Genomic DNA, 113,524 nt, shown 5'->3' with positions numbered 1-113,524 from the left:
CACTAACACTGCAGGAGGTGCTTGTAGCCTGGATTCCACAAAGCTCCTGTTGCAGAACACCATCCTTCATTCCTGTTTCCCTTTCCTGCTTTCCTGCCCATATTTCTGTCTAATTCAAACAACATTATGTAAAGTGTTAAGTGATGACAGACTCGGGAAATGATGTGGCTTTGACAATTATCAATTATTTATTGTGTATAAGGGAACTCGGGAACCTTCGTATTAACATCCTATCCCACGGAAGAAGGTATTATGAAGGATGGAGGAGGTTTTTTTTTTCTCCTCCTGACCACTGAGGGCAGCAGATAGCGCGTGCCTGATGCTGTCGAGTCCACTTCCTGGTTACGCATCGAGGAAATAGTGTTATTGGATACGGAATCGTGAAGTTTCTTCCTAAACTATTTACATCACTTATAACGCGTATTTTTCTAACAATATTAACTCGAGGAGTCGGGCTGCTTGTTATTACTAGACAATCTGAAAGCATTAAGGATACCGATGGTAACATAGGAGTTGATGTCGGAGGGGAAGTGAGGACGTGGTATGTAACGTTACCTGAATTGTCTGTTTAGTAGTGTAACTAACTCTGCTTTGCTTTGTTTTTCTCTGTGACGTTATTACAGATATATGAATGTGAATGCGGAGTGTCTTGGAGTTTTGAAGTATTTCGTTACTGTGCATGGTTTACACTTCAGTGTGTTCTTCACCCCAGAGCGCCACGTCACTGCAGGAAACATCACTAACTCAGGATCCTGCCTGCATTTACATCGGAATAAAAGCAAAGACTACACGTGTGTGTCACTGCTGATCGATTATCTCGGATATAAAAGCTGTACACGTCAAGAAAGCTAAAATGACGTCGTCTAATTGGGGTTTAATAATGAACGTGGTGAACAGCATTGTGGGAGTCAGTGTGCTGACCATGCCCTTCTGCTTTAAACAGGTAAACACACTATATTGGGATTTTTAATAGTGTTTCTACACCACAGCATGTGCCTTATAATATAATCTGTTGTATGTGTAATGCGCTTGGCATAGCCAGAATGTACACTTACCAGACATTTTATTTTTTTATTATTACCTGTTTATTCATTCAGTTATCTAGCAGTGCAATGTACACAACATTGCAGATACAGGCCATGAGCTTCGGGTAATGTTGACATCAACCATCAGAATGGGGAAAAATCTAGTCTCAGTGATTTTTGACCGATTTAGACAGACTGGTTTGACAATTACGCAACATCCAGTCCTTCTCTGTTGACGGGAACGCAAGATGAGAGAGATCAACAGAGAATGATCACAGTGGTTTGACCTGACAGAAATGCTACAGTAACTCGGATAACCTCTTTGCACAATTATGGTGAGCCGAAAAGCACAACACTTCAAACCTTACCGTGGATTGACTAAAACAGCCAAAGACCATGTCAGGTTTCACGTCTGTCAGCCAAGAACAGAAAGATGAGGCTGCTGCACAGGCTCCCCGAAACTGGATGGTTTAAGACAGAAAAATGTAGCTTGATCTGATGAATCTCAATTTCTGCTGAGGCACACACATGGTACGGTCAGAATTTGGCACCAACAGCCTGAATCCATGGACTCCAGAGCTGGAGTTCAGCCTTATGGAGGTGTGGGGAATGTTTTCTTGGCATACTTTTGGCGTATTGTAATGTGCATCCCTTCATGGCCACAATTTACCATCTTCTACTGGCTATGTCCATCATGATCATGAACCATGTCACAAAGCAAAAGTCTTCTCGAACTGGTTTCAGGAACAATGGGATGACAATGAGTTCAGTGTTCTTTTGTGATCTTCCCAGTCACCAGATTGTTATTCAGTAGAACCCCTGTGGGATGTGGTAGAACAGGAAATTCTTAAAAGATTTGCAGGAATTGCATGATGCAATCATGTCAACTAGAATCTCAAAGGTTTGTTTCTAGGATCTTAAAACAAAGCCACAAAGACTTGAGACTGTATTGAGAGCAAAGGGAGGCCTTACCTAGAAATATAGTGTTTCTAATAAAGTTTGTGAGTGAATATTTATTCCTTTTCCATTGAATGCCAATTCATTGACAGACCATAATGGTCCACTGATATTTCATGCCATAAAGTCTCAGCTCATTCGCTATAATAATGTCAATATCAGAATCAGTCTCAGGTACCAAATAATACCCTGTAAAGTTATTGCTATTGTGTATTAGAGCCAGAGGGACAATGATTTATTTATTTTGTTTCAGTGGTGAAAGAAAATCACATCCCACCATTATCAAATTTGTGTTTCTATTGAGTTATAATATAAACTACACTGGTCTTGTAGTTATTAGCCTGATTGACAAGTTGTATCAATTGAAATGATAAATTTAGGCATTAATAACTGCAAATCTAAGGCATATAAATATGTCAGTTGGAAAACTAATGTGTTTTGTCAGTCTTCAGCAATAAAATTTCAGTGGTTCTAATAAATAGCAGATTATTATTGTACCTATTTAAATAATGAACCGTACGAAGGGGGTATTTTAACACGGCTGAAGTCCCTGACTGCAAGTACTCCTTGTGTATAGAAGTGAAATTTGCGCACCAAAAATTGTTACTTCTGCAAACTCAGTTTCATTTGTGATTCGTTTTACTGCTGTAGTTAAGTGCCTGAAACTTCCTTTTCATGTCCCGTTTCAGATGCTGAAGTTATGTAAAATTTGATGTGTGATGATGTTTTGGCGGATTAAAATGGAAAATTTAAAAAAAGTGGATTAAAATGGAAAGTTTGATCTGGAACAGATCCAAAGTTTCAGACTAGTATCAACTCCGGTATCAGTCTGAGTACACTGTAGCTGCTGCTGTGTTCTTGTGTTTTATATTAGCAGAGAAAAATCCTGTGTCCACCTTAATCAGCCTCATGCAATATCTGTTTTTTTTTTTCCCTTTCATATAGTGTGGTATAGTGCTAGGCACTCTGTTGCTTTTCTTCTGCTCGTGGATGACCCATCAGTCCTGCATGTTCCTGGTCCATGCAGCCAGCAACACTAAGCGCAGGACTTATGCTGGACTGGGTAAGAATGACAAACACACCGCTGACCTTTTGAAAATGACATTTGGCAACCGGACTGTGTTGGTGGTTCACAATGGTTGCCCTGCATATTTAGTTTCTTTTTGTTTATTCAGACTCAAATACCACAACAGCTGTGCCCAGATTAAATATATTTTTTCTCTGCAGCTTTTCATGCTTTTGGTAAACCAGGAAAGGCACTTGTGGAGCTGAGGTCAGATTTGTGATCATTACTTAAGACATTTTTTTCCACCTAATCATTCCAACCAGGCTTTGACGTACTTGTTTTTCTCTCTCTTTCTCTCTCTCTAGTATGATAGGCTTAATGCTTGGTACATGCATTGCATTCTACGTGGTCATTGCAGACCTTGGGTCAAACTTCTTTGCCCAACTTTTAGGCCTCCAGGTAAGCAGCGCCTCCCTTTTAGAGTAACACTACTTATATCTGATGTCACATTTGCTTTGCTAATTGTTTTATTTTTCTATCTTGATCTTTTCTGTTCCATCCTAAATCTATCTCGATGGTCTGATTATTTGGGACATCTCCTCAAAATGCTGTGCTTTGTTCTAAAATAGTGTTTCTTACATATAGGTTGACCATAATGGATTAAAATAACACAAACAAACTGATTGACCTAGGATGTGTTTTGGTCAAAGACCATGCCTTTATCCAGCCTTTAATAATTTGTCCAAACATGTTTATTTTTTTATTGTGTAATGCATCAGAGCTATATCTTAGTGTATAAAAAACAAAAACTTATGGAAGACATATTTCATATGGATTGATGAGAATGATTGGAAAATTTAACAGAGGTGATTTGTTTGAGGCTCTCTTGCATATTCCTTCTCATTATTGGAAAGATCAGAATTATGATAATAATTAACAGGTGGTATATTGACCAGATGTATTAAATGTAAGCAGATGTCTCTTTATATGAGCTTTGTGATGCTAGTCCATGTTCCTCTCACCTCCTCAGGTAACAGGCAGTTTCCGTATCCTGCTGCTCATTGCTGTGTCACTGTTCATCGTGCTACCTCTGAGTCTGCAGAGGAACATGATGTCATCTCTCCAGACATTTTCAGCCATTGCACTGATCTTCTACACGCTCTTTATGTTCACGGTGAGTCGCTTACATTATAGTTTTCAATAAAGTGGAGCTCCTACATGGTTTTTTTTTTTTTTGGTATTAACATTTGTTAACAGCCCGCCTCTTTTAATTTTGCCCAGAGGGAAAGGGTAGACAAAACATACAACTTGCTTTATTTTAAACCTTTTAAAGAGGTCCTGGGTAGTTTCATGTTTTAACGTGTTTTATGTATTGCTCATGCCCACACTTGAATTAAGAAAGGAAATTCTAGTGATTATAAGATTATATTAGATTAGATTCAACTTTGTCATTGTGCAAAGTACATGTACAAAGCCAATGAAATGCACTTGGCAGCACACCAGAAGTGCATAGTGGTATTATACTTGTTTACAGTAAATTACGAATAAGATACACAGCTATTGGGGTGTATATGTACATGGGAGTGGATGACTTATGTACAGGAGTGCAGTTGGTATTCTAAATAGGGATATATGTTCTATAAATGACACTAAAAATGTGTATACAATATATACTAGATAGATAGATAGATTTAGATTCTGGATGAAAGATTAGAAGATTATGTGTGCAACATTTTGAATTCGATTCATTCTTTGTGCCTCTTGTCATCCTCCTCTTTTTGTTTCTATCCTGTGGTCCAGCATGTCTTGAGAAATGTGATTTTTAAAGAATCTCTGGACATTTCCAGTTTTATTTTTATTTTGTTATTTGTTGTTCACAGGAAAATGCTGCTTTTAACAGTATTTTAGTATTCTCCCTCTTTGTCTTTTAGCATTGTATAATGTACTGTAAATGATTGTTTGCAATCTACAAATCATTGCTATAGGTGTAGAGCCTCACTGGGTCCCCTTCATCCTCCTAATTCAGTGTGTTCTTTCTTAATTCTAAGGAGGTCCTCATGTTTTGAGAGGCTTATACTTTTACTCCCTCCCAACAATACAAACTTCTAGTGAAAGGCATTACGCATATAATAGCGCAAGTTACTGTAATATTTAGATTAATCCATCACAAGCTAATGAATGTTTCTCAGTCACAGTTAATGCATCATGATGTTGCGTTTCATGTAATGGCCTGGCTAGGCATAAATGACTCATAATTCAGTCTTGATAATGGTTTAAATCTGATATAATGTGTTCTGGCTGTGCTAGCAACTGCAATAACAGTGCTGTTACAATAGTTTTACAGAGTTGTATTTGATGCTTAATGTCATCCTTTTTTTTTTATGTCCTCAGCATAACTGTCATCGAATCATCTGACAGCTTTTTAATGTGTAGATTCAGGCCATGCCTTTAGTTGCTTCGTAATGTGTTGATACACGAGCCAGTTTGCTGGACAAGAACCTTTCCAGGCCTGTGCTGGTTTGGCCTTTAACCCTCTAACCTTAATGTGTCTTCCCTTTGCCCCCTTCTCTGAACCACTCTACTCCTCACGTGCCCTGCCTTCCTGATGGGCGCTGCCTCGGCTGCTTCTAGATAGTGTTGTCCTCTCTGCGTTACGGCATTATCAGTGGGTCATGGGTGGACAGCGTGCACCTGTGGCGCATCAAGGGGGTCGTGCAATGTCTGCCAATTATCGCCACTACCTTCTGCTGCCACCCGTAAGTAGCCTACGCCCTGGACCGAGGCATTCTACCATCACGGATTCAACCTGATCACTGCATTACCCCCAAACTCCCCCTATTCTCTCCACCTGCACCCAATCAAACATCTTCATGTATTATATTCATCTGTTTGTCTGTGTGTATGTGAGTGTGTAAAAGGACATTTGTCTATGGTTTGCTGAAACAGGGCTTATGGTTGTGGTTCAGTGAAGAGATGGATTCTGGAGTATTAAGGGAAAGTGGTTAACTCTTCCTCACTTCTTTCATTTCCTCCTTTGTTTTTCCTGTGACATGGTGTGCTCTCCAGAGTATTTTTTCACCATTTTCTTACTCTGGGGAAAAATTTGTTCCTTGTTTTTGTTTTTATTAGGTGGTTGGCAATGTAGATTGAAAGTGAGTTAAAAAATACCAAGGCTTGCAGCAAGTGAGGGCACAGAAACTGGTGAATTCGTCACTCATGGAGCTATCATTCGCCATTGTTTTCATGGGCCGTTTTTTTTTTTTTTTTTAAAGTTCCTTCTTTAACTAGGGGTCTCCTCTCTTTCTAGTGGCCAATCCCATGGCCTGGTCAAAGTTTGTTTCCCCTCGTCTCCCTCTCAACCTCTTTCGTAACGGGACGTGCTGTAACCCTGCTGCTTTCCCCTTCACCACAGATGGTGTTCTCATCCTTCAAACATGGCCTCTTCAGTGGCCTGTGGCTCAACAGGGTCATTTACGTACGCTGGGACGGCGTCTTTCGCTGCATCCCTATCTGTGGCATGGCATTCGCCTGTCAGTCGTAAGTACTCCCCTTTCCCTGCTCCATTTCCCTTTTCCTGTGTAGTAAATGTTGGCTATCACAGGGCTCCATTTTCATTGTGCAAAAACACCAGTGCAGGTGTTGAGCTTTTTTTCCCTCAGAATTAGTCTGAGTGTGTGGTATTGTTGTGATGTAGGCAGCAGGAAGCTGGAAGCTGTTGGTGTGTCAGGTGTTACGCACTGAGAAAATGGACCCCAACTGCTAGCAGCGACCATACTCCTTCTGCAAAAACAATCAGCAACAATCATTCCTTTTCTTCCTTTTTTTCTGTATATGGAATACAGCAGTGTGATACTAATGATACTAACTTTCTCACTGCGATAAATGATCTTTGCCATTGCAGTCGCCATTAATCAAGCACTCCATTCTAACAGAGTTTACACAGTGTCATAGGCTTTGCAGATCATGTTCTAAAGAAAACACATTTTGGCATCTTTCCGAATTAATCATCGACGGTACATTACTGCAGTTTTTTTGGTTTTTAGTACTTCCAGAAGAACATGTTCATTGTCTAATGATGTTAAAGTGAGATTTGTAGCTGTGAGGGCCCAAGTAGCCAAGAAAAGCTCCAGTGTGCTCCAATTCCAAGTCCCATGGCCAGGTTACTAGGAAACTAGCCTAACACATGGTAACTAAGATTAACTAGTTAAACAAGCTAGTTTTATTATTTTTGACTCGTCTTAAAAGGTGCCTAATGTAGCATCTCGTGACAACATGACAGACAACATTTCAGCTATGAGATCCGTAGTTCCTTTCTCACATTACACAGGAAAAATCTTGTCTGTGCCTCACTTTTGTCTTAATTGTGTCTCTGTTTCTTAATGCTGAACTGCAAGGTGTAGGTTTCTTATTCTGTAGCTGGAGAGTTATGACAGATTTGTGCTCTGTTAGCTCAGATTAAGCAGTATTTACATAGCCTTCATATGGAATTAATTTTTGTTTTGCAATAGTATATAATATACTGACTTGCTGTAGCACACTATCTCTGGGATCAGCCATTGTGAATAGGCACAGTGGATGACATCTAGTGTACTTGATTAATCCCATAATGACCCATAATAGGTACTGTAATAAAACCACAAAATGCACTGCTTCATTTGGTTTAACTCCTGTTTGCTCGGAATTCTGGTCCTATGTAGTGCTCCTCGTTTTCCCAGTGTAGGGTGAAGTGAACTTTTTTAAGTTTTCTGATTTTTAGCTTTCTTTACACCTCCAGGCAAAGCGAATGTTGTCGTCTTTTGCACAGTTGTTAATGTTGTTGTAGAACTTCAGTCCGTGTTCCTCTGAGTCAGTGTTTTGAAAGGGAGAACTACATGTTCTCTCTCTATTCATTCAACACCCCTTCACTCTCATTCTCCATTTGCATGTTCTTTCACAGCCTGCTTTCTTCTGTCAACATAAGTGTGTGAGAGGTGTGTCAGAGCTGCAGGATGGGGTGTGTGAGTGTGTGAGATGGTGATATAGTGAAGGAAGTATAAGTAGTGGGTTACAGTGTTAATGCGTACAATGATGTAATACAGCCCTAGTGGCTGTCTGTTAGTCTCTCTCTCTCTGCACACACACACACACACACAACTCTTAGGGTGATGAGTGATGCTTGGCTCAAGCTCTTTGGACAGTGGTCAGAAAGTGTGACACATGATGCCACTTATGCCAATCATTCGAGCAAAGGCGAACCTCCCTCGTGTGAGGACATTTGACTCGATGTGACCACAAAACAGCCCTTTCAGCACCCTGTGTATATTTCTAATTAGGTTTATCTAGCACAAATATGCCCCATATCTCACATAAAAAAAAAATCAAATACAGATTATTATCTTATTTTCTGATGCGGGGGTGAACATGGATCTGGAAAGTGGATTGTGTAAAGATGTCAATAAAACTGACTTGCAAAAAAGATTGGAATCAGTTTAATCCCAGTTTTAGTGCTGCATGGGGTTAACACTATAATGTGTAAACACTAATGTTATTTCTGTCATAAAATACTTATGACATATCACATACACACTTGAGAAACACTTCAGTAACACTTTCCCGTAGGTGCAATCTTTTAGTTGAATCACAAAATAATTAGTGTCAACAACTTGTTTAGTTTAGCACTATGAAGTAATTGCTGCAATGCACCCCTTCCCTGGTAATTTGGTGGGTTTACTAGTTCTTTCTCAGTGTTTCTGATAAAAGAGGCTCAATGCTGTGCTTGTAGGATGGCAATAAACGCAATTGATTGTCGGTACTACTCAGTGAGAGCGATTCTCTCTCACATCTCCCCCTGTCCCTGGGTTTTATTGTGAGTGGGTTCCAGCTATGAGATTGGCTGGCCTCTGGCACCATACCAGGCTTTGGGTAAAGAGCACATAACACAGTGCTGTATATTCCAATAAAACTGAGAATGTTCTCAGAGTGTGTGTGTGTATGTGTGTGTGTGTGTGTGTGTGTGTGTGAAAGAGAGAGAGCAGTGAGTGGGCGAGAGAAAAAGGACCCAAACAAAAGCCCGACCTGGCAGAAAACTTTATAACGTTCTAAAAATCTGACTCGCACTTTAGTCGCTAATATATAGCCATAGTAAATTCCCCATTTAATGTTTCATCGGTTTCTAGTTTTATTAGTTGTCTTGATGACACATGGATTTTTTTCCCCCTTTTTCTGTGCTTTTTCCCCTTGTGCTTCCCAGAGATATCCAGCTGTTCATCATTTGCCTGTCCCATCATTTGTCTTTCCCCCATTTCTCCTTTTATAAGTTTTGTCTTCAGTTTGTGTGAAACAAATATTGAGCTTTTCCTTCCAATTCCTGCTTTTCTTTTCTTGTACTTATTTGCTGACACTCTAGTTCCTGAGCTAACAACTTATAAATATGGTCCATAGTAGTGTAGTATGTTTAATTTAAAACAGAATTTATTTGACATCCAATACTCTCATAGTGTTTTACAATCATTTTACATTAACAACACACAGTAAGAGATTTGTAGTTCTGTGGTGTTTGTAAGGGTGTATAGGGGGCTTGATGTGTACAGTTAAAAAAAAAAGGTCTTCTGTTCTACAGGCAGGTGTTACCTACCTATGACAGCCTGGATGAGCCTTCAGTGAAGAGAATGAGCACCATCTTCACCTCATCTCTCAACGTTGTTACCACCTTTTACATCACAGTATGTATGCATTTGTGTGAGAAACTTTTCTATTTTAAACGATAGCTTAAAAATGGTTGACTCTGTTTCTGGTTTCCTAGTGAGTGTAATGGTGTAGAGCAATGCTAGATGGACATGTTTTTCCCATTTCCCCTTTACTACACCAGGGACTAGATTAAAATGATTAGGTTTACACACTTGTCTTATTCCTATTGCGCAGTATAGCAGACTGAAACTCTAAAACAGACTAGTAATAACTGTTCAATTGCTTGTTTAAATTCTCATTTTACATATTTCCTTAAATATTTTTTATGAGGAAGATGGAGGCTGCCTTGTTAGAGCAATTCTTTACATGCATTTAAAAGAACACTCCATAAATAACAAGAACAATTCCTCTAACTGAAAAGGCACTACAACATTAAATATATTCCCCAAGGTGTTGTGTACCTTCACCCACAAGAGTCTTCTTACTGGACATTCCCAGGATATTCACTAGTAGTGAGCTTCCTGTTTCCCACACCATCTCCAGCATCTGTTATTTTCCCAGTGAAGCAAGCTTTCTGCACGAAAATAATAATAATAAAAAAAAAAATGAACAACACTTATCCCACTGAGCATTCTTCATACATGCAAATTAGTGCATTTCCACTGCAAATTACAGATCTTAATCTTAATGTGAATCTTAATGTGAAATTGCTATGCTACTGCTTGCTTCCAAATTGTATTTAAAGTTATCTGTAGAATTTGGTTTATTTATCAGGAGGCTCTTGTCTAATACCTGTATGAGCTTAAGGCTCCAATAAATTCATTTAGAGCTTTATTACTAAAAAAATTTTTTAACCTTTTGTTAATGGCAAAAGAGTATAGTAGTAATTTGTAAAAATTGTAATTTTCCAGGCAATATTATTTTTTTAAAATGATTTTAACGTCTTTCAGTTGGTAGAGAAAGCTATTCTTTTTTTTGGTCACCCTTAATTGAAGACAGAGATTCTGAATCAAATCACTTTAAATACATCACTTGAACTTAAAACTTCTTTAACTGGTTTGTTTTGTCACATAATCTTTTTAGCATTCTCCATCAGAAATGTTAATTCTTATTTCTTTACTTCTCATGGCATTCAGTGTTAGAAAATCACATTTGACTGGTTTCACAGTTTTTGTGGTTGAAATGATAAAAGCGTCAGGAGACACCTCTAATTAAGAGGCCATTCATGGCAGACCTGAAGTCCTCCTCTGTCCTCTGGAGGGATCAGGCGTCTGTTTGCCTGCTGTAGTTTCCATCTAGTGCCTCAGGTGATTACTCTCTTCTGTCTCAGTGTGGCAGCACCCTCATACTATTTCAGTTTAAACAGAAAGAAATAGGTAGAGTGCGAATGACAGAAACGGTCTGAATGGCACTTTTCTTCCACCACATAAACATCAGCCCACTTCATCAGTCTCTGACACCACCCTCTTTTAGTCCTCCATAAATATTTTCAGGTGGAATGCTATTTAAGACCATGTCAGATATTTTTTTTGTTCTATTTCTCATACAGCAGCAAATAAATGTTACCTTGAGAGATAATAGTGCTTTCATGTGTTTTTCAGCTGCTCCTACATTTCCACTTTTGTATTTCATAGCCCCTTGCTTTCTTACCCTGAACAAATGCAGGGAAGGAGGGGCTGTGTACAGGGTAGTGCAGGAGATTTGTGGTACGCTCAAGGACTTTTGTCTGGTGTTGTTCCTGGAGGAACCCTCTATTTACCTCTGTGGATAGATCAAGGCCGATTTGAGAAGCGGGGTTCTGTTGCTTTTTCTCTTTACTGTGAGCGTGCAGGGGCCAATGGGATCAAAAGACCTTTGAAAAAATGTTTCTTGCATAGCTCTGCACTATTGTTTTGTCAAATAAACACTACCATTGCACCATCTGGAGTAGTTATAAGCTCATCAGAGTGATATTACTACAGTCTGTAGTCAAAGAAGAATTTGAAATTTGGAATGAACACAAATATATTACACAGAATTGGATATATGTAGTCCATCTTATCCAGCATTCTATAATCTCCCTGTTTTTAATTTCTGTCTTTCCTTTTTTTCCTTTCTTACAGGTGGGGTTCTTTGGCTATGTAAGTTTTACAGACACCATAGCTGGGAATGTGCTGATGAATTTTCCCTCTAATCTCGTGACGGAGATGATCCGAGTGGGCTTCATGATGTCCGTGGCTGTGGGCTTCCCCATGATGATCCTGCCCTGCAGGCAGGCCATCAACACCATGCTGTTTGAGCAGCAGGTAAGACTGGACCGTACCCTAAGTGTCCTTTTAACTATGCCATCTTGTACCACAATAGCTTTGGGAAACATCATCCATGTCAGAATTCCTACTAAACAGACTCTCTGTGTATTTCACAAACGCTTAGTTTATCATTCTGGTCTGTACCTTCTTGGTGGACTCAGGGTCCAGTTCAAGTTTAAAGTCATCTAAGATCTTAGTGGCAACAGGAGCCATGATATAAGGAGTTAGCCAGCAGCAACAGAGCAGACAGATTCAGGAGGGAAATAAAAGTGTATGATTGATGAAGAGAATGAGAGAGCTGCTCCATAAAGCTGCTGAGACACTGGCTCACTGTGTAACTGCTGCTGTGCTGAATCAGCTCGGATGCCAGCATGGAGAGGCAAACTCTGCCAGCACACTGAAGGGTATTGTCCCATTGAGAAAACGTAATTTTATGCAGGTCCTTTAGGAACATAAACACTAAAACAAGCTTTCTTATGTAACTGCCTGTTGAACTGCCACTGCACATGTTTGTCTTTTGTTGGTGTTTTTTAGCAGAAGGATGGCACTTTTGCTGCTGGTGGGTACATGCCACCCCTTCGCTTCAAGAGCATTACCCTGTGTATCGTCTTCGGCACTATGCTGGGAGGTATCCTCATTCCGAACGGTTAGTGTCTGCGTGTATGAATAGTCTGCTTAACTGTGTGTGCATATATATCTTTGTTCTGTTTAAACCTCTACAGCTCAAGTTTAGTCAGCTTGGCTTTAATGACACTGTCACTTCTACTGACATCACACTACACTTCAGTCCATTCTAGAAAATGGTAACAGATGCTCCATCACACCAAACCTTCCCACTCTACATCGGTCATTTCTTAATAGCAAAGGAGGATAACAAAGACGTGTTTTTAGGGAAAAGAAGATCTATGTTTTATTCATACATCAGAGCTTTTGTTGACATGGGTTCTGCTTTGCTCTGTGGACCCAATTAGTCTAATAGACTGGAAGAGGGTGAGATACTCAGATGGGATTGAAAAGGAAGCATAGCTTTGTCTACAGTGATGGCTCCACGGCCTGCCAGTGTCACTGTAGCCACAAATCCAGCTGTAGGGAAACAGATACCGTAGGGCATAAATTTGAGTAAAACAATATGGCTGCTCTTAGGATGAAAGATGTTTTATGGGCCTTATGCCCAGACTGGTGATGTGGGGGCACCATGGAAAAGATAACAACAGTGATTCAGGAGTTTAGATCCAACATTCTTCAAATACTGATGTGGAATATGTTAGTTTTATTAAAGTCAACCATTTTATTTATATTTGACTGTGTTACTAAATGGGATATAATGGATGATAAATCTGTGTGTGTGTGTGTATTGCAGTGGAAACAATCCTAGGTCTGACTGGAGCCACTATGGGCAGCTTGATCTGCTTCATCTGCCCTGCTCTCATATACAGGAAGATCATGAAGAATGGCCTTACTGCTCAGGTACTGCACACATAGCATGTCTATGCACATCTTGCATACTGCTGAATTCGGCATACTGAGGTAGGAGCAGAATATAAAATGAGAATATTTGATGTCTCTGCATGAAATCTATTGAAATGGAGAGCGAGTAGTGCTCTTAGAGATGCATTTACACGACAACTACATATGTACAAATACACATATTTTGTTGGATTGTAGACTGCTGTTAGTGTAGAGGAATGTACAGATATTGATTTTTAAGTATTTTAGGCTGTTTACTGTTCTTCTGTCTGCTCCCTCTCTAACCTTAGTTACTATAAACTATAGAAGGTAGCACTATGGTATTCATTTTTATTCAGTACTGCTGTGCAGATGTGACCTGCTGTGCCTATTGCTGGTGGTCATAGGCTGTTGTGTGATCTCTATATCACCATGGTTGCACAGTGAGTCTGCCAGCCAATAGAGTCTGTCCAAGAGGGTTTTGTCCTAATTTAGAATAATGCACAAAAGATAATTTGTAATTGTTTTTTTTTGCCTGTAATGGCCACAGCAGGTGTTTGGGTTGGCATAAGAGTGTAATGCCCCCCTGCCAGGATAGTGCCCCTTTTTCTAAGCCAAGTGGCCTGAAGCAACTTATGCCACTTGTGCTGAAATACCATGTTTGGTAAAGTCTTCACCAGTAGATTAAGTTTAGCTTTAAGTGCCATTAATCCTACACTGAAAGGAGGAAAAAAATGTAAAAAAAAATTAACAACTCTCTCTCTCTCTCTCTCTCTCTCTCTCTTTCTCTCTTTCTTTCTTTCTGTCTCCCTCTCTCTAGCTGGTTCTGTGGGTTGGGCTTGGGATTCTACTCTTAAGCACCTTCACCACTCTGTCCATCTCCAGTGAGCCAGATCAAGTACAGCCTCCTGCTATCGTCCCCAAAACTAATGACAAACCGCCTGTTGTTGCTGTGCCAGAGCTGCCCAAACATCCTGGTAAGTCAATGATGTGGAGAGAGGAAATGAGAGAGTGAGAGGAAGGAGACCAATGGGACAAATGCAGATTGAAAAAGAAGGAAATGGAGAGTGAGAAACAGATCATAAAAAGAAAAGGCTGGTGTAGATTGAGCAGGACAAACTCAAAACTTAGGCCTTTTCTGTGCTGCTGTGACCTAAATGATGCCCTTCAAACCTAAACGTGCTCTGTCCCAGAGCAGTAGCGAGACAGCCGCTGGCGTTTTCCTGCTCAAACTCCAGCTGAGGGAGAGAGGGATGGGAGGGCGTCCAAATACAGAATAGGGCAAAGGAAATGATGGAGGGACTCAAATTCCCCCTACTGTAAAAAGGGACGAGGGTTGTAAAAAAAAACTGCACAAGGGCAGTTCAGACAGCTTTATGTCCCTACACTCTTTCTCTTTCCTCTCGCTTTCTATCTGCTGCTCTCCCTCTCCCTCCCTCCTTTCTCACCATACCTCCTCCCACCCCCCTCTGACTGACACTGGCATTTATCACTGAGTGGACACCCACTTCCACACCTGTTTCCTGTTTACGGCATGCGGGTGAGGGCAGCTGTGTGGACACACAGGACTCGGGGCACGAGTGAATGAGTGAGTGTGAACGGGGGAGTGAGTGGAATAACCATGAAGACATGTGAAGGAGTGCGTCTGCAGGCACAGGACACCAAAATTCCATGCTTTGCATTAAACATTTTCTATTCTATGCTCTTGTTCTTGCTCACTCCTCCCTGCTGTGTTATTTCCCTGGAGGCCATGGTGGGTAAACTAGACTCCTTTAAAGATTCTAGGATTTCATCACAGTGCCTTATCTGATAAATAAAACCCAGGTTACAATCATTTAATAAAATGTAAATGTAGTGGATAAATTAATTTTCGTTCATTTTACTATGTAAATTTTCAGGCCTGCATTTTACACTTTCCATTTAATTAGTTTTTAGTTGCACTGGATTAAAAGGCAACAGAACCTAAAATGGATCTTAAAATACCTGGCCTGATGCTGTGAAGAAAACCATAGCCCCAGGATAAAGGAAGTGAAGAGTGTAAATATTCAAAGGCTTCTGTTTTTTGTTTTTTTTTTTACCTTAGGACAAATGGCAAGGTTATATGGAAAGTACTATCCATCTATCCACTGCTTATCTCAAGCAGAATTCTAGCTTCAGTGTCTGTTTCTGTCGTCACACATACTCTGCTGCCCCCTGCTGATCAAATCATTTACTTGTGAATTTATCATATATTTATATGAATTTATCAATACCATATATCCAAAAGACATTGCAGTTCAGACATCGCACTGAAATCATGAGCATATGATGTCAATGTCAAGCAGTGATATTGATTTAAGTCAGGTGTTCATATTCCATAAGCTACAGCTCTTTGGGGCCGTGGTCCTAAGTTCTCTCTCACTCTCTCTCTCTCTCTCTCTGTTTAGCTGATCAAACCGCAGTGGCACCAGTGGCAGCAGGAAAACCGGACAAACCTAAGACGGCTGTGGATCAGCTCTTGCCTGCAGAGGAGGTAAAGGGCCCAGAGGAGAAGGAGCCACAGATAAAAGTACCTATGGAAGTGCCTGAGGGGAAGGACAATGAGGAGGTTCAGCTGGACCGTCCTGGAGCAGGTAATTCAGTAAAAGAATGGTGTCAGCTTGCAGAACTGATTTGTTGGACATTGTTGGTACAATTTGTTTATAATCACGGTGAAAAAAATATATATAACAATTTAACCACAAATCCTTGATCATTAAAAAATGTGAGTTATAAAGTTTGCAATTGCTTTATTGTTATAAAGTTAGAAGTGAAACAAGGTTATTGGTTTCACCAGATTCTACTTATTTAAGAGCTTTGATTTACATTAGGCCAAAACATGATCTTATTATCAATAGATTACAAAAGATTAAAAACACAATATTATATTAAGATCATTATCATTTCATTGTCTGTCATTATTGATACATACTGTGTGCAAGGGTTTATATATATGTAGCATACCTTACTATCTCAGAAGTTGCAGTGCCTGATGGAGAGGCTCACCGCCATGAACCACCCATCCCTCATGACAAGGTTCAGATAGAGAAGAACAAGAACCAGCAGGAGCTCGACGAAGAAAAGAACCAAGCTGCTGGAAAGGAAGAGGAGGAGTTAGCAGAACAGGGGGCAGGCCAGCAGCAGGAGTTGACAGAAGATAAAGTGAAGAACGAGGTGGCGCATAAAAAGCAGGATGCTGCGATGGTCCATGTGGCCCAGGACCTGGCCAATGAGAAGATGGAAGAACAGAAGCAGCCAGAGTTAGTGGCAGTGGTGCATAAGCCTGTGGAGCAGCCATCTTTAATAAAGGAGCAGGAAGCTGAGAACAAACTGCAAGCTGATAAGAAATCGGAGGAAAATAATAAAAAACCAGCTGACTTTGAGAAACGTGAGTACATAGAAACAACAGTTCTGGATATATTAAGTAGGGTTTTAAAAAGCAATGTGAAAATATCTGTATTACAAAATCAGTCATATATGTTTAGCTGTATTAATATATAAGCTTAAAACTAGCTCAAAGTAAAAAAAAAATGGAAAGGTCCTTCTATATGGAAAATCTGAAACATGCCACAAAATATTCCCATGATACAAGTTAATTCCTGTTTCACTTAGGTTTTATTAGCCGCCTTTCTTTTCCCTTACTATTAATAAGACACAAAAGCACAGGTTTCAAGTTACCAAGAAACCAGAAAGCACAAAGCCCTCTCTCCTGAAGACTTTCCCATGGTGGACAAATTAAATTATACTGAACTGAATCATACTGTATCGAATTCTGTCACTGGTTAACTGTGAGGCACAAACACGTGAATGTTGCTTGGTCTGAAATGGTTTCAACTACCAGGGATTTTTAACAAGTTTATGTAACCTCGCTAACTGACTGATCCACTGTACAGATCCTGACCCGGGAGGCCATTTGGCTGAAGTGCATGATGGGGCTGCCAGTCAAGAGCGTAAAGAAGAGAAAAAACAAGAAGGGAAGGACACCAAGGACGGAGATGGAGACAAGATGGAAGGTAAACAAGTTTCTTCCATTTGAGCAGTCAGATGCAGCTGACTCTACACCAAAAAATGGACCAGGATTTGTAGAAAGAGCGTTTGCCATGAGTGGAATTAGATGGAATAAGATAAACCTGTGTTGTTATTTTCACTGACCTTTATAAGCGTTTGGAACATGTTGGTGTATAAAACTGTATCTGTGACAGTTTAGTAATATCCATATATGTATAGAGAATTTCTTTTCAATTCTTTTTCCTGACATAAGTTATTTTCTAAAGTAGCTGCAAGCTGGCCCTGCATGACAGGTATTTTGGTTTATCATGATGAAATAGCATGCAAAAGCACAGTGAATCTTACTTCTGTTTCTTTTGCTTGGCTTGATTTTGTATTAAGGCGCTCTTAAGGCACTCTTTGCTCTGTCTCTTTCTGTCTCTTCCTCCACTGCTCTGTTGTGCCACGGACTCCTGACACAGTGATTAAAAAGATCGTTGCAGGTATGAGGCTCTAGCCATTGACTTCTAACATGCTGTGTTTGACTATAGCACCTTAGACACCTGCTTTTAACACTACACTATTTCTGTCCTCTATATATCCTTTCCTAAACATTTTGTTTTTTAATTTTCCTGTGTTCATGCTACTGCTTCTGAAAGCATAATAATTCTAGTAACAAACAGATGATCTTGATGTGATTCCCCCCCCCCTAATTTGAAGAGGTTCACAGTGGAAATACTGAATGTTTAACACAAATTGATTCACTAATCTTTGACAGAATGCATAAATGCTTACATGGTTATCATTTAAGCAACATGTAACCTAGTAGGCCTATAATTTATTTTCCTAACTCATTACTGTACATAAAGGCAAATCAATTTCAAATGATTCATTTTACTTATCTACAATATCAGCAGCTAATCACTGTGACTATAAATGTCTCTGAATGTCTTTTGTTATCTCTTTCCTCAGAGGGAGTGTTGGACCATGCCGTGCTATTGCAGGTGATCAAAGAGCAGCAAGAGCAACAGAAGAGGCTGTTGGACCAACAGGAGAAACTCCTGGCTGTAATTGAGGAGCAGCACAAAGAAATCCATCAGAAAAAGGATGAAGAGGAGGAACCCAAAGCTGCAGGTCATTTGAAAGCCTTTTTTGAGTCTCCAGTAATTCATTCCATACTAAAAGCTTTACTAAAAGCATCCATACTAAGATGGTATAAAAATGTGTTTTGAAAAGGTATATGTATGTATAAAGAATTGGGTCCAAATGTCTGAGAGCACTAGTGAAAATGCTTCTATTTTGCATTCTTTTGCTAATTGAATACAACAGTTTTTATTACAAATTATATTAATCGCAGCAACTTAAGTGAAAAGTAGAATCTTTGAAATATTTACATGAATTTCAGACTCTTTTTAGTATTTTGGTTTGTCACCTTTTTTTTTTGCTTTAATGACAGTGTGCACTTGAGCTGACATGGGCTCCACAAGTTTGTGCAAAACATGATCCGTTTTAGATCAAATCCAGAGTGTCGTCTGAGCTTCAATAAATGAGATTAGGTGTGAGGAAAATCTGACCATTTGTACGAAGCTGTTTACATGGTCAATAAAACAGGTTTGCTTTCATTTTAATATGGAATCAAGAATAGTGCAGAATCTTTAATATCTTAATAAATAATAATCTTTTTGTTTATTTAAAATTTTCTGTTTATGTCCAGCTTTAAAAGGGGGAAAATCAATCTCAGATTTTCAATGTGGTCTCAGACTTTTGGACCCTAGTGTGTGTCTGTATACAGTACAATAATCAACTTGTGCTGCATTTAGGTGAGCATGCAGCTGACGCAGGTGAAGTAGTGCAGCAGCAGCAGGATAAAGCAGATGGAGACGAGAAGGCGAAAGCCCCAGAACAGAGTTTAGACCACCACCAGGAACCTGAGAAGGCAGCACATGTAGCTGAAGCTCAAATACAACAAGTGAAAGAACCAATAGTAAAACGTGATGGGGAAGAAGCAGCAGACAGCCACAAGAATGCTGTTGCTCTCAACCCAGCACAAGATGAAGCCAAACAGGAGAAACAGCCTCCACAACTCCCAGTGCATGGAGATGATAACACCCAAAGAGAACTTGGTGCACGAGGGGTGCCATTACGCCAGCATCAGCCTGACCCTGCTAAAGATAACCTTGAAGAGCTTCATTCAGAAGATATCGCCAAGGAGGAGGAACAAGTAAGGCAGAGGTTGGCCCAGCTGGAAGCTGAGAAAGAACGACTTGAAAAGGAAAGATTGGAGAAAGAGAAGCTCGAGAAGGAAAGATTGGAGAAAGAGAGGCTTGAGAAGGAAAGACTGGAGAAAGAGAGGCTGGAGAAGGAAAGATTGGAGAAGGAGAGGCTGGAGAAGGAAAGATTGGAGAAGGAGAGGCTCGAGAAGAAAATATTGGAGAAGGAGAGGGTTGAGAAGGATGGAAAAAGGATGGAAAAAGAAAGGCTCGAGAAGGAAAGACTGGAGAAAGAGAGGCTCGAGAAAGAAACATTGGAGAAAGAGAGGTTTGAGAAAGAGAGGTTGGAAGCAGAGAGGTTGAAACAAGAGAAGGACAGGCTCGACCAGGACCTCATAAAGCAGGCTGAAAAGGAGCAGAAGATGATGGAGCAGAGGGAAAAATTGGTCGAGCTGCAGAAGATAATTGACAGTCGAGACAACGATCAGAATGAAGTCCTCGTTAAAGAGCAGAAAGTTCCTCAACCTCAGAAGAAAGGAGGCAGGGACTTGAAGGAGAATTTGGATTTGGAAGTAGAGGAGCCTCAGAAAGAACAGAAGAGTACAGAGGAGGGAGAGATGGACCTGAGGAGGCGACGCAGGGCTCTGGGGGCTGAAGAGAGACGAGTGCCTGGACTGGAACCACTGCTGGAGCTTGGAGGGTCAGACCTCCATGTAGCACTCGAAGCTCAGCTGCTGGCTGGAGCTTTAGTCCATTCCCGCCAGATTAAACAAACTTCATACAAACAAAACACAGATGAGTAGTTGTTCAGATTTGTAGCTTTCTAGGGACTCTCTACTCCAGAGATCTGCCGCTCTTAACAGTGATTTCTTTTGCACTTTAATCTAAAAGAAAATGGTTGGCCTTTAATCTCTTATACACGTTGGAAAAACTAACGAATCAAGAATGGTGGGCTCAACAACAAACCAACCATCATAAATGGACATGTTAAAATTTCTGTTTGCCTCATATACTAAGGATTAATGCCAAGGTGCCAGAAATCAACTGTATGTGGAAGGTCACTGCAAACTTGCATTTGTTAAAATCACTGTTGATTTGCATACATGTACACACACAGCCATTAGATATTCTACATTCATCCTAAAGGGTGCAGTGGGTCCATTATAAATCTCTTGATATTTATTAGCAGCAGGTCAATTTTGAGCGATTAAACTGCCAAAGTTTCCATAAACATGCTTGTTTAACATCCTTAAAATGATACTGTTCCACTACTTTCATTTGTATGAAATTATGATTTGGGTTTTTTTCTATAAAATAAAGACCAAAGGTTTTGGTGGAGCACACACACACGCACAAACGCATGTATATGTAAACATACATATACACACACACACCAGAATAGTGGCAGGGATACTTTACAGTCATGTTCTTTCTCTTCACATTCATGCCTCTGCTATGTGGTTTGGGTGACATTCAGAAATATCAATCCACTTGAACTCTGTCCATCAGTCCATTAATGTTGTGTTATTTATTTGAGGTCAGGATGATTTCAGGTATCTTGTCTGTGTTGGCAGGATTCCAGGTTGTTTGAGTTTACTTTCAGTATCAGTTCATTCTAAGCGAATGGCTTATTTAAACACAAATGTGTCTACAATTTATATACGTACACCATAAGGCCAAAAGTATGTGGACCCTTGACCATCACACCCATATGTGGGCACACAGTTGTATCGAATATCTCTGTGTAAAGCATTCTAATTTGCCTTCACTGGAACTAAGAGGCCTGTACCTGTTCCAGCCTAACGGTGCTCCTGTGTATAAAGTGAGGTCTGTGAAGACAAGACTGGAGTGCAAGAACTCGAGCGGTTTAAACAAGCCCTGAACTCAACCCCCACTGAACATTTTTGGGATTAACTGGAATGACAACTGCACCCCAGACCTTCTCATCCAACATGAACAATTGATTTCACTAAAGTTCTTGTAGCTGAAGGGACAGATGCGTCGACAACCATGACAGGAAAAGGGGACTAAACAAGAAAGGTGTTAAACAAGAATGATGGTCAGGTGTCCATAAACATTTGGCTATGTAAGGTAGATAAATAGTAGACTTATAATTTATAAACCCGGATAAAGGACCAAATGCTGTTAATATTAAAGAACACAACCTGCCACCTTTTACTTTTGATCACATGATCACAGCCAGTGCCGTTAAACTTAGCTGGAGGCAAAGACTAGAGTATTGAAGACTTCTGTCTTATATTCTTCTGTCCATTCTGTGATGAACAGTGAACAATGACCACAGCCTTTTCCATATAATGAATGTGTGTTTATTCTTTAAAAGGAGAACAATCTTATGTACCATGTTTAGGGCTCAGTCCATGATTTGAACATGAATGTTTGCAAACTGCTTGGAGCACTTTGTTAATGCTACAAAAATCCAAAAAAAATTATAATAATAGTAATATTGTCCAGGAAAGGTTTTATAGAAATGTTTATTTTTCTAGACCTATCAGATAATAATTTATTTTTCTCCTTTTCGGAGTGACTTTGTGTCTTTAAAAAAAAAAAAAAAAAAAGTTACTGAAGAGCAATGCAAGCTGTCAGTAGTTAGTTCACACTTATTGGGTTTTTTTTGTATGTATAGAGATACTATAACACAAATTGGACCATTTTACAAAGCTCAATGCATATCAGTGTGTAGATTTGTGTGTATGTGTTGATCCTTCTCTTGTTCTACGTTCCTCACTTTTGCCTAGAAATATTTTCTATTTCGGTTTTCACATTCACAGTGTGACGTTTTTTGTTTCTTCAGTCTTTGCCTCTTTAAGTTTATGGTTTGATAAATGTCATTGTTATAACTGTGCTGTTCTGGCTTACTTTTAGGGTCCATTCCTTTAACGTCTCTCGTATGTGTTTAGTGGTCAGGTGAGCTAAAGCAGGACACACTGCTGTAAATTCTACAGCCTGTACATTTACTGACCTGAACCTGCTGTTTCAGTTTAAGTATTGAAAATATATTTAGACAAACTTGTGTTTTGCAGAGGATGTGCATAAGAATGACATACCATCATCTCTGAGGTGGTAATTAAATGAAAATGTAGAAGTAAAGTTCAGCAATTTATTTATTTTCATGGTTTGGCGCAGTTTATTGCTTCATTTGTTCACATTGTTTTAGTCCTCTTTCACCACAGCAGTTTTCCAAATGTTACATTTTTTGTTTATTAAAGAATGACCCACTGTAGTTTTTGTGTCTGTTTATAGTTATATTGAGTGTTGTGAAGCCGTAACAAACGTTGTATGTGTCTTTGTTAAAGAACACTTGAAAAACTCTGTGTATTGTCCAGACTTTAGCTATGATCATTTTGTCCCACCGTCCTCTTCATGAATAAACAGGTCTTTGTTGTCTGTTCACTGAGACTGAAGCTTTTTTGGGGTTTAAACCATTTGCTTCACAATAAGCTGTGTAAATTAATTTGCTGTATTTAATACATTTTAAAACGTTGCTCTTACTCAAAACTCCTGATGCATTTGCATGGAACGAACACTTCAAATTCTGCAAATGAATTTTTGTAAATGAATTTATTTTGGTGGGAAGAAAATTGTACTAAGCAGAGAGAAAATTACGAATGTCGTGCATTTCTGTTAAGACAAAAATTTGTGCCAATGTCATGGCAGATTGAAAAGTGAACAAAAAAACCCTTCAATAGTTCATATATAAGAAATTAATGAAGCGTTCACATTGTTGTTGGGATGTTATTATTGTGCATCAGTAATGGAGAAAAACTGTAATAGTCAATATCGTGACAAATGGAAAACACTCAATGATCATGCTCAACCATTTAAGCTTAATAAACTTAAGTTTGGTAGAAATACAAGCATTTTCACAGGAGCAGATCCTTTTAATTAACACCTTTGAAGACAAACTGCAATGTTTCAGCCCTGTGTTTTTCTGCTCATACATCCAGCAGTGTTACCGTCACCCCAACCATAGCTATAAACAGTTAAAAACCAGAGTCTGTTGTAAATTCTCTAATTGGCTGTTTGGATTGTATGTTGATCTCAACTCATTAGTGACTTGGACTTTCTGGCCACCCCATCAATTAACATGTGGATAACAAGGGTGTGGGTTCTTGAGCAGGGTGTCAGTAACACCACTGCAGCCTGGGTTTCTATATGTGCAGACCTGTGGTGTGTGAGCTTTCAGAATGTGTGTGTGACATGAAGCTCATGGCAAAACATTAATCAAGCCTTTTATGTTTATCACCTGTTCACACTGAGCCAGGACCAGTTCTTCAAAGCATTGTCTTTCTAAGGTGCCGCTTCACAGCAGCTCTGAGATCAGGCGTGAACGCCAGCTTGTGCCACCCTTAGAGTCGTAACACACCTCATTACTCATCCGGTCTGATTCGGCTCCTATAGCCACTCAGACTCCCCAGCACTCTCTCCGTCTCTCTTTCTCTCTCTCTCTCTCCCAAAGCAAATGAATAGTCTGCTTTTGGTTCCCTCAAGTCTTTTATCCACATCTTGATCTAATCTATTAAATTGCACTAGATAATAGAGACAGAAAGAGTGTGTGGGAGAACAACATGTCCATCCTTTACTGCAGCAGCACAGAAAACCACAATGCAGAAAAATTTCCCCACTGAAACCAGGGGCATAGATAGATCATTTATTTTCATGCACCAAAATATGTTCATATATTGTTCAAATAAAAAGTACATAATATATGATGGTGGTTAGAAATTAAAAAACAAACATTTTAACAGCATGGTGGCAGTTTGTTCCAAAGCACAAGTTGTTATTGTCTGTGTGGTGTTTCTGTGTCTATGTGTGATCCTCCGGGTCTTCTTCCACTTTTGAAAAAACATGCTGTTAGCTGGATTGGCTTTGCTAAATTGCCTCTACATTTGAACGTATGCGCCTCATTGTCCCACCCAGCGTCTATTTCAGCCTCGAAACCGGTGTTTCTTGAAAGGCTCCGAATCCACCACGAGCTTGAGCAGGATAAACCACGTCCTGAAGACGAGTGAACGAATGGCTCAGCACCAAGTCATGAATCAAAAGTCACATGAATTGAATTCTTTCTCTACTTGATCCGCTGATTTGCCTGCAAAGAAAAAGGAATTCATTAGAATTCTGATTTAAGTTAACCCTCAGCTAAGCTTTATGTCATTTAGTAAAACATGAAAAGATAGAGATTTGGTAACTATTTTCTATACAGTAAAAAGTATTTTTCTTAAAAGATGCAATACAGCATACAGCAGCTTGCACAAATCTGCATCCTTTACAATTTCTGGGTAAAACAGCAACAATCCGGAAAGAGTCCAGGACCAACTTTGGTCTCATTTGTAAAGTTTCAACAGAAATGTATGGTCAAGAAGAATTAAGACGGAGTGAATTTTACACCTAAAAGGAAGAGAAAGCTGACCAGAACTCTGGTGATATGCAAAAATGCTGTAAAACACCTTAGTAGAAAATATTTTTGACATTCATAAAGGCAAATTTGTTCCATTAGACATATCTTAACTTCATTTTGTCCTACAAATATGCAGACTTTTGCATTTAGCTGTATTTCCAAGATCTAATTGCTTCTCACAAAACTTTCATTAAAAGCTTAGGTCAATATCAAATAGATAATACTTTAGAGCTGTATGTCAGTATATCAGTAAGTGTGTCAGTATCACTAACAGCGTTGATGAAGCAGGTCTTCAGAGCTTCAAACTCTTTCAGGCACAAATCTTTCTTCAGCTCCTGTTTTCCTGTTGTAGTGGAAACCACACATTTACCATAAGCAGCTGCCTGAAACACAAAACAGTTCACACATTAGTTCAAAGAGGTACAGTGAGCTTAAGCAGCAAAATGTTTTCACATGGAGTCGATGGACTGTGACTGATGGGTTTATTTACCTCTGCTGAGCACCGGGCAAACAGCTCAGGGAATCTCCTCATCCTCTCCCGGCTACTGGCCCAGACGTTTCTCCCTGACATGACAGCTAAGACACAAAGATCCCGCCTTCTACACTGTGATTGGCTGAGTGTTTAAAACCAAAAGCATGTCACCAAACCGTAAACAAAAGGTAACAATGACGTCACTGATTCTGCAAACGCCCATACGCCTTTAGCATTAGCCAAAGTCAGCTAACTAACTCACCGCTATGTTTGATTAAATACAATTATTCACATTTTTTTGAGATTTCATCGATATTAAATTGACATAGTGTCAACAAAGGCCACTGTTGCAAAAACCCGATTATTTTATCACGTAGTATACGAGCCTACAAGCCAAACCCGAAAGACACAACCCTCTACAAGAGCAGCGCCATGTTTGTGACCCTTAACCAAGTGACGTCACCAGAATTAGCTTTATGCTTCCTTCAAGTGCTCCGCGTATCCTCAAATGCCATAAAACTCCAAGTTGTAACTGTGAGGTGATTTTTCCAGTCAGATAGATAGACATATGATTTATCAGATATATTTTGGTAGTGCATGATAATGGCATAGTGTTTGAGTTTATTGTTAAAATTTGCAACAGGTGACAACCCTATTAAAATAATTATACACATAAAAATAAACCTGCCACTGTATTTGTTCCGCTATGATGTGAGGAAGAATGGTAACAAGTTGGAAATTATTTCTGAAGATCGCTTAAAGTGTACGTTCGTCAGCAACACAAGTTAACTACAACTTTCAGACCACTTGAAGGAAGCATTAATATCCTACCCGTATTGAGACAGATCCCACCTCCTGGAATATGATTGGTTTAAACTAGACTCCCTCAAAAGCCGATCTCTAGTTTAAGTGAGAATTGCCAACCAATCACAGTAGAGTTGGACTTGTGCGAATATGGGTGGGAGAATGTTACAAACGGCTGCTCAACGGCTGTATCTTGTAGCGACCCGCCCATTTGAATGGTCTTCTGTTCACTCATTGGTGAACTCTAATGGTGACGTAAAAGTGTCGGACCAATGAAATAGAATAAAGGAATAGTGTAAGTATATGGTATGACACTGCACGGTGTTTCGGCCTAACCCAGTCAGCAATGATACACAGGCACGGGCATTACTCGAGACCGATAACAAATGGCTACATTGATGGAGCGACTGGCTTTCTTGCAAAAAGTAGGTGTCATTGTCACGTTGTAATTCATGTGGACATGTAATAATAACAAGTTTGAGTACATTGAAATGTTTTTGGCTGACGTGTTTATCCACAGGTAAGTGTTCAGCTAGCACGCGCTCCTATAAGGTAGACATGAAGGTTCACCTGTCCAGACCTATTCTCTCATTTTATTTACTAGACTTCAAGCTGATATAGCGCATGAGAAAGCAGGGTGTTGTTGATTTCTCGACTTGGGCTTCTTGTCATCTCATTTGTCATCTTTTCCTGTTTCTTCAGATGCCGACTCTTATGAAAGCGACGGCAGATGACGAAGCGCCCTGTCCTGGATACCTCTTTGAGGAAATTAGCAGTATCCTTTTTCCAGCATTGCTGTAAGGCTGTGTGTTTACATTCACTGCTTTCAGCTTCCTAATAAGACCCTTAACCTGTGAAACATCTCAGAAATTTCCCATGAGTCCCCGGGCTGCTGTCAGTGTCTTCTTGAATACCTTCTGGAGCGGCTGCAGGTTGAGTCATGTCACGTGAAACTAAAAGTGAGGGGGAAAAAATCATTTTACAAATGAAGCAGGTTATTCTGGTCATTTTATCCATGAACTTGTACACAGGAGCACTGTACACATGATCATGATGGTGCAAAAGTGTGCAAACTATATTAATGTGCATAAATATCATTGTCATCTTTCACTGTAGCAGTGTATAAACATCACCTTACATACACTATTACCAAAAGTTTTGGGACACCCCTCCAAATAATTGAATGCAAGTGTTGATTTTCAGATGTTGTGCTCAGCCCCTTAGTTCCAGTGAAAGGAACTCTTAATGCTTCAGCGTACCAAGACATTTTGGACAAGTTCATGCTCACAACTTTGTGGGAAGAGTTTGGGGATGACCCCTTCCTGTTCCAACATGATTGTGCACCAGTGCACAAAGCAAGGTCCAAGTGCATTTGTGAGGTCAGGCACTGATGTTGGACGAGAAGGTCTGTCTCGCAGTCTCCGCTCTAATTCATCCCAAAGGTGTTGTATTGGGTTGAGGCCAGGACTCCTCCACACCAAACTCGCTCATCCATGTCTTTATGACCAGTGTACAGTCATGTTGGAACAGGAAGGGGTCATCCCCAAACTCTTCCCACAAAGTTGGGAGCATGAAATTGTCCAAAATGTCTTGGTATGCTAAAGCATTAAGAGTTCCTTTCACTGGAACTAAGGGGGGGCCCAACACCTGAAAAACAACACCTGAATTCAATGATTTTGGAGGGGTGTCCCAAAACCTTTGGCAATATAGTGTAAGAAGGAATAACACACAAACATAACTGTAAGTAAACTAAGATTCAGCAGCTTTTCCAGGCTGATTTGTCAACTCAAATGATTTGTTAAAATAGATTTCTGTCATGTTTTTTTTTCCTCTTTCCAAGGTTTTGAAGATTCTGCTGCATCTCTGTAACCACAGTCCTCCACATTTTGTCACAGAGCTGAGGCGAAATGCAACGTTCATCCAGGAAGTAACAGGTACGGAGATTCCCTCATGGGATAAATAATATCTGTCTATCTGTCTGTAAGCAAATTATACCTAAGAACCCTTAATTTTATTTTCACTTCACTGTGTAAAGATTTTCTATCAGGGAATCTTTGAAAAACACTGCTTTATCTACAACGAATTAATCTTTTATTTAGTCTTTGAGCTTTAACGTACCTTAAATTATATTATTATTATTATTATTATTATATTAGACCATCCTTATTATTATATTATATTATATTATATTATATTATATTATATTATATTATTATTTTACATGCATCTGTGAGCTCATGTATGCAGAAGAGGGTGAATAGCTTTTACACTGCCCTGTGATGCAGCAGTTAGAAAGATTGTTGTTTTCATGTGACTCAGATGAAGCACGTTTTAACCCTTAGTGGATATTTGATGTATGATGGATGTGAGCTGGCTGGTGGGTGGGAATTGGCAAGGAACTATCTAGGGAGAAAAACAAGCAAACAAAAGAACAGCAACAAATCTGATGTCTTTGGTATCCCTTTCAGTGTACAGTGGTCCTCCAGACTCTATTCATGGCAATGCACTCTTTCAGAAAGTCCGGCACTCGGCACAGGTGAGATTTTGAAGTTTATTTCTATTAATAGTTGCTGTGTTTCTTCATAGTGTGTAAATAGTAAAATACCCGTATCCAGCTGCTCTATTGCCACATGCCCCTGGTCACTGGGGATATTTAATTCACTCAACAAACTCACGCACATATCTCTTCTCTTTAGGAATTAGCCAGTGTACTCTTCAGTGATATGATGTCCTCAGGATCTGCTGTCTCACCGTGTAAAGCAGCAGCTCCAACTACAGGTATGTAAGCAAGTGTTTGCGATATGTCATTATTGTTGATTCTCCTTTTTCTACCCAGTAGTTACAGTTACAGTACAGGATCATTATTCAGGATTTAGCAGGGTATGTTTAGTAGTGTTACTCCCTCAAAGCCCCAGTGTCCCCAGTTTAATCCTGAGCTCGGGTTACTGTCTGGGTTGCGTGTCTGTGCATGTTCTCCCTCTGTTCACTTCCTCTGGGTTCTCCAGTTTCCTCTCACCTCACAGCAACATGCCAGTAAGTTGACTGGTGATTTATAAATTTCCCTGGGTGTGGATGTGTGTGTATCACTGTAACACTGTTTTGTGTTGTTTTTGCATTGTTGTCTGTTTGCACTGTTTGCACAAGTTGCAAACGTTGCACTTTATGTAGCTAGGACAACTTTCTGTCCTTAACTTCTGTCCATTGCTGTGTGTTGTTGTTGTTGTTGTTTTGTAGCTATATGTCACTAGTTCCTGGAGAAACTTCTCATTTCACTATGAACTGCGTCAGCTATATATGGTTGAAATAACAATAAAAGCATCTTGACTTGACCTGATGCCCTGTGATAGACTGGCTTCCCAAAGGGTTACATGTTTCCAGCTGGGACAGGCTCGACTCTACCACAACCCTGACCAGCACAAAGTGATACATGAAGATGAATTCTTCCTAAATATAAATATTCAGGGTTTATTTATCATTGAATTATGAATATATGTGAATTTTGCATATCTCATTTTCCCATCATGTGACTTTTAAGAAGTTGTTTGCCTTTAGGTCTTTGTTCATTAAAACACTGAGATCTTTCATCAGCAGCAGAAAAGTCCAAAAAGCAAAACTAATCCTGACTTGAGTTGTCATATTTTTAATATCGGATCATTATTTCCATAGGAATGGGATCAGAGTCTCTCCGAGCAGGAATGCTGGGATTTGGAAACAGCCCAGTGAAAAAATCCAGTAAGACAGACTTTTGTTTACATTTTGTGATGCGTAGTCCAGATTGTTTTCATTTCAGTTTCTCTCTGCTTCTTGTCTATAAGGTACTGTGGGTATTTTGGATAAGATTCAGAAGGCTGCAGAGGTGGTGGCCAGCGCTGTCCTTCCCCCCACAGAGCATGCTGGGATTCGGCTCCATGATAATCACTACCGGGCTGTAGTGGCACCCTCTGCTGTCGTGGAGGTTGCGGTTCCTGCCTGCGCTTACAGTGTTCCTTCACACAGCCGCAAAGGTACACAATAAGCTATTATCTTGCTTTGTTGCAAGGGTTTGCAACCAAAATTTGCAAAGGTTCTGCTATATAAAAGGGTCATGCTTGCAGTGTTTTTTTTCCAAGTTTGATCCCTTGAAGTACTTTGGGTGTCTCCATCCGGACTGTGGTCCACCAGTTGATGGCACTGGTTAATGTGTAAAAATATAAAACCCAGATTAATGGAAACAACAGTTACCTAAATATTGTAACTGTAGTGTATATATACAGTGTGTATGTGTTAAAATAATTCAAGTCAAGAAGCTTTTATTGTCATTTCAACCAAATAAAGCTGACACTATTTTCTCCAGGACCCTGGTGTTACATAAAACAATGATTTTTAATCTGAGAGAGAGTGATGAGTTACAGGATGTCTGTTCATAGTTTGTAGAAACACTGTTCAATAATCTGACTATGTATACAAGGTGCCAAAAAAGTACTTGATCATAGCACACTGTTGTTACTTCTGTAGTGAAAGTGTGCTTTTGGTGTCAAAGTATTTATTTTCCATCCAGATTATTTAACATGAATTTTGGAGAGTAAGTTATTACATTTTACTGTATAATAAATGATAACTGCATTAGTTGTTGCATTAAAGATTTATTTCCTGTCTCTCAGCCTCTCACAGGTGCCCAGGGCAGGCAAGTGGCGGTTGGGAGGAAACAGGCAGCGGCCACAGCTCCTCTCACAACTCCTCTTTCGAGAATGAACCAGTCATTCACACATCAGTGAGAGGAAGCAGCAAGTCAGGAGACACAGGCAGCCACTCAGGGGGGAGTCGAGAGAGCGGAGATAGTGTATCAGAACGGTAAAGGAGGCGGATTATTAAAAGTCAGATCACCGTACAGCTTAGGAGCAAAAAAAGTTTAGCTGTAAATATAAGATTGTACACTGACCAGGTATAACATTATGACCAATGTTGCCTAATATTGTGTTGGTCCTCCCTTTTGCTGCCGAAACAGCCCTGACCCGTCATGTACTGTGTATTCTGACACCTTTCTATCAGAACCAGCATTAACTTCTTCAGCAGTTTGAGCAGCAGTAGCTCGTCTGTTGGATCGGATCACACGGGCCAGCCTTCACCCCCCACGTGCATCAATGAGACTTGGCCGCCCATGACCCTGTCGCCGATTCACCACTGTTCCTTCCTTGAACCACTTTTGATAGATACTGACCACTGCAGACCGGGAACACCCCACAAGAGCTGCAGTTTTGGAGATGCTCTGATCCAGTGGTCTAGCCATCACAATTTGGCCCTTGTCAATCTCGCTCAAATCCTTACACTTGTCCATTTTTCCTGCTTCTAACATCAACTTTGAGGACAAAATGTTCACTTGCTGCCTAATATATCCCACCCACTAACAGGTGCCATGATGAGGAGATAATCAGTGCTATTCACTTCACCTCTCAGTGCTCATAATGTTATGCCTGATTGATGTAAATGGGGTTGTTCAGTTTGGTAATAATGTGTGAAGGCTTGATGGGAGTTGCTTGTGTATTATGCAAGAGAGAATGGGCTCACTGACGCTGATTCATCAGGAGCTGAATAGTTAATTTTCAATCAGTTAAAGTTAGTAATTTAAGTCAGGACAATTATTTGGGTCTCTGTTGTGCTTCAGGATCAGTAAACTATGATGTAATTCTTCCATCTACACCCAGTCAGAATAGGGAAAATCACTATTTTGCAAGTGTGCAGGCATTCAGACCTACAAATGCTGGATGGATTTATAAGAATTTTAAGTTTCCCCCCAAAGAAATGATCTTTAATCTGTATATACACAGCTAAGGAGAATGAACGCATCACTTCCAAATGAATGTTAAACTGTAGTAATTCTTTGAAAATCTTTATTTACAGTTTCAGATCTTTTGGACTGAGATGCCACTCATGTCACTGTGCTTGAGATTTGTTTGGTTCTGGTTCTTCTCTCTCAGTGTGGAGGCTGTACAGTTGGGAGACTGTGGCCAGGAGATGGCACTGATCAGTAGACTGACAAATGGATCTAAAATCTTCCTGTCCAGAGACGAGAGCCAGCGTTTCATCAAAGAGTGAGTGTTTATGGTAAAATGCTTTAAAAACCTGTAGGCTGGGAAAAGCAACATAATCTGTTGTGTCTTGAGAAAAAACCTGAAAAGTTGTTTACTTAAAATTCAGGACTGATGTTGGGTCAGTAAACATTTGTGTGGAAACACTTGAAATCCTGATGAAATCTTGAGTCAGATATTGTTGTGAATCATTGTTAGAAATTTTTAGAATTCATTCTGTAGTCTGCAGTACTTTGGAGGGAAGAACTTCTGAAAAATAATTTTTATCCTTATTTTTAATCATTTCTAGTCTTTTTCAAAGTACAGGAAAACTTTAGGTTGAAAAGTGGCTGTTTCTTTAACATTATCACAAACAAATTCCACAACAAATCTCTCCCCCCGTCTGTCTGTCTCTCTCTCTCTCTGTCTGTCTCTATGTGTCTGTCCCCCCGTCTGTCTGTCTGTCTCTCCCCCCCTCTGTATGTCTGTCTGTCTGTCTCTCCCCCTTCTCTCTCTCTCTCTCCCCCTTCTCTCTCTCTCTCCAGGTGTTCTACTTTAAACTGTGAGGTTGTGGTAGAACTTCTCAGTCACAAACTCCAGGACCCCTCCCAGACCATCCAGATGGTACCTTTCATTTGTGATCTATGATTTCTAACCCAAAAAAGTCAGATTTAAACATGCTCTTTCTATAAGCACATTATCATTGGCTCTATGTCACTGTTCACATGACTTCTTGATTGAAGAAATGGACATCATCATCCCTCGTATATAACACCTTTGTCATTGTGTCCTTTTTTCTCTAGCGGGCGCTATGTGGCCTGGCATGCCTGATGTGCACAGATCTGCTTTCTTTAGAGCAGATCTTCAGTGTTACACATGTACGCCTCACCCAGTTGAGTAATGGGACAGCAGGACCTGTAACAAACAAGGCAACCAAGGTACGGAATAAGAGGAAAATATACAACAGAGCATTGTGTTACAAAAAATACTGTTGTTTTATAAATAAGTGCAACAAGGCTTTGATGCTTTTCTATCTGTTTAGCTTCTTAGGCAATTTGAAGCTCTATTAGGTCCTTCCTTGGAAGTAACCAAGCGTTCAGATCAACCCTCAAACCCTCTTAATCCAACCCTCACTAGTCCTCTTCTCTCAATAACACCGGATGCTGCTGTAAAGAAACTTCCCTCTATGAGTGATTCACAGGCTCCCTCTGCTGGGCAAGAAGACCAGGATGTTTCTACTGATTCCATGGAGAAGAGCATACAAAAAGGTCAGACTGCTCTAGAAAACGAAGACGGAACCACAGACTCTTGTCAGAGCTCCGAGTCGTCTGTAAACCATCCCAGACTGTCACTGTTTAGTGGCATGGAGCTGATCAACAGAGGGAAACCAGTGTGTCTTGTTGAGCCTGTTCTTGTAGAAACAGATACCCAGACCAGAGAAAAAGCCCTCGACGACATCAACAAGGGTATTGAGAAGAGCTCAGAAAGAACAGCAGAGCCCTCTTCATCCTCTAGTGGTGAACAAGTGTCTGCCTTCTCCTTCCTCAACCTCTGACCTGGTGATTTCTGTCATGTTGTTATAGATGTTAATGTTAATATTTTGGGTAGAATCAATCATGCTATGAAAAAATATTGACTAGAATGGAGTATCTGTGAAAATTTAAGCGTGCACCCGTTACACGAAGGTACAAAAATGCCGTTAACATGTCTTATACTTGACATGGATGCATATTTGGGATTAAACATGATCTCCACTCCAGGACAGATGATAGATTATATGATTACTGAAAATAAGGACACAGAAGGTTGTCCTTTTAGATATGCACAGTTCAAGTCAAGTGTGAGGCTGGTCTTTATGGAATATTTATACAAGTCCAGATGCTGCTAGTGGCGTGTAACAAAGTGTGTGTTCATTTAATGGATGGGGTAGAAGGAGGCTGACAAACTGTGCATAGCAACAGGTGAGTTTTAGGGTGTTTAGTAGGGGTGTAACGATACAGTGTAATAATAATATAGACTATTCATCAGAGAATACTGCTTATACACTGATCAGCCTTAACATTATGACCACTGAGAGGTGAAGTGTATAACACTGGTTATCTCCTCATCATGGCACCTGTTAGTGGGTGGGATATATTAGGCAGCAAGTGAACATTTTGTCTTCAAAGTTGATGTGTTAGAATCAGGACAAATGGGCAAGTGTAAGGATTTGAGTGAGTTTGATAAGGGCCAAATTGTGATGGCTAGACGACTGGATCAGAACATCTCCAAAACTGCAGCTCTTGTGGGGTGTTCCCGGTCTGCAGTGGTTAGTATCTATCAAAAGTATCCTTTAAGTCCTGTAAATTGCAAGGGAGGCCCATGGAGGCCCCATCTCACATTTTACAGGACTTAAAGGATCTGCTGCTAGCATCTTGGTGCCAGATACCACAGCACACCTTCAGAGATCTAGTGGAGTCCATGCCTCAATGGGTCAGGGCTGTTTTGGCAGCGAAGGGGGGACCAACACAATATTAAGCAGGTGTCCATAATGTTATGGCTGTATCATGTGAGGTGTAATAAAATTAATCAAGCTGACGCTACCTCCTCCTCTAAAAAAGAAGCTTCCTTTTTCATTTTCACAAGCTAATATGCTAACCTACTATGCAGACTCAATTCTGTCTGAAAGGAATCACTGCAGCTATTGAGAAGTTCATAGCTGCTGGTATGAGACTGTTCACAGTATAGTGAAGAATGCAGGCTTTTAAATAAATACATAAATAAATAGCTATCTAGCTATGTTTTTCAGACATGCCCCCTTAAGTCATGGAAAGTTTGCTGAGTGAGTGTTAATGTTTAATTAGCCAGGCTTCATGGTTCATGATAGACTCCGTTTAATTTTTTTGCACCTTCACAGTTTTGAAGGTTTGAAGACACAATCAAGCAACGTTTGTTTTTGCGCTGCTGAAAAAATCTCATGTATCAAGACACCGTTGTATCGAATTGGAAGTCTGTGTATCGTTACATTCTTACTAAACATTTAGTAGTTTTACGTGAGAAAATGGCCAAACAGTGTCAGTATTCTATATTCAAGTCGTTCGATCCTAAGCTCAGGTTACTGTGTGGAGTTTCACATGTTCTCACCAGGTCCTTGTAGGTTCGTTCCAGGTTCTCCGTTTTCCTGCCACCTTCGAAAAACATGCTGGTAGGTGGTTTGGCTGAAGATGAATTGCCTCTGTGTGTGCATGTGTGTTTGTGTGTGTGTGTGTGTGTGTGTGTGTTCATGGTATTCTAGGATGGTTCAGGGTGTATCCCTGCTGCACGCTCAGTGATCCAGGGATAGACCCTGACTAGTATAAGCACTTATACTGATAATCCTCTGACACCAGACTCTTATCACTGTCTGCTCTCCGTATATTAATCATAAATTGTACGTTCATTTAAGAACTTTGTGGTTTGCTGATGAGAGAAAACCGATAGGAGACGTACCTCAGGATTATTTTCCTCCAGTGTTTACCTTACCAGACACATATTGTGTCTCTACAAGTAATTTAATGATAATTTTATGTTTTGCACTATGGGGTCATTCCTCAAAGCTACTTAAGTCTTCCAATAATTTAAAATCTTTAAAACTGCAATGCAAACATTAACATACAACGTCATTTCACTATGTGTTTTTTTTTTTTAAACGAATAATCAGATGAATGAAATCAGCTCCATGGGTTTTATAAACTGTTGCTGTGTATCGGTGTGTGTGAGTGAGATACGGATCTGCAGTTAGCCATGTGTCAGAAAAATACACTGTATTAACCATATCTTCAATTCTAGATGGACACCAACACAATAAATTATTTAAAAACTTTTATTGTTGATATTGTAAGAGGATCATTTGAGAAAATAACCGTTTGTAGATTGTAAATGTGTTAGCTATGTTATGTACAATTCTACATATAAAACATGAAGGTGATTATAATGATTATTTTCAAAACTGATAGTCTTACAATCTATCTCTTTTTTTTGCCCCACAGGCCTCTTATAAACAATTCAGAAACATAGTTTGGGGTTCGTGCACCTCCCTATAAATGATTTTCCCCTGAGACACATTACAAGCAACACACATTTGATTATTATTCAGATTGTAGTCGACTTCTGTTTTGCTGCTGAAGTGCATACTCCACATGTTGAAATGAATGTAATGTTTGTTCAGTTAAGAGCATTGGATTTTGTGAGGAAGCATTTCAGAACATACAACAATGCATACTCTTGGGTTTTTTTTTTTTTTTTTTTGGCCTCTGGAATGAGATGATCAAAAAGCACATAATGGACATACACTATATTGCCAAAGGTTTTGGAACACTCCTCCAACTCTTATTGAATTCAGGTGTTGGGCTTGGCCTCTTACTTCCATCTCATTCATGTCTTTATGGACCTTGCTTTGTGCACTGGTCATGTTAGAACAGGAAGGGGTCATCCCCAAACTATTCCCACAAAGTTGGAGCATGAAATTGTCTAAAATGTCTTGGTATGCTGAAGCATTAAGAGTTCCTTTCACTGGCACTAAGGGGCCAAGCCCAACCCCTGAATTCAATGATTTGGAGGGGTGTCCCAAAACCTTTGGCAATATAGCATATGCGCATGAAGGTCAGGTGCACGAACATTCGTGTAGCATTAAGAGACCTTTGCACACGTGTCATTTAATATCAGAGGAAAAGTCATTCTCAAGAATATACTTTTAATTATATAGGCATGTGGACTTTTTGCAAAAAACCGTCACCTGCAACCCCCGAGAAGCACTGGTCCTTCACATGGATGTACTGCAGTGTGTCCGTGCAAGTTAACGGCTATATCAGCACCCTTATTTTACAAGGACAGACTCTCAAAAGAACAGTTCATTTGGAAGCGTGAGTATGTCCTCTGAACACATACACAATGTGATCCTACATACATACGAGATTACAGACTCTGGGATGATCAAGATGTAGCACTTTCTGGTAATTGTCCATTATTTAGCTGGAAGGCAGAATGAAAAACAGATGGGGGGGGGGGGACCATGTTGTTATGCATGTGTGGAAAGATATTAAAAACTATCCCATACCTTGTCTGACTAAGAGGTGGTGGTACTACAGCCCTAGGCTGCTATTTTAGTAGAAGACTAATTTTAGGCCATGGTGTCTTCCTGTGTTCCTTTGAAACGGCTGAATCATACGCAGAAAAAGCAGTCAGGAAATGACTGTTCTTAGGCTCTGCAAAATATTCTGGGAGTTAAAATTACATTGTCATCTCGATCTGATGACAATTAAGTCAAGGAATTTCTTGTTACCTTCACTAATAAAAGTGCATGAAGAACGGTACATTACAGCATACCTGAGTTAAACAATAATCCAATAATTAAATACAGACATTCTGCTAAAGTTAAGTCCAAAAGTGAAATAAATAGTGTGCACTAAGCAACAGGCAGATTGAAAAAGAAAATGACTGAAGGTAATTATATACTTGTCTGGCACATATCTGTACTATAGTTAGCAACTTGCCAGCAATTTGACCTAATGGCACACAGCAAAGAAATCACAAAGCCTGAATTGCTTTTTTAAATATACAAGATAGAACTAAACTAATTCAGTGATTACAAATCAAATAGAAACAAAAAGAAATGACCCTCAGGTACTATGTATATAGATTAAAAAAAAACTACTGTTAATTCATTCCCCATTTAAGCCATCTGTGTGATCCCAGAGGTCTGTAGGAAGAAGATGAATTAGAGAAAGAAAAATTCTATGTGCACCTTTTCCACTTATCTCACTACTCATCACAAAGTACATCAACAACCCACACCATGTGGCACGCTAACCTTGTATGACTGGATTATTTAGTATGTAGCACCATGTACATCTGCCAGGATAAGCAATAGCGATTTACATGTAACAATCACATAGCATGCTGTCTGAGATTTCTTTTATGTTATAGCACCCAAGTAGAGATCTAAAACGAAACCTGACAATGACAATGAAAAAGTGCTGTAAATATGGGTACCAATGCAATTGAGCCAAAGTGAAGAGAGATCCACGTTGTGCCATTGATGTAAAAGATTCCCTGTGTAGTGCCATCAGATGCCAGATGTTTGGGTAATCAATCAGTGGTGATCAAGTTGCTCCTGGCTGGCCACGAGTTTTCAGACTGTTGAAGTGGGCTTCTCTAAGGATGCGGTTGATATGATCATATGAGTCATCAGATTTGCACTGTAAGGCCACCTCTTCACCAAACTGCCCTGAGGTGCCAGGGCTACAGGAATCCTCCAAGATGCACTTTCCATTTCTTCGTGGAGACTGGTGGATGGAGCCAGCTCCTGTCAGCTTTTCGGGGCTGCTAACGCAACTGCTGTCACTACTGGAAGACTGTTGAGAAGAAAAGAAAGATATCCTTCAAAAATGTTTTCTTTTTGCAGGATTTATTATTGATTAAAGCAAGGAAAGACTGAACAGTGCATCCTCACCTCAAAGTCCCAAGCATCATGAGCTAGTTCAGAAAAGAAAGGATGACCTGGAAACCTCTTAGCTTGCGGCAGAAGTTGCTCTTCCTCAGCATCACAGCTATGACGCCGTTTTCTGTCAGGAGATGATCATGCTCATTTTTAGTGGTCATTGGAGTAATTCGCAATAACATCTTACATAACTTCACCTCAAGTTCCGGTTAAAAAGGCATACTGAAGTGATCTTTCAGCGTAATCTCTATCTACACTATATTGCCAAAAGTTTTTGGACACCCCTCAGGTGTTGTTTTTCAGGGGTTGGGTTTGGCCCCTTAGTTCCAGTGAAAGGAACTCTCAATGCTTCAGCATACCAAGACATTTTGGACAATTTCATGCTCCCAACTTTGTGGGAAGAGTTTGGGGATGACCCCTTCCTGTTCCAACATAACTGTGCACCAGTGCACAAAGACTTTCATTGTCAAGGTATAATCTGTATATTATTAGTATTAGTATTATTAGTGGCTACAGATGCAGTGGACAGAGTATTTTCTCTCTCTCTCTCTCTCTCTATCTATACGTCCATACATATATGACGATACATCAGGTCATATTTATTCGCACAAAATCTCATTAGTTAGTTATGTCCACTGCAGGATTATGACTCAGCTAGTTTAACAAGGATTACTTTTACTCGGACACAGGGACTTATGACGACTCAAACACGCGCGACAGTGAACACTTAGTGACTGTCTATTAATAGTAACCAGGAGCACCCGGAGTGGTCAGTCTATTCACACACATCGTGTTCAGTGCTAGTGTAATATGTACTGGATGAATATAGATATGCAGATATATATGTACATATTCCGCAACCGAGAAAAATGAATCATAAGAAAGGTAAAAGATGATGTTAAACTCTTACCTGCTTTCTGGTAGCATGGGTAAGCCGTGCATTAGAGAGTCAGTCCGTGAGGAAGGAGGGGGGCTGTGGGTCACAACAGCTCCACCGGTCAGTGCTGTTCACTCGAGGAGAGCTGTACCTCTCTGACTATATAATCAGGCAACTAACCACACATATTCACTTCCTATAATAAACGTAAAGTCGACTGAAAATAGGTCAGTCGATATCAGTCAATACTGATAGCTAGATAATCCATATACCTGGTGTAATGTGATGATGTGTCTGAGTCAGTTTAATAACGCTTACTGCCCAGGATAGCTAGATAAAAACTGCTTTGACTATTGTGTTTAAACTTGTTTCACTTTCTGAATCCACGTTTAAGGCTATGATAAACGAACACACTCAAGCCTGCTCCATCTGTAGACCAAACCTCACACACTGAGTGTCTTTATCAGACACACCAACAGGTCAATACAGACACGCACGCAGTGCCTGGTGACTATTGTATTCCCCTTTCACCACAAGATAAACTTGATTTGCTAAGCACTTTAATAAACCTAACTGCTTAGAAAAATAAACCCTGATACAAAAGCACTTAACTGAACGGCCTCGAAAGCAGGTTGCGTGACAGATATCATTTCACCCCAGCTCAATTCGATGGTGGAAACTTCCGGGTTCCGCGTCTGACGTTTTTTTGTGACGTACACGCTGCGTGCGTGGGGAAAAACAAAAAACAAAACAAAGAATAAAAGAGCTCAGTCTGTGAATACTGTCAGGTATGGTTTCGTAGGAAGAGGTTTCGTCATTTTAAAATAAGCATTCATATATATTTATATAAAAGAGAATTATATTCAGTACATTTACATGTCTGGCATTTGGCAGACGCTCTTATACAGAGCGACGTACATTAAAGTCTTTTAAAGTGTTTTAAAGTCTCTATCAGTGAATATATTAACACTGGTTCAGTAGGTTACAGACTTACATACCATCAGCCTAAAACTGAGTTAGTGTTTCTTTCTTTTTAAATTCATGCGTAAAATATATATATATTTTAATACAGGCGCTGCGAATAGGACCAAAATGGGTCCTTCGTTACGCATGTCTGCTGAGAACTCCTTGGTGCGTGTGAGAGAAGTTACAGTAAATGTTTGTTTATGTCATGTGTGTTTATATTTATTAATTAAAATCAAGTGACAATCGACATTTTGTGAAGCTCAAGATGAGCTTAGGTAAGTATTCACCTGATACATACTAACACGAGGTTTTTGTTTTAACTTAAAAACTTATTTCTATTTTTAATTTCTTTACGTTCAGCCCCAAACATGTTCTCATGTTCGTTTGTGTGTATATATACACAGTATCTCACAAATATGAGTACACCCCTCACATTGTTGTAAATATTTTATTATATCTTTTCATGTGACAACACTGAAGAAATGACACTCTGCTACAGTGTAAAGTAGTGAGTGTACAGCCTGTACAACAGTGTAAATTTGCTGTCCCCTCAAAATAACTCAACACACAGCCATTAATGTCTAAACCATTGGCAACAAAAGTGAGTACACCCCAAAGTGGAAATGTCCAAATTGGGCCCAAAGTGTCAATATTTTGTGTGCCCACCATTATTTTCCAGCACTGCTTTAACCCTCTTGGGCATGGAGTTCACCAGAGCTTCACAGGTTGCCACTGGGGTCCTCTTCCACTCCTCCATGATGACATCACTGAGCTGGTGGATGTTAGAGACCTTGCGCTCCCCCACCTTCCGTTTGAGGATGCCCCACAGATGTTCAATAGGGTTTAGGTCTGGAGACATGCTTGGCCAGTCCACCACCTTTATCCTCAGCTTCTTTAGCAAGGCAGTGGTCGTCTTGGAGGTGTGTTTGGGGCTGTTATCATGTTGGAATACTGCCCTGCGGCCCAGTCTCTGAAGGGAGGGGATCATGCTCTGCTTCACTATGTCACAGTACATGTTGGCATTCATGGTTCCCTCAATGAACTGTAGCTCCCCAGTGCCGGCAGCACTCATGCAGGCCCAGACCATGACACTCCCGCCACCATGCTTGACTGTAGTCAAGGCATACTTGTCTTTGTACTGCTCACCTGGTTGCCGCCACACACGCTTGACACCATCTGAACCAAATAAGTTTATCTTGGTCTCATCAGACCACAGGACATTGTTCCAGTAGTCCATGTCCTTAGTCTGCTTGTCTTCAGCAAATTGTATGCGGGCTTTCTTGTGCATCATCTTTAGTAGAGGCTTCCTTCTGGGACGACAGCCATGCAGACCAATTTGATGCAGTGTGTGGTGTATGGTCTGAGCACTGACAGGCTGACCCCCCACCCCTTCAACCTCTGCAGCAATGCTTGCAGCACTCATACGTCTATTTCCCAAAGACAACTTCCGGATATGACGCTGAGCACGTACACTCAACTTCTTTGGTGGACCATGGCGAGACCTGTTCTGAGTGGAACCTGTCCTGTAAAACCACTGTATGGTCTTGCCCACTGTGCTGCAGCTCAGTTTCAGGGTCTTGGCAGTCTTCTTATAGCCTAGGCCATCTTTATGTAGAGCAACAATTCTTTTTTTCAGATCCTCAGAGAGTTCTTTGCCATGAGGTGCCATGTTGAACTTCCAGTGACCAGTATGAGAGTGTGAGAGAGTGATAACAACAAATTTAACACACCTGCTCCCCATTCACACCTAAGACCTTGTAACACTAACAAGTCACATGACACCGGGGAGGGTAAATGGCTAATTGGGTCCAATTTGGACATTTCCACTTAAGGGTGTACTCACTTTTGTTGCCAATGGTTTAGACATTAATGGCTGTGTTGAGTTATTTTGAGGGGACAGCAAAGTTATACAGGCTGTACACTCACTACTTTACATTGTAGTCATTTCTTCAGTGTTGTCACATGAAAAAATATAATAAAATATTTACAACAATGTGAGGGGTGTACTCACTTTTGTGAGATACTATATACACATATATATATATATATATATATATATATACACATGAAAAAAATAAGAGACCACTGCCCAATCTCCAGATTTGAACCCTACTGAAAACCTCTGGAATGTCATCAAGAGGAAGATTGATGGTCACAAACCATCAGGCAAAGCTGAGCTGTTTGCTTTTTTTGCAAAAAGAGTGGCATAAAATTACCCAACAGCAATGTGAGAAACTGATGGAGAGCATGGAGCCAAAACACATGCAAATCGGGGTTATTCCACCAAATACTGATTTCTTAATGTTATTTAGCCAAAGCATTAACACAATTTGTTTACAAATTATTTGTATTTTGTTTTATTTGAGTTATTAAAGCTCTGCAAATACTACATGATCTTGGGTTATTTTGATGTGTTGCCATTTCCTTTAAATATACACTCTAAATAACAATAGTTATATTTTTCATTGTTCATAAGAAACTGCAGTTTTTATTTTGCATTGGTCTCTTATTTTCTTTCCAGAGCTGTATATATATATATATATATATATATATATATATATATATATATATATATATATATATATATATATATATATATATATATATATATATATATATATATATTTTATATATATATATTTTATATTTTTATATATATATATATATATATATATATATATATATATATATATATATATATATATATATATATATATATATATATAATCACTATTTCATGTAACCGTTTTAAAATATAATTTCTATTTTATTTCATTTGTTTCTCTTAAACAGAGACATGTCCGTTCTGTGGGAAGCCTTTCAAAAGGCTCAAATCTCATCTTCCTCACTGCAAAATGTCCCCTGGGTCTAAGACTTTTAAAATCACTAACAAATCTAAAGAAATACCAACTACCCCTTTTAAACATACAACTAATAAGGCTACCACTAATAAAGTAAATACTGAAAATGCTGACACTACAACATTTAAGGCAAACTCAAAATCCCCAGTGAAATCCAGATCCAAAAAAGCTGACAAGGTGAGAGAGAATAAGGAACTTTTACAAAATACCTTCACACTCACGAGCACTGCATCCAATGTACCATCAACAGAAGGAATGAACACAGACACTTTGAAGCCCAAAACCAAGTGGCTTGTGAAAAGAGAGCAAGAGATGTTGAAACAAGCTAAACTGCAAACACAGACAAGAATCGAATTCACTTCCGTTTCTCAGAAGGAAAAGTGTAACAGTGAAACATTCAAAACCCCAGTAAAAGACACACATTTATTAGAAAAAGAAATCATCAGTGGACAAAAACAGCTTACAGGAACCAATTTGACCTCTCAACTAACCACAAACAGGATCAATTTCAGTGAGTCAGATCCTTTACAGAGAGTTCCCTGGACCTCAGACTGTCAGGATAAGGAAAGTATGCCAGAGTGCAGCGGAAATGCTAATGTATCAGACCAGGCACAAAATAGTCCGAAGTCTTTGACCAAAGAATGCACATTGGATTTGAGAGGTAAAGAGCAAGGTGTGTCTGTATTTCAAACTAAGACTAGTGTGTGGGACCACATTAAACATGGACTTTATAGAAGGAGATATAACTGTGTTCCAGTGTTATATCCCATAGTCTTAACACACAAAGTGTCTTTGATTAAGTATGTAAACACTGCAGAGTCAATACCCAAGCCTCATACAGGGAATGATCAAAATGCCAGTATAAAGACTTCCCTTGTACAGTTTCCTATTTTGCAAACCTCCATCCAAAAGCCAGTTGAAGACGTTCTAGGCTCCCGTTTACAAAACATGTCTATTCTGCCATACTCACATGAGATGGCCACAGGTTATGGTGGAACATGTTTCTTTTCATCTGATTCCGAAATCTCCTCTAATGAAAATGTATTGAAGTGCCAGACCTCCAAGGCTTCACCACAGAGTCAAGGTAGAGTATCCTTGTTAGTAAAAGATCATTTTAATAATATTCTTGTATAGACAAAACACACAGTGACTTCAGAGATAAGAAAAAAAGAATTCATTTTGTTGTATAGCGATTGTTATTAAAAATTATTTTTAAAAAAACTAGGAGAACATACCATTAAAGGTATTACTGCTATATATATATTACTATATATATTACTGCTATATTACAGAGCATTCATGTAATGTTACTCTATGGGCTACTTGCATCCTGTTTGTCTTAGGGACCCTAAAGGTATTGATAATGAACACTCCAGGCTAGCTTTGTTCTTCAGACGTAAATTAACTGTTTCCTGTTGAAATTCATTCATTATTCATTCCGTCATTATATAGCACTGTAACCTTTACAGCACAGTGCATACAGTGAACAAATTTCTCACACAGAAAGCTTTATGAAGCTTCTGTATTTGTCTGGGCAGGTTTAATGACAGAGCTGAGATTTGGAAATGTGAGACTGAATGAGCTTGCTTCTTGGCTTGGTGTTCAAACACCAAAATCACCCAGGGAGGCTGTGACAATGTTTAACAAAGGTCTGTTTCTATGTATTGTTTGGAAATTTATTCCATATGAGTTGTTTTAGACAACATGTGCATGAATTTAATCAAAGGTCTGTAGAGTTTAGTGTTTTCCCAGGAAACCTCATTCTAATTGTCTGACGACTTCAGGGAACACACTTAATGTGTGTGAGTGACCGCATTGTGTGTCCACTGTGTGAGGTTCCCCAAGATAGTGTCACATTTTTAAAGTACTTAAAGTTGTAGAAATTTTACTTTCCATTGTCACCCAAATTAGGATGGGTTCCCTTCTGAGCCTGGTTCCTATCAAGGTTTCTTCCTCATATCATCTCAGGGAGTTTTCCCTAGCTACCCGCACCTCAGGCTTGCTCATTAGGGATAAAATTTGTTTAATAAGTAAAACTTTAAACTTTATAATTTTTTTTCTTGTATGTTTTTATACTTCTGTAAAGCTGCTTTGAGACAATGTCCATTGCTAAAAGCTCTATATAAATAAATTGAATTGTAGAAATGCCGACACATGCATTGTCTCATAATTGTTTGAAACAAAAACATGCAGCCTTTTGGCCTTTTGTGATGATAAGCTTCGAACTAATTCTCTGTGCCTCCACATCTTCAGGTTGGCAGTGGTATTACAGGAAGTATATTGATGTACAAAAAGGAGGAATTGGTGGGATTGCAATGCTGATTGGTAGCTACTGTGTCTTGAGTTACATTTGGCATTACCCCAATATCAGTGAGTTCATTTAATCTTAAATTCTCTTTGCCTATGATCATTTAATATGTGCTTAAAATGTGTGTTCTGTTGTTTTGTAGAAAGAGACCGCTGGAGGAAGTACCATTAGAGGATTTGGAGGACATCCCACTACCGCTACAGTATTTGGAGGACTTCATAGGTTCTCAAACATTACTGACCTCAGAGTATTGCAATATTTCCAGAGACCAGATATTTATACAGTAATTTATTTCAAATGTTTTAACACATAATGGATTTCTGTTACAAACACAAGTGTAAATATGAATAAATGCTGACCGCAAATACACTATTAGATCTATTACCTAATCTCGCCATGTTGATTACTTTCAAGCGAAGTAAGTTATTTATTCAAGTTAAACTTATTTATTCACATAAAATATTTATAACTCTACCACAACTTTACTTTGATGAAGAAATATGAGTAAACTGTGAAGGAAGCCATTCCCTGACATCCATCCATGCATTTCCAGTGGTGTCAGGCATGTCCTTTTATTTCTTTTAATTCTTCTCATATTTATTTGTATAATGTATGTAGAATGTGGTCTACTGACATACATTAGATTTGTCATGGTGTCTAATTTTTTGTAGATCTGAAGGTGTGATACTTTTACAGGAAATCGCCCCCCCATGTCATCTCAGCAGACACATTTTCCATTTCATTAACAAGCACTAAATGTCAGACTATGTAAATGATAGATACTGAAGCTAAACTATACAGTTTTGGGTAACAAAAGAATCATGTACCACATGAGGTAACCGTTGTATTCAAAGTGAATTTAATATTGATTGATCTTTGCTGTTGTAGTGAGCACAAATTAAACAATAATTCAATATCTGACCATATATTTTGATTTCACATAAACAAGGTATACCCAACATAAAAAATAACTTCCTTTTTTGTTCCGTTTTCCATACTTTTCTTACAAAAATTATAAATATTTTTGCTGTACTCTCATTTTTAATACAAAACAAAAATGTTGCAAATAAACTTTTTGTATGAAAATGAAATGTTACAACCATGGTGATAACTTTCAACATGAAGGTGTTGGGATTAACTGAAGGCCACACACGTACCGTAAAACAAAGAATCTTCAAACTGTTTTCACGTACACTCTCCTAAGGCAAAGAAACCCCCCTCAAACAAAAAAAAAAAGGTCTTCAGGCTGAACCTCCTTCACCCACACAAGCTCGGATCACAGACATCACAATCACGTCACATTACAACTTCTTTTGTTCGTCATATTTGGTTGAACCGCTGGGAAAGATATACAGTATAGTGTTGTTGATTAAGGAAATCATATTTTAGGCACAAGCAACCTTTCAATACCAACATGCAGACACAAAAATGTACATACACATAAATGAATCAAGCCATTCACCTGCTGTTTATGCTGTGTTGGTCTCACTCCTGTTGTCGGAGTAAACGAGTTATTACCTTGTTACATGCAGTCAGAAAAAAAGCCACAGTCAGAAATTTTTTACACTACTACCTGGCAGAAAAAAAATAAATCACCAAGTGCTGCAGGAGGGATCCAGTTTGCCATGTAAAATCCCTAGATAGAGCTCTGAATGCATTATTAAAATGTTTTTCCGAAAGAACCACATTTCTACGATTTAAGCAGTTTGGTCTGTATTTCTAGAAATACTACAAAAAAATCTCTCTAAAATATTTTTTGGCTCACAGCAGTTTTATAGTGTAGAAATGGACGTTCTTCAGATGATTAAAGATCATCCTAGTCCCTTAAACTAATACCAAAGTATATAAAGTAGCTTTAAAATTTGTGATTGTGGCTTTAAAATATGTTATCATGATAAAAAATTTACTTGGTGTGGACACATGGGTGACTTGTCAAATAACCCAATGAGTAGGCAAAGCATTGAGTCTCTCACATTATATGAAGATGTTGGTACTTCAAAAATCACTTAGCAAACAGTGACTAGAGACAAACTGCAGAAAAACACGGAAGTCTAAAAGACGGTGTTTGTGTGTGCAAATGTTAGTTGCTACAACCAAAAAAAAAAAAATGAAAACCAGAGAGAGAACATAACCTGACCAGCAGGGAACACCAGCCACGAGGGGAAATGAAAATGTTTAGGACAGTATCTCTCTGGGCTCATGGAAATGCAACCTAGTTACACACGAGCAGGTTTTCTATCCAGGGCTAGAAGCAGCATAAAGGGGGAAAAAAAAATCATTTAAAAAAAATGAATAAAGCATAAAGAATGTAACATTGTACCCTCAATCTGAGGACTTAGTTTCCCCTGCAGAAAAAAAACCACTCAAAAGTGAGCTTGTCTCTGTGGACAGGAGGTCACATACCTGTAAGGTACAAAACTAAATGCTAAATAAAAGAAAAATGAGCAGTGTCATTGCTCTTACAACAGTATTCAATTCCTCGCCTGGACTGCATAGTTTAGGATTTCAACCAGTTCAGTCATTCAGCTAATTTTCTAGCTCTTCTATACGTGAATCAGAAATTTCAAAGAAGAATGGAAACACAGATGTGCAGTGCAAGGAGGCTGTGGGACCGTCACTGATTACTACCACTTTAAAACCAGAGTGTCTATATTAAGATGCCTTATTTGGTCAGACACTACTGCAATAATCTTAAAGGATAAAGGACCGCTATAAGTCATAAGCATTAAGTCTTATGAAGGGCAGCTAGTTCAGACACACAAGACCCACCTACACCTAAACTAAAAAAGTGACACAGAAAACCTCCACATATAGTGTAACTTAGTACGAGAGTATTCTTGATCTGATCAAAGTTTTCTAAGAGTAGGTATGTTCCAGAGCTACAGACAGTAACACACACACACACACACGCGCATGTCATACATACACATGAATAATTGTGTAACTAGCATTTTTCAAACATCAGAGCTTACTGCTTTGTGTGGGTGCACTTCCAAAAGAGCTCTCATGTAAACGTTTCCAGAACAGTAGGCACAGTCATTTTCCTTCTCTACACTGCTTACCATGTACTAAAGGGATGCTGTGTGCACAAACAATTGTTTTGCTGAAGTGCATCCTTCAGTCTCACATGATGCAGGATTCAACTCACGATTGTGACAGTATCTAACAAGAAAACAAACCAAAAAAAATGCTAACAGTCTAATATACTATTCACTGCAGCTTCAAGCACAGAATCAGTGTCAGATAGTTGGACGTGACCATGCTCAAATGATTGGAGCTGTTCAGAGGGATAGAAATGGCCAGAACTGTGCTGAGAATGGCTAGGAGATGTGGAGTAGTGGGCAGGGTGAAAGTGTTGGTGGTGCTGGCTGCTGCTGCTGCTACTGATGATGTTGGATTTCTGGTTCTTCATGTCTAGGTTGCTCTTACTGAAAGTCTCTTCATGACCACCGCCACCTGGATCCTCAAAAGCTGAATAGGCTTCTGTCCTATAAGCAGGCTTTATATGGCATTCTGTCCTCTCTCTGTATTCTTGTATGTGCGATGTGTCTTGGCTAGGGGAAGTCTCCATGAAACTGGGGATCTCCTCATGACCATCCAAATCCATGGCCCCTGAGTTTGAAGACAACTTCTTAGGTCCACAGCAGAATTCCTCTAGAAACCCATCTGCAACACAGAGGACAGAACAATATGATACAGTCACCATAAACGTCTTAATATTTAATGTATATTTAAAGAGTTAGTGCATGTTTTTACCTGGGTCTACAAGTACCATTCGTTTGTCTTGAGTCAAGTTGTTCCGTTCCTCTTGGTTGAATGTCCTGTCAATCATCACTATTTCTGATGATGGGCTGGACCGCTAGGAGAGTAAAATCCAGAATTGAGACATGTTGTGCTTCTCCATAGGCACAAGTACAAATTCCTTAAAATACCACTGACGATTTTTTTAAGCTCAGCTAAACCTACCTCAGCCTCCACCATAAGCAAACGCCTGTATTTGTTCACCATGGACTGTGTTCTCATTAACACTTCTGTGGCAACTGCCTCAAATTCTTCATCCACTGCAAAGACAAACAGCACAAAAATCTTGCATTATAAATCTCCCACAGACACACATTGAGTGTGAAATAAAAGTGTAGAAAAACATACCTTTGGCAAAATCCTCCTCACAGGGTGGCTCTCCTTGGAAAACATGATAGGGCAGCAATCTGTCCATGACATCATTTAGTGAAGTGAAGGGTGTAAGTTCTGGAGACATGACCCTGGTATGATTCCTCCTTAACTGCTCAAGAACCCTGCAAAATGTGAAGATTAAATAAAGATGATTTTGGATATCAATATATAAAACACAGATAGTAAAATGGCAAATGAATAGCTATTGGATCACTCACATTCCTCCTCTGCTGAGCTGCTGATTTTCAGGTCTCTTGGAAGAAGTGGAGAGAAGGAATTCCTGGTTGGCAGGAGTTTTCACACCTGAGAAATGAAACATTTTCACAATGTTTATACTTGACAATTAGCAGAAAGAGGGAAAAAATGAATATGTAATACACAGTCTTACCTTTAGTACCAAGAAGATTAACCAGCTGTGTCTGAGCTTTTTGTTTTGGTAATGTGGAGTCCTTTTAAATCAGAAAAAATGTTTTGTTCAGAATTGCTTATAATAAATTTGATAAAGAACAAGAAAAAGTTAGTGGCATGAAATTGCTAACAAATGTCTTACCTGGTTGACAGGTATCTGCTGCTTTTCAAACTGTGTCTCTTGGACTGCAGTGTGTGAAGAGTTTGTGTTGTTTTGTGCCACAGGCACCAGAAGACGCTGTCCCGGGCTAACTGATATCTGTAGATGAGTCTGGAGAGTCTGGCCTGTGGAATTTACCATGGTAAGACGGTTTGGTGTCTGCAAAGCCTGTACAGCAGTTGGAGTGGGTGATGGGTTGGCAGTCCAGACTTTGGCAGTGACACCAGGCCTCTGAGCAACCTGCATTACTCCTGTAGGAGAGGCTTGCCCTATCTGACCTGCACCAACCACACCTTGATTCACAATCATCTGCCCACCAGTTGCAAAGTTTTGCCCAGCAATAATCTGCACTGCTGTATTCTGATTAGTCAGAATAGAGTATGTAGTAGTGCTAGTTAAGGATGGGTCACCCACTTGAGCATTGGTTTGAAGAACCTGGCCATTCACTGCCTGAAGCCCATGGACAGTGCTGCCAGAAGGTAGCAAAAACTGCCCCTGGGGAAGACTGGCCTGGACCTGTGGTTGTCCTTGCTGTCCAAAGGGAGAATGGACTACTATGCTGGTGCCCTGACTTACAACCTTTACTTGCTGGGTAGTCTGTGGAGATCCATTGGCTGTGTATGCAATAGTATTGGCTGGGTTTGCAATAGCAGCAGTGTTGGGTTGGATCCCTAGATTGCTTATATTGTACACAGTTTGTCCACCTGTCTGGAGGGCCTTAGGTTGAATAGGTCTGACCAAAGACTGTGGTACAGGGCCTCTCTGAATGATAATATTTTGCAGCTGTATTGGCCCTTTATTAAAGGGAACAGATACCTGTCCGGGTGCAGAAGGAACAAAAGCTGTACCCTGACCAGCACTGCCCATCACTGCATTTCCACCAGGCCTCAAAAGTATTTGAGGGCGCTCCAGGCTCTTGATAGTCATCATGGAGGGAGTACTTCCATTAAGAGAGCTCACTAACTGAATGTGTCCTGCTGGTCCATTTGGCAAAGGCAGCTGGGGAACTTGCTGAATAAAAGCCTGAGGTTGTGCCCCAGCTAGGGGCATTGGAGCCACTAGTCCAGTTCCTGAAACACCTCCAAGTCCTCCAGAGACCAGCTGCTGGGGAAAGTTTGCAGCAGGACACAGAGCTGGTTGAGAGTCCAACAACGCCTCTTCGGCCAATGTCTGCTCCGTGATATCTGCCTCCAATAAAGATTTCTGGAGAATATCAAAAGGTTGGTCCTCACTACCAAGATCAACCCGGTCACTAGGGGAGACACCATGCTCAAGCTCATTTTCAATAAACTGAAGACTGCTGGAGAGTCCAGATTCACCAGCTTCACCAAATTCTTCCAGATGATTGTGAGCATCTTTAAGTCCTTCATCGGAGCCACCCTAAGCAGGAGAAAATAAATATCATGGAATATCAACATCATTTACACTGAACTAACGGATTATGTAAATTCCAATAGAAAACATTCTTACGGTGTCGTTCGAGAAAAATGAGGTTGCAGATTCATAGGCTGCATTTGTCAGGTCATCCTCTTCTATCTGTCCAAAGGTCACAAAATGAATGTCAACATAATACAGGGAATCCACCACAACTCAACTCAAGTCCTAAATGGTTTTATTAGCTAATAAATCAGGGGGAAAAAAGTGTGTTAGATCAAGGAAAATGCTAAATTAGGATGTTGTGGAGCACTCCAAAAATGAAATGTAATACAATAAACAACCCACTGAAAAATATTGACAAGCTTACCGATTTGCTATTGGACCCATGAAGATAGTCATTTAAAGCTTGTACATCTCTGTGTAGAAAAGAAAATGTATAACATATGTGGCTTGAGGATACAGTCACAGCAAAAAACTGTTTCTAATAATCATATATAATTAAATCTGACATGCATTATGTAACCTTTCTGTGCAATAGAAACAAAATCGCATTAATTTATTCATAACTTGTTATCATTAACTGTTGCATCAATTCAAAGTTTTCCATGTTACAGTTTATGAAACCATTTTTGGTCCAGATCCATCAGTTTATTATACAGGGAAATAATAAAATCGGTAACATTCAATAATTCTGCTCACCCAATAAAATCCAGAAGACGGCGGTCGTCTTCATCATCCATGACACCTAAAGTTAACAAAAAAAAACAGAACACACACACGATGACATACAGGGATATCTGGCCATCTTTTTATTTATAGTGAGGAAAGATAACCTCTTCACAGGGTATTTTTCAATTGGTGCAACACCATAAAATGAAATTCAAGCTATTTCTTTAACAATATGACAAAATGACCATCATCGTCATTATATCCAAATATCTTTTCATTGTACTATAATTTACATTTAACAGGGGAATATAGGGTTAAACACAATGAGGACAAAGAAATCATGGGGATCAATCACAATGTTTTAAGACTGAAATAAATAAAATATGAGAGGTACACTGAAGTGTGATGAGTTCCTGCTATATGTATTCAATTCAGCCATAATAAGCACAACCTTTACTGTATAATAAATTGTCAAAAAAAAAAAAAAAAAAAGACTGGTCAAGGGGATTTTGATGTTAATGTAGCTGGTTAAGGTTTAAGGTTTAACCAGGTTAAAGGTTTGCTACTGAAGTGTTTGTGTGAGGGGACTTTGAGGGTTTTTGTCCTCGATAACACAAAGCAGCTCCTCGGGCTGAGTGTAAAATGGCGGCTGCTACCTGAAACTGCGTCACTCAGCTGAAACCACAGACAAAATGTACGGACACCACCATTAAACCGCTCGCAAAACAACCACGGTTGGGATTAATAGGAGAAACCGTATTGGCATACGACAGTGTGGATGAAATATATAAATAAATAAATATATATATATATATAATAATGGTAATAATAATAAAAGTGAAATGATTATAAAGGACGGGGACAACAGCACAGGCGTGTGGAGGGGGGATGGGCAGGACATGGTGGTTATTTAACGACTTTTAACGTTCATTCAGGAAGATACCCTGTTTTTTTTTTAAAATAAATAAAATAAAATAAATAAATAAAATGATAATCTGTCGCCGACACATGCTCACCAAATAAAAAAAGAAAGACTGTTTGAAGCACAGAGACGCGTTTTCTATTTCTCTGCCAATGTACAACTGTATATCACTCATTTGAAAGGCTGGTGTTGATACATTAATGGTCGTCGTCCATTAATGAATAAAAAAAAACCCAATAAAATAGTTGGTTTGTTCACTTTCTTTAGGGTTTTCTGGACCACTTAAGCTCGTAGTATAACCCGAGCATGTGTGTATCCGACCAGCTTGGCCACTTTGTGTTTTGTGTGTAATGGCTGCTTCAAGTCAGAGTGTTGCACTAAAATAACACTCAGACAATGTGAATGTAGCACGAGGCTCGTGTATATATGTATATATATAGTCAGGCATTTATGTATCTATAGCAAATGATAAATATAAACAGCACATGTTTGGTTAATACATTTCTAGACAAACAAGGGAGGAGAAATTTCTTTTCCTTCCTCTCTTTGAAGAAAAAAAAACATAGCCAGCTAGCAAAGCGTTAGCTCTTCGATTGTTGCAGTCAGGGGGGCGGAAAGGAGACGCAGCAAAAAGCATCAACCCTCAATATACATCCTAATTTAAACTCTGGCAGAGAGGGGGACTGTTCACTCTCTATCTACACTCCGATCGGATCTCCTACTGCAAGCTCTGTCGTTTTATTTATTTGATTTTTTTTTTTAGCTTAGCCATTAGGCTCGGAATAGTCTCGACTGCACACAAAGGCAGCTCAGAGAAAAGGGAATACGACCAAAAAGAGCCTCTGGGTTTATCCAGGAATAGAGCAGAGGACAGTGGGGAGCTCGGTGATCCTGTAGCCCTGCGCTTTATTCCTGCTCAGGTGGACTCGGAGAGGAAACACACGGCCACCATTGGATTAGCGACCGTTCACAGGTTTGGTTTGATAGGCATCGTTTCGGATGCCTGTCTAACAAACACGATCTATTTGTCGTTTGCGAGAAGAAAACGGATCAACCCAATAAGTCTTAAGATATATATATGTTTTTATAACTAATGGCCTGCTCAGGAGTGAACGCTAGCCTGCTAAGTCAGGTTTCCACTCCTGTCCAGAAACGGATCCAATTCGGCGACAAAACATAACGAAGTAAGCCGTGTCGAACAATAAATATTTATTTCCATTTGCATAACATAAAGACGACTTTGAAAAAGAGGCAAACCCTTACTCCTGTCTCACTCCTCTTGAAACCCAATATCTCCATTTGGCAACTTTTAATTTGCTCCCCCTCCTCTCCACCTCCTCCTCCTTCTTCTTCTTCTCCCTCTCCCACTCATATATTTTCCCCTCACTGTCCTTGCTCTGTCTCAGATAGATTTTTCTCTCCGCGCACACTCTTCCCTCCCAGAAGGAAGGGGTGGAAGGAGGCCGTGTGTGTTTTTTCCTTGAAATTTTTATCACAAAATTATAATACACTCAAAGGGAAACTCACCGTCATGAAAAAGCAGTGCCGTGTCACCGGGGTTTCCTCGCCATCTCTGCACGGGCCGCTGAGGCAGCGTTGCTCCAGCAGAAGGCGCATCTGCAGCCCTGAGGGAAACACCACCACCAACTGTAGCCCCAAAACACCACACTCGCTCACAAACACTGTGCCACACTTCACTCTAAACTCAACACTTCACGTAAACACACACAGGCTAACGTGACTGACCTTTTAGGTCACTGTGACGTTCTACAATCAGTTTTACTTTAACGTTTATCCTCATTTGGCTCATTAGTTGATTCTCAGCGATAGGGGGCGGAGTTTTGACTAGAGCCACACCCAAAATAACCAATCATTAAGTGCTATTGTAATTATTACATTGCCTCCTTATACCCCAGATTAATGGTGCTTGGAAACTGGCAAAAATGTACTATGCTGAATTTATAAACAGTTTCAATGAAGGCTATTTATATTTTTAATTATATATTTATGGATTTTGTTTCTTGTTTCATTTGTAATATTCAATTTGTAAAAATCATTACTAAAGATATGTAGGCAATAATGTCCACATTGATATATTTTTTTCCAAATGTGTTGATGTAATGTTTTATTGTTAATAATAATAATAAATAAATAAATAAAAACAATTTATTACATTTAAATCCAGGTTTCATGGCCACAATGCCATGCATTCATGCATACATATATATATATATATATATATATATATATATATATATATATATATATATATATATATATATATATATATAATTTACACTGTAAAGTCTTACATGATTACAGTGTTGTATAATTCTTTCACAGACCTTTAATAAAAGGAACAATGTCAATAAGTGTGTGACTTGTTTTATTGTTACAACAAAAAATCTATTGTTACAAAAAAAAACTATTTTTCTCTGTGCAGTTCAAAGACGTATTGAGGTCTGGGTAAAGGAAGAAGAGCATTTGTAGACATTCATCTCCTTTTACTCTTAGATCATAACAATACAAAGAAAATTTATGAAAATCATAACCCACATGTAAGGATGGGACTTTATTGACATAAACTAATGTTTGGATTCCAAGACAGACAAAATTACATATGGGTAAGTTACCCTCACTAACTATTTAATAGGGACACTGTAAATTTATGCAGTTATTTACAAGTCTGGGGGTAGAAAATGTGTGTGTATTATATATATAATTTTTTTGTTCAAAATGGTTGTAAATATCTGCATGAATGTACATTGTTCCTCTTATTTATATATATATATATATAGAGAGAGAGAGAGAGAGAGTATACCCCTCTAATTTCAGCAAACATTTTAGTATATCTTCTCAAAATCTTGGATATATTTTAGAGTAGTCAATGTGCAGCTTGTATAGAAGTATAGATTTACTGTCCTCTAACAATTACTCAACATACAGACATTATTGTCAAAATAGCTGGCAACAAATGTGAGTACAGCCTAAGTGATAACAGCTGTACATTGTTTAACCAAGCAAAGTCACATGTCTTATTCATCATGTTCATGTTTTTGTCAGGTGGATGTTTTTGATAGGACCATACACATTTGTGTATCTTATATTAGAGCATTTAAAATTTGGTGCTTTGAGTACAATTCACTCATACTGACCACTGGATGATCAACATGGCACCTCATGGCAAAGAACTCTCAGAGGATTTGAGAATTAGAATTGTTACTCTCCACAAAGACGGGTTAGGCTACAAGAAGATCAGTAACACCCTGAAACTGAGTTACAGTACAGTGGCCAGGGTCATACAGAGGTTTTCCAAGACAGGTTCCACTCAGAACAATCGTTCAATCAAAGAAGTCGAGTCCTCATGCTGTGCGTCAGGTGCAGAAGCTGGCTTTAAAAAACACACACGAGTGCTGCCAGCATTGCTTTAGAGGTTACAGAAGCGGGAGGTCAGCTTGTCAGTGCTCAGACCATACGCCGCACACTGCAACAAGTTGGTTTGCATGGCCGTCATCCCAGAAGGAAGCCTCTTCTGAAGTTGGCTCACAAGAAAGCCCGCAAACAGTTTTCTGAAGACAACCTGTCCAAGAGCATGAATTACTGGAACCATGTCCTGTGGTCTGATGAGACAAAATAAACTTGTTTGGGTGAGATGGTGTCCAGCATGTGTGGCAACACCCTGGTGAGGAGTACCAAGAAAATTGTCTCTTGCTGTAGTTAAGCATGGTGGTGGTAGCATCATGGTCTGGGGCTGCATGAGTGCTGCTGGTACTGGGGAGCTGCAGTTCATTGAGGGAAACATGGATTCCAGCATGTACTGACATTCTGAAGCTAGATAACAAAGGTGCTCACACAAATTATTGACACTTTGTTCAGAGATTTGACATGTTCACTTAGGGTGTACTCATTTTCGTTGCCAGTTATTTAGACAATAAAGTCTGCATGTTGAGTTATTGTTAGAGGACAGTAAATCTGTACTGCTATACAAGCTGCACACTGACTACTCTAAAGTATATCCAATTTTCATTTCTATAGTATTGTCCCTTGAGAACATATAATAAAGTGGTTGCTGAAATGTGAGGGGTGTACTCAGTTTTGTGAAATACTGTAAATATATATGGAGGAAGACACCATCAGCCAATCCATCTTGTAGGAGATGCTCTAGGAAGCATGGGGTGAAATCTCATCAGATTTTCTTGAAAAATTTCCATCAAATTCATTATTTCTAACTCTGACATGTCAGCATGTCCTGTTCTTTTACTATATTTTCTATTCAGACTAATTTCGTGTGTGTTTCCTTGGAAAACAATACAATTTTTGAGTGATCCAAAACTTTTGAGTGGTAGTGTATATATACACTACTAGTCAAAAGTTTGGACACACCTTTTAATTCAATGTTTTTTGTTTAGGGATTTATTTTCTACATTCTAGAACAATACTGGAGATTTCAAAACTATGAAATAACACACATGGACTGAAGTAATCCATATGTAATGACAACAAAAAACAGTCAGTTGTTATTTTAAGACACGAAGGTCAGGTGTTCCGGAATAGTTCTTGCAAGAACAGTATTGTCAAGTGCATTTGCAAAACCCATCAAGCACCATGATGAAACTGGCTCACATGAAGACCATCCCAGTAAAGCAAGACCAAAACTGACCTCTGCTGCAGAGGGGAAGTTCATTTAGAGTTACCAGCCTCAGAAATCACCAACTAACAGCACCTCAGATTAGAGCTATTATGAAGGCTTTACAGAGCATCAGTAGCAGACATATCTCAATATCAACTGTTCAAAGGACATTATTGTGTATTTCAATGTTTTACAATGTAGAAAGAAATAAACATCAGGAAAGACCATGGAATTAGAAGGTGTGTCCAAACTTTTGACTGGTAGTGTACACACACATAAATATATATTGTGTTTGCCTCAGATTTCTCTTCTTGGCTGACATGACTGAAACTTTAATTATATATTAAATGAGTCAGTATTAAATGAGTTACTATATCTCACCATTTTCCTCTGGTATCTCTTATCAGCAGGGCGTTTCCACTTACAGAACTGTCACTGACTCAGTGTTTTCTTTTTCATTCTGTGTAGAGTCACTTTATTTAATATTGTTAAATATTGTGAAAATCCTGACAGGATTTTATCGCGTACCAAAGACTTTTTTTTTTTATAACAAGTTTTATAACAGAATCTAGTTGACTCATGGTCCCTTGGTATCCCTTTTTTCTGTCAGTGTATATGCCGTTAGACTGAATCCACCAATCAAAACATAGCTAAGAGGCGCGTTAGGATCTTTTCGTCCAATCACCGTTCAGCTTTTTAAGAACACGCGTGATCCTGGCAGTTTACTTCCTGGTTGAACAGGAGAATTATTTCGATCATCATGGATGGAGTTCCAACCAAAGTGTGTCCAAGTGACGCTGTAAAAATCCCAGAAAGGGTTTTACGCCGGGATCAGGAGAGACTGGAAGAATTAGAGCGCCGCAAAAATGCCAAAGAGAGCCAGACAGTTTCGGAGGAAAAAATCGGTTACTTTAGAGCTGCGTTTAGTGCGGAGAAGGCTAATATTGAGGACTTGCTATCAAGCTGCACGCAGACTGACCACCAGAAAGCCATCAAGGTTTTAGAGGAGGCGACCAACAAGATTCAACACCTCCAGAAATTCCTGAACGACAGCACGGTATTTCTCACACAGTACGAACTGAGACAGGCTCAAGAATCCCTGCAGAAACTGCAAGGCTCCATAGCTGAGAAAAGAGCAGAGGTGATGCCCAAAAAGAAGTTCGCTTTCCGGTCCCGTACCGCCGGGACGAGCCTGCAGCCTGCAGTCACTCCCTCCAGCACTGAAGGACAACTACAGACAGATCCCGGGAATTCTGTGGTGGACTCTGTGGTGGAACAGTGTGGCTTCTCAAATGTCCAAAATGAAATTTTAATCAAACACTCAGAAGAGATCCAGCAACGGGACGTCCTGTTGTCTCACCTGACCAACTGCAAGGTGAGACTTTACGGCTCCCCGAGTACCCTGCATATTAAAAATGTCAGAGGTTGCCAGATACTCTGTGGGCCTGTGTCCAGTTCAGTGTTCGTGGATGAGTGTAAAGACTCCACTCTGGTACTGGCCTGTCAGCAGCTGCGCACCCACAACACCACATCGACCCAAATATACCTCCATGTCACTAGCCGAGCAATAATAGAGGACTGTCATGGTGTCTCTTTTGCTCCTTTTAACTGGACTTATCATAAACTGGATGATGATTTTCGAGTCTCTGGATTGGATCCCAAAAGAAACAATTGGTCTCAAGTGGATGATTTCAACTGGCTTGCTGCTGGAACGCCTTCGCCTAACTGGGCTGTAATTCCAGAGTCTGAGAGGACATCTAGCTGGGATACTGCAGAGCCGAAAGCATGATCTGGCATATTTATTTGAACTTTTTGATTAATGATATGGCCAAATTCTGATTGTCATTCCCATACTAACAGATTGCTTTACTTAATGAGATGTCTTAAAATCCCCTTTTAAAAATAAACATGGCCATGTCAAATGCATTATGTCTTAATTCATTATTCACATTTCTAGTATTAAGCTTTTTTCACACATAATCACCAATCACTGTACTTATAATTGGCAAGCACGCGTTCCTACTCCTGCTTGTCAGTTTATATTTAAATTAAACATTCTGGAGGGAGATCATTTGTAAATAAAATGTTGTATATGAATGTTTTATAATGTCATTCAGTTGATACTGTACATTAATGGTAGAAATCGGTGTAGTACAATGTCACAAGGATTTCCCTCATACACAGACATGTGGAATGCGCCTGTTAATTATGAGTTACAAAGGTCATATCATGAAACCATGCAGAAATTCTGTTATGTTATTTTGCAGATTTTGTAGTTTTGAATTCAGTGCTAGAATTTTAGAGGGTAATTTTCAGATTTTTATGAATTAGAATAACCTTTGGGGTCTTTGGATTTCGATCTCCCGACAGTAAAGATGGATGAATAATTCCTCAACCCACCAGGACTAGTTTAATTCAGGTTTTGCTTTTTGCCTGTTGAGGCAGATGCTGAGTGTTCTTTTTTTTTACCAGCAGGACAGCATACCGCTGCATCATTAATTATTATTATTATTATTATTTATTTCATGAACAAATGTCCTATGACAAAGCATCAGTCAAAATCATTTAATCCAAATTCTAAACTCAGCCTAACTGAATATAATGCAGATAACTCCAGATAGAATCGAATCATGCATAAACATGAGAAACCAAACAACTGATTGCTTTGTTGTAAAAGGGGTTTTGACAGGCATGTAGAAATCTGAGAATGGCTGGCACAAGTGCCATTTGCAATCCACTGATATAGTGTCACATATAATGTATATTCCAATCTTTAACATAACACATTATTTTGTAAAAAACAAAAACAGTAATACATAAAGCACTTGTGTATAGTGTAATGCATCTTGATATAATGTGTAAAATGTTTTTGGAACATCAGGATGAACTGTCTAGTCATTGTGAATAAGTAAATAAATAAATTAAAATAAAATAGAAGCAAGTGAATGTGTCATGACAGCTGCTTTACTTCAAAATCCATCCCTGTAAACAACCCTGTACAATGGTGTTGTTACTGAACTGAACATGAAGATCTCAGGACATAAATAGTGTGGTCTTAAGTCCTCTTTGGTTCCGGTCCTCTGGTGACTTTTGAATGTTGCTTGTGAGACCACATGATGAATCACACCAATCAGATTCTACAACAGCAGCTTACTGATGGGCTGATCTGCTGGCAGAAGATTTCTGTAAATAGGATAACGCTTATTAGTCCTTTAGCATGACGTCACAACTTTGGGTTTAATCGTTTATTGGTCATTCAGTTCCATAGGCTGGAGAATGTACAACTGTATTTACTGTTGAATCTATCTGTAGTGTGAAAAGGAAAATACTTAAGATCAGCATTATGCAGGCTGAAATCTGACATGGAAACAACTGGAGTGGATTACAAATTGCTGTTTGAAGATTTACATTTAAGACAGACCAAACTTGGTTGGGAGAGTAATTTTGGATCTGAAACTGTTGGTGGAGGTCATCGTAGAGGTGAATAAAAAAAGTATACATTTTCTATCTTCATAGATACTAGCACCAAAAGATGGCTCTTTGGAAAGTGAAGTTTGACTTGAAAAAACGGGTAAAGCTGGCCCAGATGCTGTGGCTCATGTATTGGTTATCTATCATGGCTGGAGTGCTTGTCTTCAGTTTGGGCCTTTTCTTCAAAATTGAGCTGCGGAAGCGAAGTGAGCTAATGGACAACAAGGAAAGCCACTTTGTGCCCAACCTGCTAATTGGTGTGGGACTGTTAACCTGCAGCATCAGTGCCTTTGGCGGCAAGATCTGCTATGACTCACTGGATTCCTCCAAGTTTACAAGGTGGAAGACAATTATAAATCCATTCCTCATCTGCTGTTTGCTCTTCAATGCTATCCTCTTCTTCACTGCACTTTTGTGCTTCACCATGCGCATCCCTCTACAGTTTACCCTGGCAGAAGGCCTGAAGAATGGCATGAAATTTTACAAGGACACAGATGTACCTGGCCGCTGCTACATGAAGAGAACGCTGGACTTAATGCAGATAGAATTTCGTTGTTGTGGAAACAACAACTACAAAGACTGGTTTGAGATCCAGTGGATTAGCAACCGCTACTTGGATTTCAGCTCTAAAGAGGTCAAAGAGTGAGTATTTGTCAACAAGTATTTGAGACTGGCACATGTATAAATAGTATAGAATGATGATACTCTTGCTATGTGTGGAAACTGCATGAAACTCAGGTTTATTAATTATAGTTGACGTGAATTGTTGTGTGTTGGATGAAATATTGGTAAGCCTGCTGTCAAGTTGTAATATTTTAATCGTCTCTAATAATGTACTTGTTTTAAAATTGTTTTCACTGTTCATTTTGCGGTAGTGAATTTGGCGTCAGTTTGTGCAAATGCTGTGCGTGAGCCAGTTCAGACTTAGTTGATAATCTTCTTGAATCACATTTCAACGTCTTTCAGAGCTTAGTGTCCTTTTCAATCACTCCGAGACTAGGCTGACTGGCTGGGAATAGATCAGAGTGTCATAGAGAGACCTTGAGTCTTAATGTTGCTGAGGTTTTAATCGTGATTTGTTATAGAGACATTCGATATTTCATAATCCAAGCAAATCCTTAAAAAATCCATTTAATGTACCGAGGTAATTAATTTACCGAGGTAATTAATGTACTAATGCCCTTTTCACATTTTTTAATCTATTTTTTATTTAAACAATTTAAATTCTACATATTTCTCTGGTTATAGCAGTTCTGTGATATTAATACATCTCATATTGGTTCTCTTGTCTATAGCCGAATCAGCAGCAATGTTGACGGACAATATTTGTTGGACGGAGTCCCTTTCAGCTGCTGCAATCCCAGCTCCCCAAGGCCCTGCATTCACTACCAAATCACCAACAATTCTGCTCACTACAGTTATGACCACCATTCTGAAGAACTGAACATCTGGACACGTGGCTGCAGGGAAGCTCTAGTCGTTTACTATGGAGGACTGATGAACACTATTGGTTTACTGGTGCTTTTGGTTACTATTCTTGAGGTATGGTTTATAAATGAACAATGTTTTAAAATGACAGATCTTAGCTGGTGTTAATGTAGCTCTTGCATTTTCTAAAACACACTATAAATAAAACCATATCAGTCATTAGGTCTTGTACACTATAACACTAATAACGTCCACAATTTTCTTTCATTGATGCTGTCCAGTTTCTTGATTCTACTTGTGATTATTCCTGTGGTGGACTTTTTTACTTTGTGTCAGGTTGCTGTGATGGTGGGACTACAGTATGTGAACACATCTCTGTCAACACTGGTCAACCCAGAAGACCCTGAAAGTGAAAGTGAGGGCTGGATCCTGGAGAAAACATTCAAGGAAACCTTCACAGATATCATGGCCAGAATGAAGGCAATGGGGAAAGGCAATCAGGTGGAAGAGGGGGTGGAAGGTCAGGCAATTTCTACAGTGAGCTGAATACACTAAGCTTATTGAACATTGACTACTCCATTCCTTCCAAAGTAGAGACTGCCTATTTGGCATTATACAGCATGAAGGTCAAGTCAGCTACATTTTATGTGGTTTAATATAATTATAAAATGTGAGTCCAAATCCCAATGGAAATGTCTCTACATGCTGAGAGCTATTTTACCTGAAACCAAATTGTTTTTAAATGTTATGCTTCTTTTTCATGTTAAATATATATTTTCAAGGCATCATTTATTAGCTATAATCCATTACAAACATACCCACTCATCTTAGTTTTTCTTCTGATGGATTGAGGAAGGCATTAGCTGGCTTTAAAATGCAAAACAGATAGCATAACAGTATCAGTTCTAAATGACTTCAAAAACAGTTAAATACAAAGCATTTAATAAAAAAACAAATACTATAACCCAAATAAGTTTCCAATATATACATATATGACTGCTCTCTATCTCCATTTACAATATTAGTATGTAGGATGTTGTCGATTACTATGTCAATAACAAATTACATGCATTATACTTTAACCTTTGTGTCCCTTTTATATAAAGAATGCATGCTGCAAATAATCCATTTCCTGTGCTGATCAGAGTGATGTGTGTAGAAATACACGAGGAAAACATTCTAAGAAAGTAGCTACACACTGCATTTTATTGCCTCTGTGTTCTTTAGTGAGCAATACTGGTTTAACATGCAGAACGAACTTGGCTTATTTGCATAACAGCAACTCATTTGCATAACTCAGGGAGAAACCATCCATACAAATCAAGTAATACTGAAACTACAATGATTATAGAAGTCTCTCTCATATCTTTTTTTTTAATGGCTTTTTAATTAAGAGAGATCTATCTACTGTAGATCCTGATCACGTTTCCGGTTTAGCCAGTGAAACACTTCTGTGGCGCTTACACAGTGAATTAAAATATAGTAATGGTTCAAATAGGTATACTTTTTGGCATGAGGTACTTGCTTTTTGACACATAGATGCAATAAATACTGATTTTATATATAGAATGTATCTTAGAAACTTTACAGAGATAACAAAAGCTATTGACACAAGAAAAGGATTTACAACTGACTTTCCCCAAAACATTGCAAAGTTAAGGGAGAGTGTTCAGTGTAATCATCTTTGTGCTGCATGGCTTTACTTGGCCCTGAGCAAATTATAGGAATGGAAAGGGATTGTCCTGTAAGTGGGGAAATATGAAACAAGTTTAGAAGTAACATGAACGCAGGACGCATTAGAAGTGGCAGCTAAATTTTGACCTGAGACCTCTGAACTTCTCTAGTTCACCTGGTTTGTGTCCCCATGCTTGAAAATATGCTTTTCTGTGAGCAGTCACAAAAGACATAAGACATAAATGTTCTAATTTCATTGTAAATAGTGTAGAGTTCTATGTTTCTTTACTTTTTCAAGTGAATCAATGTAAGCAAGCTTTAATTTAAAAATGAGACAGTGTTTATGTGTATGACATGTTGCTGTAAATAAAAATGTACTGTAGCAAACTGGATTAAAATTGTTATGATTATATTTGTCTGTTTTAAGACAGATAAAGTACATTTTTCTTGGGAACTCTGCAGGAGGTCTGCTTAAAGTCTTTGGATTAGTGTGTGAATTATGCGATTGCTACACTCACACGCTGATCTGTTTGACATGTAGTAATTACGATAGAGACTACTATTATTTTTTAACTCTCTTTTGTTATTTCTCCAGACAGGAGATGAAGTGAAGGTTTTTGGGCAAATCCTTTTTTTAATTTGACAACTACCAGTAATGTATCTCAGCTCGTGATCTGAATGAAAGTTATATACAAAATTATGATGATTTAAAAAGGTCAAAACTGATCACATTTAGCCTCTAATGAATCCCATCATGGTTAACTTGTGCAGCATTCACTTATACTGTATACATGTTTATCACATACAGTACAGTATGTCTGCATGTTCTGTATCATTTTAAAATGTGAACGTAATTTGCTAGTAATAGACACTATATTACAGTGTTGTGAAGTTGACAGCTAGAGGAGAAGGAAACCCACATGGAAGTGAAGGTGGACAGTTGTAAGGAGGAGAACTTTGCTGTAAAGCTGATAAAAAAAAACTGTAAGCAGCTTTATAGTGCAGACAGCTTAGCCTGCTGCCAGTTGATTTGGAGAAGTGATCTGAGAAGCTACAGTATTATCTGCTGTACCAGACCATGGTAAATCACACTATGTGTCATAGGTGGATTATTGTGACAAGCACATATACTGTAGATGTTTAGAACGTCTTGTGTAGACTAAAGTTTATTTTGGAAGAATGAAAGTGTGCCAGACCTTCATGCCAAACCACATTCCAAAATCTAGTGGAAAGACTTCATGGTCATGGTTTTGGTTTGGGGCGTTTATGTGGGTGTCATGGTCCTGTGTCCACATGCTTTTGGGCTTATAGTGTACATCCATCTATTTTCTGTACCGCTTATTCTACACTAGGGGGAACCTGGAGCCTATCCCAGGGGCAGGGGGCACCCTGGACAGGTTCTCAGGTTGCAATCATGCACTATGGACAATTTAGAGATGCAAATCTGCCTACAATGCATGTCTTTAGACTGATGGAGGAAACCTGAGTACTGAGAAGATATACCAAAGAGTATCAGGCCTGGAGGCCAAGAAGGTCATAAGAACTCTTTTTGTTATTGTGTTGTTACAGGATACAAAGAGATGCTAGTTAATAGACATTAATTCTAGATTTCTAGAATTTCTAGATAGAAATGAATTCTCCTTTTCATACAACCAAGCTGACAATCATCTCGTCTGTGTTTGTTTTCTTAGTTGCCTGTCTTGTTAGGTTAGGCTGGAATTGTTATGTGCAACACTGGCGTATGTGCAATTTAATGTCAATGTAAAATGGTCCACAGCTAAGCAATATTTTAAAAGCATTTACTTTAAATTTTGTTTCTAATAACGTGTGGTTAATGATTGTGGTTAACAGATCTCACTTACCAGAACCCAGCTGTGTGTCCATGATGAGTGACCAGTCAGTGGAATTCCCAAATATGTTCACAGATGTAGACAGTACTACTCATCAGAGGTCAGAATAGTGACATGGTGTTATAGCTGTGTTCCGCCTGATTATATTCACTCATCTCATTATTAAGCCCTTCATAAGCTTCATCTGGTGCAGCAGCTTTTGGATTGGCAGTAAGAGAGGAACAGAAGCTCACTTCAAGACCTGGGACATATTAATAGTTTAATATGACAGCAATACCACATAGATGTAGATTCTCAGTCAGTACCTGTTCTTTCTGTGTTTAGGTTCACAGACTGCTGTCTATTCATAACAAGGAGATGAATCCCAAATACATCACAAAAGTAATAAGCTCCTGAGTCCATATTACCCAGTATGCTCTAAGAAGGGGGTGAAGAATGCAGAGGATGTGCATGACCTGCGAATCACAGGTTTATAATACTGCAGTCTGTCTGATACGTTATCATTTCTTTGCAATATCTTTATGGTTACTCACATACTCTCAGATGTTTTGCAGACATTCCACAACATAAAACCTAACTATAGATGAAAAAAGTGTATGTCATTCTTTAATATATGCAAAATTGTAATTGATGGTGAACCGCTGTGCTATTGTACCATACAAGACATTTTTAGCATTCCAATAAACAATTTAAACTTAATGTCAAAATCAGACCACAGACCTGTCATAGACGGAAAATCATGACAAGAAAATAACCAAAAGGCTATTCAGGGGTCAAAAAATAGAATTAACAAACACTAGAACAATACATACGTAAAGAACATGAAGTGAGACAGATTGAGACACTGTCCAGGAGAGCAGCGTCACAGGAGATACCTATCAAATGTAATGACTTCTTTAAAGACAAGTCCATCAGCTGCACTGACAAAAGTAGTTGCTGAAATTAGAAAAACAGTCTCTGTGCAGAAGTTTATTCTGGACTGGGCTGAAGGAGAAGCAAATCAGGACATCATATTTATGTTTCCAGGAAACATGTTCCTTCAAGGAACAGAATTTGGTCAAGCAGAAAAACCTTAGCCTGATGGAACTTCTCTATTACATTTTCCCAGAAATCATAACACTGGTGTTATTAAGCGGTGACAGCTACAGAATGATGTTTATTTTTGATGGTCTCGATGAGTGTCAGTTTCTTCTAAATTTCCAAAACACTCAAACCTCCATCAAGGGGTATCTGCTTCCATCTGCTCTCCTTTGGATGACCTCTCTGCCTGAAGCGTCTGGTCAGATCCCTGCTGAGTGTGTAAACCAGGTAACAGAGGTATGAGGGTTTGATTATCCTCAGAATAAGGAATACTTTGGAAAGAATATTAGTAATCTGAGCCAGGTTGATAAAATCATCACACGCATGAAAGTTTCCAGAGATCTCTACATCATGTGCCACGTCCCAGTCTTTTGTTGGATTTCAGCCACTGTTGTAGAGAGAATGTTGGGTGAAGCAGAGAACAGAGAGATCCCCAAGACTCTGACTCAAATGTTCGCATACTTCTTGATCTTTCAGATCAAATACAGGGAACAAAAGTACCATCAGAAATGTAACTGGGATCCTCAGCAGATCAGAGAGAGTATTGCACTGGGAAAACATGCTTTCCAACAGTTAGAAAAAGACAAACTGATCTTCTACGAGGAAGACCTCAGAGAGTATGGCATTGATGTTGAAAAAGTATCACTATACTCAGGAGTGTGCACTCAAATCTTCAGAGAGGAAATTTAGCTTCATCTGGGGAATGTGTTCAACTCTGTGCATCAGAGCGTTCAGATGTTTCATGCTGCTTTATATGTTTTTTCGTTCCTTCATCAACAAAGAGCTAACAGAACAAGACACCATTCATGTGTCTTGTCTTCTTAGCCAGTCAGACATGTCTGATTTTAATGGACCTTTTTCTTCTTCTGCTTTCATCAGGGTCTAATTGGAGTCCAATCAGGCTCTCTTAAAAATATAATGCCACAGTCAGGTGCCACGTCTCAAGGCAAACAGGAAATAGTCAAATATATAGGAGAAGATCTTCAACAGATCCTTTAACAGAGAAATCAATCAGTCTCTTCCATTGTCTGAATTAACTGAATGATCATTCTCTAGTGCTGGAAGTCCAAACTTTCCTAAATACAGGAGAGTCAGACTCTCTCCTTCTCTGTGGTCAGCACTGGTGTTTGTGTTACTGAACTCAGAACATGTGTTCAATTTGCGTAAATATTACCCACCAGAGGGTTGTTTCTGAGACTACTGCCAGTGGTCAAAGCATCCAGAAAAGCTTTTTGTGTAACACTGCACTACACCGTCTGAATTAATTATTTTTTTGATGGCGTGGTGGCTTAGTAATGAACATGTTGGGTTTGCAGTTCTGCTTTCATTCCTGTGTGTGTGTGTCTGTGTGTGTGTGTGTGTGTCTGTGTGTGTGTGTGTGTGTGTGTGTGTGTGTGTGTGTGTGGAGTTTGCATGTCTTCTGTAGGCTTCAGTAGTTTTCTCCCCAGTCCAAAGGCATGTGTTTTAGGAAGACTGGTATAGTGTGATTGTGCCTTGTGATAGTTCCCACAGTTATGCATAGGATAAATGGACAGGTAAATGGTTGGATGGATGGATGGATGGATGGATGGATGCTGTAAGTGCCTTTAAACACACTTATCAGTAGTTTTACAGGACCTTAAATTTTCTCTTTATTTTGTAAATGACATAATGTCACAAACAGTCTAATTCTGGTGTGGATTTAACCTTAACCATTAACCTTATTTGAATTTAGAATAAATTATACAAGAGAATTGCCTGGCACACAATATAAATATACTGTTTCTTTAAATACTGTAAGATTTTCCTTAAGAATTTAAATATAACATTGATGTTTTTTACCTGTTTGAGGTCAGTGATTTGATATATAACCATTTCACTTCCAGACTGCTGGATTTTAGTCTCAAGTTGGAAAGCTGCAAAGCTCTGTCATCAGTTCTCAGCTCAATCTCCTTCAGTCTGAGAGAACTGGACCTGAGTAACAATAACCTAAAGGATTCAGGAGTAAAGCAGCTCTCTGTTGGATTAGAGAGTCCACACTATAAACCTGAGATACTGAGGGCAGACCATCACTTTATCACCACATACATGAAGAATCAATTGTGTGAATGTTGTTATTAGATGTGACTTTTAGCACAGACAAATCACATCTAAATATACATGTAAATGAATTTTTAATTAGCTGTAATTTTATTATGATAAGCTTTAAATATTAAGAACTTTTATCTAAAAGCCTGATGTTGAAATAAATGGTGATCGTTCTAAATAGTGAATTAAACGGTTATGTTATTTTATTGTAATCATAGTTGTTTATAGCTTGTGCTTCTATCACTCTCTTTCCTTCTCTTGTTATCTCTCCTTTCTGTCCGTTCGACCTCTCTTCTCTATGGTAAAAAAGTAAACACATCTCAGTGAAGCAGTAATGGACAGTAAATGTGCTGAGGACGCTCTTTGAAAACGCATCCTAGAATTAAGGGACTGGGAATTAAGGGAATTACTGTTTGTTCAGAATGGCCTCATACAAGCTGCAGTCAATATACAAACACAAGCTCTTTATTTTATTATTTTCACCTTTACATTGATTCCTTGTGATCAGAGTTTATGTCCAAAGAAACAATCAGATCTTCAAATATACTCTCACCATTTGTAACCATACAGAGGAAAGCTGTAGAGTTCTGTCCTCAGTTCTCAGCTCAATCTTATCAGGTCTGACAGAACTGGACCTGAGTAACAATAACCTACAGGATTCAGGAATGAAATGTCTCTCTGGTGGACAGGAGAGTCCACATTGTAGATTGGAGATATTGAAGTGAGCATCTCTCTCTCTCTCTCTCTCAGACACACACACACACATATTCTACTGGGCTCTAATAAATAAATAAACTACCACTGTACCCACCTACTTTCTGCCTGCTCTTCAGTCCTTCTCCAGCTGCAGATATTCTGAGTTCTACCACATGGTTGTGCTAGCTTCGGGAAATATTTCATCCGAATCTGAATCAAAGTTTTAATAAAGCAGCAACTTCCAGGTCATAAAAGTGTGTTGTCTGATCATCATCCAGATGTTTTTGTGCCTGCACATGATTTGTAGCAGAGGTGCAGCTGTAGATTATTAGAGCTGCTACTGAAACAGTCTCCATACAGCTGTGTGTTCTGTAATAATATATTCTGTAATAATTACCTATTATATTTACTCTCATGTGTGCCAGTGATAGCTTTCCCTTAATTCTTAGACATATTTTTATCAGCAGTGTGTGTTTATGTAACTGTGTTTAACAATGTGTTTAATGTACAGTATATTCATTGTTGCATGTGAGAGAGAAAATATACTGGACATAAATACAGTATTTTGTGTAGTACATATTTCAAATGTTGAAACTTACTGTGTTAAGCTTGAGACATTTTTATTTTCTGTAGGATGTGTGGCTGCAGTATTACAAATGCAGGTTTTGTTGTTCTGGCTTAAGTTCTGAGGTCAAAACCCTCATCAAAGCTAAAAGAACTGAATCTGAGCCACAATATACCAGAAGAAACAAGAGTGAAACTACTGTCTGGTCTGCCGAATGATCCACAGTGTAAACTAGAGAAACTACAGTGAATTACTGACACACACACACACGCATATAATACACACATAAATCTGTACCAAATTGGAGCATTTTATTTAGATCTGTTTGTGTTTCCTAAGTTTATATAATGGTCATGAGGATTTACATTATGATTTACATTCAGTATTTTTTTCTGTCTTACAGCACTGAGAAGTATTACTGCACCAGAATTGTCAGGAATCTTCAGAAAGAAACCTCCTTCCAGGCTGAAGTAGTGCTGATGAACGATTCGAGCCCATCTTACATTTCCAGCTGTTTTGTAGCTCCTTCTTTTTATTAATTTCTACAGTGAGTTGCTGCTTAACATGGCACCATTCCAAAGTTCTAAATTTGACAATAAATGTTTCTCTATAGATCACTGCATCACAAGTGTAATGTAACAATGATTATCTCCTCATCATGGAACCTGTTAGTGGGTGGGATATATTAGGCAACTGAACATTTTCTCCTCAAAGTTGACGTGTTAGAAGCAGGAAAAATGGGCAAGCGTAAGGATTTGAGCGAGTTTGATGAAGGGCCAAATTGTGATGGCTAGATGACTGGATCAGAGCATCTCCAAATCTGCAGCTCTTGTGAGGTGTTCCCGGTCTGCAGTGGTCAGTATCTATCAAAAGTGGTCCAAGGAAGGAACAGTGGTGAATCGGTGACAGGGTCATGGGCGGTCAAGGCATGGGGATGCATGGGGGGTGGGGGGTTGGGGGGATTCGAAGCCTGACCCGTGTGGTCCGATCCAGCAGTTACTACAGCAGCTACTGTTGCTCAAATTGCTGAAGAAGTTAATGCTGGTTCTGATAGAAATGTGTCAGAATACACAGTGTATGATGGGTATATATCCCAGGATTGAATTTGCAGTAAAAACAGCTCACATATCCATGCACTGCCCCGTGCCCCACTACTCCATGACTGTGACAATGAACTGTAGCGCAACAATCTAAAACTAGTTATGTTATGATCAAACTCTATGGATTTGGCAGCACAGACAGTTCCACGAAGAACAGAGGCATGAAACAAAATTCCACCTTTTTACATGCTGGTAATCATTATGATGAAATTAATAGCTTCAAAGTGTAATAATGATCTTCTCTGCTCATCAGTTCATTATTCAGTTTATTATTCTGACTTCATTATTATGTAAGCTGACACCAGCCAAGCTATTTAAGATGAAAACATGCATATAAGAGTAGTTTTACAGATAGATAGATAGATAGATAGATAGATAGATAGATAGATAGATAGATAGATAGATAGATAGATAGATAGATAGATAGATAGATAGATAGATAGATAGATAGATAGATTGTTGTGTGTGTGTGTGTGTGTGTGTGTGTGTACGCATGAAGCTTAATAATATACCAGACTTTAATATCTTTTTGTGTCAGGAGGGTTCCATCAATGTCAGGATGGACATTTCAAGGTGAGCAGACATGCGCATCATCTATCATTCCTCAGGGGGGCAGTGTTCCCATGGTTTTTGCTTGACAGAGACGGCACAATTAAGAAAGGAAAAAACACAACACAACACACATACACACACACACACACACACAGAGTTTTTAATTCAAAGGTAGATTATTTGGATAGACAGTAACACATCTTTTAAAATATTTGTACATACATGTCTCCAAGTGTGTTTCTTACCTACCTATAATCTGCAGATTATACAGTTAGTATGGAGAGAGAGAGAGAGAGAGAGAGAGAGAGAGAGAGGTTGGCAGGTATAGAATGAAGATGTGTGTTTTGGAGGGTAAAACTGCAGCAATGGATCTGATTAGAGTGCTGGATCTGACTCAGAGAGCAGCTCTAAACAGCCGGAGTGATACTTCATGGGAATACTTCATTAAATGAGTTACAGCAGGACTGCCTGCATGTGCAGTACTGCTTACTTAGCAATAATCAGGAGACCACAGCATTGCTACAGCAGAGGTGACCCTGTCCAGTCTATTTCTTGCCAAAAGTGCTCTGTCCTCCTATAGAAGCCTTCATTATCACTACATATCTATTCATATCTATTCAATTAAGTTTTCCAGTTTCCAGTCTGTTCGACACCTCAAATAAAATGTTCAGTTATTTTTGATTGGCAGACGTTGTGTAGAACCTGAGGCAGGGAGGTAAAATAGTCAGCTCCTTCAGGAAAAATACCGCACACAGACAAAAAAAAAAGACAAGAGTTCAAGTCTGTCTCAGGAATCAGTCAAGTAGAGAAACAATAGCAAAATGTTTGAAGAGCAATGTTTCCTCCCAGGAGGATGGCTTTGTGTGAATGCCAGTGAAATTTGTTATCTAGGTAGAAAAAAGTGTACTATTATCAGATTCCAGCTAAGCAAGCAAACACACACACACACACACACATACACACACATACACAAATGCACACATACAGTCCAGAGTCATACCTCCTTCAATCAATCCCACTGGCAGGTTATATGTCCTATTTCTCTGCCCTCGTAACTCAGGTTGCCAAGAAAACTATTTCTGTTTGTGTTCAATGGATTGAGAAAGAGAGAATTGCTGGATGGTAGAAGGGCGACATCTACAAATGTCTGTTGAGACCTGCAAGGAATGATCTATGTTGTCTTAAAGGGAGAACCGTGATATAATTGACTAATATTAATGTAAAAGCTACAAAGCTCACAGTAATGGTGCTGCTGGTATAGGTAGATCAGTGGCAGGCTTTTCAGTGGCAGGCTTATTTGTGTATGACGGACAATTTCAGGCATATAAAAAGGCAACATATTTATCTGGAAATGAATTTCCTGAATTGTCCCTCTGATCTTTGAGAGAGTGTGGTGCTGTGGGGTGAGCAGGGGGAAAAGTAGTTTGATGAAGATAAAAACAGAAGACCTGCAGCCTACAGCTAGAGAGCGTTAATGGGAAATATTGATCTGCCCACTCTATTGTAGATCTCCATTGTATCTTATTAGTATGAGACACAGCAGTGCTTGCGCAGTTTTGCAGCTCTGTATGTGGCTGTGTCTGTGTTGCTGTCCTATGTGTGATGACCCAACCTTTTTGGGTTCAAGCCAAGTAGGCACAAATACTGGCACTGTACCAAGGCAAAGTGATGACAGAAAGCCAAAGCAGCTATCAACAGCCAGCTATTGTGGTCAGCAGGCTCAAATCACATGCCTTCCCTGTCTCTGACCTTCCCTCACCGTAGTCAGAGCATGTCTTGTCTCTCGGAGACAGTGTGTCCTTCTCAAATGTGCCATTGTTTGGACAGTGTAAGAACAATGGCCCTCCTCCACCCTGAGATACCCTCCATACCAGCTGGTAGTGACGAACCATACCGCCACCCTTACAGCGCCTGTACGCCCATACACCCTGCAAGCACATAAGACTGCCGTTGTCCATAGCTGGTCAATGCACACTTGGATCAATTGTTCATATACCAGCACTGCGTGCTGCAAAGCTTGTTCTGGGGGAGGACAGCAACCTTAATGAATATTCACATTGTTGCATATTTGTCCCTGGGTGACACAAAAGAAGTACACACTAAGACACATTTGGACTGGGCAACAGACTGAGTGAACAAATATTCATACACAAGCATGGGCATGTATATAATGAGAAGAACAGTGTCTTACAGGATAGTCTACCAGAGTATAGAAAAATGCCATTTATACGTCAATGTTAAATGCATTAGGTTCTGATGTCATTAGATTACAAATGCAGAATCAATGAATGTATGAGTATGAGTTAAAAGGCACAGTATTCATATAGATAAAATTCTGAATAGGCTTTTCTCCTCACTGCAACATACTGGAAAAGAAATGTTCATGATACAAATTAGCTTCAAATATTGAAGTTGTAATGAAAGAATCTTCAACATGTTACAAAAACTACAAATATTCATGCAGTAATACACATAACTATAACTGATTAGCGTTTTTTATTTGCTTACAGAAAATATATGTGTAGATTTTACCACTGAGACCACGGGCAGGTGCACAGTATTCAGCACGTTTGTGGGTTGTGCTATAGAAATTTGCTATAGAAAAAATAAAACATGTCTTCAAATGCTATACAGATAGAAATGTTTCTATACAGGGTGACATTAAGTGAGATTAATTCAGGAAAAATCAATACCATAAGGTTAATATTTCCTATCATTCCTTTATCACCTTTTTTTTTTTACAACATGTAGATTAATTGTCAAAATCTTATATCTTTCCTTTCAAATAGAAGTATGTGAAGTCAAACAAATAAACCTGTTATACCAACTGAATTACCCTAAATCATATCTTCTAAAGTTAGTAGGTTAAGTCAGGGGTGTTGTCTAAAATCCTCACAATGAAGCACAAGTGCCATGTTATCTTTAAACTGAATCCTGTGTCTAAATGATTTTTTCATTCAGTCTTTCATTCTCTTTCAGAATTTGCAAATTGTAGCATTGCTTCATGTTTAAATGAGGATTTTTATCTTCATCTACTTCGTCCTGGTGGATCCGGAGTCCAACCTGGATCACTAGGCATAAGGCACCCAGGATGGGACACGAGCCTATAACAGGAGACCACACACACACACACACACACACACACACACACCCACACAAACATTCACTTCTAGGGTAAATTTATTTCATCCAATCCACACAGACTACTACATCTATGATACGACTTCTACTAAACATTTTTACATCATCAGCCACGGTGTAACCAGTGAACACTGTATGCCAGTAACTACAGAGTTCATTTATATGCAAAAAAAAAAGTGGACGAGATAAAAGAAGAGACAACCCTTCATGCTTTATTAATTCTCTAAAATACTTACACACATATGCTGCATATTTTCCTTACATGATCTCAGTATCTCGAATGTTTATGTCCTTGTCTCTCTCATCCTCTACTACACAATAGCTTCAGCTACTTCTTTTGACCATTTAGACCTCTAAATATGAATGGGAGTATAATAAATAATACCGTTTATGGGATATCATTTTCATACATGCATATTTTAATTCAAAGTTTTTACAGATCACTCTTATTACTCTGCGTCACCACACTGCATTGCCATGCACAGCGGATTGAATCCCATGAAGCCTATATCATGGAGTGTATTAACTGCGCATGGAGGTCCATGAGCTCAGTGTACTGTAGCATGAGAGAATCTGACTCTAACAGATGGTCATTACGTATTGGAACCTAGAGATATTTCCTTCAACGAGCGTGTGTAATGTGTAACACCCTTCTGCAGAGAGGGAGCTCGTGCCAAAAACTGCACTGAGCCTTGGATTAGTTTTGTGATTCTGAGAATGGCCATATGTTCAGACTCTGTTGTTTCAAAGCGGATAACCCTGGAGACAACACAGCATACCAAAAAACACCACAGCTTTACAGACCAATAAACAATCATTCACAATAGCACCTTGAATAACTAGCTTTACTTAAGCCCATTAATGTAAGAAGTAGATCGTCAAAGATATACTGCAAACTGGATATCTTGGAATAATTTTTAAAAAAAATCATTTTTGAAAGGTCATAATTTATTTAAGAGGAATCTTTTATCTCAGTATATATGCTATTTGTCATTCATTGCTAAATCTCACTGATATCAGATTTACATATTCGTTTATATTTTGTGTGAATGAACAAACTATTTTTGACATTACATATGTAAATCTGTGACAGGAAGATGTGATGACAAGTGTTCTTACTTCCTCCCAAAAAAAGCCATTTCTCCACTCAGACGGAGAATTTTATGCTAAACAACACTGTTAAAATTACCAGGGGGAAACTTTTAAAAACTCCCATTTTGGAGTTTACTCCCCTTTGGAATTTAGATATTTGTGATCAAGTTGCCTGCCAGTAATGACATTACCATAGCCACTAGTGCCACACCTACACCACTGGATTATCTATGACAGAATAAATCAGCCTCTCTGACATGTTGGAAATGCTGTAATATAATCTTACCCTTCTCACTTTGGATAAAAAAACACATTAGTTGTATGTCATACTAAAACATAAATTGACACACACGCTCATAAACAATGAGTGTGTGAGTGTATCACTGTGAGGATTTTTTTTTCTTCACTTAACTTTTTTTTTTTTGCACTCAACTTGAATCTGACTGCGTATTTCATCATCATTTTCAGGAAACTATTTTATTTGAGAAATGTGTAGTTCTTGCATAAGAAAGTAAAGGTACAAAGTTATGTAGGTTGATGCACTTTACTGCGACATATATGGAAGCCATGTACTGTATCGTATTATCATCAGAACAATATATCATTATATTAACTCTGTTCTTCTGTCAAATTAACTAACATAGTAAATTCAGAGTAAGTCTACACCTCTGGTACATGTTCTTCCACAAATACCAGAATAGAGGATTCAGATGATCTCTAATCAGTTTGCATCATCCAGTGGAAAAAAAAGCAAGTAATCTTCAAGGCCTCTCCCTGATGGACATTGTTGTGTGTTGTCACACTTTCCCAGCCCCCTGTTAACAGCCGTCTGTCTCTCATTTGGATTTGTGACAAGGGCACTGAGACCTTGAGGCATGTGTGACATGAAGCAGAGGTGAGGTGCTACATTTGGGGGGAGGTTTACAAACAGCTAAGTATAGAACCCGTATCCTCTCCTTCCCTGTGGCCATTAGAATATAATGAACTTCCCCTATCACCAATATATCACCAGTAATTGTTGTGACATTGGCAACACTTTGCTGCACAGCTACTTAAATCCCAATGTAAATAAAGTTAACACTGAATGAGACAAGAGAGTTAATATAAATTCAAAAGAGTTTAATGCTGTTTAGACAGACACTTAAACCAAGAGCTTGGCACAAGAAGATTACTGTGTGCAAGTAATCCAAATGCCCATTAAAATTCTAAATGCTTAGAGAGATTTATCTGAGGTTTAACTCCTGGAGATAAAGAAAAACTTTACAATGGGGCACCTTTACAATTAATTCAAACTGTTATCATTGAATGATTGCTTTCGGTTAGTTGTGAAAACTCAATTCTCTTAAACTTTGTCTTTCATTCAATGTATCCACTGATATATTAATAAAATACAGAAGTGTCCACACGTCATACATAGTCCGAAATTTTTCCAGCTGAACCAAAGTAAAATATAACATATTAATGGTAACAGGAAGTGGAAGCATGTGGGTTTTTTTTTTTATTTGCACCAGTATGCATGCTGAATACTTTTCATACACTATAAATGGCCATTCTAACCTCTTAGCATTTAATGAACTCATTCGTTTTAGGAATCACTTTGGGGCACTAGAGCTTTTCTTGACCTTTTCATTTTGTCAGAGACAAAAAAAATAGAAGGGGAAATGGTCTGTGTGGACTTATAGTTGCAGGGCATGATTATGAGTCTATTCCAGGGTGGTATGTTGAGAGGCCTGTGGGTTCGTCTCCGCTCACACTGCCTCTCAGCCTAATGTTCAGTGCACTTAAATTCTCTACTCCTGCTGCGAGCCAGTGCATCTGATATGTAACATTACCCACTATGCATAATGGATTAGTAATAAATCTATTTCTGTAACAAGGCTTTGACTCCTGCATTATGTCTCTGTGGTCTTTATTAGTGAATACCAATGAACCTTCATGGAGTGAGAAAGAGGGGAGGTAGAAAGAATGTGAGGTAGAAAGCTAAAATAGGTCAGTGAAGTGTAGAGGATATTACGAGAAATACTGTTCTCTATTACACATAAATAGGTTTCAGTTCTGTTATGCTATGCTTCAATTTATACTGTATGTAAACACTTACTATTTCTTAAATTTCAGACTCAAAACAATGGGAATTATAATACATTTGGACTGACTGAATGAAATAACAGATCAGTTTCAATATCTTATTCAGAAAAATGGCTTTAAATGAAACTCTTAAACTCATAATCCTCTGTGCCAGACAGTAACTTTCAGACATAAACTGATGTCTAATGATCATGTACCCATATATACTGTAAATGATGTACTTACATCACTGAATCTGTTCTAAAAATGACTGCAGATTTGAACATGTCTTCCATGTTCACGAATTTCAGGAAAGGGCTATTGCTTTTAAGTACACAAATTGAATAGATTAATTAATGAATTTACAGTGGATCTGGAGTTTATACCAAGAACACTAGATACAAGGAAATAACTGTAAATGAAAAGCCAGTCCATCACAGGACACCATACACAAACATTCACACTCTCATTCACACCCACATGCTTTACGGGAAGTGGGAAGAAACCAAAGAACCCAGAGGAAACCCAGACACATACAGAAGAGCATGAGGTGTCAACAATCCCCACTGTGCCTTAGTGCTGCTCCCAAATTCAACATAATATAGTAAATATTTTATATCTGCCTAGTAAAAAACAGGCCTTTTGGTGGTGGTGTGGAATTGCATGCCACATTTGAGATGAGTTTCTCAAGCTGTTGCTACAAACTGTCATTGCTGGCCTAATAATAAGATTGGCAATATGTAAAGAATTAAAATGTTTTTTTTTTTTAAAAAAAAAAAAAGAAAAAGAAAGAAAGAAAGAAAGAAAGAAAGAAAGAAAGAAAGAAAGAAAGAAAGAAAGAAAATATTTTTGCCAAATCCTCAATTTTATTAAAACTGAACAGCTACACAACAATTAAACATTATAAATGAATTTTATCCACACATTGCTCAGCTTCATGTAAAAGTTCTTCTATAACTAATAGTTAAAAATTAAAGGATCAATATTATGGCAAATAAATAATTTGTTTTCGTTTTATAATAGGTAATGACATTTTTGTTTGAGCAGGACAAATTGTCTCCCAGTTTAAATTTGCCTGGAGAGAAGGCCACCCAGAGTTTTACCAAATAACAGGTGATGCCCAGCTGTATCTACAACAATTTGAGGAAGGCAGAGGCATTTCTTTTGGTTCTTTCCATCTACATATTTCACACAGATTAATCTCTTTCTATATATGCCTTACTCTAACACATAAACAATTAAAGCCATCTTTTTTCAGTATGTCATTTCTACTATATGTTAGACTCCATGTTACATATGGACTAAAACAAATGATTTAGTCTCTGCTTTATAACATGATGCTTTTAGTTGAGCCCAATTGATTTTAACATGTTTCTATATTATATATTTACTTTATTACATTATTAACGACTTGCACAAACATCTCATGTCATGCTACCTGGACTTGTATGGAGCACTGACCCTGACCTTATCTAGGCTTTATGTTGAATATATGAATAAAACACATGCTCAAATACACACCTTCCTACACACACACACACACACACATACATATACATACTCTCTCTCTCTCTCTCTCTCTCACACACACACACACATACACACACACACACACACACACAGTTTAATGCACAAATGTCTTTAAAAGCAAAGTCATTACACATTTGGATACAGGTGGGAATGTTTCTTACAGTTTGCCTAACAGTGCTGCCATCTGTTTCAGCACCTCATGTGAGAAATAAACATGCTGAGGGTTCCACCTGCCTGTCACTGTTTATCTCCAAGATTCCTGCAATTAAAACAAATTTCTTTAGTTGGGTATTCTACATGAAATTACATTTTTACTAGATTTTAAAATGCATTTTCATTTGGCAGACACTTTCTTTCCATGGCAGTGTATTTTCTGAGACAGTATATAGTCCAAGCAAACAGCAGAGCATTAAGGGCTTTGCTTACATTTTGATCTTACCCACTGAAACACCACTGCCCCTAACAAGAGAAATAACCACTATTATTTAAGTATATTATTCATGATATATATATGATGCAGTGCAGATGCAACCTGTTGTATAAGGGTATATGGATATTATACTGATAGTAAGTGTGTCTTACTTAAATCTGTATTACCAACATAACCTGAATCATATCACTTCAGATTTTTGCCACTGGATTTTAAAACAGTTTTTGTGAAGCCTGACACTGGCTTGATAGCTGCTGAGGAGGACTGAAGGAAGTAGGGAAGGAAGAAAGGACAGAAGGATGTAGATCTATTCATTCACTAATTGCTATCACTTTAGTCTGTCAGCTTATAGTAATTGCAGACTGAGAAGGCCATGAATAGAAATAACAGCAGAGTGAGTCAGATATTGCTCTTCTTTTGTACCATTTCAAGCAATTATCTGTGTCAGTGTGAGGTCTATTAAACAAATATCATTTTCTTAAAGAGTTATGGATTGTTATGGCATTATTTCAGACTGATATTGTTTTACTTACAGTAATCTCTATGTAACGGCCTGTCTCTTGCTTCCTCAGAAGGAGCAGCAGTAATGAAACACAGGCTTTCTTCTCAGTGCTCTCTTAATTACTTCTCTATTTATTTAGCGGTTGGGCCGTGGTGTTGGTGGGGGCTCTAGGGATTGTCTAACTCCTGTGTTAAACAGCCTGCATTCCGATCCTCTGATGCCCAGCCAGCAAGCCTAACACCATCCCTGTTTTCATCTCCACGGCCCAGCAAATTAGCACCCAACCAACTACCTCACTTGTGTGTCTGCATGGCAGAGAGAGAGGAGATCATGTTTGGACAAATATTACAAACAAATCATTTTAGCTTCTCTTGGACCTGTACCACAACTGTAGTAGTTGCCTGCAAATTGAAATTTACACTTAGTGGCCACCTTACATACCTTTAGCAAGATTAATTGTACAGACACACCTGTAATGAAAATACAATTATGGTAACCCACAGCTTAGTAGCCCTTCTTTACCCTGTCTAGTGCAAGACCACTGCTGACCTGACGTTATTTGTGTAGACCATTCTTAGCAACACAATTTAGTAGATCATCTCAACCACATCTACTCTGCGGCTATGGCAGGCCAGACAATATTTGGTTCTACTCTTCTCAGCACAATACTGACACTTGTACACTAGTAGCATTTTAGCAGATGTTTCAGCAGCACAATTAAATCAAATTGAATGGCTTTGGTGGTTTTATACTCCTCAGTATGCTTTTTTAATTCTATATACAGTATTCTACCAATCAAAATATGCCCAGCCAAAAGCCTGACACTGAGGGAGTGCAAGAAGACAAATAGCTACACAGAAATAGACATAATGTCTAACTATACACCTAGAAGTTAGATTACCAAGGTTGGTAAAACTGCCATTAAATTTGCATAATGTTAAAATGCCTCAGCACCAGCAAAACACAGACTACTGTAAAGTACCACCACTTTATCAGAATAGTCTACCACAGATATACAGCCATAAGGTCTCAATCCAGACTTAGCCCCCCTTTTGCTGTTATAATAACCTCCAACATCTGTGCCAGCATTCCACTAGATTTTGTAGCATGGTTGTCCATTCAGTCTCAAGAGCATTAGTGTCAGGTGAGGAGGCCTCAGGACCAGTCAGCATTCCAGTCCATCCCAAAAGAGTTCAATGGGGTTGAAGTAAGGACTCTCTGCAGCAACTTGAGTCCTTCCAATTCAACCTTGGCAAAGTGTGTCTTCATGGATCTCTCTTTTTGTGCAGATGCAATGTAGTGCTGGAACAGGTTAGATTCAGTAAGGGAAAATGTAATGCTACAGCCTACAAAGACAATCTAGACAACTGTGCTCTTCCAATTTTGAGGCAACAATTTGGAGAAGGCCCATAAATGAGTGTGATGGTCAGTTATCCACAAACCTTTGACCTCTTAATGTAAAACATCCAGTTAGTAGAGCTCTGATGGTGGTTCCTTTCCACTAGTGGCTAACAACTTGTCCAGTACCGAAATGCATACATTCAAAGTGCACTTATGTGGAAGCTGAATCTAATAAAACGGCGAGTGACTTGCTCGCATGCTTTTTTAAAACAGCTTGATACAAGTCTTAAACTCTTGCACTTTTCCCAGTGAAGGTATGAGATACACAGGAATACACAGAGAGAAAGGAATGCAAGGGCCTTTACTATGTTTATTGAAGCTCTACGTTTGTTGCTTTAGAGTCACTTGTCTTCTCGGAGTTCACTTTTGAAATGAAAGAAATCCACATGGAGCAAATTCAATCCAAAGACAACAGTTTAATCAAGCACAGTGGACTCAAAAGGAATCTCTTGTGCATTGTCAAATGCTTCAGTCTGCAGGTTTATAATCATTTGTTCTCCATCACTTGGTCACAAAATAATACAAAACATCACTGTGTGTGGTGGAAGGCATATTTTTTTTATCTTTTGGGGGACCAATGGAGGTCTTTAAGTGAATGAGACAAACGTGTGTGTGTGTGTGTGTGTGTGTGAGAGAGAGAGAGAGAGAGAGAGAGAGAGAGAATGAATTGTAGAAATTTCTCCTCCTATTCTTTTCTTTGGCTTTGGTTGATGGCTGCGCGCGCGGATGGTCACATGACCACGGGCGTTAGGAAAGCAGCAGCAGCAGCAGCGGCTCTTGAATACCGACACACCAAGCGGAGAAGAGTTTACTCAGCTCCAGAGCTCGCTTACAAACTTCACACAGCTCTCAGGATCTCCGTTATAAACCGCTACTACAAATCATTTTGCCAAGAGCTGGAGGTCCAGAGAGGTCGAATGGCCTGGAAATAGCGTTACTACTGACGGCTACAATCTTTGAGAGTAACCAAAACAAATCTGAGCGGTCATGCGGGAGTCCGGACAGTTTGTGGATTTTTTTCTGACCTTTACAAATCGCGCACAATAGTGATCTGAATTTCGGCGTGTTTCACAAGTCTGTGTTTGTGTTAAACTGTTGAACAGATATTTATATTTATTTTTTATTTTTTTGCAAGCGAGACACTCTGTCGAGAAAATCTGACTCAAAGCGGGACTTCGCTGGAGAAATAAGGACTGAAGAGGAGACCTCTTGAAAGCGCCTGTGTGGAGGAGTCTGGTGGAGTCTCTTCTCCTCTTCATAACACTGATTTTTCTGACATTTAAAGCAGACGTTTTTTAAATATGGTGGGGGAAATGGAAACAAAAGAGAAGCCCAAGCCGAGTCCTGACTATCTCATGCAGCTGATGAACGACAAGAAACTGATGAGCAGCCTGCCTAACTTTTGTGGGATTTTCAACCATCTAGAGCGGCTTCTGGACGAAGGTAAAAAAAAAAGAAGAAAAAAACTTACTCAGATACGTTTGTGTATTTGTTAAACCATGCTCTCGGCTTTTATGTGTTTGTTTTAGAAACATCAAATTGTACCGTGTTGATTTGCGGATGCCAAAATACTTTTTTCCCCCCATCACAGTGAAGAGAGTCGGTGTATAACTCTGCGTCGTGATGGATGCGGATCTCAAGAGGCAACACCCCAAAATGTGGCACTGCCTTAAAACTTTTTTTTTTCTCCTTAAAGAAAAAACATGTGTTTATTGGATAACTAAACTAACTTTTTTAAAAGCAGAATAAAAAGTCCTGTTTGAGTAATAACGGTGAGGTAAAGCAGGGTGGTCCGTGATAAAAGGGGGAAAAAACGCAAATAGATGTAAGTAGGTGAAGAATGCACGAGGGCGGCGTTGCTGTTTGGAAGTCAACACACGACTTGTGCGCATGCGCGACTATGGTCACGGGGGGGGCTCCGGCCAGTTCAAATTGAAAGGCGTGGAACATGTGGGGCCCTTCACATCATCTCTAAATCTAAATCATCGACCGAAACATAACCAAACAATTAAACTGTTACTCATATCACGCAAATATAGTCATAATTTTGCTACTGCAGTCCAAACCAATTACCTTGAGATAAATTTGAAACAGTCACATTTTTACTTGGCTCTTAGACTTAAGCTGACATCACTGAAAGGCAGTAACATCATTAAAAAAAATTAAAAAAAATATCCTGGACTCACTGGCTATGCTTCATAAGACCCCCACTTTGAGAAGTAATGATTTAAAGGTTGGCTTGCAGCACTTTGATTACGTCCTAACGGTGAGCGTGTAATAAAATTGCTGCTTGAATAGACATGAATAAGTATCATTAATAACGTTAATCAGTATCATTCATTAGGCTTCGAAACAGTAAACTGTATAATTGACTAGAGCTGGTAAGTTATCTTTCGGATGCTCAGCTTGGTTACCTATGACTTAGTTCCTTCTCACTTTATTGCCGAATTTGATGAATTTAGCAAGAGTGTCTGTGTATGCTTGCATGGAGAGAAGGCAATTTTGGCAGATTTATGTCTTCAGTATTGGCTCTAAGGGTTGGAGGCTATTCAGCCAGGCTGCTTGATATGCACAGTGACTTTGGCTGTGTATCACCTCGCAGATTGTGCTCCACTAAACTGGTTAGTTCTGTTAAAGCTGTGTGGATCAGAAATAACTTTACCAAGCTTCTGTTTTCACTTCCCCTTATTCAAGCCTTGTTTTAGTGAGCTCTGAACACTCACAGCAGACAGAATTACAGGACAAAAGAGAGGAGAAAAAGGTCTTTTGCAGTAGAATTTTAGTTTGGTTTCTAGTTTGTGTGTTGTGTTGTGTGCATGACAATGATTAGGTTTTCTTATAGGAACACACACTCTGCTTTTATGCAGCTTATTAAATTATCTTAATTAAGGCATTGAGTAACAAAATCTGGGAAAGGATCCAAAGTCGTGTTGAACCTATGCCTGAAAAGCCTGCCTCATTAATGTCTGATTCAGACAGCGTGGAAGGTTTCAGCAGTCTGTAGATTAGAGACAACCAGAGCCTACTAAGAGCAGCACAAGAGCTGCATAGTTATCTTTTATAATAGCTTTCATAGCTTTTTATAAGCCTTTATGGTGTTGATGCTATCAATGTACTGGTTAGTGAGAAATACTAGTAATCTTTTTATTGATTGATGTTTTCACTATATATTATTGCTAAATAAAGCCACCCTGTCAGAGAAACCAGTTAGTTCAGGATGCAAAAACATTATTAATACGTCACAGATTTTAGCCCATGTATCACTTCCAGCTCACATGTCAATTTCCACTAACTATAAGCCCAGTGATTATAGTTTAACAATGGAGGTCAAAAAATGCTTCTTGGCTGTTTTAGTGAGATATGTAGGCTTGATTGCCATCAGAGCACAAAAGGAATACCAGTTGTACTCTATTATGCTTCCTCTCTAACAAGTCTTAATGCAAAATAGGATACAATAATACAATTTCCTGCACAATTTTATTTGTATAGCACAAAGTTATTTACAGAAATCTGGATGTAGATTAAGATCCCTAAAGAGCAAGCCAGAAAACGACAGTGGAAATCCAAACTCTTTGAAGTGACCAAGGACGAAACTTCTAGAGGAACCTGTCCTCTTCTTAGTGACACCAGGGATTATAAGTCATTACTCTTCTACAACAAATACACATTTATACGGATACACACAGATAAGCAGGTCTGTGGGCTGTATACATATTTACTAGTAATTAAGTACCTTTTAGAGCAGAGGTGACAGATGTATATGCATTGTGCATGAGCCTGTAAACTTTAAATAAGTATATTGTACAATTATATCGTGAAAAGCTTTTATTTCTTCGCCTTCATGCACTTTGCTTGACTCTAAAAGAAGCTCTCTAATTATAGTTCAGAGTGTCTGGGTGAGTTTACAAATGTACCATATTATTTTAGTAGGCTTAGCTGTCTCAAAAATATGTGTTGCTTGTAAAGCAACAGTCAAGGTGTGGGCTAGTGGACGCCTCGCACAAGGCTCGATCATGGAGGTTTGATGTGAAGACATTATTATTAGAATTATTTAAAGCTGTAAGCCATGTGGGTTTATTTTGAATGGTGTTCCCATACACAAAGTGCCATGTGAGCTGGTTTCTTTTGTTTTGACCTTTGGTTGTCCTTGTGTCCTTTCTGCTTCAGCATGCTGCAGTTGGTGTTTGTATTTCACTGGTGTCCCATTGTGCGCTCAAAGGATAGACACACAGTGAGTGACAGACCACATAACTCATCCATCAGTATGTCGTTACTGTTAGACATACGGAATATGGCAGTGGGACAGTCGAATGCCGGAATGCTGCTTAGGAGTGAATTCCAGGACAAAGCGTGGGACTTTGTTACAGTGACCTTCTTCATTTACTGAGAGACATTTTTTTTGACCTTTTAGTTGGTGAGCACATGTGACATGAATGCCCTTTGATTTAAATTTCATTAAGCCACAACTTAGCCAGATAGAGAGGCATGAACATACAGGAGAGTGTGGAGAACAATGACAACACATCAGACTATGAAGGAGGTGCAGTCAGAGTGAAACGTCACTAAATATATGTGTTCAGAGCGAGCCTTCTGTGCTCTTGACACCGCTGTAATTAAGCAGCCGTAACCAGTTGTTTAAGGAGCAGTTACATCAAGTGTGACATGAACACTTTTAGGATGTTGCCTGGTGACTTAAGCATTCAAAAGGATGATATTACTTCAGATCTGAAATCTGTGGGTGTCTTGGTGTCACAGCATGGGCCATTGTTAACATCTCACAGCTCCAGGGTCCCTGGCTTGGTCTACTCTCTGTGTGGAATTTTGCATGTTCTCTCTGTGTTAGCTTGGGTTTCCTCTGGATTTTCCAGTTTCCCATTATGGCCAGTATGTTGCTTGACTATGCTAAATTGGCCTTAGGTGTGAATGAATATGTGAATATCCGTGTGCATGGTGCTGTGCAGTGAACTTGCTTCCATTCCAGGGAGTTTTTTTCCCCACCTCATGGCCATCGTGCCAGGAATTGGCTCCAGATCCAGCACAACCCTGACCAGGATAATGTGGTTACTGAAGGAGAATGAACGAATTAAAAAAACCATGCTCTTATAGGGAATAAACAGCCACTTATATCCATCTTGAGTGTCTTTGATTTCCAGCAAACTCTAGGAGATGGAAATACCGTTTTGAACCCACTGTTGCTGGTATTACATCACTATGTGTTCATCAGGACAGTGCATTGGAGACTGCATTGAAGAAGAAGCAGCCTGGTTAAATCTCACACTGTACTATTATTATACTGTCTGATCAGTCAGACTGGTTTCCTTGGACTCAACCAATGTCACTGTTCAGTTTAACCAGTCAATGGCATGTAAACCAAGAAGCTCATGAGTAATCTCTTACACTGCTGATCAACCACTCTGTCAGGCTAGTCTATTGATTACATCATGGCAGCTTTTCTTCAAAGATAGAAGTGCTTGTCTCTGTAAAATTAACTTTCCAACTAAATGCCATCTTGCTAAATGCCTGCCAGAAGCTTGCTGTTTCAGGCTACCTGCCCTATAGCTACTCTGCGCAAAGGGGATACCTGTCATCCAAGCACAATGCCATATATCATCACAGTGTTGTTTACACCTCCGCTGCCCCCAATCACATTATATATGGTATTCTCGATGGTCAGAGACACAATGACTTTCTCAAATCACTGCTTGGTTATCAGCATGCACATCTTGACATGAAATGGCAAAAATCCGAGCTAAATGCACATAAAAACAGATGAAACAGGTTTATTTTACGAGTACAAATTCCGATTACATATAATGCTTTCTTAGAAAGAAGAAGTCAGGTATGTATTTATCTTGTAAGTTGATGTGGTCATTGATGAAAGTGAAAAAACAGGATTATGTTTTCTGGCTTGGTCTTAGTATGGGTGTGGTGGCTCCCTAAGTGTGAGAGTCAAGAACAAGCTCTTTTTTGGCAGTAGAAAAGTACCCAGATTGTTTCCCTGTTTGAGGCCTGCTCTTTTATCCCTCCAGAACCCTTTGCGTAATAAATTGTACCTTTCTTCAGCATGTCTTCTATTTTTGTTAGCACGTTTTGTGCCACAAGACCCAGTACATCCATACGCAAGTGCGTCTATCTATAACCATTAAAATCTCACGCGCATGACATGTTTTTAGCTTTGGACATCTTTTTTTTTCCAATTCCAGAAGATTTAAGCTTCCCCCAAAGTTACCACACATGAGAATGGCCCAAATTAGAATTTAGGATATTACACTCAGTGTGATTTTTGCTGTTTATACACTCATAAAAAAGGCACTGAGGCCTCAGGTCAATCCTCTTACCCTGTCTGGTGGAACGAAGCCATAAAGTCTTATGCGACAGTTTCTGAGGGCACCAACATCAATATAACAAAAATTTCATGAATTATAATTAGCTTTGTGGCAGCAGTAGTAGCCCTCTTATCTATCTATCTATCTATCTATCTATCTATCTATCTATCTATCTATCTCTCTCTCTCTCTCTCTCTCTCTCTCTCTCTCTATATATATATATATATATATATATATATATATATATATATATATATATATATATATATATATATATATATATATATATATATATATAATGATTCCTCATTCATTCATGCCTCTCCATGCACATAGTGTAGGATGGTGTGGAGCAGAGTGACCCTTTTGTCTTTCCCCATAATGCCTCATAGTCATGAAGATTGAGAGTTCTATCTGGCAGTGGAATTTTTTCTCCAAACAACCGTGGAAACTGTCTGACATCTGGCATTAAATCATGTCCACCTCTTTGCCAGATGAGATCTCTGACTTAAAATCATTTGGACTGTGACAATGGATAGCCAGATATATTTTTTTCTTTTCATAAAGCATAAATAAACACAATTGCTGATAAACAAGAGCTAATAGATTTTTTTTGTGTATAACATTGTGTATTTTTCTTCATCTTTTAGTTCTATCACCTTTGACTGCGTCCAAAATTGAAATGATTTTATATAGTAGACTCAGAGCCTATGGTACATGGACAGTACATACTTAAGCAGTGCTTCATTTTATTTCAGACTACCCTAAATAATAGAGGGTATTCATTATTCTGCAAATGACATTCACACACTTTCCAATTTATTAGATCAGTTTTTCCCCAGCAGGCTGGCGTAGGTTGAAACAGTAAGTTCATGTACAAGTAATTAGTCAACTCATGATGTTGGACAAATATGTAAACATAATCTAAAAGGTACTTTTACTTGCTGGATACGTTAGCAGCACCTTATTTAATGTAAAGGTACAAAATTTGGGGGCATGCCATGTATTTTTGCACACAATTACAATGTCTTATTATAAGATTAGAGTTATTTAGGTGCTCAAGAGTGATACTGTATTTTTAAAACGCTGAACGTCACACCGGATTTTGGAGGTGATATTTATGCCTTATGGGTTATGCTTTAATGATGTGGTCATTACATGATAGCATAGCCGAGCCACTGTATCATGATGGAGCACTGAGCTGGTGGACTCGGATGGCAGTAAACAGACACACACTGTAATTGAGATCTGTCTGCCGTCTCTCCCCTCGCTCTAAAATGATGGATTGCAGTAGGGTGGATGGTGTGCAATAGGGAGGCTTTGTAGTGCTGATCAGCAGTCTGTAATGTTTGGTTTTAGTGCCATTGAAGGTGCTGTAATAATAGCTCAAGTGGATGTGGCAATTATATTTCACCCCAGGTGTTTAAGGATAAGGGCACTTGCACGTCATACAGTGACACAGTGTGTGTAGGTGTTGTGTTTCTGTACATTAGTCAAGCTGGTCACTAACAGCTCGAAGGTAGTTGTATTGAAACATTAGCTGGGGGGAAAAAAAGACCAAAGCCCTTCATTTGCAGGTTTATCATCACCATTTAACACAATCTAACTGTGCAACGTTTACACAATACTAATTCTGTCACTTTTTATTTTTATATTTTGGGACCTTTTTACTGAAATGCCTTTCTTGCTACTTGTTATCTTTTTTTCTTCTGTTCCCTAACTTCATAGCTTGCTTCATAAACCAGTAGCGAAATTGTATAGCAGTGTTAATACTAATGAACTACAGTACTTGGGCATGTGCTGATTTGTGTGCATGTGCATGTTCGTGGCCGGGTTGCCTAACATAAGGTGCCGATGACATGCTTATGGACCCATGTGGTCTGAGAGACAGGGTCAGCCAAGTGCTTGTGTTATATATTATACCAGAGCCAGTTGCTTTAAGCTTGCTTAGGCCTCAGATTTACTCCAGCTGAGAGAATCTGATGGGAGCCCTTCAGGCAATGCCTGTCTCGTCTCAGGGTTATATTAAGATTATGGCAATCGGCAAGTCTGTTGTGGACTTTGATGTAGCCGTTTCAAACATTATTGTACCTCATTGAAAATGCATTCTTATATGGAGTCTCTTTCATCCAAGAGCTCTCGGTAAAAATAATGTGTTTGTCTGGTCTCCTCTGAATTGCATCTATTTGTTGTGCGATTAATTCTTTGTGAATATTTAAGATAGTTTTGATGTGCATGACTGGTTTTGCTCACTTGCCTTCAGGGAGTTGTGTTCATGCAGTGTGATTGTGAAATTAAAGTGTAATAAAATTCATTTGCGTTAGCTAATTCCGTGTGATACATTTTCTATGCTAAATATTATCAGAATGTCTGTCGGTGAATATTATCATCACAAACAGCCATTTCTTCATCTCTATCGCTATGTTTCCTTCAGCAGGAGGCATTTAGTTAGGCACCGTTTGGGGCAACCTTTGTGCTCAGAGAGTCACGCAAAGAGAGATTTAGGGTCTTGAAGAGATTTAGCCAAATTATCTTTTACCTGAAGTTCTGAATTGTCCTAAAAATCTCTTGAGTTCTTTTTTTTCTCTCTTTCTTTTCTATTTTTTTTCCTCTATAAGTGCATTCCTCTCAGTGCTTTTGTGTAATTGTGTGTTTTTATGGCTCTATTTGGCAGAGATTGGCCGGGTACGGAAGGACATGTACAATGACACACTGAACAGTAGTACAGACAAAAGGACATCGGAGCTCCCAGACGCCGTGGGGCCTATTGCACAGCTCCAGGAGAAACTTTATGTGCCTGTAAAAGAATATCCAGACGTAAGTGGGATACCATTGCTTATCCTTGCAGTTATTCTCTTTATCCTTAAGGTCTTGAAACAGATGCTTGTAATATTGACACAATCCCCATTTAGACATCCTTTATACCTTTTATTCAACTTCAAATTTCAGTTTAATTTAATGTTTTGTTATGGCTGCTGCTGGTCACAGGATTCCCACAGACCACGAAAAGCTTGAAAGTCAGGAATGATAAGGTTGACCTGATGGGGCTACACAGTTAATCATATTTTAATTGTGAAATCAACGACACTGTGGTTTATTTAATGATTTGACTGTAATTCTGTTTATATTTAGTTACTTTATTAATAGATAATAAGAGTAATAAGACTAAAAAAAATGATTGAGAGATTTCTCACTTGAGAAAATATGGGCTTAGAATGCACACAATGCAAATAGCATGAAATATTATTGTGCTTATATATTTTTTTACCTTTGTGTTATGTTTCTGTATATCCCTGAATGCTGACAAAAATCATCACAGATCTGCATCACAGTATAGTGGTGGAAATGAGATGTAATTAATGTTGGGTAAAAATAAACATTGTGTTGTTGAGGCTGTTGTTAAGGCCAGGGAACTAGAAATCTGTGAAGTTGTGCTGTAGATGTAGGTGTGTGTTTTGTTTTTGACAGGATTTATGTGGATATTAGTCATTATGTACATGTTTATTTCTTATATTTACTTATATAATAACCAGTTATGTGTTTGAAACTGTTTTGTCAAGAGAATTGATTTAAAGGTTCAGAATTAGAAATTAAATGAAAAAAATAGTTAAGGAGTCATGGAGAATTGAGTAGAAACCTTGGGTTGATTATTAATGGCTGTAAATAACCGTGGAGGATGACAAGATCTTTAATTATCTCATTCTACACCTCCTTAAAGGAATAACATCATCCTGGACCTGAATGAACCAATTAACTTGCTCTGGCTAGTTAAACAACAACAATGCAAGTTTTTCATTGTTTTGGTGCAATGCTTATTTATTTATTTATTTATTTATTTATTTATTTATTTATTTATGTCTCCTCCAAATAGATTCTCAGATAGCAGAGTAATCTCATTTATTTCTAAAAACTGTTTTTTACAAGGGGCTATAGCTGATCTTTCTGGTTAGACTGTAGTCATGTATCCACATTGGTTGTTCTAGTCACCAGTGTAGGTAAAATGTGGGACAGTTGAAAGATAGACTGTTGGCTGAGTTTAACAAAAAGTATAATTTTTATGCACTTGAAAACATAAATATGAGAATGGTCATATACAAGTACTCAATTATTTTAAACAACCTATCACGGACCATGTTTTACATCACAGCTATCAATCAGATTCAATATGCTAGCAAATGAGATTTCAAGAAAATGCACATTTCTTTTATTCTGACTTCAGTATTATGGTCAGAAAAGTGTATAGAAACAAATACTTGCAAAGTCCCCCTGATTCCTCCACAATGTCTCAAATAGCAAATGTGTTATTATCCACATTTTACATTCATATATTACATTTATTATTACTAATGGCTCGTATACAGAAGCACGCTAGGTTTCGGGTTGTGTTTATTATACAGAGGACACGTTGAGTGATTTGTGTCTGTTTTCTTAAAGAGATGATTATAGCGAGGTCAGGGTAATTGAGTTTGGAAGAGAAACAGACAGAAAAGACTTTTGAGTGATGTACCCTATCTGTTGTTTAGCTATTATTAACCTTTATCCCTTGCTGTTTATATCAGGATGAAATATAATTATAGCATCTTTAGTGTAAACTAGTGAACATTCACATAGCATTCAAATACTAAAAATATATTAAATGTATGATGATAATGAAGTTGCTCATAACTGGTCAGTATGACTGGGGCTTTTCCAGGATTTGTTATTAAATATTATGTATATGGCTCTGATATAATATGACATTGAACCTCACATTGTGGAAGAATTCAATAAAGTAACACAGAACTTTTTAACATACTGTAAAAACATTGACATTGTGGAAGAGTAGAAGCAGCATCTGTTGTAGGTTAAGTGAAGTAGTTAGAGTGTATGTAATCAGTCATTGTGCTTGTTTAGATTGTAACTTTTATCTCCTGCAACACAATCAGTATTCTGATAATCCCTGACAGGCATCCCACAATACCGCAGCAGTGTTGTAAAACTGCCCAGAGCTGATGGTGGAGAGGCATGTAAGTCTCTGGACTATGTCTCCTCTCTGAGCTGCCTCATTTAGGAAGAATGATCTAGAAAGTTATTCTTGCCTCTCCAGCACCTGTTGTTCATGAAGCACAAAACAAATGAGAGCTTTGAAGGAAATGATGGAGAGATGAGAGGGGCAGAGATGAGAGGTGTTTACATTCACCTTCTGATTATTTTTCCACTCTGTTGCACTTTCTCTCTCTCGCTCTCTTTTGCGATATAATCACAGAGAGTGATTTTGAGACTGCTGCCCCCTGCTTCTCAATCTCTCTCTCTCTCTCCCTTAATATTCTTCCCTCTCCCTTTCCTCATTCCCTCCCCTTTCCTTTCCTCATTTCGTTCTCTGTGTTGGTTGGTAATGAGATTTGTCTGATTCTTTGTTGTTGTTAATTTAAAGTTGAGCACTTCAAATGAATTTAGCAAAACTGGTAAATGGCACAAGGAAAAAAAGTCCTGATGTGAGAAATTCAATTATGTGGTTGCTTTTTTTGCTCATCATTAATATTCTTTGTGCATGTTTGTTTGTGATTGAGCCACACCTGAGGACCGTAATAAGCATACTAAAGTGCTAAGGATGTTACTAGGTGGGCCACTGAACTGCAAAGTCTGTTACGGTCCCTATAATGTAAGTCATATGACCCTAACTAAAAGGACACGGACACGTGTTTGTTTGCACAGACTTTTGAACGTGCTCGTACTCTCGTAAATTTAACCTTGTGATGTACTGGAGAGATGACGCCTTTGCGCAAAACAGTGATCAACAATGACACCGACAGCCTTTTGCCACACAGTAGTCTGATGAGCTCAGCTCTAAATATACAGCACAGAGGCTCAACGGCCGCAGCAGCTGTGATCAGGCCGAGAGGAGATGGGCTTTAAAAGGAAGAGAATGCATTGTGACCCTGAGAGAGAGACAGCTGTCTGGCTTATCACTCTGCCATCCTGACAGATAAGGTTAAGCACTCAAAGAGCAGTGTAGCCACCAGTCAAAAAAAAAACAAAAACAAAACGTTATTTCAGGCCGCTATTGGATGCATCCTATTAAAACACATTAAGACACAAATGAGTGCTTTAATTTGCTGAACTTTAACTAATATTCCCCGTTACAAATCCCTGCTCTGAGCGCTTCAGTTCACACTGCTTATCGTGCCAGTCAAAACTCTCAGCTCAGTTTACTGGCTCAGTGATATGTGACCTTTCTTCCTGCTGGGTCATTTGTAAGCCGTTCCATCAGTTCCAGCTGAAGAACTTTGCAAAGATCTAGAGAAGTGTCACTCTGTTAGGAATATATGTATATTTTGCACATAATTTGAGCATACGTTATTACCAGTAAGTTCCCCCAAATCCTACTAAGGTTTCTGGGTGTATTTCTGAGGTCTCTAAGTTTGACTCTCTAAGAGTCTCCTCTTTAAGGACTTGATACACTCTTTAGTATTTGTCTTTAACTGAAAGTTTGCACTGTTTTCTTTAATGCTATGTGACTATGTTTAATTTATTAGGTTTTTATGTATTATCTGCTAACTTAATCATTACGTGTATATGTCTGCTCTCTGTTCCATATTTGCCTCATTATATCCCAGTTTCAGCAAATTTAATGGCGCATAAAACTAAGGCTGTGCTTTTTTTTATTCATTTTTAAAGTATTTCTTATAATGGGGGTCATGAACGGATGTATGCAAATCAACTTCAATCAAATGTACTATAGGTACATTAGATTTAATGTCTTAATAGACTTAATATTTGGAAGGTAAAATCCTTGTTGAAAAACCCTTGTCTCGTAGATTAATTATTTAAAAATGAATTAGGTTTGAAATGAGCACACCCATCTTAAACAGCTGCCTTGAAAGCAAGGCATTAAGGCAATATGGTCAATTCAGCTTGCACAAAAGCACAGATGTTATAGGCAAATTATTTGTTACATGAATTTCAGAAAAGCTGAAATATATATATATTAAAAAAGGCCTGACTTAAAATCAGAACTGGAACTGAATGTCTATGAGCATTAATCATAAGCAAATGTCTTAAATGGTTGTCATACTGTGTTAGGCCTGGAAGCACAAAGTGAAATATTGACCTCTGTCATGGGATGAGAGATGGGACAGATCTCTCTTTAGCAAATGCTTCATTCATAAGAACCAGAGTTTTGCCAGGTCTCTTTGATTGAATTATGTTAAGCATGATTTACTTCACATTAGACCTTTGCCAAAGTTTCCAGCTGTGAAACAGTGTTGGTACAGTATTCAGCATTGGAGATATTGGTCATAGGATGTCCTGTGATTTGTTTCAAAGTTGATTTAACAAAGTATTTAATAATTAATAGACAAAAAAGGCTAGGCTGAATTGTGTTACAGCCCAAGCTGACTTTCATAATTAAATTTACAATTTGTGATGCATGCTGCGATATAAATATAAATATAAATATAAATATAAATATATAAATCTGTCAGTCACCATACAAATTACTCAGCTGCTATGATTTAGCTGATCAGTGACAGGTCATTTCCTCAGGATACTACACTGTTTTGACAGCAGGATATGTGTAACAAGTTCATGACATGCATTAATGTTCATGTGTTTTAATTAAATCCCATATTTTCTGCTTCTCTTGTGTCCATGTAGTTCAATTTTGTGGGGAGAATCCTCGGCCCACGTGGGCTCACTGCCAAACAGCTGGAAGCTGAAACAGGCTGCAAGATAATGGTGCGAGGCAAAGGCTCCATGAGAGACAAGAAGAAGGTGAGCTTTTGCTGTTCTTTTGCCCTTTTCCTCTTCAGTAGATATTTTATTGTTTGCATTAGATTTTACAATGTCATATGAATGCTTGTGCCTGTAGATACTCGATTTGTGCATATCAAGCGCATGTGAAATGCAGATTTAGGCAGTTCATTTCTAATGGACTTTTTTTTTTGCTGGAATCTCTTTGTCCTACACAATGATGGAACAAAAAAAAAGACTTTTTGTTTGCCTCCAAGGGTGCCTGACATGGTGGAAAAATGACTTGCATTAAAATGAAAATGAGTGCTATTAGAGAAGGAGCTTTAGGAGGGGGAGCATTTTGCTTTTAAGAGCTGAGCAAAGGGGGTGGCTTTACTTTTTTAATATGTTTTTGCTTAGACCATTTAGTCCATGCTTTTACACTGTGTTACAGTTTGAACTCTTATCTCTATTGCATAATTTGACGTAGAAACAAGTATAAGAGCAACTCAAAATATTCTCGTTGTATTGTTTTGAAGTCTAATGAATAACTGTACATTTTAAGTTAAGAATTAATGTATACTGATGAACACACATATATATATATATATATATATATATATATGTGTCTACTGGACACTTGATTTTAGACTAAAGGAATATTACCACAGAATAGCAGAACATAACTAACTGTCTATGGCTGCAGAATGATAACTGGTAGCAGAACGACACTGAATGTACGGCAGATGTGATTCTGTGCATTGCTAATTCAGAGTGATGGGGGAATTAATGAAATGCAATGAACTAAGATCCCCCAGGCATGCTGCCATGTTTCTCCAAGCTGCACCATCACAAATTTCAGCAGTGCTGTCATCAGACGGATGATAATAGAGTGTATTTAATTGGACATGATGAAAATGTGTTAGTACAGGTTTGTATTTGGAGGTTCCAATGCTGATGCATGTCTGAAAAATAGGATTTTAACACTGCAATTAAATGCTGCTTCTATGAGGTTGCCATCTCTATCATCTAACAGTAGTCACCAATGAGTTTTTCTTTGATAAAGGCCCTGAATGCTGTCCAAATTAACTCACCAAAGTCATAATTTTGTAATTACAGAAATCGTTGACATTGCACAAGAAAATGTCATATAAATAAAGGAAAAAGAGAGAGAAGGGGCTGTAAAGAAAATCAGCCAGGACTAAACAAGCCAGGCTTCAAACAGAGATGCCATCTGGATCCATGTATTCTCTTATTTCCACCCAAATTAGATTTACAATCCCAATCCCTGTAAAACACACATAGGAGGGTGTGAAATGTTCCCCTGGTTTATAGATATAAATCTGAGCCAGTGTGGTGTTGTTTCCAAATGAAAGAACAGCCTTGTTGTGCTGTCTGGTTCTGCAAATGTGTAGGTTAAAAGAATACTACAGGATTGATGTATAATGTATAATTTCTAAATTATAATCACCTTCACAAGACAAGGTTAAATAAGGACGTATATGCTTATTTACATCTTATAACGTGGTTCTAGATCAGAGTGATTGAAAAATGATCAACAGGTCACATCTAGTCTTGCTATCTAAACAGAGTGATTTATTGCTTGCTCGAAGGTGTAAATAATTTGACCCCTAGGCATGTCAGCCATTCCTGACATGCAGCCATGAGCAAATGGGTCAAACGCATAAACTCATGACACTGTCTTGTTTTGACATCACCCGATATAGTTCTCTCTCAGCACTTCAAAGAAGCACTTTTAACATGAAGCTAGCTCCCAAGAGCATTAGAACATATTTAGTTACCGAGTCTATACTGTATATTGGATCAAATAATTGCTCCTTTGTGAGCAGGCAGCCAGTAATTAGTAAATACAGTGCCTCCCTGCTGTGATGCTGTTTTTCTAACGTTTCCACATCTTAAAACCACTTTTCTTCAGCATGTCCTACTACACTTAGATGAAAGGTGTATCATAAATGATTGTGCTGTTCATCCAGGCCAAGTTAAAGTGATGATAACCCAGCTGATGGAAGCATAGCTGACCAAGGCAATAACCTGAAGCTGATTATTTTCTTATAACGGCATGTCCCAAAGTGCTTTATTTTTCTTAAACCATGTTATAACAGCTAGAAACAGTTGGTTCCACCATCCTCAAAAAGTAAAAAACACAGCCTGTCATGTTGCTGTCCTGGACACTCTCATGTGGCAGGAAACTTACTGACTAATACAAATTCCTGTCCTCATGTTTGTTAAATAAACATTTCATAGCAGAAGACTTCATCATATCATCAGTTACGCATTTTCTTGGTTAAATACTTGGTATTATTCTATTTTATTTATCCTATTCATTATTAGACAGAAATTTCGTAAAGGGACTACCTGTGAATCCTGTGAATTAGCTGTTACTTAATAAACAATAAGAAAGTGTAGAAGGTATTACCACAAGTGCACAAAAGTCTGACCAATCAGAATAACGGTGCTATGGGCTAAATCACTTTAGACATGTTCCGTCACAACCAACGTCAAGGTAAACAAATGTGCGTGTTTATTTGGACGTGGCACCTGGGCACAGCACAGTAGTATAGCTGCACATAAGTTCTTGAGTATAAAAACGCTTTTGTCAGCAAAAATCAGTTCTACATCTGGCGTGGATATGTGCAGCTGATTCGAGTGATAATATGGATATGCTTTCCCATCCTTTAATCTGTACAGGAGGAGCAGAACCGTGGAAAGCCTAACTGGGAGCATCTGAACGAGGACCTGCACGTGCTTATCACAGTTGAAGACTCACAGAACCGTGCTGAGATAAAACTCAAGAGAGCCGTGGAGGAAGTTAAGAAGCTGCTTGTCCCTGCAGTGAGTCATGTGTTTACACTCTTACCTTTCCCCCCTTTAATCTGCATGTATTTATCTGAATAAATAAGAAGTTTAAGAAAATTGTTAAATTGGCAAAAACATTTATTTGGTTTAACAAACAAGACTTGTGGGTTTCGGTTAAAAGAAGTGCTACATAAGCACTGATGAATGTATTTGCTCAGTGGGAACAAATTCAATCTAAATAGCTGCGCTCAGCATGACTGCCATTTCTACACTAGCTTTACTGAGTCCTTAGAGGCAAAAAGAGAGTGTGGTACAGAAAGAAAGACTGGCACTGGAGTGAAAGACAGCCATATGCATACACTGGATTCTAATGTTCAAAGGTGAGTCGTGTGGACAGCTTTAATAGGCTTAATTGGCTGTGCTTAAAAATTTAATGAGAGACATGAGACAGAGGGGTCGGGACTCTGGGTGCCCACTGGGGCCATCAGAAGGCTCTGTGTTGCCATCAGGCATAGAGCTGAATGATGATAAAGCTGTAGGTTTTGATAAAGTGACAACAGGTTAGCATGAGATGCTTGTGAATTTTACAGGGAAAAGTAGATTATATGCTGAACTGTGATTCACTCAATATTCCACTCTCCAGCATGTGAAATGGTCCATAAAATATTATATCCATAGAAACACAAGACTTCACTGTAGGACATAAATAGAATGCTGAAGAAGGTATGGTTTCAGTGCTGTGTGTAATTGTGACTAGAAGTAGACCTCCAAGTTTAGGGGTGATGTGGAATGTGCGGCTCATCATGCTGCCATGGAAATCATCGTGGAACTCCAATGATCCGTGATTCTAGTCTAGGCTCTTTTTAGATTTTAGCAGTATTGACATCAAGAGGCACTGGCTGCAGATAAACACATCCAACCCTTTGTGGTTGATCTCCAGTAATGGTAGACTGTAATAAAACAAAAAGTGGTGCAGTATTTTCTAGCTGATGGTAAAATAGCCAGCTGCCAATCCAGTATCAGTGACAGATAACATTCACACAACCACAGTTAACCTCCATATGCTGGGGTAAATTTTTGGCAATGCTTTCTTTTTTTGGGAAGTGGTGAGTGTAATTATGGAGAAACTTTGACGTCTCAAAGGAAAGATACATGGATTATATATAAATAAGTTTAATATAGAGCTTTCCTGATGAAACACAGTGCTACTTTTACCCCTTATAACTGAGAGAAAAAAAAAAGTACATACGTTTGCACACACATACACGTGTGCACACAACCAAAGCATATGGTGTCCTGTTTAACAATGCGCTTCCACTTCCACTGCCTCCACCCAGACTAACAGGATAGGAGTGGATTCTACCAGACTACTAAAAATAACCAGCTGTCTATTTTTACAGTGTGTCAGTGTGTGACCACACCATACTCCAGCAGTGTGGTGCGACAAGTGTCTTTGAAAGACATTTGCTGAAAAAGGTTTGCAAAGTATTATTATACCGTTGAGCTCACGGCCATGCATGCACTTTGCAACCTTTACACTGGTTTGGAAAGCACCATTGATATCACACTGATCACTGCTCAGTGTTGCCCATGCTGACCCATATCATGCTCTGAGGCCATTTGGCAGGCAGACATCGGCATTGTAAGCAAAGGGCACACTCACATGCACACTCTGATCCTACTCTGAATGGATCAGCTTTTCTCTTCCACTGTGCTTGCTGACATAGTTTAGATCATTCTGTGGCCTGCTTTACTCTGACCTGACCTGAACCCATGCTGTAATATCCAGCAGATCATTAAAAGTACCAGATTCACAGCTCCTCTGCATTGCAGTTGTGAGCCCAGGCAGTTCTGTGCATAAGTAAGTTTGAACTACTAACAATACATGTTTAGTAAAGTGTCATTTTGGTAGAAAGTTTTAACTGAAATGAGGGACAGATAAATGATAAAATAAGTGGACATCATTTAAAGAAACATTGGCCATCATTTTACAGACACTGAGTAGTTGTGACCGTATAGGGAGCATGAGCTGAATGACCAGAGTATCTGCAGAAATACAGACCAAGCAGACAGCAGAATGGGAAATAGACCGTAAGAGAAGTAGTAGCAGAAGGAGATGGAACGGGATAGGGAGAGAACGTGAGAAGCTGAGGTGCTGATTCCAAGCTGTTGAGAGAAACACGAGCTGTATCGTTAACCTCTGTGCTCTGCATGTTCATTTTGGCTGGTTTGTTTGGACAGCGTTGAAGCAACTCTCACTCAGATTATTAGCAAGTGGGAAACCCTATCTTGTATACACAGCACTAGACTAGCACTTCTGAAACCCAGCACTAGTGTAACACAGATTGAATCTTTGCACAGTTTAACTGAGCTTTTAAGCTTTACACAGAAATACAATGAATATTTAAATACAAAGTCTCTATTAAATTCTTTTGTTCAGTACTTTTTACAACACACAAAACCATGACAATTCCAAAATAACATTTGTATGAATCATACTTCCAAGCCATTTCAATAGATTTTAATTTCTGTGTGTGTGTGTGTGTGTGTGTGTGTGTGTGTGCGTGTGTTGGCAGGCTGAAGGTGAAGACAACTTGAAAAAAATGCAGCTGATGGAGCTGGCAATTCTCAACGGCACCTACCGAGATGCCAACATCAAATCACGTAAGGGCTCACAATTTATTAATCTGTACTGAGTGTAGTATAGATATGCAGTATTTGTGCAGTCGTGTAATATGTGCAAAGAGGGGTATGTTACTGCTGTGTTTTCCACAAGAGAAGACACGGTAAGAATTTAATTTTTATTACTATTTGCATCCCTTTGTTTGACCTTAGCTTCTTAATTTTTTTTCTCATACCTGTGCCTCTCTCATCTTTTCCTTTCTAGCAGCCTTGGCTTTCTCTTTGGCTGCCAGTGCCCAGGCTCCTCGCATCATCACCGGCCCCTCCCCAGTGATGCCCAGCGCAGCTCTGCGTACTCCTGCCCCTGCTGCTCCCACCCTCATGCCTCTCATCCGACAGATCCAGACCTCTGCTCTCATGCCTGCTGGCACCCCTCACCCCACTGCCACCCTGGTGCCCCAGACCCCCGAGTCGGGTATTATCTACACCCCATACGAGTATCCCTATACTCTGGCCCCTGCCACCTCTATCCTTGAGTATCCCATTGACTCCAGTGGTGTATTAGGTAAGTACTTGTATCTTGGTATTGGTGTGTTAGCTTATGTCCCTATTTATGTTCATGATATATTTTAATATGCCATCACCAATTAGAAAATCTTGTTCCGGATGCTATCTGTTATCTTTGGGACCAAATAAACTAATTTTAGCACTCTGTCTTACTCTTTTTAGGTATGGCCTTCCCCACAAAAGGCTAATAGAGTTGGTGGACAGTCTGCATTCCTCAAAAATGTTAACTTTTTGTTATATCTAGCAGTTGCAGAACAACAAAACAAAAACCCCCTAATAGTTTGTTAACTAAAAACAATAGACAAACCAAGACGAAAAAAATCATTACTACTGATGTTTACACTGGTTTTAACTTCCCAGAGTTTATTCTTTTTTTAACTTTGGATTATTTTGGTTTGTCTTTGACTTATGAAATAATTCTAAATTAAGAATACATACAATATTAATGATTTTTAATAAAGTAAATTTGTCATTATCACTGTGCTTTGAATATCCTCGTACAGTTTGAAACCATGTCAGCTACATTCCCTGTGCTTGCTTCATCTCTGAGTGCTCTCAAAGTATTATCAGTATTATAGCTGACTCTGTGTTATAAAATGTAATTATAAGTGAAGCACTTGCAGTGTGCCAATGTAAATCTAGCTATAAGATTCTGTGTGAAATTAATCTATCTTAGTAAAAGAAGTGTGTCCTTTTTTTAGAGAGAGAGAGAGAAAGAGATGGTTCCAAGGGCTCTGTTGTCATAGTTCAGGAAGTGAAGCAATATGAAAACTTGTCTTATGTCACCTCCTAGAAATACTTGGGGTGTTTGCAAATTCCAATGGAAGATTTCTGCACCATGAAAACAAAGCCCTTAAGCTTCTAATGAATTTCATTTTCACTTATTTTTGTGATTTACTGGTGTCTTACAAGCTTGATGTGGATGTATTTTGTTTAGTTATTTTTCAGTGTTTTGTTGTTGTGTTGTAATGATTAATGATCTGATGTTACTTTCTATTTTATTGGTAATATTACGTTCTAAGCAGGTGCAGTGACTACTAAAGTACGAAGGCAGGATATGCGCGTCCATCCTTACCAAAGGGTTGTGACCGCAGAAAGAGGTTAGTTTAGCCCCAGTGTTCAAGCAATACTTGTGTGTGTGTGTGTGTGTGTGTGTGTGTGGGGAGGTTTCTTCCACTTTCAGTCTTAGTTCAAACTGAATATTTCATCTTATTTATGGACATTTTCATCATCCACAAATATTCAACCATTATTATCGTTCTTCACGTATACTGATACTCTTAGTTCATGACACATATCACAACTTATATGAAAGGTATTGAAATTAGAAGTGTGTGTGTGTATGCAAGTGTGTGAATGTGTGTGTTTATGCATGTTCACAAGTTGGGGATGTACTGACAACGGTGGCAACAATGAATAACACTATATTTAGTTCATAAACACATACATATAAATATCATCATTAAGCTCCTGTTAGAACGGTTATGTAAGTAATGTAATATTAAGCAGTTGTTAGCACTTAAGCCAATTCAGATCTTAAGTACCTGCATACGATTAGCCTGAGATGATGCATAAGCTCGATTTACACCTTGTGTTAACATGTGATATCTGAATATCGACCCGATTATTTCATTATGCCGTTAATCTGACTAGCATCAGAAGTCCAGTGTAGGAGATGTGTCTGTAGTTATCCACATGGCAGGAGAAGAAGTTAAATGTAGGATTACATGTAGACGATTAGTGGCATAAATTGTGAGATTTGTAAATGTGGTTGTATCCTGTGGGATTCTCTGTAATCCCAGCCTGATGTTACCATCCTGTACATCTTGAGATCCAACCCTAGTGCATATCTGATAACCTCATGAGGTCACTTTCTCCAAAAGCACATGTTAATACACGGTGTAAAACAAGCTCTAATGACACTTTTATAAAGCAAGGTATAAGTGTTACATCCAGGATGGCTTCACAGGTGGATTTATCACACTGCATGTTTCGGAGGTAAATTCTTAAGCTATTAGAGGAAGAGTTATTTGGGTTGTTCAGAGTTAAATGGACTGTTTACTAGAGCTCTATTACACTGATGACCATGGGATGACCTTATGGCTCCCAGTCAATGAAGGCTGATGGAGCTTACTTATTAGCTTCTCTCTTTCTTTCTCTCATTTAGTTTCCGTTGAGTTCACCTTCTGTGTCTTAGTGTTTCATTTTTTTTTACTCTTAAATACATTCATGTCTAGCGTCTTCCATTCAGCCAGTTTTATCTCGTGCCTGAAAATCTGTTTTTACTTTTTCCTGATTAATTTATAAAAGGGGATATTTTTTTTTGTTTATTGACCATGTTTACAAGAATAAGTCTGTTATTTGAAGACCAACATAATTACAAATAAGTGTAACACATTTAATGTAAAATTGATCAACAAGCAACAATATTCACCGTACTGTAGTAAACCCAGTATTGCATCTTATGCAATATTACATCAGCCTTGCAGAGCATGTTTAGAAGCTTTTCCTCAGCAAAATTACTTTAATACAGAAAATTAAGGCCATTGTGTAACATTCTGCATACAGTTTATATATATGTGTGTATGTATACATATATATATATATATATATATATATATAATATAACTGTAGCAGGCCACTGTAACTTTATTGTTTTGACCAATTTTATTTGTGATCACATTTCATTTTTATTTATATAATTTCACCTAATTTGTATTTGATGAACCTGTGACCTTTTTTATAATTACTGCTCTTATTAAGGCTTTTACCAGGACCATATTTATAGCAAAAGTAAAACATATCTAAGGACTCAGCTTTCAGAGATGGCTCAATAATGAAAAAATCAAACTATTTGGGTTTATGGACTCGTTATATAATATCAATGGTTCCTAAAAGTTAAATGTAATGGTAATTGTAAGATTACTGATTTGACATTGAATTAAAAAATTAGCACTGTAAAATCATAACACATAACCGACAAACAAAACTCACTAGATTAATGAAAAACAATTGTGAAATTGCACAAAATGTCAAAATATCTCATCTGACCTACTGCCCATGACCTTACATGATGTCTTTGAGTCATATTATTAAGAAATATCATAATGAAAATCAACACGTGAGCTGTGCCACTTGCGGAGTTAAAACTCTTTAGGATTCTCACTACCTTTTAAAGTTTAACTACTTATTTCATCACAATTTCACGGATTAATGAAGATCGTCACATTATTTAAAAAGGTTATAATTAGCTACAGCACAGCAGCTCAAAATAGCAAAATGTCACCGATGTAAAGGTCAATAAGCATAACACAAAGGTCATGGTCAGTGTCACATGGGGGAAATTGACAGTATATTATGAAGGGTATGAATCGTTTGGGGAGGAGAGCCATCATAAGTTCCAAATCTGAGCAGACTTCTATATTAAACTCAACACAGCTGATATTCAGAGTGCATCCTATTACATTCCAAGCGCGATATGCTGTGCTTATGAACTCTTAATAACTCCCCGTACTGAAATACCTCTTCATAAACATACAGCATATAGTTTGCACTGAATCTCTTAAATCAACAGATCTTTGTCTGTTATTAGACAGAGCAAAACAGTGTCAGGAAAAAAAAGACAGACAGAAGAAACCTCATAGGTTAGATTTCTTTGTGATGGACAAAGGACAGGGTGGTGGACTGGGCTGGGACCGAGGTTTTTCAAGCTCTCCGATCACCACAATATTGTCAAGCGTGTCCTTTCTGTAAGAGTTAAACTGATGAGAATTCTGTGATGTTATTGCGAAACCCGTACCTTTTCTCTTGGCACAGTATGATCAGATGAACTGAAGAAATATTCCATATTCTATGTTTTGGTTTATTGTAAAGTTCTTTGCTTTTTTTATTATTATTATTATTATTATTATTATTATTATTATTATTATTGTTGCCATTGTCTTATTTGGAAAAAAAAAAACAGTATTTACTTGCGTAGTGTTTTTCTATTACGTTTATGAAAACAATATTTCTACAGCATCAAACATTTATGAAATTCAGATTATATTGTATATGTGAAAAATAGGAAGTATATGCTAGAGAAAAATGCAGAACATGTTTCTAGAGGCTCAGATATTATAGAAATTACAATGATTTTCTGTAGTACATTTTATATTCTCTGTCCTATGAAATATTGTAGTTTTGTCTATTTTTTATTTCCTCATTATTCTCCACCTCCGCCTTCAGCAGTCGTTTTGGTGTTCTGTTTCGTTAGCATTGTGTTTTTTGTATTATTGTAAATAGACAGATTTTAAAGACAATAAACTTTGCTTGAGTCAAAAATGACCTTTTTTTTGTATTCTGCAAGGGAAAACGCAGTCTTTATTATTATTTTTTTTCTATATCTCTTGATTTTCTGCAATCACATCTCTTTAACTACTCATGAATTCAAATCCATTATCACTAGCAGCTTTCATGACTTTGGACTGAATGAGCACTGTAATGCTTAATAGCAGTCAGAGAACAAGCCACTCATTTATTTACCTCCTGAATCGGGTCTAGAGATCATATTCACCTATCATATTTTGACTGCTACTAACCATTAAGTGGTGGTTTAATTTTTGAATTCTGTAATTGATTCACCTCTCTGCTTCTTTAACCATTTTCACCTGGGAGTTTGGGCTTTTGTGTGAAATCATGAGGCCGTCATGATTTTGCCGTATTTAATGTAGATATTAAACAGTTTCTCTGACAGTAGCTCTGATTAGTAATGTCATGTTGTCATCTGACTGTCACTAGCGGACACTAATCTCCTTCTCTATCTTTTTTTCTTTTGTGTCCTCCTATGTGTCCTTTCTTTTGTTTTGTTTTTTTCCCCTTTACGTACCTGTCTGTCCGTTTGTTTCCTAACCACCCAGCTGCCACCGGCAACTAACCAATGACCCTCTGAGCTCTCAACTCTTCACCCAATGATGACCTGACCATTGCCTGTGTGCTGACCAGTTCTCTGGCTCTCGTCCTTCACTTGTCTCGTACTCGCAGCCTGCTGGTGAGCAACGAATCAGATCGAATTCTCTAAATTCAACACAACACAGCACAGCAGTGACAGTCCCCCTGAACTCAACCATACATCTGTGGACCTCCAGGGTCAGGTGATCTAGTCTCCACAGCCTACACTGCAGCAAGATAAAAGCAATAATATGGTTCGGAATGCCATGTACAAGCAGTTTTACACACACAGACACACATTTTTCAGTTTTCCTAGTAGAATCTAGAGATTGAGCATTAAGCTGGAGCTTTGATTAGGTTGTGGAGACACGCAGGACTGAAGCTTTGCGGCTGTGTAATTGTGTTCACGTGGATCAGGGTGTTGGTTTGCGAGAGTACGAAGATGAGCAGGGGAAGTCTGCGGACGTTTTTGAAGATAATTCAAAATTAAAATGTACACTGAGAAAGTAAAAGCCATTCTCGCCCATCAGCATCTTGAGCGCAAATAGAATAAAATGCATTTATAAATAAGAATAATTTTACAAGCACTGAATACTAGCTCATGCATTTTTGATATGAGGGTGCTGCAGGTGAAATTACTCTATTTTTCACAATATCTCTCTTTTTTGTTTTTCATTTTTTCCTTTTTCTTTTCTTTTTTTTTTTTACGAAACAACAGTATGTGATGTCAAAATGTACAAAATGAACAAAGAAGAAAAAGATTTATTTCTTTACAAAATGGAACGATTTTCGAGACCAAAATGTCTTTTTTAACTTTTAAAAGTGCCTTATTTTACATGATCAATGTGGATGAATGATATCCATCACTGTTTATGACAACATATCGATTATAATCAGCTCCTCCGTTTCTTTATTAGGAATGGAATGGAATGCAAAAACACACCCGGCAAATTAGCCATTTTTTTTATTTTTTATTTGATCTTATGTTAACATTTACGCATAATTATTTCTAACTCATGTATACAGTCGTGCCATGTGTTAACGTGTGACAGCGTATATTGGCTACTGGTTACTTTGTGATATTCACTCTGGTTCAGCAGTAACGTCTGCTCCACCATTATGAGGCTCACGTCAGAACATTTATCAACATCAACAATAAAAGAGAGAGAAGGCTTTAGTTATTTAGTCACAGTTTCTCAGAATTAGCCGTGTGAGACGGACTTGTTGTAGAAGGCGACTTTTTTTTTTTATTGTACACTATTAAGAAGTGAACTGTGGAAAAAAAACAAAAAATACAAATAGCATCTTAAAACTAGAACTCTATGCAATCGAGTTGCTCTTGCCAAGTTACGTGACGTTTTTCAGCAGGTCTTCCAGATTACAGAGCCAAGCATTAACCAGGAAACGATTCGATTAGAAACTCAATCGAGAATATGGAGATTACTTTTATTTAATTTGTAAAATGATTAACAAGAATAATCGTGGTTGTTATAACTGGATCTCTTTTCTGTTACTTTTGTATGTAGTGCCACATATTAAGTACTGTTTAAATGTCTAGAAAATCTGTTATGTCCTTTTTTTTCTTCTTTTTCTTCTTTCTTTCTTTCTTTCTTTCTTTCTTTTTTTTTTACATGTGGGAATCAGCACAGGAAAATATTTAGAATCAATTTCTCAATTAACTTCAAAACTGGAGTTTCTAACTTTGACCTGTTTCATTTGTTTTTATGAGCAGTATTATATTATAAGTTCGGGTGAATAGCTCTGTGTGTGTGTGTGTGTGTCTGTGTGTGTGTGTGCGTGTGTCTGTGAGTGTGTGTGTGTGTGTTTGATTCCATGAATATGATCTACACCAGTCAACTGCACCTCCCTTTTTTAAGCAGTCATGTTTATTCCATTGGAAATGTCTGGTCCTATTTATAACCATTGTAACAACTATAAAAAATGTATTTTTCTATCACATTTTGTATGTATGAAATAACATTAAATCATGTTTTCTGATATGAACTCTTATGCCTTATTACAGAAATCGAGAGGTTTTTTCAGTCCATCATGATTTGTGTTATTCCATGGAAATCTGGTGTTAGAATATCATATCATCATTTAAATACGGACAAAATGCCAATGAGGTTATTATTATTATTATTATTATTATTATTATTATTATTATTATTTTGAGTTATAGAACAATATTATTTAATGCCCAGCATAATGTTGTAGCCATTGCTTCAATTCCCTTTTTAATTTAGCGTAATCGAGTTTGCTGGGCCACTTGGTTTGTCTTTTTGAGTTTTAGTGTTGCTTGACTTCTGTGCCTTTCTATGTAAAGTGTGAGCTAATAACAGTTTTGTTTATATAATCTGATTAATCTTTTCTTGCCTCTGGTACTAACATTCAAAGATCTTTATCTTTAACCACTTTGATAATTTGTCTGCTTTGAATCTTTTCAAATCAAATTGTGTGAAATTAAGCTGAAGAGTGTTGAACTGACATTTTAAAGACTAAACTCTGTACTGAAAAGCAATAGCAGGATATTAAAAATCATAGTTTTAAAAGAAACTAACTTTGTCGCTCTTTCTCTTGTGCTTTTTATGTGCCGATACACATACTAATCTTAGCTAGGGTTACAGCAGGCCTGGTGTGTAGCTGATGGCAGTTTGAACTGTTTCAGCTGTCCCATGGGTGTTTCGGCAGCTGCGAAATATCATCCTCCACGGCCTATTGTAGACAATAAATGTGATTGTTAAAGAAAGAGCACTGAGCGTGAAAGAAAAATAGTATACTTGGTTAAGCTTTGCAAAAAGAACTTACACTCACATGGCACAAATCTGCTGTCTTTTACTTTGTTTTCTTACCACTTATCATCTGTTTGTGTTTTCCATCCTTGCTGTGTGCTCAGTTGCTGTTTTAGTTCCACACTAAAGAGAGATGTAGGACCAACTGCTCATCACAGTCAGTATCTCACTGGAGTACAGATGTGAATCAAACTGGTTCCAGGTTTTGAAGGAGATTGGGGAATAAAACAATTTCACACAGCCAGGAAACCAGAATGACATCAGCATGTATTATATATGATAAACCCAGTACCACACCCATCATCTGCTGTTTTCCTCACATGTTCAGCTGGCTTGTACACTTGCATTAACATTATTATTTCAATTACTTTTTTTATGATGAAGGCACATGGAGGAAATGGAGAAAACGGCTTTATTCTGTCCTCAGAATATCCTAGTCTCTTTCAGTATATCTATGATCACTGACTTTTGGCTTTAAATACACATCTAAACATACGGCTAATGTTGCGCAAACATGTTTAATGGAAAGAGAGGAAACTGTTTAAAAAGGTTCCTTAAATTTGTCCTAGCTCAGGTAAGTCAACAGGTTGATAAGTTCATTCTCTGGAAATTCTTGCTTCCCATTATAAGGTTAGATGTGTGTTGTTGCTTTGAGAGTCACACAAACATACTGCAAAACCCTGATCAGCAGACAGAAATAATGGCTGTACAAAAAAAAAAACCCAAACAAGCGTAAAAGTCCTACAGAAAGAAACTTATTGGCTAAGCATTGTGCTGTGTGGCAAATGAGTCCTCTCTCACCCAAATTGCTAGCTGCTATGTAAGAAAACCATTCTGTCTTATCTTTTCTTCCTCTTTTTCCACCTCTGTAAGCTATAATTAAAAGCCCAGTTTCTTCTGCTCTTGTTCAGTGTCTAACGCCTCCTCCTATCCCTTGAACTCTTCAGCTCTGTATGAGACCTTTCAGCTCACCATGTCCAAGTCATACAAACACACAAATAATGATGCACAACACAGGAGGCTAGTTTAATGAGCAGGTAATGAGCCAAGCTGAAGGTTTGGGTGGAAGACGGCGACACACACACTCACACTTTCCCCTTTAATGGTAGCATGTGACCTTCCTACAAACGTGTTCAGGAGCTTCTGACCCAACACTGAATAAAAATAGAAGCTGTTTCCTTACCTCCTTCCTCTTCCTTCTTTCCTTCCCTGTCTAATGATCTGAGATGTCCAGATGACCGAGGACATCATCCCTCTCCTCCGTTCACGTGAGCCAAACAGGAACTCCATTTGAATTTTGCTTATCTTATCTCTTTGTGCTTGACATTCATGTATACCATAAATTTATATTTACATATTTTCATTTATGTGTTGCACACTTAAGAACCACGAACTTAATATTTCATTACGTGTGTGCAAGAGCATACACATAATGAAATATTTATCGTTTGATCGATCCACTGTTTTAGTGTCAGGAGACAGGAGTGTCAGTGTGTGAGATTTGTGACTTAATGAAATCATGGTTGTAAAAAACTCAAACAGTGGTTTCAAACAATGAACAAAAACACAATGTCCAGCAGGAGGATGTGGAGTGGGTGCGGTGTGCTCTCATGCTTCGAGGAACACTTCCTCTCTATTGTGTGAGATAGCTCTTTCCACAAACACACACACTTCTTCCAAATATTTTTGGTTTATGTAAGACAGGAAACCATCACTGTTGACTCACATTGTCTTGGAGTGTTGGAGTCTCAAGATCTGAGTATCAAGTGCATCAATCACCAAATTGCTGAATACACACTTTACTTACATATATATACCGTATACATAAAGCCATGGCTCTTCTAGTGAGAGCTGGGTCTTGTCCCAGGGGTTTGTAATATCTTTTTAAAACGTCAGATATTTTTTTTTTATGATGGCTGTTTATTTTTAGTTAGGTGTGCACTTGACTGGTCAGTGAATTACCTTTAATTTCAAGATCAATATAAATATACAGTATATATATTGTTAACTTGAATCTAACTGAAATTTCGATAAAAAAAAAAAAGGAAAATATTTGCCAAAAATAAAATGTTCAGAATCAAAACAAATTGATTTTGGTTCAGGAAAATCTAGAAATAATACATCTATAATTGTACAATTAAATATACTTGTCTTACATATTTAACTGATGTGTCTATGTCAAATATTCAAATATTTGTATTATTTTTGAATAAATAAATGTATCCTCTGGTCATAAGTGGGTCTGGAAATTTGTTTGTCCTGAAATGCACTTACGTCTGAATGGTCCCTGAAATAGTTTATAAGCTCATTATATAAAAGACAGCATGCAATACATAAGAGAATGCCTGAACTGACACATGACTGAATTCTGAAGTTTCTCAGAAGACCCTGAACAGAATTAGATAAACAGGCGTGAGATAAACATGCAGCTGTAAACACATGAAAGGAGATGGGTTGGAGCAGCAGTGTTGCATGCTGGTCTGTGTCCCATTCCCCTCTGTATACTTGTCCACTCCTCTTCCTCTCCTCATCTTGCCGCTCTTCCTGCCCACCCTCAGGAGGGGGGAATCAACAGTCTGGCTCCAGTCTGGACCCCCACGCTGGCTCCTCAGTCCTGGACACTGCCCAAACCTGGTGGGAAAGAGTGACTGCAGTCAGCATCCAATAGTCTAGAGGAGCTCAGGATTCACACAAAGCAAGTAATGGATCAAGAATAAGATCTAATTTCCATTATTTTGTTGAAATGTTGCATAGACATCTGTGATCAATGCCTCAGGGTAAAAAAATAAACATTATTAGAAACTAGACACATTTAAGTGACATTTCATCCGAAATATAACTGAAAAACATAAATTACTCTGACCAAGTACATGTACAGTACAAATGCCAATTTTGCCCTTAATTTCATTAAGACTATCATCAGGAATTAAGACAAAAACAAGTATGACAGTTGCATGGCAACTTGCATTTA

The 113,524-nt window shown here is 38.6% G+C and overlaps 9 protein-coding genes across 22 annotated transcripts; 6 read left to right on the top strand and 3 right to left on the bottom strand.

The window, feature by feature from the left end:
- The first annotated feature begins 323 nt into the window (after positions 1-323).
- Positions 324-23,014, top strand: slc38a10 (solute carrier family 38 member 10). 7 transcript variants are annotated; one of them, XM_058405865.1, is made up of 18 exons: positions 324-541; positions 713-943; positions 2,928-3,045; positions 3,210-3,255; positions 3,354-3,447; positions 4,019-4,162; positions 6,401-6,525; positions 9,587-9,689; positions 11,757-11,939; positions 12,477-12,588; positions 13,303-13,409; positions 14,209-14,365; positions 15,815-16,000; positions 16,393-16,794; positions 17,300-17,419; positions 17,876-17,896; positions 18,366-18,527; positions 19,214-23,014. In XM_058405865.1, the coding sequence occupies exons 2-18, from the start codon at positions 854-856 to the stop codon at positions 20,404-20,406; spliced, it is 3,363 nt and encodes a 1,120-aa protein (XP_058261848.1). In that variant the 5' UTR covers positions 324-541; positions 713-853; the 3' UTR covers positions 20,407-23,014. The 7 variants fall into 7 exon arrangements, with proteins under 7 accessions (XP_058261848.1, XP_058261845.1, XP_058261842.1 ...); XM_058405862.1 differs by having other exon boundaries at positions 16,384-16,794; XM_058405859.1 differs by having other exon boundaries at positions 16,366-16,794.
- Positions 23,015-24,232: 1,218 nt separating this feature from the next.
- Positions 24,233-25,953, bottom strand: ndufaf8 (NADH:ubiquinone oxidoreductase complex assembly factor 8). The gene is made up of 3 exons (XM_058405874.1): positions 25,510-25,953; positions 25,292-25,402; positions 24,233-24,710 (listed from the first exon to the last, which is right to left on the bottom strand). The coding sequence occupies exons 1-3, from the start codon at positions 25,588-25,590 to the stop codon at positions 24,690-24,692; spliced, it is 213 nt and encodes a 70-aa protein (XP_058261857.1). The 5' UTR covers positions 25,591-25,953; the 3' UTR covers positions 24,233-24,689.
- Positions 25,954-26,571: 618 nt separating this feature from the next.
- tepsin (TEPSIN adaptor related protein complex 4 accessory protein) lies at positions 26,572-36,181 on the top strand. Its single transcript, XM_058405869.1, has 13 exons — positions 26,572-26,720; positions 26,998-27,070; positions 27,163-27,254; positions 28,136-28,229; positions 28,764-28,831; positions 28,992-29,073; positions 29,962-30,027; positions 30,111-30,299; positions 30,936-31,125; positions 32,250-32,363; positions 32,885-32,963; positions 33,143-33,277; positions 33,382-36,181. Exons 1-13 carry the CDS (start codon positions 26,682-26,684, stop codon positions 33,892-33,894), a joined length of 1,734 nt encoding a protein of 577 aa, XP_058261852.1. The 5' UTR covers positions 26,572-26,681; the 3' UTR covers positions 33,895-36,181.
- Positions 36,182-36,584: 403 nt separating this feature from the next.
- si:dkey-21c1.1 (uncharacterized protein LOC100150256 homolog) lies at positions 36,585-43,851 on the bottom strand. The gene is made up of 4 exons (XM_058405873.1): positions 43,710-43,851; positions 39,707-40,393; positions 38,809-38,920; positions 36,585-38,710 (listed from the first exon to the last, which is right to left on the bottom strand). The coding sequence occupies exons 2-4, from the start codon at positions 39,736-39,738 to the stop codon at positions 38,459-38,461; spliced, it is 396 nt and encodes a 131-aa protein (XP_058261856.1). The 5' UTR covers positions 39,739-40,393; positions 43,710-43,851; the 3' UTR covers positions 36,585-38,458.
- si:dkey-21c1.4 (uncharacterized) lies at positions 40,421-46,507 on the top strand. 2 transcript variants are annotated; one of them, XM_058405871.1, is made up of 5 exons: positions 40,421-40,914; positions 43,433-44,584; positions 45,039-45,149; positions 45,754-45,870; positions 45,951-46,507. In XM_058405871.1, exons 1-5 carry the CDS (start codon positions 40,905-40,907, stop codon positions 45,977-45,979), a joined length of 1,419 nt encoding a protein of 472 aa, XP_058261854.1. In that variant the 5' UTR covers positions 40,421-40,904; the 3' UTR covers positions 45,980-46,507. The 2 variants fall into 2 exon arrangements, with proteins under 2 accessions (XP_058261854.1, XP_058261855.1); XM_058405872.1 differs by lacking the exon at positions 45,039-45,149.
- A 143-nt stretch (positions 46,508-46,650) lies between these two features.
- On the bottom strand, positions 46,651-55,357 carry bicral (BICRA like chromatin remodeling complex associated protein). Of its 3 annotated transcripts, XR_009206313.1 has the most exons (12): positions 55,045-55,357; positions 52,626-52,671; positions 52,294-52,342; positions 52,020-52,085; positions 50,532-51,929; positions 50,370-50,430; positions 50,200-50,284; positions 49,958-50,103; positions 49,775-49,869; positions 49,565-49,667; positions 47,271-49,474; positions 46,651-47,146 (listed from the first exon to the last, which is right to left on the bottom strand). XR_009206313.1 is itself a non-coding variant. In XM_058405868.1 (11 exons), exons 2-11 carry the CDS (start codon positions 52,664-52,666, stop codon positions 48,999-49,001), a joined length of 2,520 nt encoding a protein of 839 aa, XP_058261851.1. In that variant the 5' UTR covers positions 52,667-52,671; positions 54,781-55,357; the 3' UTR covers positions 46,651-48,998. The 3 variants fall into 3 exon arrangements, 2 of the variants coding, with proteins under 2 accessions (XP_058261851.1, XP_058261850.1); XM_058405868.1 differs by having other exon boundaries at positions 46,651-49,474; positions 54,781-55,357; XM_058405867.1 differs by having other exon boundaries at positions 46,651-49,474.
- Positions 55,358-58,856: 3,499 nt separating this feature from the next.
- On the top strand, positions 58,857-60,073 carry tbcc (tubulin folding cofactor C). Its single transcript, XM_058407328.1, has one exon. It carries the CDS (start codon positions 58,908-58,910, stop codon positions 59,934-59,936), a length of 1,029 nt encoding a protein of 342 aa, XP_058263311.1. The 5' UTR covers positions 58,857-58,907; the 3' UTR covers positions 59,937-60,073.
- Positions 60,074-60,214: 141 nt separating this feature from the next.
- prph2a (peripherin 2a (retinal degeneration, slow)) lies at positions 60,215-65,048 on the top strand. Its single transcript, XM_058407327.1, has 3 exons — positions 60,215-62,260; positions 62,914-63,160; positions 63,383-65,048. The coding sequence occupies exons 1-3, from the start codon at positions 61,680-61,682 to the stop codon at positions 63,590-63,592; spliced, it is 1,038 nt and encodes a 345-aa protein (XP_058263310.1). The 5' UTR covers positions 60,215-61,679; the 3' UTR covers positions 63,593-65,048.
- Positions 65,049-83,502: 18,454 nt separating this feature from the next.
- On the top strand, positions 83,503-111,307 carry qki2 (QKI, KH domain containing, RNA binding 2). Of its 5 annotated transcripts, none has more exons than XM_058406050.1 (8): positions 83,503-84,233; positions 91,791-91,933; positions 96,752-96,868; positions 99,536-99,679; positions 102,220-102,307; positions 102,534-102,830; positions 103,855-103,932; positions 107,731-111,307. In XM_058406050.1, exons 1-8 carry the CDS (start codon positions 84,092-84,094, stop codon positions 107,745-107,747), a joined length of 1,026 nt encoding a protein of 341 aa, XP_058262033.1. In that variant the 5' UTR covers positions 83,503-84,091; the 3' UTR covers positions 107,748-111,307. The 5 variants fall into 5 exon arrangements, 4 of the variants coding, with proteins under 4 accessions (XP_058262033.1, XP_058262032.1, XP_058262035.1 ...); XM_058406049.1 differs by having other exon boundaries at positions 83,504-84,233; positions 102,531-102,830; XR_009206330.1 differs by having other exon boundaries at positions 83,506-84,233; positions 102,531-102,830; positions 102,995-103,932.
- Positions 111,308-113,524: the final 2,217 nt, after the last annotated feature.

Source organism: Hemibagrus wyckioides, linkage group LG13 (assembly GCF_019097595.1).
Source record: "Hemibagrus wyckioides isolate EC202008001 linkage group LG13, SWU_Hwy_1.0, whole genome shotgun sequence".
In the NCBI taxonomy this organism is placed as follows: Eukaryota; Metazoa; Chordata; class Actinopteri; order Siluriformes; family Bagridae; genus Hemibagrus; species Hemibagrus wyckioides.
Note: the sequence above shows the minus strand (reverse complement) of the source record. Positions and strands in the feature narration are given on the sequence as shown.

Excerpts from the sequence above, each read along its gene's own strand:
- ndufaf8 (XM_058405874.1), bottom strand. The coding sequence starts at position 25,590 with ATGTCAGGGAGAAACGTCTGGGCCAGTAGCCGGGAGAGGATGAGGAGA. Across the intron at positions 25,403-25,509 it reads TTGCCCGGTGCTCAGCAGAG|GCAGCTGCTTATGGTAAATG; the intron begins GTAAATAAACCC and ends TTTGTGTTTCAG. Across the intron at positions 24,711-25,291 it reads AGACCTGCTTCATCAACGCT|GCAAATCAGCGGATCAAGTA; the intron begins GTTAGTGATACT and ends TTTTCTTTGCAG.
- tbcc (XM_058407328.1), top strand. The coding sequence starts at position 58,908 with ATGGATGGAGTTCCAACCAAAGTGTGTCCAAGTGACGCTGTAAAAATC.
- si:dkey-21c1.1 (XM_058405873.1), bottom strand. The coding sequence starts at position 39,738 with ATGCACGGCTTACCCATGCTACCAGAAAGCAG. Across the intron at positions 38,921-39,706 it reads CCCATGCTACCAGAAAGCAG|AAAACGGCGTCATAGCTGTG; the intron begins GTAAGAGTTTAA and ends ATCTCCTGACAG. Across the intron at positions 38,711-38,808 it reads ATGATGCTTGGGACTTTGAG|TCTTCCAGTAGTGACAGCAG; the intron begins GTGAGGATGCAC and ends TCTTCTCAACAG.
- prph2a (XM_058407327.1), top strand. The coding sequence starts at position 61,680 with ATGGCTCTTTGGAAAGTGAAGTTTGACTTGAAAAAACGGGTAAAGCTG. Across the intron at positions 62,261-62,913 it reads AGCTCTAAAGAGGTCAAAGA|CCGAATCAGCAGCAATGTTG; the intron begins GTGAGTATTTGT and ends TCTTGTCTATAG. Across the intron at positions 63,161-63,382 it reads TTTTGGTTACTATTCTTGAG|GTTGCTGTGATGGTGGGACT; the intron begins GTATGGTTTATA and ends ACTTTGTGTCAG.
- tepsin (XM_058405869.1), top strand. The coding sequence starts at position 26,682 with ATGGCTACATTGATGGAGCGACTGGCTTTCTTGCAAAAA. Across the intron at positions 28,230-28,763 it reads GTTCATCCAGGAAGTAACAG|TGTACAGTGGTCCTCCAGAC; the intron begins GTACGGAGATTC and ends TATCCCTTTCAG. Across the intron at positions 31,126-32,249 it reads GGAGATAGTGTATCAGAACG|TGTGGAGGCTGTACAGTTGG; the intron begins GTAAAGGAGGCG and ends CTTCTCTCTCAG.
- slc38a10 (XM_058405859.1), top strand. The coding sequence starts at position 854 with ATGACGTCGTCTAATTGGGGTTTAATAATGAACGTGGTGAACAGCATT. Across the intron at positions 9,690-11,756 it reads TTACCACCTTTTACATCACA|GTGGGGTTCTTTGGCTATGT; the intron begins GTATGTATGCAT and ends CCTTTCTTACAG. Across the intron at positions 13,410-14,208 it reads AGAATGGCCTTACTGCTCAG|CTGGTTCTGTGGGTTGGGCT; the intron begins GTACTGCACACA and ends CCCTCTCTCTAG.
- si:dkey-21c1.4 (XM_058405871.1), top strand. Across the intron at positions 44,585-45,038 it reads GGCTTCACCACAGAGTCAAG|GTTTAATGACAGAGCTGAGA; the intron begins GTAGAGTATCCT and ends TTGTCTGGGCAG. Across the intron at positions 45,871-45,950 it reads TTGGCATTACCCCAATATCA|AAAGAGACCGCTGGAGGAAG; the intron begins GTGAGTTCATTT and ends GTTGTTTTGTAG.
- bicral (XM_058405868.1), bottom strand. The coding sequence starts at position 52,666 with ATGGATGATGAAGACGACCGCCGTCTTCTGGATTTTATTGG. Across the intron at positions 51,930-52,019 it reads CATTTTTCTCGAACGACACC|GGTGGCTCCGATGAAGGACT; the intron begins GTAAGAATGTTT and ends TCTCCTGCTTAG. Across the intron at positions 50,285-50,369 it reads TAATCTTCTTGGTACTAAAG|GTGTGAAAACTCCTGCCAAC; the intron begins GTAAGACTGTGT and ends TTCATTTCTCAG.
- qki2 (XM_058406049.1), top strand. The coding sequence starts at position 84,092 with ATGGTGGGGGAAATGGAAACAAAAGAGAAGCCCAAGCCGAGTCCTGAC. Across the intron at positions 91,934-96,751 it reads CTGTAAAAGAATATCCAGAC|TTCAATTTTGTGGGGAGAAT; the intron begins GTAAGTGGGATA and ends GTGTCCATGTAG. Across the intron at positions 102,831-103,854 it reads TGACTCCAGTGGTGTATTAG|CAGGTGCAGTGACTACTAAA; the intron begins GTAAGTACTTGT and ends TTACGTTCTAAG.